This window comes from Haemaphysalis longicornis, unplaced genomic scaffold, assembly GCF_048455015.1.
Source record: "Haemaphysalis longicornis isolate Haplotype H1 unplaced genomic scaffold, Haemaphysalis longicornis Haplotype H1 scaffold_5, whole genome shotgun sequence".
NCBI classification, from domain to species: domain Eukaryota; kingdom Metazoa; phylum Arthropoda; class Arachnida; order Ixodida; family Ixodidae; genus Haemaphysalis; species Haemaphysalis longicornis.
The window spans coordinates 52,150,192-52,269,252 of NW_027526385.1; the positions used below are offsets into that span (position 1 = coordinate 52,150,192).

General features: G+C 46.7%; 1 protein-coding gene and 1 non-coding gene across 3 annotated transcripts; one reads left to right on the plus strand and one right to left on the minus strand.

The window, feature by feature from the left end:
• Positions 1–22,473: 22,473 nt before the first annotated feature.
• Trnap-agg (transfer RNA proline (anticodon AGG)) lies at positions 22,474–22,545 on the minus strand. The gene has a single exon. It is a non-coding gene; the product is annotated as a tRNA-Pro (tRNA).
• Positions 22,546–22,717: 172 nt separating this feature from the next.
• Positions 22,718–103,993, plus strand: LOC144138214 (poly(A)-specific ribonuclease PARN-like). Of its 2 annotated transcripts, none has more exons than XM_077670400.1 (19): positions 22,718–22,870; positions 22,994–23,071; positions 23,145–23,212; positions 28,171–28,238; positions 29,615–29,696; positions 39,152–39,212; positions 41,752–41,914; positions 59,350–59,653; positions 64,110–64,244; positions 66,315–66,401; positions 71,633–71,708; positions 77,245–77,352; positions 79,062–79,128; positions 80,560–80,612; positions 82,696–82,782; positions 84,130–84,204; positions 95,004–95,145; positions 99,789–99,853; positions 103,815–103,993. In XM_077670400.1, exons 1-19 carry the CDS (start codon positions 22,852–22,854, stop codon positions 103,898–103,900), a joined length of 1,824 nt encoding a protein of 607 aa, XP_077526526.1. In that variant the 5' UTR covers positions 22,718–22,851; the 3' UTR covers positions 103,901–103,993. The 2 variants fall into 2 exon arrangements, with proteins under 2 accessions (XP_077526526.1, XP_077526527.1); XM_077670401.1 differs by having other exon boundaries at positions 103,818–103,993.
• The last annotated feature ends 15,068 nt before the right edge of the window (positions 103,994–119,061 follow it).

Genomic DNA, 119,061 nt, shown 5'->3' on the forward strand with positions numbered 1-119,061 from the left:
TGCAGGGCAAACCACCGCCACAATGCGACAGGTGCGGACATCGCCTATCCGTCAGCCATGTCTTAGTTTAGTGTGGGTACTTCCACAAGGCAAGGAAAAAGCACTTCCGTGAACTCTACACTCACATGATTCCTCTTCATCCCTCGATGTTTTTAGCTGATCAACCCTTAATTCCAAGTAAACGCCTTTTTGCTTACCTGGGAGACATTGGCTTTTTAAACCGCATATCCTACCACGTGTAACCTCGGGGCCCCTCTGAGTGGGAGGACGCTATGAGTGTCTATTTATTTATTTTTTACATTCTTACCCTGCCATTTCCATTTCCCCGATTTTATTGTTGTTTTAAATGAGGGGCTGTATACACCCCCACACTAACCTCTTTTAAAATCGTCACATTTACAGCACCATTTTATTAAAACATCATTCAAAATGATCAACCATTGCATTGGCGCTCTTTGGCCATCGTTGCCCTTGCGCCATAAAACAAACAGATACAGATACAAAAAGCCGGTCACGTGCACCTTCTAACATTTACCGCACTGAAGCGATCATTGCATTAAAGGGACGCTGGAGTTATTTGTAAACCCCGCACAATTACTTGCGCAAATTGAAGTCTGGAGTCTCCTGGCCATATTGTAGCGTGAGCTACACTGGCCGAGGTTGAGCAGTTTCGCGCGTGGCTCGTGGAGAGCCGTGCTGCGCATGCGCGAGGAGCAGTTACGTCACACAGCACACAGCTGGCGTGCCGGAGCCGCGACCGGCGCCACGCGCGCCTGGCCGGTCTGCGCATTCTAGACGACTGACGTCATAGCCGCGGCAGACACAATGGCACCGGCGCGTACCCAGCTGCACGCCTCCGTTGCGCAGTAGCCAAGTCTGACGCTGCGCCGGAGCCGTTTGGTAGCGCCTCTCATTTTGTGCGCATGCTCACAGGTATCAGTCCTCTGCGCATGCGCAGAGGACTGATGATGATGGAAGCAGCAGTAAGCATGACAATGAAGCTAATTCTAGACAACCTGGAAAGCAAAGAATACCCAGCTGAACCTTAGCTCACGCTAAGTGTATCCTGGCATAGCCGAGCTAAGGCACTGCTAAGTTTTTTTTTACCATTCTGGGTGCATTTACGCGATTTTATTTAGCATAAAACTCAATTCGATATTTCTGTCTCCTCTCTGCATCCCCCTTGCCGATTTCCTATGACGTTTCGTGTGCCCTATGTGGGAAAACCGCGCTTCGGCTTTTAGTGGCGCCGAAGAAAAGAGACGCAAAACCCGGCATCCATCGCAGCAAGCGTCGTCGTGTTCTTTTCTCGAAGACAAAGCAAAAGTACAGCTCGCGCTGCGTGCTTGACGTACAGCTCCTCTTCGTCGTCTTCCTTGCGTGGCTCATTCCAACGACGTGACGGTTCAGCGCGATATTCAAATACAATTTACAACACCCTATACGCTAGCAGGCTTGGGTTGGCTTCGTGGCTCGCCGACCCTCCGACGGAGTCAGTCGCCCGGCCGCCGGCGGTTTGTCGCAATTCGTTCGCTCAGTTAAAACGAAGGCACGACAAGGTTTGTGACTGGAAAAATGGGGCTTGAATTTGTTACTTTGTAGACTCTATCATGCTTAGTAAAGTTTATGAAGTCAACGTTGCTCCAGACAAGCTCACGCGCGATGCTTCATCGACTTCGCTTCGTCGGAGCTCCAAAGGCCCGTTCACACTTGCGGCGGGAGCGACAAAAGCGGACCACCACACTAGATCTTCCCATTTGCACGCGACACGAGTGATGCTGGCGACTTATTTGGCTTTATTGTTACTGTATCTCGATTGGAACATGATTTCACGTGTCTTCTTTGTCCATGTTATTTTTCCGCTCCTAATACGAACGTTAGGGGATATATGAACTTGCCTCAACGCAAGCCCTTCATGGGAGTTTTAGTTTCAACATAGCAGAGTATCCGGGTACTGTGGCAGGGTGTTATAGCACCCGCTTCTCTTCATGTCATTTTGTTCTGTAATGCAAAACAAAATAAGATCAACAGAAGCGTAGAATAGTAAAGTTCGAAATCCCTTGATATGTATTGCTGAGTACAAAATATCTTATATATTGCCGCATAAGAAGTGAGAGGAAAATACTTATTGTTATTGTAAGATAACAAACCATAGCGCTTAGCTGAATTCCAAAGAGAGCGTAGTCTGTTTGGCCAACTCTGCTAGGTTGCGTAACACGCGCCCGTATACTGAAAGCTTTCGCGGCGCGCCGGTGGAATCTGAAATCCGATGTGCGAACTGGCTGCTTTGTAAGAACTTGAAAAGGAGAAAGTATGTTTAATAACACCCCATGGGTTCTGTCCGGAACATCACTGAGCAGGAAACACAAGCTTCGGAATCTTATCATCACCATGTCAGTCGTGTCATAGAATGTCTAAAAGTACTACTGGAAATTAATTAGAAGTTTGCGCCTCCACATTACACGATTTGGCTCTGAATATGAAGTAGCAGCAAGAACTGTACCAGCGATCAGCGAATGGCATTTTTCACCTAAAAATCTCGCAGCACGAAGAAAGGCTTCTTTTTTTTAACAAAGCCTCTCACCTTTTAAGCGACACAAAAACTAATGTGAACTTATCTTCATCATTGATTTTTCCTTGGCTAAAACTGTTTTGATTGCTGCTTCTACGATACCATATCGGTTGTTAACTAATATTAGATTTTTTTATTTTTCATCACATTTTGAGTGGTGTATTTTGCAATTTCTGGACGATTTTTTGTTATTACTTGCATTGCTGAGTCCTCTTTGTTGTCCTAATTTTTTTTCTGTTTCTGTGCATGCGTGCAAACCACCGCAACGAACATTAATCTGCTCTGAGGATTTTATACGGTTGTAAATCGCCCGACGTACCTTCATTCTGTCACTATGTTGGCTGACCAAGGATACCTGGAAGGCGCCAGCGCAGGCATTGTTGGTGTCTTTTTAGGAACACCTTTTCCCTATTTTTAGATGCTTTTGTTTATTCTTCACTACGTCCTGTTCTTGTTTTTAACACTAAAGAGTTTTATTCCGGGTTGCACAAACATTTGAGTGACGTCATACCCGCCACGGAACTAACGCCGGTACAACGAAGCAAACCGCCGGTAAAGGGTGCACTCCTGCAAACAGGGTCTTTTTGCGGAGAAGCAACATTTATAACTAAAGAGTACGTTATACTTAGGGTTGTTCCTTTCTGGGTTTTATATTTTAACACGAACGTGTTTTATTCCGGGACACACCAAGATTTCGCTGATGTCATATCCGGCACGGAAATGACGCCAGAACACCTTTTCCGAAGTGACCCGCCAGCAGGACGTCACTCGCCAAGCACACCCACAAGACAGATGCCGTCCAAAAAATCATGCTCAGCTGCAGACTTCGCTGCACATTTCACTTTCGTGTTTTATCGATTCCTATTACAGAGGAATCAACCACAATTTTTGATGCGACTGCGTACTGGGAATAATACAATGTACAGGATAAAGCATGACGGTTTCCATAAGAACACTGCTCTAATATTTGTCCTTTTGCAGGTATACTGTCTTTGTCGCCCCTTAGGCTTGTTTGCAGGGTAATATTTCAATAAATCATAACATCAAGGGGATGAACACCTTCCCTTTGTTTCATGTTTTTGTTTCTTGGAGACATCACTTTTAGTTTCGGCACATACACAGCTTTGAAACTGAATAATGATGGTGTCATCCGAGAGTGCGTTTTGCACACATAGCTTTATTCTTTCTAAAAATTATACAAAATAAAGAAAATAAACTCTGTGTTAAAAGAGAACGCGTCTGTTACTGTTGATAACCTGCTAGCCCTCGTCTGCAGACAGTCATGTAGATAGACACACATGGACTTTCCCCAGTACACAAATAAAACCTATCACCATTTCGAAATACTCCACATTACTCCATGTCACAGGGGAGGGCACGAAAACTTGGGGGAGATATTTTTGTTGTTCATAATGCATCCGTAGCTATGTCAAACGAAGGAGCAAACGATTAAGTTCGTCTGACCACCGTGTTCGCGCTCATTATCACAAAAGATGCTACATTCCAAACATTCAATGCAAAGAAAGCTGCCTTTTCTGCCCCGGCAGTAACCCCAGGAACGATACATCGTCCGTAGGAGATAACAAAATTCTTTTTCAAGCAACTTCAACCGAGGCGACCTAATGCGCGCTTTCTCCCGTGGTGTGTTCGCTCTGCAGTTCAGAGCGCGCGATGAGACGTCACAGCGAAAAGAAAATTTACCGGCCTGATTTAACAGCATTCTTTCATGGTAAAGGCGCGTTAGAAATAAATGTAAAAAATAAAGAGAGACGAAGTCGTAGTATTCTTTCTGTTTTGGGGCCCAGTTATCGGACCCTATGGGTGAGCGGTAACCCGTGGCAGGGACCGCATATTTGGCAATTGGCACTGTCTGATGCCCTCGCTGAGCAATCAGTCTTGGAAGAGAGTCAGACAAAAGGATTGGAGCAAAATTGCTTCCCTCATTCCCACCCTTTTTCCCCTAACCCATCCCGATGTCCAAGTTCCCGTTCCCAGCAACCCACCCTATCCGGCTTTTTCCTAGGGGGGACAAGAGGGGTCCCCCCGGGCTCGTCCCCCTGGCGGTGGGTCGCAAGAAAGTCTTTCCCGTTAATTTCTCTCCACCTTCGTGTGGACAAAATTCTCTTTGCCGGTTGGCCCTATTTTTGTACTGTTGCAATTGGGTATAACCGGTTGTACTTCGTGTGGTACCGGGGAGCTATTGAAAGCTCCATTTACTCGATGTTTTCTTCTTAGAATGGGAGTAGGTAAGCGTTGATAGGTAGTGAGGTTTCTGGCAAGCTAATAGCCAATTGGCCGGCCAGCCCCGGGGAGGAGGGTTAACGGGGCAGGAGGGTGTACTGAATTGGATTTGAAGTGCCACCCCTGCGGCTGGGAAGATTGCGTGCGGGCCGTTTCAGAAGGAGGTCATGAATCTTGGTGGTCAGGGAGGTAGCTTTGCACATAGATTCGCTAAGACAGTGAAGAAAAATATAATCTTTAATGTTCAGAGTTTTCGTTACGGGTGGGTGCAAAAAAACTAACAAAACAAAAATCTTCACAATGCGTTTTCGGCTGCTCGACGGGTATCGAGTGAAAAGCGTTGATTTTCAACTCCTCTTTCAGTCGGTACGTTTTTTCTCTTCGCTTGAACAGAGTGGCATCAAAAAATTCCTGCCTTGGCAGAAGGAAAAAGATTTCCTAATCTGCGCTTCATCTGATGTCTGAGGTAACAAAATTAACGAGCGTAAATAGGTCATTAAAAAGCGAATTATTTCTTATTAAAGGTTAGTTTTTCTGTTGAATTCGGAGTACGGATATTTTTCATCTGTGTGCCTTTGTGAGAAGAATATTACTGGAGCTGCTGTTTGCTGAACTTGGTCCTAAAATAACGTTTTAGGTTGAGCAACATATAAGCAATGACAGTGGGTTTTGGACACCTTTTGACAAATGACGCTGACAATTACGGTCCGATAAATGCCGTATAAAATGACGCCGTGTGCACGTAAAAACTGCAATGCCCTACCAATATACATAGAGATATGTTTAATGTTACCTAGAGACCGCCCATGGCGAGGAGCGTATAAAATTTCCACCCGTTCAGGGAAATTATTCATGGTAGAAACATGCACCCTGCGTAATCACCCTCATGTTGCAGAAATATGACACTGTGGGGCGCGTGTCGATGGCTTTATGGAGAACTGCTAAAGTGGATCTCAACAGGCTGTCCTTGATTAGCTAGCTTTTTTTTTTAAGGAAATGTCGGACGGCCGGTCACCACGGGCCAACACAACTTATTATGGGGTGGAAAAGCAACTGAAGACAAATGCTTTATTCTACTGTTCTTTGTAGCATATTCATGAAAAACATGAACGTTCGGTGCATGATTCGGGGTTTTATAATCTCTGCTTAAGCAATAATTAACGCACGCCGCAAAGAGGCCAGCTAGTGAAGCTACAATTTTGCAGTTTCTGGAGCCGAATATAGTTCAAAAAATGAACATTTCATCTTTTGAAAACATTCACACGTTTCACTCAAGGCGGGACCTCTTTAACGTTAGAACTGGGGTACGGCAGGTAATTTAAGGCAGTCACGGAATGAATGGCTCCAGGGCCACTACAAGTCATCGCTTGATAACTGGGCCTATTCGCGGGCTTCGTATTCAAGTTCAGCGGCCTGTGTTAACTCGTAGGACACAGAAAAAGATTTTTATGGCTCGCGGGTTTCGTCACAGCTAGAAATAGCAACATCCAAAATACATGTCGTTTGTGCGGCAGTTCCGTTCAACGTGATGCATGACAGATATATCAGAACGGATTGACTGAGGACGGCAGCACCGATGTTTTAATACCGTATCTGAAAAGTGTACATGCGGGATGAGTAGTTGCATGAGGGCATCTGGAATACCTAGCAAATCCCCAGGCTAGGTATTTCCCTTTCTAGTTTTGAAGGAACAACTTTAAGGCCAGCTAATTAAAACATTGTCTGTGAAGAATTAGCCCAATCACGTGTGCGTAGGTTAGTAGATCCTGTCGCTGTATCAGCTTCGGGAGGTCACCAGTGAATGGATGTTGAAATACTTGCCACTACTGCCGTGTTCAGTCAATGGCTGGAGCACGTATCCATCGTCATTTTTCCTCATATCTCGGCGTCCTCCATTGGCACCCCCCATCCCTCTACTTGCCCCAAACACACTGCTCATCCCGCGTAGATTGGGATAATCTCACCAAAACCTCTAAACGCGATAGTGCCTCCTTGACAACCTAAACGTGACAATTATCGCCTCCGTCTGTCTGTCTGTCTGTCTGTCTGTCTGTCTGTCTGCTCGCCTGTCTGTCTGTATGTCACCCGAATTAACCGATTATGTGACTGGGGAGCCTCTCCATTGGTCGGGCCCTGAACAACTGGGCGCTGACGGGTCATCGGGTTCTCCTTAAAGAACGATTAGTTACCGACCTCGATGTCATCTGCGTATCACCGGTTGACCGCTGAGCAGTAACCCGTGACCCAGACATACCAAGTAAACGTCATCATCATCACCACCATAATCATCATCGTCCCCAGCCTATGTACCCCCACTGCAGGGCAAAGGCCTCTCCCATTATTCTCCAATCATTCCGGTCCCGTGCTAGCTGCGACAGTGCTAGTAAAACATTTGGGCATAAAATCTGGAATTGCTAGCGTCACGGCACGCTATCCGGCTGTGGTGTTGTTCTCATCCGCCACTATGTAAAACGAGAACTAACAATAATTACGATGTCTCGGGACGAACAATACACAAATCTCGCTTTAATCAAAATGTTTCACGATTCACGCTGCAATGCATACTGGGGAAACTATGCCTGTTTTTAACGCAGCGTCGCTTACAATCGCGACAGTTTTTTTTCCTCCGAAAACTTCTTTATTGCGAGAGTTTACTGTACGTGCGTGTGAACAAATTTTCGCTTTGACCAAGGCGCATATCATATGCTAGGGTGCAACAATTCCGGAAGTCAAACAACTCTCAGTAGTGACGAGTAACTTTGAAGGGGAAGCTGTCGCGGGCGGCGAGTGCTCAGATTGCCCTTTCACTATTTTCTTGCTCTAGCAGCAGCTGCGAGAGAAATTTCACCGAGTCGTGGAGATGACAGCGTCAAGCTTCGCGTGAACGGGATCAAGTGGAGATTTGACTCGAGCGAAGAGGGGGACTCTGAGAGGGAGAGTCGAAGAGGGAGACTCGTGCGAAGAGGGAGGCGTGCTCCCCCGCAGAAGGCGTATGGGGATGAAAGGCCGATAAAAGATGGGGGCGGATCATAGGAGACAAAGTGGGAAGCGGAGAGAAAATATTAAACGTCCTTAGCTGCAACCCTGTATCAATGTATAAGCTTATCATTTTTTTCTTTCTTTTCGCTTCCCGGCTTGCATTTTCATTTATATATAGCTTGATTTTGTTGGCGGATTCCATCCCCGTTCAAAACATTTTCTTCCTGCCTTCCTGACCACAGACAGCTACAAAAAGGGGAGGGGGGAGTCCTCGTATCCTCCGGTTTCACGTCAATGCCTAGATAATTTTTATTCCCGAGATTGTAAACTGCCATGCGGTCCACACCAATACTAAGGCATTTCTGAAAGCAGGACGTCTGGAATTGAGAGGACAACAATGGCTGCATACGCCTTTCCTAAATCACGCTTTTTTTCGCGTCAATGTGCATGGGAGACTTCTTTTTGTGATATTTCATTTACTGTGAGCTTCACCAAAAGATCCATATCGAGAGATTGCAGCTAAAGAGGGATATAGCATTCAGATAGCATCCCACCATTTATACTATAATGGCCTTAGGAATTCGAAAGTAATTTGCGCTAGAAGTTAGCCGAATCAAGATTGCGAATGTATCCCTTTTCACCACAACATACGGGCAAGTATCTTCTACACAGGCGTCGACTGACTTCTCGGTACACAATGAGGTCATATTGATGACATGATTCACCGTTATATTTTCATTAAACAGAGTTTAGAGGAGTAAAAAAATAAAAAGGTCAAACAGATGCGTAACTTAAAGACACCAATAAGAACCACAGTAGTACCTACTCGGCGAGCGTAATGGATTACTCGTCGGTTGGTAATGTTTTAATGATGTTGAATGCAAAATTTATATTCACATGAATTTGAATGAATGACCTATATTAAAACAAGTAAATCCCTAAAACTCAACTAACACAATAGAAACAGCCAGAGCATCGGTCAGGGCAAACACGAGCGCCCTTCTGAAAACGGTAACAGTGTAATAGTTAATAGTGTTACAAAGGTATAAAACGATAAAAAAAAAGATAAATTGAAAATTCAGGACACAAATTTGCCAGTTAACGACTATTCATGAAAGCATGGAAAAGCTAACATTCTATGACGACGTATATGTTGGTGGTACGCTAGTAGTAAGAAAGGTTTAGTCTTGAAGCGTGCATTGAAATGACAGTGGAGCGAAGCGAAGTACCCGAAACGCACGCACGTTTTTTTTTTTTTTTTTTTTTGGAAAAAAGAAAGTTTTTTTGTAATCACGCATCTACTCCAAATATTCAATCACCACGAGACATGCATCACCAGGTCTGACACCGATAAAAATCTCGCGACATTGAGTGGGTCACGCTCTCCTTCATGCTGAGCGATTGCGGTACGATCAAGGTAGCGGCGCGAGAGAAAAAATGGCAGTATCTCCACTCCGCGGATGATGGCGAGGGTGCGAAGTACGGGGTCTCCAAATTATATCCAAGTTGCGCCTCCAGTGACATCCCATTTGCGCCCCGAGCGTCATTCGATTGGAGCCGTGAGTTGCACCTCGATTATTCCCTAATTGAAACTGCAAGTCATGGCTCAAATCTAATTTCGCTTGATTTTAGATGCGACTGCATCTCATTCACTCGCCTTGTCCCTCCATACGGCGTTGTCCGTCCACACCCCTCCCCCTACACTATAAAAAAAATAATAGTTAGCGGCGCCCGGTTTCGATCCCACGACCCTGTGGCCGGAACGCGAGGTACATGGTGCTCTTCCCACTGCGCCACAAAACCGAGACAGAATCAAATGCTACGAACGCGCCTTATATCCTTGACTCATTCAAACTACGTCAAGATGCTACTGATACAACGCATGATGGGGCAATGATTAACACTTGCAATAAAAGAAAAGAAGCTCCCACTTACAGCAACAATGATGGAGTAAAGGTCGTTGCGACAGCGAAGCCCCAAGCATACCACTTAGAGAGATTGACCAAGGTTGGCCAATAAAACATAATAATAATCATAAAACAATAATCATACGCGTTCCCGACACGTTTCACGCGATTTCAGAATCAATCCAACGGAAACACCCAGTGAACCCCACGATGCGTCGCATCTACACAGGGTTCCCGTCGCGGGGAGCTGGGCGCAATTTTTTTTCTTGATGGTGGTGTGCGCACGAATGGACGCGGACGGACAATGGGAGGTCCTAAGGTATACTCCGCACCATTACAGGCGAGGGAGTAGGCGTTTGACTCTCGGGTACTAACTCACGGTCGTATCCGAATGGGTAAGACGACTGAGACTATCTCTGTCTGGTCTACCAGACACAGGCTCGAATCCTCCCGTGCCTGTGTGACGTTTTGCGATTGTAATTGCAATGCGCACGGACGCGGACGGACATTGTGCGGTCCTAAGGTACTCCGCACCTAAAAGGTATAGGTCCTTGGGGAAATTGAATACGCAGCAAAATCCATGCGAAATTTAGCAAGGGCACGCGTGGTAACAACGCACTGCTGTCATGGGGATGCGAGGGGGGCTGTTTTAGAGCGAAATATATATATATGTACTGTCACGAGAGGTAGACGAAGAATTAAATATCACGTTACGCGGTGGTCTACTCCACCGACAAAGATAAACATGTCCGTATCACGTGGCTAGCTCGGGCTTGCTCTCGGCCGAATTATACACAATCCTATATACAGTGGAATCTCGATAAACGGAAATGGTTAAATAGAACTACCGTTTGAATGGAACAAACGCTTCACAATTAGTTGGTTTTGTATTAGGGCAATGATGATGATGATGATGATGATGATGATTATGATGATGATGATGATGATGATGACTAAACTTTATTGGAGACCAGGTGCTGATGTTAGGGCACCCGCCCGTTGGGAGGCTTCCTTAGTCCGGGATGCCTTGGGCTATGCTGGCCACCCGTGCCCTCTCCACCAATCGTCGCTGGTGTGGAAGGTCGGAGCTGGTCAGCAGCTCCACCCACTGCTCGTAGGTAGGGTTGGGGCAATGTAAAAAAGAATTTCGTTAATCGGAACTCAAATATTCCGACCACCGCGTAAACGGAACCGAAAACAGACTCGAGACCGCAACTATTTGGACAAGCGCAGCGGAATCGTGGGACACATCACTGTTGCCCCCCTCTCGTCCCGGATATTTTCCGGTTTTCCTCCCCAGCGATTTCTGATTTTCTCAGACTTTGTGCGGTTTTGTATGCGACATTTCGTCGCGTATTTAGCATATGATGTCAGCGCAGAAACGTTCGCCAAATGCGCTTGCGTTGTCCAGGAAGAGGGGAGGTAATCAACGACTTCGAGAGTGGTCGCATCCCAAAAACGACTCTTTTGGCGAAACGCCATCCGCAACAGTAGCCTGAAAAAGAAGGCTCACTGGTTACTTCTGTGCAATAAAGTTTGTGCCCAAAATGTACTGTTCTCCTCACTGCCTAGATTTCGCATATCGGGATCCGCTCCCGCGGAGGCCAATTGCGCGCACCCCCGCCTAGTCGGGACGAAACGGCGTGAAGAGGATTTTTAAGATGCTTAATCTATTCTCTCTCTCAACAAAAATCCTGATAAACGGAACATATTTTTCTGGTCCCTAGAGGTTCCGTTTAACGAGAGTCCACTTTACACGCCTTGAATCTCCAATGGTTGGCCAAGTATGCTCGGCCGCAACATAACATATTTTGTGGGCTGTGCTGGGTACGTTGCCCATCCAGGTCCCTTCTTCACCCCGTGTCGACTTCTGAAGCGATGGCTCCAAGCCTCTTGGGTTGCCTCTGCCCGTGTCATCCCCGGCGAACGATAAACGTGCCCTTTTCCCGGCCCTGTGTCCCCAGCCTATGATCAGCCCAGAGCAACCTAGACCATGTGACGTGATTAGCCGTGACTTGCCCACAGGATGACCACATTCCCCTTCGCAGTGGTACGGCGCGTCTTAGAGGGCCTTGGCGTTGCTTCGTGGCATCGCGGGCATGCTGTTCCGAGCACTGTTCAACAAGCACCGCAAATATCGGCACAGTGTGTCAGCCCAATCTGAAGAATAACAATACCTAGAAGATAGCCGGCATGCAGCGTTTGGACATGTGCTAGGTAGTAGCCAAAAGAAGACGACGCTAGGAAAGCTCAAGCTCTGAGACTCAGCTAGAGGTATAAATTGAATAGGATCTCGCGCTCATGCTCTAGATTTTCCTCATCGTAGCAACATATATCAATGTGTTGCCGCCCTTAGAATGCAACTAAATCAGAAAAAACCAAAGGACAACCTGAATGCTCAAAATGACAATTCCAGGGTTCCCAAGCGGAAGTGTCTTGTGCCAAGCATGCCACCAGACATGCCAAGCAAGATCTGCCACAGGATGACAGGCAGACAGAGAATGAACTTTATTGAGGCCACAGGAAGAGCTGGAAAAAAATACAGAAAAGTGGGAAAAGGGATGAACGGTTGGAACGCACACGTTAAAAGGCATGGTTCGTTCTGAATGATCCGAGTGGTTGACCACGAGGAACATAACATTGCCTTAAGAGGCAAGATTTAAAAGAGAAAAGTTCTTCATTAATGTTCAATACTGGAAAGACCCGCGCAGACGAGAAGAAAATGGCGTTATAAACGCGTGAGCATTGCTGCGGAGTCGAAATCTTAGCGTCTGGAGAACTCACAAAAAATACAATGCATCGAACGTGTCCTGACAGTTAACTAGAAGAAAATAAAATGTTATTTAAACATTTGAAATGTATCAAGTATGCAGCTGCACGGGCACACGCGAATGCCTTTTCAGTAACGACGGTTGGTAATTCCTTCGGATTCCCGGCCAGCCTTGCAACTACTAAATAAGCAGCCTGATTGTCGCAACCAACTTGTCTGTAATATGAATGAAATATTTTTAAGTGCGGTGCGCGAAAGACATGAATTTTTTTTTTTTTTCAGTGATTACCAGGTCATTCTGGTATAACGGGCAGCAAAGTCTCCGATGTGGCCGCCAGAGAAGCCCACGACCTCCACTTCACCGTTGGAATTCCGTTTTCCGACGAGGATAGCAAAGCAGCTGAAAATCGACCTAAGATGACAGCTCCAGCAGCCGGCTTGGCAGGATCCTCTAAGAAGTTATGCGCCTCTTCATGTGATAGACTTTTAAGTGCGATTTCCGGCATCCGCGGGGTCTGCCAAAGCGCACTGAAGGCTCGCTACACCGGCTGCGTCTTAACGTTGCATACAACCGAAGCCTCTTGTTTAGGCTGGGCTGGGTCGTGTACAGTGTGCTCTACTATTGACAACATTAGGCCCATTTTAAGTCAGTGCCCGTGATATGCTAGTCAGTGGGCAACAGCATCGAAGGCACTTGTGCGGCTCCAACGGGAAGGTGCTCTACAACTCTCACACTTCCTTGGACACTGGCGAAGTCATGACGAGGCAGTGCTGGGAACAAATACTCTGCTTACTTTTCTTGCGGAAACAGCACTAGAAGGGGTCCCGTGAACGCTCTCAACATATACATTTTATTTATGTGTGCATATCCCCGCCCCCTTCCCTTTCTTTTTTTCCTTTTCTTTTTCTCTCTCTATTTTCCTCTCTCATCTCACCTAGGGTGCCTGGATGTTCCTCTTCGCCGCCCCTCCGTGACGGGTGGAGACAACTGCGTCGTCTGCTACGGAAGCCGCCATGTTGTTCCCTGCCGCTGGGGCAGCGCGCTGCAAGCACGGGGATGTCCTATCGGATTCTTATATGCACACGCATTCCGTGGCCACAAACCGTTTCCAGAGGGAAGTAGAACTTATTTGTGGGCTTGTTTGTACGTCTTAACAGTGAAAACACTGCGCTAGCTGAGTCGACAAGATGAAATAGCGGGAGAAACATGGCACACAGAGGCGCATCCGCGCCTACCGCCTATACGTGCGTCTCCTACTTTTTTGTTTTGTAAACTTAAGTCAGCGCAATGTCTTTACACTTTTAAATGTAACACGCATAATAATGCATCACTGAGGCTCGCTTCTTGATCGTTAGTTTTGGTGTTAAATCTCATCTGCGAAAAAGTTGCGTCTTATATAAGTGCGTTCGACCGGCAATGTATTGTGAAAAGACTTCGCGGGAGAGGTATATGTTACATGAATTGCCCTGTTCTTCCACTAAGTCTGTCTGATTTCGCAGTTAACTGATATTAATCATGAGCCTTCTTTGCCGAAAATCATAGCCGCAAAAAGCATACCTTGTATATGCAAGATAATGCGCAAATGGCGAAGCGAGGGCACTCAGTTGTTGTAGTAGTGTATGTAGTTGTTTCTCCAAGGGGAAAACAAAAGCTAAAAGTGAATGAACGAAATAGCAGAGGCTTATCTAAAGCACCGCAGTTAACACATAAAGAAAAAATCTGCCAAGAAGCCCCAAATGTATAGCGCTTTGTAACTGAAGAAAAATGCCTAATCGGCGAAGCCATGTAATAGGTACAGGAAATAGTGGCGCAGCATGCAGATGTTAATTTTGGGTGAGGCGGTGAACCTTAGAGCTGTGAACAGGCCGAAATTTCTAGGCCCGGCCCGACGCGCCCCGATAGAGACACGGCCCGGGCCCGGCCCGGGCCCGAGAAATTCATAAAAATTGAGCCCGGCCTGAGCCCGACGAATATTTAAAATCTGAGCGCGAGCCCGGCCCGAGCCCGCCAGAGTGTTGTTAAATATCATCCCTAGTCCGACAGGATATTTACATGAACTTGAAGATGTTTGTTGTTAACCTAAAAAGCGTAAGCACAAAGCGAATACGACTGTCTAAGATTTAAATTTCCTTTAAACTTGGACCGAACTTTGTACAACTTATCCTCACTTAGAAGCTTTTTTTTTTTTCGGTAGCCGTGTAACTTCATTTGCCAGCCTTCGAAATCAAGGCACACCCGAGGATACCTTAAATGGTTCCGAGTAAGGTGATTTTTTTTATTATTGTAATTCTTCAACAGATATTGCACCTTGCGTTCTTCCATTCCTTGCTGAAATTTTTGTCTTCCCCTCTAGTTACGTTGGCAGCATGATTTTATCTGCGCTTCAGTTCTTTCTTGCCTTTAGTCATGGCTCTAAAGAAATTCTTGCGCGAAATAATTATGGGCTCTGCTTAGAAAATTGGTTCTTCAAACTCTGCACACACTGCAAAATCCAGGCCACGTTTGTTCTGTTTGTTTTAGTTTGAAAAGGGTTTGTTTTAGTTTGAAAAGGAGAGCAAATACAATCATGTTGTAGTCGGTGGCTGGAGTGTCCTCGTTTCCTGGCCCGCTCTCTCCCACTAATCTGATGGTTTGATTGATTGTAGGGTTTAACGCGCCGACGCAACGCAGGCGATGAGGTGCGCCGTAGTGGAGGGCTCCGGATTAATTTTGACCACCTGGGGATCTAACGCGCGCCGAAATCTCGTACACACGGGCGTTTCTGCTTTTCGCTTCCATCAGAAAAGCGGCCGCCGCGGCCGGGAATGGAACCCGCGACCTCGTGCTCAGCAGCAGGAACTAAGCTGGTGGGACCCAGACGTTTCTTTTATTGATGTGAAGGCTTTCTAAGTGCAATCGTTTTTTATCATATCTTTTAACGGCGCGGTAGTGAATCAGCACTTCCTTTTTTTTTGTTTTCACTTTACCGGAAATATCAAAAAACTTTCTCTTGCCAACAATTTAGAATTTGCTGCGCAGGATAGGCGTGCCTCAGGAACTGCCCGGGCCGGATCGGACCGGCCCGGCGCGACAAAATTTTTGGTTCAAGCCCGAGTCCGGCCCGGGCCCGAAATATTGCATGCTACCCGGCCCGAGCCCGGCCCGCGGGTCGGGCCGAGCTCGGGCTTTCGCCGGCCCGGGCCCGTGCACAGCTCTAGTGGACCTGGGAACTTGCAAGAAAACTATCAGAAAAAAGAAAAATCGATTCACAATAAAAGTAAAAGGATTGGGGATCATTTGGTAAAAAGTTAAAACAAACAAACACAACCAAACAAAGCGAGAAGTCATGAAATATAATTCAAGGGGAACTGATTACAACAGAAAGTCTCCCAGTTTGCTACACACAGCCACATCTCGTTATAATACTCAAAATGATGCAATGAAATCCCAAAAGTACGTGTCTGGTTCAGCACCTTCACTTGATCAATTAAAAATATTGCACAAGATACCACCACAGAAACATTCGCCAACCATTCCTGCAGTGGTTTGTGCACAGAGGCACGCAGCAACCAGGCATTTTGAGCCGCTAATCGCGGCCAGACAGTTACAGCACGTCGGCCGCTGCACAATTCGGCGGTTCCGCCGCAAAAGCGGGGATCGTCATGGCGGTCGGCGGCTCCGAAAACCGGTCGAGGCGGCGAGGGACCCTGCAAAGAATGTCTCCACCCTTCACGGAGGGGCGGGCGAGGAGGAACATCCAGGCACACTAATCTCACCGTATTCACCCCATCTGGAGGAGCAAGCTCTACCGTAAGTGGGGTTGACCTCTTCGGCTTACATTAAACGTTTTTTTCTCTCTCTCTTTGGAGTTGAAGAAGTTCCTTGTAGACCAGGACGAATTTTTCAACTGCGAAGTTATTCTGCAACTCCGAAGTCGTAACCCATTTATGCGGACATGAAATGTTGCTTTACTTCCACCCGGTTAATTAGCGACGATGCGATAACTGCTAGGACAACAGTGATGAACTCCATTAAAACGGAGCAGCTGCTTCAAGCTTAATACCCTAAAACGAAATGTGTTGTATTGAACATGTAGCGCCTATTGTTCCCTGTGTGGTACGTTAGGTGGTCTTTGAGCAGGTGGCCAGTAGTGTCATTCGTTACGTGTTTAAGTATGTATGTATGTATGTATGTATGTATGTATGCGTGTATGTGTGTATGTATGTGTGTGTATGTATGTATGTATGTATGTATGTCAGTTTCCATGAAAAACCAGCCATATAACGTCACCAAATGCGCCTTGTTCAATGTACCAATAGCGGTCGGGCCTGATATTGGCTACGGTTGCCAAATTATTGCGTTACTTACATGTTTCCGTGAATTTAGAGAGAAACAACTTTTGAATTATAGGTGAGATTCATTGTGTGAATACTTTGCGGTCATGCAGTAGCGCTTCCTCGGTTTCAATGCTGATGCATCAACTGGGCTACGCCACAGAAACATCACACTTTATTTAGCCTGGTTTTTCCATTACATCACAAAAAAGGTATCTCTTGAACAATTGAAGCCCGAGCTTTGTAATGTAAGCCTGAGCACAGAAGTAACGCGTTTTGTGATATCGTGCCAAGTGACGTCGTGCGGTGACGTGCAGAACAAGCGACAAGCTGGCAATGTGATATCGTGCCAAGTGACGTCGTGCGGTGACGTGCAGGACGGGCAGGCGAGCATGCGCCTTTCCTTCTCTTTTTGTGAGCGCCGATAAGCATCGGCGCTGAACTATTTAAGCCGCGCTATCGCTTCAATAAACGTTCTTGTTGTTGGAGCAGCAGTCTCTGCTTGGACACTACACGTTTCTTTAGAGTGAATCAAAGTACCTCGCGGCTCCGTCACATTATCTTATTAGAAACATGCAGTTATGTAACGTTTGAAACGGCAAATGTTGATCTGCCTTGTTAGGCTTCAAACGATTGTGTTACTGTTCCACGTGTGCATAACGGCACCTGGATAACAAGTAGCCCTGATTGATGCTGAGAGTGAGCAGGAACAACCCCCAACACAAGCCGACTCATAATCGGCGACATTCATGGGCTTCGTCTGAATATTCCCCTTCTCCAGCGTGTCGAAGAGGTGAGCCAGACCAGCGCACAGCACAGTACGTGAAATAATAGAATGACAAATCGTAGTAACCGAAACTCCGCTTTGAAGGTGAAGCAAAGCCGGTGGTAAGTTTTTAACAGCGAAGCTGTTCAGCAAATCGTAATTTTTTTGTGTTAACAGTTAAAAATACCAAGAAACAGCCGAGCGGGCGCACGTGAGCACGGGCTCGTGGCGAGCGCTTAGCCCTTAACAAAAACCAAGAAAATGCCTAGAGCTCGTGTGTGCGTGCCTCGCGTGGACCGCCCAGCGTCCCGGGCGCACGTTTGACAAGCCAAGCGTACCCTCTTACAAAGACTGGCCAAGGCTGACCAAAAATAAAGAAAAACTCCAGCGTTCGTCGTAATCCTGACAACACTTGCTCGGAACGAGAAAGACGTCATAGCGCACGCCCCTCCATTGTGATGCCCAATGATTATCACTTCCAAAAAATGAAAGTAGCTCATACCTACAGCAACAATGATGTAAATCTTGTTGAAGCCACGAAAAAAAAGAAATCGGCTGCAATGGTGCACTTCAACCTTCGTGATGGTCGTGAGGATGGCGTACAGCTTCGCTACCTTCAAGTGTTACACGGTAGTGTGACCTTCCTTCCTTTTTGTTGGAAGCCGACTGCCCAACACCAAATACAGGTCAATCAAGCTTTATTGCTCGTTTGGTGGCGTAATGCATAGCGCCGAGAAGAGGCTGATTAAGAACGGCATTGCTTTCTCTTGTTTGCGGTCGGCACTCTTTGAGTCCTGTTTGAAGCGATTTGCAATAATTTTTCTAAACAACTACAGAGGTCAAAAGTTGCCGGGTTTCAAAGGGACGTCATTAATCTTACGGTACAGAAGCGGATAAAACGGGTGGAGATGGGCACACGCGCAATGCGTGACGACATAGCACCGGCGGAGAAGAAATTTTCTGCGGTACTCCCATATGTTCCCAGATTTTCCCACGGTTTGAAGAATGTTGCGGGTCGCTTTGGTGTGAAGGTTGTCTTTTCAGCGCCAAATAAACTTCGAGAAATTTGTGGACCTGTTGACAGAAAGCTCGACGGCAGGTCGCGAGGTGCTGGAAAGGGTTGCGGGGAGAAGCATGTGTCCCCTTTTGTACCATGCAAAACGTGTGTTGTCTACACTATACCATTTTCATGTGGTCATGTGTATATTGGACAGACAAGTAGGTGTATTAATGTTAGGGTATTAGAACATAAACGTCTTTAGTAAGGTAAGGGACACATACTCGCCCATGGCTCAGCACGTTTTAGAGTTCAAATGCGAGCCTGCATTCCATGAAACAATGATACTATTTGTGCACAGGGACAAGTTGACCCGCGAGATTATCGAGGCATGTAATATGAGAAAAAATCGGGCATGGTGCTCTAGTGTTCCTTCGATTTACATTAAAAGTTAGTGTGAATTTTTAAATCGCTCTCTATTGTAAATATAAAACACGCGTCTTCAGCCACACAGTTTGTTCGTGCCTCCCCCGTTTTGGAAGTAACACGATGAATTGTGACGTATGTATGATGTGTGGTCACATGGGTTTAGGTTGTACACACTAAACTTTTTAACACCCTTTAAGGTGCTAAAAGGATGCACTCAACATTTTGCACCCTTTTTGCACCTTTTAGGGACCAAAACATTGCTCCGGCACCCAATCATGAGGGTGCCACAAGTTAAGGAGTGTAAACCTTAACATTTTTACACTCTTTAAGGTGCTAGAAGGGTGTACTGAACATTTTGCACCCTTTTTGCACCTTTCAAGTATTTAAATGTGTGTCTGTTCTAATAAAAACCAGTTGTGAGTCAGCGCTGGGGCTTGTCGTCTTTTTTGTTGTGTCCATGTGTACGTGCGCTACCATCAAGATCTTCCAAATCCAATACCAACTAGCCCAGTTGTCACTAAAGTACAAAAGTACAAAAAGTACAAAAATGACCACTTAGCGAAAACACATGCTGTCCTCATGATTAATCATTTTCCTTGCTACAAATTCTGTAACGGGCTAGCAAATTTATGAAACCATTCTATAAACGTGCAATCATAAACCTACGGACGTTGTAAAATTTTTATTGTTCGCTTTGCTTTTTTAATTTAATTCCAACTTTATGTTGCGAAAATGACAATTTAAACTTTAGTCAACTCGTGAGAAAACATCAATAACCAATAAGCCACACGACTGTCAAATTGGAATGTTGCTCTGCTGTTTTTTGCCTGGGAAGGGCCTGTAAAGGGCCTGTAAAGGGCCTGAGAAACAATTTAGAGCTCTTTCCACGGCCGTTAGGTAGCCCGAAAACAATTGTAGCTTAAATGTGGCAAAACTCTTGGATGTCGCTTTATGCTGTCGAAATATGAGCAGACAAAAGGGATAAATAAAATCTACTTGCGTAACAGTGTTTCGCTTCTGGAGAGCTCCGCCCTGTGACCCGTATCGCATCCCTGCAGGTCGCTTTCGAAGCGGCAGAACACTAATTACCAAGCGACTAATTGGAAGTGCCCGATAAAACCAGGGTTTGTCTGGGCACGTCGCCCAAGTGTGGCGAAGGAAAGCAGACAAAAGAGGGGAGAGGGGGAAAGGAGCGAAAGCTGTTGGAATGCCAGTGGGCTTGGCTTTCTCCGACACCCCGTTGAAGATAATAGGCAGGCCATGCGGAAAATTAGCGCAGTTAAAAGTACGATTCATTTGATGCAATTTTTTGCTATCGCTGGTATGCAACTTTACAGAGAACAGGAAGTTGAGTCTGGATGGATGAGTTAAAGGTAATTTAGGTCGTCCTAGAGGATGAAGGAACGTTGTGTCACCCGAACCGGCTGTTGTTCTCTGCGTTTTTTTTTATTTTTTTTGCGTTATCGAGTTTTGCTTGGGTGAAATTTTGACTTCCGGTACGTGTTCTTTTCTCTTTTGCGTATTCATCAGTTCATGCACGACGATAAATAACGTTCCGCCTCCTGCGGCGTGCCGAGTCAGCACCGTGGTAAAGCAACACGGATCATGTTCTGATAATTCTGGGTGAAATCCCCAAATAAAAAACTTTGTATTTTGTTCCATTACAGATGCTGTGAAACGTTTCCGATGGAGCCGATTTCCTGTTACTGACGCCGGTCGTCGCAGTATTCGCTGTATGGGCCATTTATTAAAGCCAGTCTTTATGTCTTACTAAGGCGCCCGTGCGCACCACAAGACGCCCCAAAGGAAGGCCGCCTTTCTCTGACGCTGATGATGATTATTGGTGAAGTGAAGCAAAAACGCTTCCCTTGGTCGAAATCGAACCCGTGCGCCTCGCATTATGAAGCCGACATCTATCGGATTGCTACATTTAGACACGGTCAAAGCTAACGCCAAGCAGCAGACCAAATCGCTCCATATACCCAAACCCCAACGTTAGGCCAACAGAGTGCACGCACGAGGGTTGCCGTGGGTATTCTAGAGAGGTGGTGCGCATGTTCACATACTCGCAGTGTGGATTTGGCCAACCAAAGAATCTATTAAGAGAAAGGCTGGCCATCAACCTTCGTCGGTGTTAGACGGAGACATGCATAACTTTTTTTCTTTTCACTACACGTTTTTTTTTTCACAAAAGACGCCAGTTTGAAATGCTCTGTCGCAATACTCATTTCTTTGTCATGAATTCTGAAAGCTTCACGCTTAAAATGAATGGTACAAAATTGAAAACACTCTTCGAGGAGAAATTGAGTTGGAAACATTGAAGTGTTCTGGCGGAAGACGTCTTCCAGTGTTACATATGCTTCCCCTCAAGCAATTATTTCGCAGCCCTGGCTGATATAAATCGCCACCGTCGTTCCCCCTACATGTACAACGCGGGGTAAAACCCTCCTAACCAGGATGCCTGCTGGAGCAGAGTATATTATTATCCTGAGTAATAAATTATAATTGAATCGTCCGAAACACACGTGTGGCGCGAGCGGATGGACAGCCAGGAGCTTTCGTGTGGCTTGCACGAACGTTTTATGCGGCCCACCGGCTCACTTCGCAATATAGGCGCGTGTTTGGGCTCAAACACTGCTTGAATTCGAAAAATGCATTTGTAACATTTGGGGCAATCTTTGTCGTACTTTGTTTTCTTTTTTAGGAGGCGATGCTAGTCCTCGGATACACGTTGTTCGTTCTTAGCTTTCACAAGAAGGAAAAAAAAGCAACTCCATTGTTGGTATATAACTATGAAAGATATTCAAACGAACGAAAAAAAGGTACTCGCAAAATATCAAAAAAACAGGCGGAAATCAAAATATGGTAGCAAAAACTCGTGCAGCACTGAGTTTCATGCAGACCATACGGTGGCGCCTAATTAAAAGGTATCGCATTTAAGTGCGCCAACATATGAAGCAGCAAGGTTGCTAGTTGGCAGGCTTACTATTTGCAGGATTTGTATTGGAGGCTTAGTATTTGCAGACTGTATTGCCGTGCGTACAGATACAGCTTTTTCTAGTCCACACAAAATGAAACCATGCAGCTGACACTTTTGAAACAGTCCTTATAGGTTTATTACGGCAGGAACCAAAGGTTTATTACTCTGAAATGAATTAAAAAAAAATTGTTTTAATTCAATGATCTGAATAGCTGTTACATACACCGAGTCAACTATCACAGGTCTACTCATGCCCGAAAGGAGGCGTTGCTCAGGCTCAAAACGTATTCCCGTCTGAGCGTTCCCCAGGATGTGGCGTTCTTTGCGCTTGTATAACGTCACGAAAGTCATATCGCCGCTGATGGCTGGCTTTGAAGCGCGGAAATTAAAAGCATTCGACACGGTTTGCTATTTTCCAGAAAAACATTCCTTCGGTGTTCATGGCCCTAACCATAGCAAAGCCCTAAGTAACGGCGCTGCTGCCATAACTGACTCGTTCCAAACATTAAAAAAAAAATGGGCTCGTCCGGGATTTGAACCCGGGACCTCTCGCACCCTAAGCGAGAATCATACCCCTAGACCAACGAGCCGACGTCCTTAGCTCGCGCTAAAATTAAATTTAATATTTTACCACGTTGTCTTGCGCCTGTGATGGATTTGTTTTTAGAAAATTTTTACTATTCTTATATCTCGTTACAGAACAATTTTTACGCCAGTATTTTAAACTTGTATTACTGGAGCGCTTTTATATTTTACATTGCACGAGAGAGTTTCTGAAAGTCAAAAAATGGCGGCCGCCTGAAACGCTTGGAAGCCACGGTAGCCTGGAGAAGCGCAGAATACAGCAACGCCGGGAATAGTTCGTTCGTTAAAACATCGCCGTCCTGCTTTCAAACATGGAGATTACGTCAGAAAGTAAGTAGGCCGTTGCATGCTGTCCGCGCTTCTAAAACCGGCCGCATCACAAATTCGCGACCAGCGTCGGATACATCACAAACACCCGTTCCCCCCCAAATGCCGGCTTTCTCGCAATCGCAGATTTCCAACAGCAGTACGGTGTGCTCGAGGCTGCCATCAACGACGCTTCGTTCCTCGCCATGGACTGCGAATTTACAGGCAAGCCCTATTGCCATACAATGCTCAAATCTTTCAGGCGGAGCTTACAACATGTTTTACTTGCGTCTCCCAGGTCTGCAGTCTGAGAAAGTGCTCCACGCTTTCGACATTCCAGAAGAGAGGTACGAGAAACTAAGAGAGGTTCGTATTTTTTTTCCCCTCATCTCTCGCGCTTCCCCAGCGGCCTGTATCATCACGCTAAAGTTGTTTTCGCTTCCTGTGATTGTGCGAGCCAGATGAGGCTCATTTTCAAAACATGACGATTGATCGCTTTCATTCTTTCTTCGTGTTTTGTTTTTGTGTTGAGGTGCGTCGAGCATTCGATGCGCCGTGCACGACCATTCTTATAGTTCACATGCGGCGCAACGTCGGGCAAAGGGAAAATAATCCTCGCAAAATTGCCGAGCAGGGTCTAGGATTTGAAGCAACCAAAGATTAATTTGTTTACATAGATTTACAATTCTGTTACGTCGTGGAAAAAAAAAAACTGTTCCTGCGTGTAGTGTTCTCGCTTCTTATTAAGGACACACTGCAGAATATTCATATTCGTTCATGTTGTTCAGATTATTTCCAACGTTCTATGTTTGTTCAGTGTCCTAGCGAAGGGCTTTGTGCGAGCCCAGCAAAGGTGAAAGGCTATAAGACGCAGCTGCAGCGTGGCCCCAGTCACCCCTGAAGAAGAAGCCGAGCTGGCTTCGAAACGTCGGGTTTTTGTCTATGTTTTGGTTGGAGCATAATTAAATCTCAGTTTAGACAGTGTAGTCGTATTGTCATAAAATACATGTCCAGAAACTTAAAGGGGCCATGCAGAAAAAATATTCGAAGGATTCCGTGTTTTATAGATCCCCAAGCGCTTGTCTGGCAGCAAACGATGCCGTATTCACTGAGAAATTAATCATTTTAGGTTAAAATTTTGCTTCTCCCGCCAAATCGTCTGTTTTGGGGACGTCTGCCATGAAGTGACAAGAGCGGGTATTCAAATGAACTTCAAGTGCATCATTGGGTTGTGCAGCCTTGTTTGCCGTCAGTCCTCTGTTGCGACCGGGCGGGGGCACTCGATCCGTTCTCCGTGGCCTCCGACATACGAGGGGTAGCGTGTATGATGCGAGCGGCCAGCCGCTGTTGCAGCCGAAGAGAAGTCCAGAGCAGTAGGATAACGTAACTGTTTACTTCATAGCGAGAGGTGAGCCGAAGCCAAAAAAACATACAATGCCCTGACGGGCGAGGTTACAATACAGGACTCGAGCAGAGCGACCGCATGGATTCGCTGCTCAGACAGGAATGAATTTCAGCGTTTGTGCTGCTTCTATTTATACCCAAAAGCAACAAAGGTCAAACGCCCCCAAGAGTAACACGCCACGAACATCACAGACACACATAACGCTCTTTCCACAGTTCGTGAGTCATTCATAGCCTCGCCGCACGTGGCGTCCGAGAGAGGGAAGAGAGTGTCCTTGAAAGGTGCCGGGGCCGCGCTATCGAATGTTGATCGCGCCGATAGCGAAGCGTCTGAGCCGGGGATGTCAAGGCGTGACTCACCGACGCGCTGGCACCTGAAGGGTGTGGCGAACGTCATGGCTTCGCACGTGGAAGCTGATGCGGGAAAACACGTGGCGTTGGCCGATTCGTAACACCTCCCAGATGGCACTACCATACTCAGCCACGGAGCGTTGTCCGCCGTTGCTTTGTTTTTGACTGTATTTGCACCTGGCTTGTTTTTGTTACAGTGGAAAGTAATTGTTTTATGAAAATTGGGGTATGATCGACAAACAGGGTCACGTAAGACAACGTCGCTTGCGCCAATCGGCCAGTGTGGCGTAAAGCCCGTTCTACATGGTGCAATTTTCCCTTGCGAATTCGCAGATTCGGTGCCACTTGTGCAGCAAAACGAACTTTTTTCGTTGCTGCGGCAAAGTGCGAAATGTTTGGAACGGTCGAGCATCCCCCACAAACACCGCTCATGCAGTGTAGAGGGGCCAGACCTGCAGCCAATAGGAATACGGCTAGGTGAACGTCATGGCATCACCATCTGCACACTTAGCAACCAGATGGCGTTGCTTGTATACGCGCAGCGTAAGCGCGGGTGCACTGAAACAGACGCCCAGGTGTTCACAACACAATGTTGCACGCCATTTTCAACGAATGCCTAATCGGTATCCGCACAAGTGGCGGATATCACAGCAGGGAACAAATAGGGGAAAACCCAAGAAGAACCGGCCGAGGTAAACCGAGGTGTGATAGGCGCGCACAACAAGCGAACCCAAGGTTTCTTGCCGTGTTTGTCTTCTCTGCTATGTGTGCGTATATTGATAAATAAATGGCGATTGTAGTATGAAACCTCAGATAAATTCATATTTATTGCAAAACAGTCTGAAACAACTTGCCCAGAAAGTAAAATAAAACCTTTTTTTTTTTTTAATCACAACAAGCTTTGCTCACAGCAGACTTTATTCGGTCTGCAAACAATGTTCCTCTGAAATGCGACGGTCGTAACGGCCGCAGGCCATGTAGACGACATTTCCAGGCATCGTGAACTTCGCAAGTGCGAATGTTCGTTCCACCGAATTCGCAGACGAAAAACGCAACATGTAGAACGGGCATAGGACAACTCGAGAGCGGCGAACAGGTGTGCAGCTAAACCAAGCGTAGTGCACTCAGTACCAACAACAGTGTGCATCGGCACTTCAATGTTTACGTGTGTTTTCGTAACTTCCATTGTTTACCCCACCATTCTTACTGCTGTAACCATTCTTACTGCTGTAAAATGAATGCGCATTACATTTGAGGTTAAATAGCTCGTTCGGCAGCTTAAGCCGTGCCTAATCTGCGTTTCCTTTTGCCGGCCTCAGCCAATTGCACATCTGGGCATATGATATCATAGGTTCTGTTACGGGAAATGAGCTAGTGGGTTGCATGGCCATTCCCTTTTTTTCCTAATTATACAGCTTATTTGAGCGAAGTGTGCGTTAATAATGGTGTCAGTAGGATTCTAACGAGGCAATCTTTCTAATGAACCAAACTTGTGTTTTGTCTGCGTGGCCCCTTCAAATCTTTTAGTATATCATATCCATCTTATTGCCGCTGTTTGGATATTAGGAAATAATCCAAAATTATGTTCCTTTGATGTGTGCCCCGGAAGGGTTGACACTATTTAAACTTTGAGCACGACGTCTTCGGCACTTCAGCCAACAACCAGCAACTTTTTCCGGGCCATTGTGGTAAATATTGGCCAGGCATACAAATTTTCATGCGTTTTAAACCACGTGGATCAATATTAGACTTCCAGCACGAAAAGAACTTGTCATTAGGACGTGTCGCTGAGCTCAGTTCAACAACCTTCACTTTACCTTTAAGGGGGCGGCTACTGGCTTCATTGCTTGGGTTTGGCGTTTCATACGGAAATTGTATTTGCGGGAATGTGCAATTTGTCCATAAAATGCGCGCAGTATAGCATGCCCAATGTCCGACCTATTGTTAAAGGGGCCACGGAGACAAAGTGAAAGTTTGTTTCATTAAAAAGACTGCTTTGTCTCGGTAACAATGACACCAATTTTCATCTTTTCTCAGTCATCGCAGAATATTGTTTGTTCAATTGGCAACCGCCGACATGACTCGGAAATCTTAGGAGGTGGGGGGCCTTTTGATTTGTTAGATTATACCACTCGAATGCTAAGGTGCAGTTAAGACACTGATAATTGTTTGTAGTGCCGCCTCCGAGTACATCACTCCTGCCAATATCGCGTCACTGTAGCGGGAAATTTGAAAATTTTGCAGTACTCCTTGCGTTTTTTGGTTTTAAAATTGTCTTTCGTGCCTGGAATGAAGCTGCGTAAGTTATGGAAGGCCAGTTCTTCCAGAACAAACGAAGTTGCATTTTTTTTTTCCGTGGCCAAGCACCGACTGGGGCTTGGCCACGGGCCAGTCCTGCCTGCGCTCACTGCCGAGCGCCCGTGCAGTCCCTGCTGCATGTACTGTTCGAGTGTCCCAAGTTTGTGGCAGAGCGGGTGGAGCTTCTGGCCATGCTCCGAGGGGTGCGGCCGCTCAAAAAACTGCTTTGGCCCCGAGGAAGTGCCAGGGAGCAGGACAAAGTGCTCGAGGCCCTGGGAGTATACCTAGGGGCCTCGGGGCTCTTGAACGCACTAAGCTACAACTTTACGTAACTGCCCGGGTCGCAGTGGAGTGTAGCTGTTAGTGTAGAATTCCTGTGTGTGTATTTGTGTGTGTGTGCATGTGTAAGCGTGCAGGTGTCCTTTTTGCTACTCCTTCGTGTCCTGTATTTTGATATTTCTTAATTTGTCTAGTGTTTCGTTTTTTTTTTGTTTTTTTTTTTTCTTTCACCTAACGTTGTGTATATGTTATTCTTGCCCATGTGTTATATATTTATGTAAGCCCTCTACCCTATCCCCCTATTCCTATGTACTCTTTCCTCCCTATCCCACCTCCCCTACACCAGCAGGCGTTCTGGTGTCCGCCCCTAGGCGACACAATTTACGCCTGTTGGTGGACCTTCCTTTCTTTCTTTTGTGCAATAAATACATACATACATACATACATACTTTAGCAACTGCGCACCAGTACATCATAGTGTCACTGGATGAGTTATCAGAGTACTGCCACTAAGGCACGCAAGTAAGCAACGGCGGCCATTTTGGTGTGTATCAGTGTTGCGAGATTGCCGCTTCTTTGGCCTCGCCACTAACTTCAGCCAGGTTGTTTGTTAACAACACCGCCGAAGATGCAGCAAAACGGCATTTTCGGACACACTTCTGCTGCTGAAATGCTGTGAAACGCGTTATCTTTGATTCGCGTTCGGAACGACGTCAGTCATGCGCAGCCGCAGAGCAGGGAGGACAAGCTAAGCCTACCAGAGTTGACCGACTAAAACGCATAAGCAACAAAATGGCGGTGCCCATGAGCCGTCGCAGTGTGAACAAGTGTCACGTGATGCGATCGGACCAATAATCGTGGCAGCGGCTTGGAACAATAGGAGACAAAAGTGGTGATACTCTGCAACCTTATCTAGTGATACTAGTACGTCCGATGTGTCTTGAGACGCAGAATTTTCTTATTGACGCGCGATCTCATTCTCACTTTTCCAGACGGCCCAGGGATTTCTGGTGGTGCAAGTGGGCCTGTGCGCGTTTAAGTTCGTCAAAGAAAAACATGGGTGAGTTGAGAATTCAGCGGGTGAGTCTGGAATGGCACAGAATAAAAAGGTCAAAAGATCACATTGCTTGCAGTGAATTATGACACAAGTGGAGCTCTAAACGTTCAAAACTTGAAGGTGTGAAACTGTAAGAAACTGTTGTTTACGTATTATTGCCATGATGTCATATGGAAGCCAATTTTAGTGCCTAACAGGGTAAAAACGGAGATGAATTTAAGACGGCTACATGCGGGAATTTCTTTTATTGTGAATGAGTGGTCTCGGTGAGTACACACATAGATATGTCGGGTGGTGGTTGAGGGGGGACACTGCTCTTAAAACAAGTTCTTTTAATTTTCAAGTAAACTTTGTGAAACTTGTCAGTCTTGCTGCTTTTTCCCCACTGATTTCGAACATGCCATTATTCTTTAAGTTCGTCTATTAGTTCCCAAGATAATTATAGATAATTAGCCATTTCGGTCAAACAATAGACAAAACAGCGTTGGTCATAAAACTGTACTCTTTATATTTTCCAATACTATGAACCCGGCTGAATGCAATAAGAGAATCAGTTTTCTGATGCACTGCTTGGAACTAATTTTACAGCTCATTAAACCTTGGTGTTTGAAATGGGCACTCAAATTGATTCCTTGCCACTGGTGCCACCAAGGTTTAAATGAGCTGTAAAATTAGTTCCAAACAGTGCATCAAAAAAACCAATTCTCTTATTGCATTCATCAGGGTTCATAGTACTGGAAACTATAGAGATTGCAGTTTCAGTTTTATGGCTAACACCGTTTTGTCTATTGTTCCTCCAAAAATAATTATCTCTAAATATCTTGGTAACTAATTGACTGACTAAAAAAATGACATATTTGAAATGAGTGGAAAGAAAGCAGCAAGACTGGCAAGTTTCACAGAGTTTACTTAAAAATTAGAAGGAGCTGTTTTAAGAGCAGTGTCTTTCCCAAGACGAAGTCGGCTAAGACAGATGCAGTGGTTAAGCCAAACAACACTTTTGCTCTCCTCTAAAATGCACAAGGCAAATAGCATTCTTCTCAAGACGGATTTCTGATAATACGAATAAATTTTCACTGGCCCTTCGAGTTCATTCTTAATGAATCCTACTAGCAGTTTACGGGGGCTCTTTTAACTTGCATTTATTCTTCGATTTTAGGGCCTCACTCAGATGTGGTAGATGTCAGCGATGCCCACACTCAGGAATTTCAGCTCACATTACAAAATCGAGGGAATTAAGGGGTTCTTTTTGTATTTGCATGGAGAACCTTACAGGGTGAAAAGGCAGTTGCCATAGTCTGTAAATGTTAACACTGCACTTTGAGTCTGATGTCTGCAGTGTTGGAACCAGCTCTGTGGTTTTGTGTTTTCATTTCTAGGTATGAGTACAAGGCATTCAACGTCTACACTTTCCCGAAACAGACCATTCGAGGAGCGCCGGACCGGGTCTTCCAATGCCAGGCATGTTTTTCATTGCTTGTTCTTTTATTGTAGGCTGTTATCATGTTTTGGTTTAGGGTAGAAGCTGGTCACTTGCGGTTTGACAGCTTGTTCGTTTTGTTGAGGAATTTGGCGGTCAATAATTTGTGTATTGACAGTTTGTTCTTCTATTGTTGAATATAAGTAGGCTATTTCGTCTCTTAAAAGGTGGTGATCCACGTTCTGACAGCTTGTCCTTTTATTGCAGAATATGATAGCTGGTATAACCATTGTTTTGACAGTGTTCCTTATTATGGAATTCAATTGGGGTGTCTGATCTTAGGGTACGATTTCAAATGCTCTACGGTTCTTCCGCTGAGTGGCGACTGCAAAAATTGGGTTAATGAAAGGCATTTCTCTGCCAAAATTTGCGAAGTTTTGCTGATCGAGCAAAATTTCCCCAAATGATTAACGCCTTGCAGTAATCCCTAATCAAGGCCACGATGTGATCAAAATTGCTTTTGCTTTGATAGCTGGCTACAAACTAGTTGCTCCAAACTACTACCGTATTTTCCGGTCTATAAGTCGCATCTTTGTATAAGTCAACCCCCCTCGAAATGAGTTTTTGCAAAAAAAAAAAATGTATATAAGTCGCACCAGTGTATAAGACGCGCCGGTATACAAAACGCATTTGTGAATTAGGTAAACTCATAGAGGGTCAATTTGTTAGAAAGTGCGGTGAAAATGCATGGTTGCGGCGGCCACCGCCTTTTAACACATCCCCCGGTAAGCAGTGCTAGGCACACGCATATACCATCCAAAGTCTAGACTGAACTAACTTCTCAAAAAGGGTTTATTGATACACACAGATGGCATGTACTTGCAGACGTCGTTTTGGCAAAACCATTGAAGCCTTCTTCCTCCGACTCGCTAACAATCAAAGCGCTGACATCATGCAGCACACAGGCACCCTTTCCACGAACCGGATTTATTTCATACAGAAGTTGCACGGGTGGATAAGACGCACCAACAAAAAATTAAAAAACACGACTTATACACCGGAAAATACAGTATGTACTTCAGCTGTTCACCTTTGATGGGAATGGCCAAAACGGAAGTAGTGCAGATACGAGAAAAAACTAGCATACTAGATGCATGCTCGCATCGGCCTGCAGCCGTAGTTCCTAATTTGCAAATTGAAGTGGCTTTAAGGGGGACACTGCTCTTAAAACAATTTCTTTTAATTTTTAAGTAAACTCTGTGGAACTTGTCAGTCCGGCTGCTTTTTCTCCACTGATTTCAAAAATGGCATTATTTTTTGAGTCAGTCAATTAGTTGCCAAGGTAATTAGAGATAATTAGCCTGTTTTGGAGGAACAATAGACAAAACTGTGTTGGTCATAAAACTGTCATCTTTATATGTTCCAATACTATGAACCTGGTGAGTGCAATAAAAGAATCGGTTTTTTGATGCACCGCTTGGAACTAATTTTACAACTCATTAAACTTTGGTGTTTGAAATGGGCATTCGAAATGGTTCCTTGCCACCGGTGCTATCCAAGTTTAATGAGCTGTAAAATTAGTCCCAAGCGGTGCATCAAAAAATTCACCCGCATTTCCCCGAAGGGGAGCATGGGGAAGTGCGAATGCACGGGTGATGCGAAGGAACTCTTCTTGGCCAATCGCCCTAAGTGGGTATGTGGTGGGGTCGCTTTCGCACTTAAAAACTCTTCTTGGCCAATCGCCCTAAGTGGGTATGTGGTGCGGACGGACGGACGGCGGTGGACGCGTGATTCAGGGTCGCTTAAGATAATACTGATTGTGGAATTAAAAGCTATTTAATTCCACACTAGCCTGGTCAAAGTTTCAATGGCTTGTGGGCTTGGCGCCTCGTGATCCCGATGTATGTTATAGGATTCAACCAGGGCTTCAATCCCATCTCGGTGAGGTATATTTGTGTACAGAGAAGTTACATCTATAGTTACAAGGAAGGCGCCATCAGGGATTTTTATGTTGTTAATTTCCCGTAGGAAGTGGTTAGTATCACGAAGATATGCCGAATGGGTAGCGAAGGAACTCTTCTTGGCCAATCGCCCTAAGTGGGTATGTGGTGGGGTCGCTTTCGCACTTAAAAACTCTTCTTGGCCAATCGCCCTAAGTGGGTATGTGGTGCGGATGGACAGACGGCGGTGGACGCGTGATTCAGGGTCGCTTAAGAAGTGCATTCGCACTTAAAAAAGCGATTCTCTTATTGCACTCACCGAGGGTTCAGAGTATCGGAAAATATGAAGATTACAGTTTTATGGCTATCTATCTCTAATTATCTTGGTAACGAATTGACTTACTCAAAGAATAATGGCATATTTGAAGTCAGTGGGAAAAAGCAGCAAGACTGACAAGTTTCACAGAGTTCGCTTAACAATCACAGTAAGCTGTTTTAAGAGCAGTGCCCCCCCCCTTAAAGGGTCCATGAAGAGAAAATACAACTTTGTTTTAACTTTAAAGTGTTAGACTTTTGTACCACACTCAGCTTCATTCCGTCCACGAAAGACGTTGTTTAACGGATGAAAACGCAAGAAATACTTAAGGACTTTCAAATTTCGCACCACAGTGACTGTTATCAGCACGAGTGACGTCGTATGGGCCAGCACTAAAAACATAATTTTCAGGGGGTTAGGTGCACGGTAGCATTCGAGTGATTCGATCAAACGGAAACAGTGGCCCCACTACAATCGTCCAGTCATGTGTCCTGGCGATTGATTAGTTCGGCCGCCGTCAATCGCCCGAACAAGATTCTGTGACGCCATTGAAAAATTGCTGGAAACGAGCTAGCGAGTCGCCACAGCTCCACACGTTTTCTATAATATCTGCATTATTTTTTGGAGGTTTGCGGTGAAATCGGTGTCATTTTTTTCAGGACAAAGCAGCCTTTCTAATGAACCAAACTTGTTTTTTGTTTTCATGGCTCCTTTAAAGGGGCCCTGACATGGATTTCAAAGTGTCTTTGTTTGTGTCAGAAAACTACTCTATAGTTCTTGTAGAAACAAGTCCAAAAATAGTAAGCATATTCGCTCACGCTAACAAAAGTTATTACCCCGACGAGACCGAACTATTTGTTGGCTCGGCGGCTTGCGATGACGACATAGTCCGACCTCGTCCGAGGCGAAGCACTCATTTCATGGTTGGCCGCCGGAATGTCCGCGATTTTTGACGGCGGCGGTCGTTGGTTTACAGTGTCGTCGTTACCATGGTTACTTCAGCGAGTGGGTTGCACATGAGACGACGACGGCCTCTTTTTTTAAGCTACATTTTCAGTCCTTACGGACTTTGAGCAGGAGGTACTGGTGATTGCGGAAGTCAACCTTGCATGCGCGAGAGTTTCCGTGAACGGTAACTTATTTTTACCGTCGCTACATAACGATACAGCGGTTAGAATTAGAACAGCGAGCTCCCTGCGCCTGCGAAATGTACGCTCACGTCTCGATTAGATTACCATAAAGTTTTCAGAGAACGCCCTCCCTCGAAACATCGTCCACCTACTTTTACGGGTGAAATATTCAATTTACTGAAGGACGCGCCCACCCCGTAAAATCGATGGCTTTAGCGCCGATGAGTGAACAAAACAAACCTGAATCATCTCTTCATGTGTAGATGCGGTCACTTATTCGTCCTTTCCACGCTTGACCCGGAAGTTTGCCCGTCTCGAATTTTTTCTTGACATCTCCGCAGTTTTGGTTGGTGGTGCGGCCACCTTTTCGTAGTTTTTCGCACCTGACCCGAAAGTTCGCCCATCTCGTATTTTTCACTTGATATCACTGTACTTAAATTTGGATGGGCGTTCTTCCGGAACTTTACGGCACAGCAAATGCGCTGTGCTCTGCGCTTCATGCAAGCAATCTTAGTTGATGTTGTTTACTACATTCTTGCTACATGATCAGGAGCACAATAAATGACAATTTTTTCAAGAAAGAGTGAGCAAAATCTCCGCCCCTACTCCAGCCTCCCACGCTGCCAATGGTTCAGGTGCCTTTATGAACTAGCATAGCTCTTTTATGCTTTTAAAAACGTGTTGCGCAAGGCAACATAGGTAACTGCGGAATCATTACAATATATCTTACTCATTTTATATCGAAATATTTCGCGGAGGCGTGAATTCTGGTTAATACAATACTTGGTCCTAATTGTTCACACTAGATGGCGGCGTCAACGTCAGGTTTTCTATTTTTTAAGCTCTACAGCAGAAGTATACGGCTCTTTTAAAAGAAAATTATTGTATTGCGAGAGTTCAATCTAAAACGTCCAAGATTCAAGCTATTTCAAGTGTAAGCGAACAGTTCTGGGCAACAAACTTTTGTGTCATTTGCTTTGAGACAAATTCGCCAGATGTCGCTACTTGGCAGAGCACGTAAGCCGGAATGCAGAAACCGCAGAGTGGTGCAATCTTTTTGTTTTCAGCGGCAAACGGGTACTCTTGCTTCATTTAACACGGTAAACGGTAAAGCGCGCGAAGGACACTAGGCAACAGGTTCATTCAGAAGGCCGGTGCAACAAACCACACTTTCCTGCGATCATGACTTGATGGGAAGCAATGAAATGAAACTCTTTGGCAGGAGTTGTCGTTAGGGGATGCGCATGCTCTTCCCCTCGTCGCAACCGGCGCAGAGAATCAGCTGCAACAGCGTTTGGGCTTGAACTGATTTATTCAGCCCGCGTGAGCGCACTTGAGCGTGCGCCTCGTGATCACGAGCAGTGCCCGGCGTCGTCCAAGCGCTGCGTGCCGAGCTCCGCCTTCGTCGTCGGCACGGCACTCCCTTGGCGCGCCGTTCGTTACCACCTCATAACTGAAACAACGTCGAAGCTACGCTCGAAACGCAGATGGTGCAAAGAGTCCTTTCGGGTACAGCGTCCAAGAAAGCAAATGCAAAGAAAACTGATGATACTCTTACACCAGACACGGAGCGCTGAGCGATCACGCTGCAAGCGTCGTTGCTCCTGCGCTCACTGTATCCTTCCGCCGAGAACGGAGGAGCGTCAAGCTCGGTTCGGCCCAGTGGGCTAGTGCTTTACACTCCGGTATAAAACAAATATGTGTGACTGTGTAAACGCACACTCACAAAAGATGTTTTTTGTAGCTTTCTGATGTTTTTACGCTCGTAAAAAATTGATTAAATCAAGAGCGCACTAACACGTCACGATTAGTTCAAGAAATAGCCGTTGCGCTCCGATACCATCGACCCCCCCAGAAACCCCATCTCAGGGGCCCTTTAAGTCCTTATGTCGTAGGTGAGGGACTTGTTCAAAATGCGCGCAAGGAAGGCATAGAATTCGACGCCTTTTTTCTGGCGCTGTTATCAGTTCATTGCTGTATGTTATCACGTGCTTTCCTTCTAAGGAAACATCATGGCATGATCACACCTCTGTTTGCAAGGAAGTTCATGCGTTGACTAATAATTGAGCACGCGCGCGGCTCCTCGTAAACCATTGATTTTGAAAAGCTTGTTGTAGAGGCCTTGGAAGTCGGGAAATTTTTTTACAAACCCGCAAGAACCCTTGAATTTTTTAAAGGCAACCTGAGGATACACAAGGCCTGCATATTTGTTTGTTGCTTGGTTGATCTTCCTTAGCAGATATAAGTTTGCAGTTTGTAGCGCACTGAAAGTGCTTGTCTGTGTAATTACAGGTGAACCTCATTGTTAGAGGCATGAATGTAAGAGAAAATTGGGTATAAAAGACACTGTTTACCCATATGGATGGCTGCCCTATCTTTCCCATTAAATTGACTTCTTTTATAACAGACACCGGATGTAGATGATAGTTGTTTATGAAGGACAAGTTATCCTTTTGGTCAACAATCTCGCTTGTAAAAGACATTTTAACTTTAGATGTGGTGCCACCAGTCACTAACTGCAGTTGCGTCCATTGTGGGATCAAAGGGGACGACAGATGCCCGCACTCGCTATTTCTTATAACTTCAGCCAACACAGAGTGGTTCAGTCAGCTACGAAACGACGACAATAAGCCCTGCCAATGGAAATGAAACGTACAGAAGTGGTTAAAGCTTACCACCATGCGTACAAGCGTGACCACGCATGCGGGCTTCTGTGCAACCCAAGCATACCTGGAGTGGGCAGTGGGCTCTCCCAATTGCGTAGCTGCCAATCAAGAAGCATTGCAGATGTTGAGTCCTGCGAGCATGATGAATAGCCAGAGCACACAGCGTAAGAAGGTGTGGGCTCTGGCATCAGGCTTGCGAACTCGTCATCTACGGTTCATCTTCTGCAAACAATGAAAGAAGAGGAAGCTTGTAGAAGCAGTTGCAAAAAAAACAGGGTAAATACAACCATTAATAAAAAACAAAGGTTCAGAACCACTTCATGAATTCTTGGGGCAAAACATGAGTTATAATAAACCTTTTGCAGCATGCTGTAGCATTCTTTCGAGCTTATTTTAGTCGTAGGGTGCTCACATCGAACTAAGTGTTTATCAGTCAGTGGAAACATGGTTCCCTGCTTATAAGAGGCATCTCATCTAAGAGACAGAAGCTGCTCCCCAGTTCGTGTCTCTTATAAAAAAGGGGTTCAGCTGTATAACAAGTGTGAGAAATCGTATTGCAAAAAACTTGATGGTAGGGTGAGTTGGTGGGTGTTCATGTTGAAGTGTAACAGCGCAAAAAGGGACAAGGGACGCAGAAGAATCAACAAGATGGGTGCTGTTTGACTTCAGTTTGACTTCAACCTTTGACGGCGCCCATCTTGTTCATAGTTCTCCTTTTTGTTTTTGCTCCTGTCTGTGGCGTCACACTTCAACGCGAGAAATCGCTGAAGAAAATGTTGCTGAAGCCGTAATTTTGACAAGAGGGCTTGTATAAAGACAGGTCTCCTTGAATAAACATTAGGATTTCTAGCAGACAATCTGTGGTCCTTGAAATCCACACATGGAACTTCAAAAGTCTGGGATAAACCTCTGAATTCTCTTCGCGTAAACTAGCCTGGACCTTGGAATATGGGCTGTAGGTATTTGTCACAGCACGACGTTACCAGAAAGCAAGCCAACAGATACTCATGTGTCCAAGGGTTGTACTGGGGATGACATTCTAGTAAACCGTTGTGCACAGTATTTACAGCTACTTTTTCACGGTTATTTTGAAATTTCTTCCGTCACGAAGCATTCTTTCATCCATGGCAGACATTTTTTTTTTTTTTTTTCAAAGCGAAAGGTTTCTTTGTGGGACCGACACGATGAGTGTGTGAAACAGGGCTGCCATTGTGTCAAAACTGTTGCTTAAAAATCATGAAGAGAAACGGTTCTAGATAAAATTACAATGCGTGCTTTGATCATGAAGGAGTACAATAGTATACCTTTATGTCATAAACCATGTGCAGTAAAACTGCCTTACAAGAGACACTCGAGGGACCCAGGAAATGCGTCTCTTGTAACCAAGGTCTCTTGTAAGCAACGTTGCTAATATGGGGAACATAGGAGGAAAACCAACCAAACTTATCCAAATGTCTCTTATAACCAAGTGTCTCTTGCAAACAGTAAAACCGCCTTACAAGAGACACTCGAGGGACCCAGGAAACGTGTCTCTTGTAAGCAATGTTGCTATTATGGGGAACATAGGAAAACCGACCAAACTTATTCAAATGTCTCTTAGAACCAAGTGTCTCTTGCAAACAGTAAAACCGCCTTACAAGAGACACTCGAGGGATCCGGGAAACGTGTCTCTTGTAACCAAGGTCTCTTGTAAAAACCAACCAAACTTACTCAAATGTCTCTTATAACCAAGTGTATCTTGCAAACAGTAAAACCGCCTTACAAGAGACACTCGAGGGATCCGAGAAACGTGTCTCTTGTAACCAAGGTCTCTTGTAAGCAATGTTGCTAATATGGGAAACATAGGAGGAAAACCAACAAACTTATTCAAATGTCTCTTATAACCAAGTGTCTCTTGCAACAGTGTCTCTTGTAACGGGGTTTCACTGTATCGGTGTACAGTTTGATTGTTTGCTGATGCGTTTACTCGGTGCGCGAAAAATCGTCGCATGGGTTTGTTTTTCGTTGACAATTTGAAGGTCTTTGAAGGTTTGACTCGCTTTTAGCGGAGGGTGGGCGCACTTTCGACGCATTATTAAGGGGGGACACTGGTCTTGAGGACGTTTTTGTTATTTTTTGACCTATGCGCTTGAGATTTACACACTGAGTGTATCTGAACATCCTGAGCGCGAATATGCAGTCAGTTTTTTATCTATGTGGTGTAAGGGCAGGGTTGTGCAACATCTTATGCCATTCTGTTTCAGGCAATTTTTTCATAATCTACCTATGAAGTACTCGAATAGCTTTTAATCCCTTTGAGCTCTAGAAGGACCAGGGAGTGCAGCTATACCATAGCAGTAATTTTAGCATCGTTTCTGCAAATGCTGTAAGCTTCGTAAATGTCAAGTAATCAATTACCAATGTTTTTGTAGAACTACTAACTGCATAAAATGTTGTACTAGAAGAAAAAAAATTATACTTTGTGGTTTTATTGCACTGTTCAATTTGTAAGCTTTCGAATGCAGCAAAAATGATACAAATTGAACCAGTACATCCCAAGATATTGTACCCATCAGCTGACCATGTGGAAAAAAAAATTGGTTCTGCAAACATAGGCAAAAATGGTCATTTAGGACCTTCAAAGGCGAAAGCTTTGTGAATACTTATGATACAGGTATGATATTTTGCAGCTACATTCTTTTGGACATGCAAACTGCAAATAAAATTGGTACAGAAAATTGATTTTTCGTCAAATTTTTGGTCCTCAAGACCAGTGTCCCCCCTTAAAGGAGCCATGAAGACAAAGTACAAGTTTGGTTTATTAGAAAGACTGCTTAGCCCCGATAACAATGATACCAATATCATCGCAATCTTCGAACAAATAACGGAGATATTAAAAAAAATGTGTGAAGCAGTCGCGACCCCCTAGCCAATTTCCCGCAACTTTTCTATGACGTCACGGAACCTTGTTTGTGCGATTGGCGGCCGCCTAACTGACCTGTCGCGACGACACATGACTGGACGTCTGTAATGGGGCCTCTAGTTCCATTTGACTGCATCACTTGAATACTAACGTGCAGTTAACGGACTGAAAATTACGCTTTATTGTTGGCCCGTATGACGTCATTCTTGCTCATAACACGTCACTGTGGCGCAAAATTTGAAATGTTTTCAATACTTCTTGCTTTTTATTCATTAAAAAAACACATTTCGTGGCTGTAATGGAGCTGAGTGAGATACTGAATCCTAGTTCTTTCAAATTAAACGAAGTTGTATTTTCTCTTCATGGCTCCTTTAATGTTAGCTAGCCTGTTCTCTCAACTCTCTTTAGGAAAGGACGGTAAACTTTTTTTGCACGCATTTTCTGCCGTCTATTCGTGTGATTGCATTTCTTTCAAAATGTATTTTGGGGAAGTTGTCACCCCCCCCATTTAATCCCCCCTCGTGCTTTTCCTTGTCCCACAGGCCAGCAGCCTCCACTTCCTGACACGCAACGGCTTTGACTTCAACAAGCTGTTCAGCCAAGGTATGGAAACCTCGGCTCGAGTAATCGGGAGCACGAGGTCGCGGGTTCAATTCCCGACCGCGGCGGCCGCTTTTCTGGTGGAGGCGAAAAGCAAAAACGCCCGTATGTACGCGATTTTGGTGCACGTTAAAGATCCCCAGGTGGTCAAAATTAATCCGGAACCTTCCACTATGGTGCACCTCATCACCTGCGTTGCGTCGGGGCGTTAAACCCTACAATCAATCAAATAGAATCAATCAAATAATCGGGCCCACAAAGGTATTGACAGCGTGGCATGGCGGTAACTGTTAGGCCTGTGTATCACCGTAAGCGTTGGCAGGCTTCGAGCAGGCTCGTAACGGGTAGATAATCATTGAGCGCACGGTTTCGGCCACACAGGCAAAATACAAACTTGATTTGTTAGAAAGATTGCTTTGTCCCAGTAACAATGGTGCCAATTTCACATAGCAAATGCCGAAGAAATTGTCGAGATATATTAAGACAAACAGGTGAAGGGGTGCCGACTCCTGAGACACTTTCTGGGGATTTCTCTACAACGTCACGTAATCTTGTTTGCGCGATTGACAGCTGCCGTTCTGAGGCAGCGTTAAGAAACGTGACTGGTCGATTCTAGTGGGACCTGTAAGTTTCATTTGACTGCAACACTTGAGTGCCATTGCACAGTTTACACACTGATAACACTAGCACAGATAACACTAGCACAGATAACACTGTTGTGTTACTAGTGACACCCATAGAGTTTCTTACAATATACACTACACAGGAATCTGGCGGTAGCGGCTATGCGGCTCATATCAAGGCCATTTGTGTCGTCCTGGACCTCCATTATTCCATGCGCTCGCTTTAGTTTCGTCATTGGCTTAGACAGAAGTGTTTTAGTGGCCGTATAATCGAAGTCCCACGAAAGTGCAAGGAATGATGTGTCATTGTATAAGTGTAAAAAAATAAAACAGGCTGTTTCGAAGATAAGAAAAAAGAATGTTGTTGTATCCACCGCCCACCAAGTCACCACACGTGGCAGAGAGACGCAGACGCTACCTCGTACCCACGGAAAAGAGCCTTTATTCTTGTTACACGATATTTATAACCGGGCTTGCGGTTGCTGATGATGATGCTGGAAATTGGCCACCTTAGCATTGTGCACCACCTGGTGGCATGAACAGAACTACATTACACAACACAACAGATGTAAAGCCTATTTTTGCGGAAAGGTTGTGCCTACCATTCTGCAGACGAAGCTGGCGGGCAACTACAATGTTAATATTTTGGGAGAAACTCATTAGAGAGTCTTATTTTATTATTTTACCATTATTTGAAGTAATACGTTGTTTTGAACGGCTTGGAAATGCTTTTGAGCGTGCCTACGAAAACGTCGCCTTCGTAGTGAACTGGCGCACCGACCATCGGCTACAGTTTAACAAAACTTGTTGCCGAGCGAGTTGCTTCATTCCTGAAGAAAAAAGAAAACGTGGCGCTAAACAGTCGTGGACGAAGATAAGATAGGGGCGGATACCGGCACCCACACCTGTCGTATCTTGTCTTCGGCAAAGTGTGTTTGGCTTCTTTCTTTTCTTTTTTTTTTTTTTTTTTTTTCGTCAGCTACAACTTATCACCCTCTCAGTCATACGTTCCTTCGACTCCGGCACGACCAACGTTAGGTACGATCACGCCCTGCCTGCTCTTTCACTGAACACGAAGTTGTTACGGCTCACAGCTGTCACAGAACAGAAAGACTTTCGGCTACCTCGTAGCTCGTAGGCGTGCTAATGCATACTGAAGAAAGCAAATCCAGAAAAACGCTTAAGAATCCAATTGTCGTGCCAAGCCCAAGCCAGAAGCAGGGGTCTTCCCATAACCCCCCATGACGACATGGATTCCCAGGTGCAGTTTCCTCTCTCGTATACTTACTAAGAAACTCTATGGTTGCACCATGTATTGCGAAATTTGGATCTCTTTGGATATTTCTTTTAATTTTCTTTGGAGTGGGGGGGGGGGGGGGTAAAAAAGTCTGACAGCTGGGATGAAGTTGAGTGAGATAGCACTCTAGTTCCTTCAAATTCAATAGAGTTGAACTTTGTCTTCGTGGCTCCTTTAAATATGACCTGACATAAGGAAGACATGAGATGCCCCGGATGCACCAAGCTTACAGTTGTGGCAAGGAGGCGTATGTTATGGTGCGCTGTTACGGGCATTATGGGGAATATAACACGACCCTTTGTCCAACCCGCTGACGCTACACCTGGGCCTTGAGGCACGCCGTTTTGGAAGGCTCCGGATTTATTTCGACCATTTATTTCGGCCTTCGACGTGCGCCGAAATCTCGATGCACAGACGTTTTTACTTTTCGCGTGTGGGGAGACCTGTCTTGCGTTTTTGGCTCGTTCAAGTCGGAGACTTAGAGATGCCGGGTTGTCGTTGCATCGCCTCCAGGCCATGTGGCGAGGCATCTGGAATGAGCTTTTCTCTGATGTGTTATTAGCCCTGCGCTTCTCAATACAGGTAATACTGATTGATTGATTGATTTCAAAACGCACTGCAGGCACCACTTACCTCAAGCCCTCCGAATTCGAGCAGCTTCGAGGAGCCCTGGATGAGAAGCACGCCTCGGAGATCAGTGAGCTTGGCTCGGGCAACCACAATGCATCCAAGATAGCCAGAGTCGACGTCCCCAACGACGCAAAGGCTTTCATCAAGGGCGTGCTGTGAGTTCCACCATTTTCATTCCCCTTACCCCCCTCCCCCCTTTTACTGGAAAGGGACAAACAAGATAAGGGACAAGATGGTACAAGATACATCAGTCATGTTGCCGTCTGGAGAGGCAGAGGCAGCGTGCAAGAAAATTATGTATTTATGCGTGTGTGTGTGTATGTGTGTGTGTTTGCGTGCATGGGTACGAGAAAGAATGCCAAGGAAGGTGTCGGGGAAGGCGTTGCCTGTTCATTTTTTATGCGATAATGCACGTTAGAAAATGTTTGGTAAAAGTAGCATAGCAGAGAAAATTACCCACCCTGAGGGGGGGGGGGGGGGGGGGGAGGATCTGAGCCCATCACACTGCACTATAATTAACAGTGTAGGTCATTTATAACGTAACTGCTCATTGTGCTGGACCGGATATAACGCGGGTTTTTTTTATATTGTGACCACCGGTGTGCCTCCCATAGAGCTCAATGCCTACACATAATGCTTAAAACGCAGTTGCCCGAAGCACAATACCTTTTGTAGGGCGGTTTTTTTGACAGGTGTGCTGACCGACCAGAAAAGCTTGGCAGGGTTCGCACAGGTCCTTGAAAACCCTTGAATTAAGAAGTGCCAATTTCAACGCCTGGAAAGTCCTGGAATTTTTAAATGGTCTTTGAAAACCCTTGATTTTTCTAAAGAGAATCAATGGCCCTGTCTTTTCACAAGAATTTAAAGTGTTTGTCGTGGATTTTAGGTGGTAACAAATGTAAAGAAACATTATAACAATCAAGATTAAGTGTGTTGTGTGAAATGACAAGTTTGGTGGATTTTTTCTATTACAAGGCAACATTGAGAGCAGGCAATTGTCAATCCAATCCATGTCACTATACAATCCAGTGAAAGCCAGCGTCTGTTCTCTATCTTGCATCTTCCATGTAGTCTGTGGACGCTCGCTCCTTGCATGTTTGCTGTGCCTCATACGCTCCATCAGCGTTTGCTTTTGCGTGCAAATGGTGGACGTGCACATTGTTCATCCTGCCTTGCAGCACTTGCGGATTTAATTTCAGCTGGTACTCTTGCTGACAAAGCAGGAGATGCAGGCAACATTAACGAACTTTTTAAATCAAACAGCCTGATCAAAACACCAAGAAAAAAGAAAAACCTTTAACTACCAACTGGGTGTGTTCAGATAAGGACAGCCAAAGTGGTGCCATGACCATTTTTCGTTTGAGATGAAACTTTAATATTGTGTAGAGCATTGTACCTTCACCATGGAACTGGAATTAGTTTAGTGAGAAACACCATCGTTGATGTAATAAAAAAATATTTAGAACGCGATTGGTCCGGGCTACTTTCCACATTGCTTGGTGTGGCAAATTTGGGGTCCTGTAAAACGATATGAAATTTTTTCGGAATTTTCCTAATTTTTTAAACAAATATTCGCAAACTTTCCTGCCCGATTTCCGAAAATTGAATTTGCAATATTTATATTTTTTTAGAAAATATTTCCCGAACTTTGTAGCCAGAGCAATGACGTTCAAAAGTGGCACACCTAAAAAAAATTTTTTTTACACATCGTCCTAAAGGCTCACCCGTATAGTTTTTGAGACGTGTTTACGAGGGGCTGCTGAACACCTCATACTCTGCTCAATGCACTACTAAGGAAATTTACCAAAATACCGCTTCGTGAAATGCGACAAAAAATGAAAATTTTGAAAAAAGGCCCACCTTTCGACGTCAGTTTAAAAAAATAATGTTTCTCAATTTTCGCGATATTTACACAAAATGGCATTCAATTCCTGAGTATTCTAGAAAGCTAAACATTTGTTGCATTATTTTTGTTCTAACTCGGAAAAATGAGGTCCCATTCAACACATTTTTTCAATGTCCGATCAACGGTTGAGTAGCAGTTCGCAGTGAAAAAGGACAAATAACTAGGGCTGTTTCTTACATTTTAGAAACATAAAGCGACTGATATAAAGAAAACTGATCATAGTATTCATATTTACCATAGTTCAACTTGTTAGTTGCAGTAGGGATTAAAATAATTGTGACGTTTCTGAGCTTGTTTCTCCCACCAGAGTAAGGCTACCAGTTTATTTCTTTATCGCCTTGTCCTAGCTGTGTCATAAACCCATATGTTTGATTTCTGACGCTGCTTAACCGCACATTATTGCTAATTTACCCCATTTATAAGCAAGCAACCTCGCTGCTGGCACTGAGAATATTTGACATGCGATCGTCATAGTCAAATGTGTATTTCCGTTCTACCTGCTGGTACATGCGAAGTGCTAACTGCAAAACAACTTCGTCTTCCCAAATGTCCGTCTTTCAGGCTCCCGGGGATAATAAATAGATGTGCTTCTTGAAGATTTTTTTTTTAGCTGTTGGAAAGATAAACTTTTATCCCACTACAAAATCTGACAACCTTTACTTTGGACACTTCGAGGATAAGGGGAAGCTGCAGTTGTTTATTTCCAAGGATCTTAAAAGATCTTACAAACAGTGGTCAGAAGCTTTGCTTATGCTGTAGGAATTACTTCCCGACGAAGGTAGATGATACCATTCACCGCAGAGGCAAAGAAGTGTGTTCACTTGCGTTGCGATGTCGAGAAAGACTACAACGACTTTTTGCGGGAGCACAGTCTGTGATTAGGCTCATGCATGCTTGGGGTTGGTCAAAATCAAGCGACATCTTGAAGAGCTGTGGGCTTACTGGGTCTGGCTACGGGATAACAAACGACCCCGGCTAGCCTCGTTAGAGACGTTGAGCGACGATGTCAGCTCGACGCCCGGAAATGACCCATCCAAAATGCCCCAGAGAGGTACGCGGCGTCCACAAGGGAGACGCCGCGACGGGTTCGACTCACCGACACAGGCGACGACAGGCTCCAAAGGGCCAGGACGAACCATGGGGTTTATTGGCCGAGTCGTACAGTGTATAATAACGCCAATACCGGGTTAAGAACTACACTGTACCGACACGCGTCCGATCGGGGCCAAACAGCGCCCGACCGGCCGGCGCGGCGGGGAGGAGACGAGCCGGCCGGGGGCATGGAGCGCCCCGGTATCCGACTCCCTTCTCCTGGACGTGGGGCGGCGAGGGTGCGATACGATCCGCGACCCCTCGCGTTCCCTATACTCCATCCTCCATCTCCTTCCCGAGTCCCTGGAGTCAGGGAGACATCCAGAGAGCTCGCGAGAGAGCCGACCGAGCCCAGAGAGCAGAGAGAGAGAGACCCGCGAAACGGGCGCGTCGCGGTTTTAAGGCGCGGAGGAGAGGAGGCAGGTTCCCGGGCGAGGAGGAGCGACAGCGGCGGCGGGACAGTCGGTGCCCGCCGGCGCGTCGGCCCGCGAGGTGACGTCACGAGCGCGGGAAAGCGCGCTCGTTCGAACATCGCGCTCGCGGGAGGAGGAAAGGGGATCAAGCGGATCCCCACATCCCCCCCTCCTCAAGACCGAGCCCGGTCTGAAGGACCGGCTCGACCACTGCAGGCACAGCACATACCCTACGAGCTTACAACGGGTCCCCAGCCCAAGAAGTCCGCGAATGTCCGCACGTTCGAGTCCACGCCGACACACACGCCCACACTTCGAAGACACGCCGTTCCAAAGTTCGACACGACGCCCGAGTGGTCGGCACGAGCAGGGGCCGTCTAGATGATTCGCCAGGACACCAGGGAGCCAGGCCCAAGACCGCCAGACCGCGGGGCAGGTTCACGCCGGACGCTCGAGCAACATGCTCGAGGGTTGAAGCTGCCAGGCGTAGCTCGACCAGCTGCAGCAGGAGAGGGCCACCGGAGGTGGAAGGTAGCCGCAGCTGCAGGGTGCCGTACCGGCTGAAGGTCCCGAAGGAGCACCCAGGGCGCGCTCGCCGAAGGCACCAGGGAGAGGAGCCGCGGCGAGCGGCGCCGCACGAGGCATCGTGAGGGAGTGCCCCGAGAAAGCGCCGGAGCGCCCGAGCTGCAGAGGTGTGCCATGGCCACAGCGAGTGGCGACGTTGAAGCCGCCGGCCGATGCAGGATGGCGTGTGGCAAGGGTCGTGTGTGGTGCGGCAACTGAAGCTGAAGAAAACCGGGCTGGGGACCGAGCCAAGGAACAGTGCTGCGAAAAGGGAGACGAAAGGCGAAACCCAAAACTACCTGCCGGGAACAGCGATAGGGGCGTGCAAAGGCTCGGGCCGAAAAAAGCGGCCGTAACGCCGGTGCCGCGAGAAACTGGGGAGAGCTAACGGCTGCGTAGTGCGTAACAGCGGTCGCACGGAAGGTAGCCGGCATTCCCCGTTTCGCTTCGTCGGCGGCCATCCTCCCCCCCTTCCAAAGCGTCGCTATCGGCGACGAAGGCATGGAGGGAAGAATACTGGAACGAAGGGCGTGAGGCCCGCGTCGTTCCCTAGGCCGCCGATTGAGTGGCGCGCCCTTCTCCCGCGGTGTCTTTCCGACATCCGCCATGAGAGAGGGTCTACCTGCCGTGTCACGCCAGTTGGTGGGCCGTCGCCTGACGTGACGCGCTTCCGCCCGCCACTGAGGAGAGGGGGCAAACTCGCTGCCCAGCCGGGCGTCGCGAAGAAACCTCTCCGTGGCTGCGGCGTTGGCGCTCGCTGGCGCTCGGTAGGGTTGGTCATGGGGCGGAAACGTCGCCCCGCGCCAACGCTCCGCTCGGACGTGAGGACGCATGATCAGGCCCGCGGAAAAAGCCAAACGGGTGAATATCGCGGTCCTTTGTCCTCATCGCGCATGCCTAGCGCTTCCGCAGGGCGAAAATGTCGCCGATCCGCGAAGCAAACAGCGGCAGCCCGAAAGGAACCGACGACTACGGCTACCGGGGTGGAGTCCCCAAGTGTACGCCGCATTTTGCCGTGGTTGCGCCTCTCGATTGGGTGCATGAAGTGGGATAACTTGCGTGATCCGGACTTCGCGCTGTGGCATGCGCGGCACGAGCGAGAAGAGAAAAGCCTCATCGCTGTGTGCGCGGCCGGACTATTTCGCAGAGTGACACAACTTCGTAAAAGTCTTACGGTCGCTCGCTTATCCGGCCTGTCGCGAGTCGGGGAAGCCCAACGCGGCCTCCCTAGACTGCGGCAAATCGTCACCCTAGATGCGCCTCACGGGGCATTATCGGGTGAGATTTTATCGGCAGAACTCCCATCCGCTCCTTGCAAGCACGGGTCCGAGGCAAAAAATAAAAAAACGCGCTTGCAGCAGCCTGGCTGCATAGCGCACGGGACCTACCGCAACACCAGCGGTGATCAGCCTCCGGCGACAGCGTCGCCCGCTCCATCTCGGAGCGCGACTCACACAGAGCCAAACGACGTACTATTTACATATTTACAAAGCGGACCTTCCTGCTGCGTTCGGAGGAGGTTTGTTCTGCCAAAGGCGATGCCGGCGGACAACATGTGGTCCCCGGGTGCGCTTTTCGTCTAGGGATTGCCAAATCGTGGCAGTGCTCCTTTCGACGATCGCACCGACGAACACATTCGAGCACGTGGTCGCATGTTCCGTCAGGTGCGGCGCGCGTCAGGAACTCCGGGTTAGCGACGGGGGCTAATATCCGCCGCCTCGTTCGCGTTTCCCTTCCTTTAGCGCAACGGCAAGAGCGAGGATAGTGGAGATCAACTCGCTACATGCTTGGCCAGGTCGTGGAGCGGCACAACTTCGTAAAGTCTTGCGGCCACTCGCCCAGCCGCCCGCGAGTCACGGAAGTATCGTACACCTTCCTCAAACTGCGGGTGCTCACCACCGTGAAACTCTCAGGGGGAATTTCCTTCGGTGGGATAAACTTCAGCGAGAGACATTGAGCATGTAGCAGATACGAATCCGAGAAATAAAAAAAAACGCGCCTGCAGCAGTACGAGCTGCAAAGCGCTCGAGGCTAACCACAATACAAGCGGTTAGTAGCCTCCGGCGACCGCGTCGCCCGCTCACACAGAGCACGACTCACACAGAGCCAGTTAAAATCATATTTACAACACGGATCGTTCTGATCACCGGGCACCTGCTCGTCTCTGCTGGATGCAATACCGGCTGACAATGGGTCTGCTCGGTATGCGATATCGCACGCTTAATGCATTCCCTTCGGGGCTCGCACCAACTGGCCGACGTTCAGCACGTGGCTACGGGGCCCGTCGGGTGCTAGGCGCGTTAGGAACATTCAAGCGGCCACGGGGGCTCACGTAATGTGTCCGCCACCACGTGGTGCTATATACCGCTCCCATTGCGCGCGGTGACGTTTTCACGGGCGCAGCTTATATGGCCAGCACGCGTGGTTCGCGTATCCGCTTAAGCCAGCTGAATGCCACGTGGTCCGTCTCCACTACGAACGAACTTTTGTCGACGAAACGGTCAAACTCGTTCAGAACGTGTGGCCCGATCTCTAAGTAGTCCGCAGCACTACGCGGCGAGCGGGCCGCCGTGCTTTGGAAACACGAGATCGTAAGGCGAGCTATGCCTGGGAAACAGAGTGCTCCCCAGTGGGCCTAGCTGTGGACTCAGCGCACTGCATCTCACGCGCGCCGGCACGATCGACAACAAAGCGTCGTACAATGCCTGCGCGGGGATGTGCTATGCGGTCCCGGCCGTGTCGTGGGAGCAAAATGCGCTCTTTTGCGACAGGGCCTTGGCGTCCGCGCGTGCGATGGTGCACTCGGTAGGACGAATGCGCGTTATCGTCGTCGGAGCAGGATGCTCCCCGACGAGGCGCAAGGGGCTCCTTGGCGAAACGCAAACTTGGCCACAAAAGCCGTTTGTCGTCTGCACGTGGAGATACATTGGCCGCAGGCTAACGTCGTCCGAGCAAAAGGTGTTCTCGTTTCCGACGTAGCGAGCGTATGGCTCTGCTCCAGGTTCAAATCGTACGTCAAGTTCGCAGGCTCAGGATCGCCACTACGTTGAGTCGTACAGAACACAGGAGATGCTGGCGCGGGTCGGGCAATAATCGCCTCGGTTCCCGGGCAGCGGTGAGCGGCGGGAGCACGTGACGACGAAAAGCGTCGTGCTCCCAAGAGCCATGCTGGCGCGGGTTGGGCGATAACCGCCTCGATCCGCGGACAGCGCTGAGCGGCGGGAGCACGTTACGCCGAAGCGTCGTGCTCGGAAGCCGAACCGCTCACCTCACAGTAAATCGCACAGGGACTAAGGCCAAGGGCCTGCTCCGTCGCGCAGTGTCGATACCGTGTTGGGCGCCAATGTGGGCTTACTGGGTCTGGCTACGGGATAACAAACGACCCCGGCTAGCCTCGTTAGAGACGTTGAGCGACGATGTCAGCTCGACGCCCGGAAATGACCCATCCAAAATGCCCCAGAGAGGTACGCGGCGTCCACAAGGGAGACGCCGCGACGGGTTCGACTCACCGACACAGGCGACGACAGGCTCCAAAGGGCCAGGACGAACCATGGGGTTTATTGGCCGAGTCGTACAGTGTATAATAACGCCAATACCGGGTTAAGAACTACACTGTACCGACACGCGTCCGATCGGGGCCAAACAGCGCCCGACCGGCCGGCGCGGCGGGGAGGAGACGAGCCGGCCGGGGGCATGGAGCGCCCCGGTATCCGACTCCCTTCTCCTGGACGTGGGGCGGCGAGGGTGCGATACGATCCGCGACCCCTCGCGTTCCCTATACTCCATCCTCCATCTCCTTCCCGAGTCCCTGGAGTCAGGGAGACATCCAGAGAGCTCGCGAGAGAGCCGACCGAGCCCAGAGAGCAGAGAGAGAGAGACCCGCGAAACGGGCGCGTCGCGGTTTTAAGGCGCGGAGGAGAGGAGGCAGGTTCCCGGGCGAGGAGGAGCGACAGCGGCGGCGGGACAGTCGGTGCCCGCCGGCGCGTCGGCCCGCGAGGTGACGTCACGAGCGCGGGAAAGCGCGCTCGTTCGAACATCGCGCTCGCGGGAGGAGGAAAGGGGATCAAGCGGATCCCCACAGAGCATGCATCAATATGCGCTTTAATAATGTGTATTATAGTGGGGTTTATTGACAGGGCGTTATAGCGAGGTCTTACTGCCGTGAAGTCCAAACGGGTCAGAGCGAGCTCTCGGCGGGTCTCAGAAGCAGTCTCGCGCACAGCACTCTCGGTGGGGCTGCCAGTCCAAGATCCAGGCACATACCCGCTTGTGGCGGATTGTCCCACATTCGAGCACATACCCGCTTTGGGGGAATTGTCCCGATACTACGCACATACCCATTTAAGGAAGTGCCCTTGCTGCTCGTAGTATCTTCATTACAATCACCCCCCGGCAAAGAGAGACGCCATCCTGGCGGCTCAAGGCGATGCGACAACGACGGGGTCATAGTACGGCTTCATGCGCTGTACGTGAACTGTTTCGCGCCCACGGCGACGAAGATCGGTCGTGGCAGTGATTGGCTCAACGACGTAATTCACGGGGGACGTTTTCTCGATAACTCGGTAGGGTCCATGGTATTTAGCTTGGAGTTTTGGTGAAAGACCGGGTGTCTTGGACGGAATCCACAGCCACACGAGGGATCCGGTTGCATAGGTAGGTGCGGTGGCTGAAAAGTCACGACGAGATTTTTGGCGCCCTTGTTCCGCAGCGGTGAAGGATCGAGCCAGTTGACGGCACTCTTCGGCATGCCTAGCTATCTCGGAAACGGGCCTGCACTCGGAGACATCGGGACGGTAGGGCAGGATGGTGTCCAGGGAGCCGGAAGGCTCACGCCCATAGAGTAGAAAGAATGGCGAGAAGCCCGTCGTAGTCTGCGTCGCCGTATTATATGCAAACGTGACAAATGGCAGAACCAAGTCCCAGTTTGAATGGTCCGAAGAGACATACATCGAAAGCATGTCGCCAAGCGTGCGGTTAAATCTTTCGGTTAACCCATTGGTTTGTGGGTGATACGCTGTAGTTTTTCTATGAACGACTTGGCACTGGGTCAGCAGGGCTTGTACAACGTCGGATAAAAAGACGCGTCCTCTGTCGCTCAAGAGCTCCTTGGGCGCGCCGTGGCGCAAAATAAACCTTTGGAGGAGAAATTCTGACACATCACGCGCCGTGACAGTGGGGAGTGCGGCTGTTTCCGCATATCGGGTAAGATGATCCACTGCAACGATGATCCAACGGTTTCCTGCGGTTGTGCTCGGGAGGGGCCCGTAGATGTCGATCCCAACGCGGTCGAAAGGGCGCGCCGGGCATGGTAGTGGCTGTAGAGGTCCGGTAGGGTGTTGCGGCGGAGACTTGCGGCGCTGGCATTCGAGGCAGGAGCGGATGTACTTTGTAACAAACGTGTACATTCCGGGCCAGTAGTAGCGTATGCGCAGCCGCTCATATGTCTTGAGGACGCCAGCGTGGGCGCATTGCGCGTCAGCGTGGTAGGATGAGCAGATAGCGGAACGCAAATGACGCGGAATAACTAGCAACCATTTGCGGCCGTCTGCGAAATAGTTGCGCCGATATAGGAGTTCATCCCGAACGGCGCAGTGTGAAGCCTGGCGACGGAGTGCACGGGACGCCGAAACTGTGGACGGACTCGACAGGTATTGCAGTATGGACGCAATCCAGGGGTCTTTCCGCTGCTCTGCAGCCATGTCGCGGATGTCAAGTGACGCCAGGGCGCAGTCGAGCGAGGATATGCAGGCATTTTCTGACTCCAGGGGACATCGAGAAAGGGCATCGGCGTCCGTATGCTTGCGGCCGGACCGATACACAACGCGAATGTCGTACTCCTGGAGGCGGAGAGCCCAACGGCCAAGTCGGCCGCACGGGTCTTTTAGTGACGACAGCCAACACAACGCGTGATGGTCCGTGACAACGTTAAACGGGCGGCCATACAGGTAAGGACGGAACTTGTGAATCGCCCAAACGATCGCCAAACATTCTTTTTCGGTGACCGAGTAATTTCGCTCCGCCTTTGTGAGAGTACGGCTGGCATAGGCAACTACATACTCCTGTACGCTGTCTTTTCGTTGAGCCAGTACAGCGCCAAGACCGACACCACTGGCATCAGTGTGTACCTCAGTTGGTAGGAGGGGATCGAAATGGCGTAGTATTGGGGGCGATGTAAGCAAGCGCCGTAAAGACACAAAAGCTTCCTCGCAGTCAGGCGACCAGGCGACAGCTTCTCTACCGGATCCATTGAGAAGCTTCGTCAAAGGTTCGATGATGGTGGCGAAGTTCCGGACAAAGCGGCGAAAATAGGAACATAATCCGACGAAACTTCGTAGGTCTTTAATTGTGGCGGGTTTCGGAAATTGGGCGACGGCGCGAAGCTTCTCCGAGTCGGGAAGGATGCCATCTTTTGAGACGACATGACCCAAAATGGTCAGTTTGCGAGCAGCAAAGCGGCATTTCTTCAAGTTCAGCTGTAATCCAGCAGACGTGAGGCACGTCAAGACCTGTTCTAAGCGCTCAAGGTGAGTGGTAAAATCGGGCGAAAACACGACAATGTCGTCTAAGTAACAAAGGCATGTTTTCCACTTGAGGCCCCGTAGAACACTGTCCATCATTCTCTCAAATGTTGCGGGCGCATTGCAAAGTCCGAAAGGCATGACGTTAAATTCGTAAAGTCCATCAGGTGTCACGAAGGCAGTTTTTGGGCGATCAGGTTCGGCCATGGGAACTTGCCAGTAGCCTGAACGTAGATCGAGAGACGAGAAGAATTCAGCGCCTTGCAAGCAATCAAGAGCGTCATCGATACGAGGTAGCGGGTAGACGTCTTTGCGGGTGATTTTGTTCAGACGCCTATAATCGACGCAGAACCGGATGGACCCATCTTTCTTCGTGACAAGCACGACGGGCGATGCCCAGGGGCTTGAAGAGGGCCGAATGACGTGGCGCGTGAGCATGTCAGCGACGTGTTCGTCAATCACACGCCGTTCCGCAGGTGAAACACGATAAGGTCGCTGCCGCAGTGGGGCGTGGGATCCGGTATCGATTTCGTGGGCAACTGTCGACGTGCGGCCCAAGGCGGTCTGATGACAGTCGAAGGATTGACGGAAGCGATCGAGAATGGCGAGGATTTTGTCCCGTTGTGCTGGGGTGAGATCGCCATCGAGGGATTGTTGAAAAACATCAGGGTCTTCCTTGGGATGAGGGCTGAGGACATTCACCGAAAACGAAGATGTTTCCTCCGGGACGGCCATGATCAGAATGGGGTCGAGAGCTTCCACGTATCCGAGACATTCCCCACGATATAATGTTGATGGGCAAAACGATGGATTGCTGACAAGCATAACACTGGACCCAGATTGGACGTCGAGGACAGCAGCGGGCAAAGGAAAGCATTTCCGAGACGAAAATAGACTCGATGGCGTGAAAACAACAGGGGAATCAGGGGTGACGTCACAAGAAACAGGCACAAGCACGGTGGAATGGGGCGGGAGAGACGTGTCGTCCATCACGATTAACCTCACGGACACGTCAGTCGATGGCGGTTCGCATGACGGAAATAGTGCGACCTCTGCACGAGCACAATCAATGATGGCGTGATGACGTGATAAGAAGTCCCACCCGAGGATGATGTCGTGCGAACACGAAGGAAGGACAATGAACTCGATGACGTATGTGATGTCTTGTATCGCTACACGAGCGGTGCACATGGCTAGCGGTTTAACATCTTGCGCACTTGCGGTTCGGAGAGTAAGGTCGGAGAGTGGCGTTGTCACTTTTCGTAATGAGCGGCAGAGTCGTTGACTTAAGACGGACACAGCGGCACCAGTATCAACAAGCCCTAATGCGGCTACACCTTCAACGGTCAGTTCAATAACATTGGCGGGTGAGAAACGAGGACTTCGGCATTTAGACGTCAGTGCAGTTCTTGCCTCGGGAACTGCAGCCGTCAGTTTCCCTCGGTGGGTGGAGTCTGGCGAGGGCGCATGGGAGAAAGGGAACGGGAACGCGGGGACGAGGAGCGGCGGCGCGGAAAGGGCTGCTGGTCCACAGGGTACGAACTCGGTGTCGGGCACGTGTCAACACGAGCGAAGTACTGCTGCGGTCCATAGGCGGGCGCTTGATACGGGGCGTCGGTAGAAAACGATGGCCGCCGGCGGCACAACCGGGCCACATGTCCCGGAGTACAACACGCGTAGCAGATCGGGCGGTTGTCGGGAGTGCGCCAGGGATTCGGCGTTTGGGCTGGCGGCCGGTTATACGCCATCGTTCGCAGATCTGGCGTACGGTAGTAAGGCTGGAAAGCGCCTGGTTGCAGCTGTCGGACGACTCCAGCGTAACTCAGCGGTAGCGTTTCAGGAGAGGCGAGAGGTGTGGCCACCGGTGGCGCAAGGGGAACTGCCAGTTGAGGTTCCAGAGGTGCCGCTACGGGTTGCGCGAAGGGCACCGTCGAAGGAGAAGCAAATGGTGCAGTTACAGCGGAAGTTACGGGAGCGGGCAGAGGCGGCGGTTGGTCGAAAGAAGGAAGCGTCTCGGCAACCTGTTGTCGAACTAGGCGGCGCACAGTCGGAGGCAGTGGACCCGCAGGCACAGGAGCACTGGGGAGCAGGGAAATCTGCCGCGTAACTTCTTCCCGCACGAACTGCTGGATGTGGGGCAAGAGGCACGAAAGGTCAGGAGGCAAGGTTAAGGATGATAGCGATCCTCGGGAGAAGTCGTCATTCGGCGACGGACGCTGGCGTGTGAAAACGCGCTGCTTTCGCAGCTCGTCGTAGCTCAGGCACAAATTTGTGACTTCGCTCACAGTCTGCGGGTTCTTTCCCAGCAGCATCTGGAATGCATAGTCTTCAATGCCCTTTAGAATGTGTTTGATTTTATCACACTCGGGCATCTCAGGATTCACTCGCCTGCATAGGTCCACGACGTCCTCTATATAGCTCGTGTATGCCTCGTCCTCTTCCTGGGCTCGCTTGCGTAGGCGTTGCTCAGCTTGAAGCTTTCGCACAGCAGGTCGAGCGAATGCTGCCAGGAAGCGGGCCTTGAAATCCGTCCAAGTGCGCGTATCAGTTGTATTGTTACGGAACCACAACCTTGCGACTTTGTCCAGATACAAATCGACGTTGTTCAGCTTCATGGTGTCATCCCATTTATTATGAATGCTCACCCTTTCGTAGGAGGTCAGCCAGTCCTCTGCGTCGGTATCATCCTCGCCGGTGAAGTGGGCGGGTTCTCGTTGGAGCAGAACACCGGAGCACATGATGGGTGCAGGCTGCGGCGACACCATTTCCTCCTGGTCGATTCCTCCGGGTACGGGTCTAAGCACTCGCTTGCTGCGTAATTCCAGGTTGGGGACCTTGTAAAGTGTAGGACCTCCACCAAAATATAGTGGGGTTTATTGACAGGGCGTTATAGCGAGGTCTTACTGCCGTGAAGTCCAAACGGGTCAGAGCGAGCTCTCGGCGGGTCTCAGAAGCAGTCTCGCGCACAGCACTCTCGGTGGGGCTGCCAGTCCAAGATCCAGGCACATACCCGCTTGTGGCGGATTGTCCCACATTCGAGCACATACCCGCTTTGGGGGAATTGTCCCGATACTACGCACATACCCATTTAAGGAAGTGCCCTTGCTGCTCGTAGTATCTTCATTACAGTATAAATAACGGTGGTGCCACCCAATTTAAGAGCAAATATCAGTTCCTCGATGTGCACAGAAGTGAATGTAGGGTGACAAAGTGGCTTTTCACTGGAACCGTACATTAGAAAAGTGCGCGCGATGGCGTGGAGAGCCTTGTCAAGCATCAAGCTGCTGTGCATATTTTGCATTGACCTTCAAGCGAAGCCGCACAAAGTTCTAAACAGTTCGTGGACAGCATCCTAGAAAAGTGAATTTCGCCGTGCTATATCTTGGCGATGGCGATATCGCCACATTTGAGAACAAAGAAGAGAAAAGCAAAAATGTTCCGCCGGTGCTCGGCATCCGCACCCACCGCGGTGGCTCAGTGGCTAAGGCGTCCTGCTGCTGAGCACGAGGTCGCGGGTTCGATTCCCGGCCACGCCGGTCGCTTTTCTGATGGAGGCGGAAAGCAAAAACGCCCGTGTGCACGAGACTTCGGCGCACGTTAAAGATCCCCAGGTGGTCAAAATTAATCCGGAGACCTCCACTACGGCACGCCTCATCGCCTGCGTTGCGTCGGCGCATTAAACCCTACAATCAATCAATCAATAAATTACTCAGCATCCCGTATCCTCCCGAAAATAGCGAACTCAAACGAAATAAATTGAAGGTACACAACATCAAACTCGGACTCAGAAAGGCAGCGACGGTTTTCACCTCTGCTTGCCGACACTTTGAAGATCCTTGGAAATAAACAACTGCAGCTTCCCCTTATCCTCGAAGTGTCCAAAGTAAAGGTTGTCAGATTTTGTAGTGGGATAAAAGTTTATCTTTCCAACAGCTCAAAATAAAATGTTCAAGAAGCACATCTATTTATTATCTCCGGGAGCCTGAAAGACGAACAGTTGGGAAGACGAAGTTGTTTTGCAGTTAGCACTTCGCATGTACCAGCAGGTAGAACGGAAATACACATTTGACTATGACGATCGCATGTCAAATATTCTCAGTGCCAGCAGCGAGGTTGCTTGCTTATAAATGGGGTAAATTAGCAATAATGTGCGGTTAAGCAGCGTCAGAAATCAAACATATGGGTTTATGACACAGCTAGGGGAAGGCGATAAAGAAATAAACTGGTAGACTTACTCTGGTGGGAGAAACAAGCTCAGAAACGTCACAATTATTTTAATCCCTACTGCAACTAACAAGTTGAACGATGGTAAATATGAATACTATGATCAGTTTTCTTTATATCAGTCGCTTTAGTTTTCTAAAATGTAAGAAACAGCCCTAATTATTTGTCCTTTTTCACTGCGAACTGCTACTCAACCGTTGATCGGACATTAAAAAAATGTGTTGAATGGGACCTCATTTTACCGAATTAGAACAAAAATAATGCAACAAATGTTTAGCTTTCTAGAATACTCAGGAATTGAATGTCATTTTGTGTAAATATCGCGAAAATGGAGAAACATGATTTTTTAAAAATGACGTCGAAAGGTGGGCCTTTTTTCAAAATTTTCATTTTTTGTCGCATTTCACGAAGCGGTATTTTGGTAAATTTCCTTAGTAGTGCATTGAGCAGAGTATGAGGTGTTCAGCAGCCCCTCGTAAACACGTCTCAAAAACTATACGGGTGAGCCTTTAGGACGATGTGTAAAAAAAATTTTTTTTAGGTGTGCCACTTTTGAACGTCATTGCTCTGGCTACAAAGTTTGGGAAATATTTTCTCAAAAAATATAAATATTGCAAATTCAATTTTCTCAAATCGGGCGGAAAAGTTTTCGAATATTTGTTTAAAAAATTAGGAAAATTCCGAAAAAATTTCACTTCGTTTTACAGGACCCCAAATTTGCCACACCAAGCAATGTGGAAAGTAGCCCGGACCAATCGCGTTCAAAATATTTTTTTATTAAATCAACGATGGTGTTTCTCACTAAACTAATTCCAGTTCCATGGTGAAGATACAATGCTATACACGATATTAAAGTTTCATCTCAAACAAAAAATGGTCGTGGCACCACTTTGGTTGTCCTTATCTGAACACACCCAACTATGAAATAAAAAATAGAGCTGGGGGAGCATTCACGAACGCGCTAACGCCTGTCTAAATGTGCACTAATGTGCTTAGGGATGGTGCAATAAAAAACGTTTGCATTGTGTAGAAAAAGTTATAAAATAATCCGTGATAAAACATTAGACGGGGACCTTGAAAATGTGTTTTCTGGTCCTTGAAAGTCCTTGAAAACCCTTGAATTTTTCCTTTTGAAGCCTGTACTAACCATGCTTGGGCATAGTTTTGGGGTCGCGAGAAAGAAAGAAAAAAAAAAAGACGGAATCAGCCATTCGATGCAGCCCGCCCGCGCCCCCTGCTCTCCTCTAACTTAAAAAAAAAAGGCGCCCTTTCGCGCCTCAAAATATAGCAAGTCACCCATTCTCCCTTGGAAGCTCGGTTCATTGGAAGTTTTTTGTGGTCCCTGTGGGCTTCGCATTAACTCAACTTTGTGTGTGTTTGTGCATGCGTGTATATATCATATACGCACACAAACATGCATACACATGCACACACATTGAGGAAACTGGTCAAAGGTTGTTGCTACAGGTTAAAAAGCTATACAGTAGCCGACCGTTTTTTTCAGACTTGCTCGATATTCTAGACTTTTTTGAGGAACTGCTAGTTGTCCCATAGGAGTAACGACTCGCGGTTTTTTTGTACTGCTCCCTTATTTGGACTAGTTTTCGTTCCCCTCCAGGTCCAGAAAATCGGTTAGCTATACTATATAGAAGAGCCACCCCTGCAAAATGTAAAACAAAGAGAAGCACGGACTATTACTATACTTCACAACGTGAAATTTGTGCATAGTGCGAACTGAAGTCTTCTCTCGGTTACGACGCATATCTGTCGTGTCTAAATGAGCGATCGTGTGATCAGCGAACGCATGGCGGTGCGCCGGCGAGCGTGTTGTTGCAAATCGGGTTTGAACCTCCCACGCAAATGTCACTTGGACAAACAGAGCAGCAGCGTCTGGCAAAAACTGGGGAGGAGGCACGTGAGTGAGATTACGCCGTGGTAGTGCGTGCCGCCCTCCCTCCCCTCACTTTTGCCAGATGCTCCAGTGAGCGTCTCGTGCGGGCTCAGCATACTGCCCTCTCCTACACACTTTCGCCACACTTTCCTCCGCCGTTTTATTTTTGTCGTCGTTCACTCAGCTGCAACGCCATGGCCAACGCCGCCGCCAGAGTACTTGCGCACTAAAACATGTTCAAGTTCTCGTGTAAATAGAACCTGGGTCTCCAGAGTAACAACCGGGTGCGTTAACAACAACAGTTCCGAGTGTTGTCCCACTCGGTGTTGTTCCACTCGGAACAACAGTTGTTCCGAGCTATGGAACAACTGAGTTACGGAACGGATTTATGGAGCAACAGTTGTTACAAGTTACAGAATGGAGCCGAGTTCCAAGTTACGAATGTATTCTTCCGAATCTGTCCTCCACTCTGTGGGTATCCTTGACCTGGCTAAGTTGAGGATACTGCAGTGCTTTTACAAGGATCTCCTCAACTTGAAGCTCGGGTGGAGCAGGAGTTCAGATTATACTGGGGTTAGCATGGTGCTTGCAACGCTGAGTTCACGTCGCGTGACCTTAAAGGTGATGCTGTGCGAGTAGAACTGTCACGCGCAAACAAGAAAGAACTCTGATTCTGGAAAAAACTGGGTCGGGAAGTGTTGGCAGTCAGCCCGTCAAGGTAATTGACGCTGAATGACAAAGAAATGAACGTGAACAACGAAATTCACACTTGGTGTAGCGGTGAGTCAGCCCGTCGAAGTAATTTGCACCGAAAGACGAAGGGGCCAAAGCAAAGAAACAGGTGCAAGCACATTGTGGTAGTAAAGGGAGTCTTTGATAGGCGTATCGCTAGGGGAGGTCTTTCACCTTCGAAGCACGTAAGCGAACTTGAGGGGTTTTTTTTTTTTTTTCTTCTTCTTTCCCGGTTGTGGGGCATTCACAGGGAGTCGGTCCAGAAGTTTGTGGACAGCAACGTCGATGGGGACAAAGCCGGAGAAGACGGGGACGGTCCCAAGGAACCGCCGAACGAAGCCGACGGCCCCGCCAACGACGTCCTGCACCTGCCCGAGTGCGACGCATTCCGCCGCAAGCTTATCTACCAGGAGGTGCAAGCCAAGTACGGCAAAGAGGTCCAGCTGGACACCGAAGTCGACAGCAAGACCGGCAGTCGACACATAGCCGTCCGTCGCGCCGGCTCCGCTGAACACCGGCGGGCTGCGCTGGATGCGAAGCATCAGGCTGAAAAGGTGAAGTGATGAGTGGTTTGTTTGTTTGTTTGTTTGTTCATCTATCAATTTATTTATTTCATAGTGCCAGGCCTTAGGCAGGAGTAGGTGTACAGAAGTACAACTTTAAGGATGCTCTGTAATTGACTGTAATATACATTAAAAAAAATAGAGAAAGAAATTGCAAAATTGGTTAAAGGAGCCATGAAGACAAAATACAAGTTGGGTTTATTAGAAAGACTGCTTAGTCCCAATAACAATGATACCAATATCAGCACAATCTTCGAACAAGTACGTAACGGAGATATGAAAGAAAACGTGTGAAGCAGTCGCCACCCCCGAGCCAATTTCCCGCAACTTTTCTATGACGTCACGGAACCTTGTTTGTGCGATTGGCGGCCGCCTAACTGACCTGTCGCGATGACACATGACTGGACGTCTGTAATGGGGCCTCTAGTTCCGTTTGACCGCATCACTTGAATGCTAACGTGCAGTTAACGCACTGAAAATTATGTTTCATTGTTGGCCCGTATGTCGTCATTCTTGCTCATAACACGTCACTGCGGTGCAAAATTTGAAAGTTTTTAAATACTTCTTGCTTCTTTTTTTTCGTTAAAAAACATCTTTTGTGGCTGTAATGGAGCTGAGTGAGATACTGAATCCTAGTTCTTTGAAATTAAACGAAGTTGTATTTTCTCTTCATGGCTCCTTTAACAATACCTTTTGTATTACAAAACCGCAAACACACACCACGGTGGCTCGGTGACTAAGGCGTTGTGCGCTGAGGCCAAGGATGCAGTTGCAATCCCAGCCGCGAAGGCTGCTCTTCTAATCTAGGCAACTAGTGAAAACGCCCGTTTGCTGAGATTTCAATGCGTGTTTATTTATTTGTTTGTTTATTTATTTACATTACTGCCAATCCCAATGATGGATTATTGCAGGAAGGGCGCATACATTGGGAAATGACAAGATTTATTCAAAGGATACTCACGTCACAAGTTAAATATTAGATTGAGTGAGACGAAACTGACAGCAATACCTTTAATGACTACATCAGTGCCTTAGCAATTATAACTACTACATCGATACCATGGAACATCAGTACCAAGTAGTACTGAAAGAAGAATAGTGAGCACTTCAAACAAGTGGACAAAGAACTTAGTTCGTCATTCCAAAGACAGTAAATAACTTTCGAGCAGGGATAAAACGGTTTCCAATGATTGACTGTTTGTTATACCGATAGGCAAATTATTCCACTCTCTAATTGCTGGTGGAAAAAAAGAGCATTTAATAAGACAGTCAGTCCGGCACTGATATTCATTCAGTGTCTGTGAATGCTTTTGTCGCGTTGGCCTTGTTTCTGTGTATGACATATACTTTGAACTGTCTATGTTAAGCTGTTCGGGAACTAATTGATAGAGCAATTTTTGACGCGCGAGTTTTGCGAGGTTGGAGCTTTCTGGACCTTTCCACTACGGCGTGTTTCGTAGCCTGGGTGCCGCTTCATCGATGCTTTTAAACCCCACATTCGATCAATCAGAAAAACCACAAACATGTGCAGGAACTTCTGCACATTACGTATTTCAATACAGTACTGTAAGGAACTGTGCAGGTAGCAGTTATTTGGATGTCTAGAGCACGGTAAAATAACGCGTGCGTAGCCCATCGTATCCCGTTTAGATTGTTATATACGTATCCCGTTTAGATTGTTATATACTCATTCGTACGTCCTACCTGTTTTGCTTGATTTCGGTGGTGGTAGCGAGTTTTGAGTTTAAAAATTAGCAATGGCTTAGCTCGGCTATGACAGGATATACGTAGCGTGAGCTAAGGTTCGGCACCCATATTCCAATTGGATTGGATTTCAATCCAACACAATCCAATTTAATCCAGTCCAATCCGATCCCATCCAAACCAATCCAGTGCTTCCCGCGCTTGCGCAAAACGGCCCTTCACGGCACACGCGAAACCGCTCGACCTCGGCCAGTGTAGCTTACGCTACAAAAGGGAAATCTCGTGTCGTGTTACGTCAGGAAATCTTCCTGCGATTGTTGTTAACCCTGCCTGAACGGGTCGTGGATTCATTCTGTGTCGGTTAAAAGTGCTCTGGCTGTTGCTATGGAGCTCAAATTTCCTCACTCCGCAGCTTATCAGTTGCTGCTTTCGTATTGACATCTTTAAGTGGAGAGAGTAGTTCTTTGTCGCTGATTGGGAATGATCCTGTGCACCTTGCAGCGTGCTATGCTTCTTGTATGCACTTGGAATAGTTAGAAACTGATAACCAGAAGTAGAGAAAGACCATTAACCCGACATCGATCAATGACAATGATGATGATTACAGCCTACTTTCTTTCAGTAGCAGGGTAACAGTTGTAAGCAGACTGATCTAGTTCAGACGTCCTGTAGTACTTGCAGTTTTTACTGTAACTCAAACATAAGTGAGAGGATGGTGCTCGAACTACGGTAAAAAGGAGACACTTGGCTTTAAGAGACGTTTGAATGTGGTGTGGTTGGTTTTCCTATGGTCGCCGCGTTAGCAACATCGCATACAAAGACATGGTTACAACAGACACTTTGATATGAAAGACGACTCTTTTAGCTCCCTAGAGTAAATTTGTCACTATTTAGGGGAGACACGATGGGAGAGGGGCCTTGTACGAAAGATCCTGCGGAAAACTGCCGTGAAGATGAAGCTTTGGCCTGCATCCAACAGACCGCAGGTGTTCCAAAACCTCTTGAAGAGTTGGCAGTGTAGGTAGTTGGGGATGACGAACATCTAAGAGCACTTTAACGGTATAGTGAGCAATAGGAAGGCTTGCAGAGCTGAGTGCTTTACCTAGAAAAGTTGGGAAGGAAGCTAATGCAATTTGAAGTCACTAGTTCAAGTGCACTAGTTCGCCGCATGCGTGAAGTAACTAGAACTACTATGAATGACTTCTTTAGAGCCGTATTAAACAATTTCTTGTCAACCTGTCTAAATGCGCTTTGTTGCTGCTGATGTATAATAAAGTGGTCTAGCCCAACTCACTCACCGTGATGGCTCAGTGGCAAAGGCGTTGTGCTGCTGAGCCCAAGTAGTCTGGTTCGATCGCCGGACGCGACGGCCGCTTTTCTGACGGAGGCAAAAAGCGAAAACTCCCGTGTGTTCGAGATGAATGCGGCACATGTAAAGATCCCCGGGTGGTCGAAATTAATCCGAAGCTCTCCACTATGGCTAGCCTCATCACCCATGTAGCGTCGGTGCATTACACCTCATAATCAATCAATCTGGTCCAACTCCACAGTTCCTTTTTCGATTTTTTGGTTGCAAGAGATCTTGAAAATGTTTACTGGGTCCCTTGAGTGTCCCTTGTTTTACAACGTTTTACTGTACTACTATTCGACTTGAAATATCTAAAGGAAAATCACTTTCTCTCTCAAGTTCTATTCAAACTTGGTCTTCTATTTGCCGGTGCCCTAAGTGATGCGCCTCTCACTCTGTCGTCCTAGCAAGGAACCAAGCGGATGCCCAAGTTCAACTTCACTCCCACCAAGACAGCTGCTAATGAGTGGAAATGCAGCAGGAGGTGGAGGAGTGTGTCTGTGTGGTTGCATGATGATGATGATAATGATTCTTGTAAACAACAGTCTGGACAGCAAGTTATTTGTTCTATCTCGAACCGGTTTCATTATTCGACATCTCCATTCTCTCTCCATTCATTTCTCTTCTGTGCATGAACAATACCGCCAGCTGTGTTCACACTCCACATTTCCATTAAGTTATTTGAGAAAAAGTATTACTACCATTCCCGCATTATTATTCCCCCCCCCACCCTCTTTTTTTTAAGAGGTCATCAGGGTCTTTTGGACCGAAAAGTTGCCCGAGAACGCATTTTTTTAGGCATCACTTTTCTCTAGATTTGCAGTTTTTCCTCTTATAAAGCTGTACTTGGACAGGGTACTTATAAAAACCGTAAAGGCCCGATATTGACGAAAAGATTACAAAATTTCCAACTTCGGCATGGGGCGTTGTATTGCAGCGACAAGACATTTGAGAGAGGTACATGTCAGCATGTAGTGCGGTTGTTTCTTTTGCAGAGCAAAGCAGAATTCTTGAACCTTGCAATAGGGGAAACAGATTTCTCAATTCGTGTTTAAATAACTGTTTAATTAGCGTTATTCTTCATTAGCAGGAGAACTTTAAATCAGAAGTTAGAATTGATGTAAACTTTATACCAATACAAAAAAAAAAAAAAAAAGCTGCTTCCAACATTGCATTCACCACAACTTCTGGTATCCATTCATGCATTGCTGGTAATTTTTTGTCGGAAGTTCAATTATTCTCAAGAAAAATCAAGAAAGATAATTTCGGAAACTGGTTGGCTTACATCGAAACTAATTGGATATGTGGAATCCTGTAACAAAACGAGCAAGCACATTTGATCAAAATTTGTGCGGAGCAAGAAAAAACTTTCTGTGCCCTCTTAAAATCTTGCAGGAGACCCTCGAAGAAGCGCGAGGCTTCACTCGTGTCTTGGAGCTCATTGCACAGAGCGGGAAGCTGGTGGTTGGCCACAACATGCTCCTCGACGTCATCCATCTCCTCTCGCAGTTCATTGACACCCTGCCCAAGGTGAGGGAGAGGGGGGGGGCTCGTTTCTTGTCACCCGTCCTCCGTCCTTCTTAAAGCGCGCCATGCAGGCAAGGTACAAGTTTGTTTTAATCAAAACATTTCGTGTTTTATGGTGCCCCCAGTGCTTGTCCGGAAGCAAACGATGCTTTATTCACTGATAAATCAATGTTTAAGTTAAAATTTTGATTCTCCTGCCAAATCGTGTGTTTTCATAACGTCTGCAATGACATCACAAGAACAGGTCTTCAAGCTAAACTTGGTGTGTGGTGGAGCCTTGTTTATTTAGTAAATTTAGAAGGCACTACCATACTGCGAAGCGCCGTTTTCTGCCTTTTGCTTTGTTTTTGTTCAGGCAGAAAATAATCGCTTCGTGAAACATGGTGTTCGCTCGACAAATATGGTCCCGTAAGACAGCGTCGCTTGCGCCAATCGGCCAGTGTCGTCTGAGATAACCCCAAAGTGCCATAGTGCTGTGCAGCTAAAACAAGCATAGTGCACTCAGTACCAACAGCAGTACGCATCAGTACTTCTATGTTTACGTGTGCTTTCGTAACTTGCCCTGTTTACCCCACCATTCTTACTGCTGTAAAATGAACATGCATTACATTTAAGCGCAAATAGCTTGTGCGGCAAGCTTATAAGCCTTGCCTAATTTGCGTTTGCTTTTTTCGGACTTTGCATTTGCCAATAGTTTTATGACCAACACTGTTTTGTCTATTGTTTGACCAGAAATGGCTAATTATCACTATGTTGGGAACTAACTGATTAGCTGAAAAAATAATTGCATATGTTAAATAAGCGAGAAAAAAGCAGCAAGACTGGCAAGTTTCACAAAGTTTACTTGAAAACTAGAAGAAGTTGTTTTAAGACCAGTGTCTTCCCTTAAAGCAGTACTGACACAAAATTTTGAAGGCAAGATAACTTCAGAGATAGATTGGTGGGAACACACATACATCATCTGCAAAATATCAGCGGTGAATACAGCCTAGGACATATTTAAAATCAATTTTAAAGTGCGCAAAACGCAACCGAGCAGCCAGAGGAGGACGTCGCGCAATCGACATTCCCTAGATATTTTGTAAATAAACAACATCCAAACACGTCACTAGTTTGTGTTGGCCGCTGCGGTCAACTTTCAAATGCCCGTTTCAGAGGGCTACTGCAGAAGTACAGTATTATTGCACTCTTATTGATTGGCTCCTGCCGTAGCTGTCTCAGCATTGTTAAAATTCTTGAAACAGTGCAGTCAGAAGTAAGCACCGTGTGCGTGAGTATTTTCCTAAGGGGGTGACAAGACTCTTAAAACAACTTCTTTTAATTTTCAAGTAAACTCTGTGAAACTTGTCAGTCTTGCTGCTTTTGTTCTGCTGATTTCAAATATGCCATTATTTCTTGAGTCAGTCAGTTCGTTACCAAGATAATTAGGGATAATTAGCCATTTTTGGAGGAACAGTAGACACGACGGTGTTAGCCATAAAACTGTAATCTTTATATTTTCTAATACAATGAACCCTGATGAGTGCAATAAGAGAATCAGTTTTTTTGATGCATCGCTTGGAACTAATTTTACAGCTCATTAAACCTTGGTGTTTGAAATTGGCATTCAAAATGGTTCCTTGCCACTGGTGCCACCTAGGTTTCATGAGCTGTAAAATTAGTTCCAAGCGGTGCATCGAAAAACTGATTCTCTAATTGCAATCACCAGGCTTCATAGTACATTGGAAAACATCAAGAATACAGTTTTATGGCTAACACCGTCTTGTCTACTGTTCCTCCAAAAATGGCTAATTATCTGTAACTATCTTGGTAACGAACTGACTGACTCAAAAAATAATGGCATATTTGAAATCAGCGGGACAAAAGCAGCAAGACTGACAAGTTTCACAGAGTTTAGTTAAAAATTGAGGGCAATTTTTTTAAGAGCCTTGTCCCCCCTTAAGCTTGAACTTTGTGTAGCTTTATGGGGACGTAGCATTTTTCCCCGAAAAAAAAAAAAAAAGAGTTTCTTTGGGGTGTGGTGTTCCCTTCATGTGCGAACTTTGCGAACTGCCTGTGTGCCTAACCCTGCAGGACTACAACGAATTCAAGAGCATGGTGCGTGCTGCCTTTCCCGCCCTGGTCGACACCAAGGTCCTCGCCAGCGACAACGTAATCAAGGTGAGACCACGGCCTACCCCTGGGTGAGGTTCTTTATGGTCTTAAACCAAAAAAGTTTTTTTACACTTATGATGATTAATATTGAGGGACCTATGTAGTTTCTCATTCTGATTGTAGATATAAAATTTGTTTTTGTGTAAAACGAGTACATTCAAAATTATTCGAATTTTTGCATTTGACTGTTTGACAGCTTTTTAAAAAAAGCTGCTGGAGTGATGCAGCTGAACAAGGTACCAGTGAACTGTGCACAAATCAAGGAGTGCAGTAAGGCTAACAGTCTCACTCTATCTGGTCTGTAGTAGAAGTTAAGACCGTTTGAAGTTTGGGCTTGGAAGACAAAACCGGTTTTTCTGGTTCCCACCTTTGATGATCAAACTTCAAAGGGTCGTAACTTCTACTACAGACCAGATAGAGTGAGACTGTTAGCCTTACTGCACTCCTTGATTTGTGCCCAGTTCACTGGTAACTTGTTCAGCTGCATCACTCCAGCAGCTTTTTTTACAAATGCTGTCAAACAGTCAAACACAAAATCCGAATAATTTTGAATGTACCCGTTTTACACAAAAACAAATTTTATATCTAAAATCACAATCAAAAACTACGCAAGTCCCTCACTTTCCATCATCATAAGTGCAAAAATAAAGTTTAAAAGAAATAATGCTTGGGGGCTAGCAAAACTCTCATTAAAAAGGGGGACATGGCAAGTAAAACTACTTTAATTATCTATGGACTTAGCCAAATGAGTAAAATCTATGTACTGTAGTTAACTAACCTAATAACAAAACTTAAATCAGTTCAAAAATATCTTCTATAGTTTTCGAGCTACCAGGGTAATTACCTTCACAAAGTCACCCCAAGATTAATTAACCAATTAGGGAAGAACTCAACAACATTTTTATTAGATTATTGCTTTATTTCCCTTAGGTATCCAGAAATAAAGACAGAAATTTCACTTTCTTTCTTTGTGACATGAAACTATTTGTGATTTTGAAGGGAAGAATTTCTTGTTTTTTCCTTATGCCTAAAGAATATAATGCGATAATCTAATAGCTTCCTTGCGCAGAATAGACATTTCTGATCACACTGGCGTAAAAATCTTGTTGACTTTTTGCCTAATTAGTTAACTATGCTGAATGCAAGTTTCAGGTCATTTGTCTTCTAACTTCAGAAGTGTAGAAAGTTAAACCGGTTTCAGTTTTGTTAGAATGGATACCTAGTTACATAAATGCTCCTAATTTGATTCGATTTGGCCCTTAAATAAAAAATTACGCCCACCTCCCCTCGCGGGAACCCTGGTGTGATGCAACGCATCTCATGGGGGGTTCCATTGGCGTTTTCCATCGTATTGATTCCGCTTATAGCAGGGATTCTCACGCGAAGGGGAGGTGGGCGTAATTTCCCATTTTCGCCATGCAATGCACATGCAGTACACGTATGCTCAGGTACGGTCTTTATTGCAGACGAGAATGAGTGCCTTGTGGTCCGTAAAGTGCACAGTTAGGGGCTCGACGATTGCATAAAGCAATCGTCGAGTGCTGCGAGAGAGTGCAAGCGTAACGCGGACGACCGTCGACTGAGACCGTCGGAGCGCGGCATGCCGCTTTATATTCACAGCGCCCGAAGGAGAGGATAGCGCGGAGAGAGAGAGAGCACTGCTCATGCGCAGCGCCGAGCGCAGCGCCGGTTACCGGCGCCTAGCAACAGAGTGAGAGCGTGCTGCGCCAACTCGCAGCTGTTTGGGAGAGAGTGTTCGCTATCGGAGAGAGGAGACGAGAGGCGCAGCTGTGCGGACAACGCCGGACAGACGCAGGAAGGACAGAGGGGCGAGCATGAGATGCGTTGCATCTAAAAGTCGTCTTACTTGGACACTGCTCTTCAAACAGCTTCCTTTAATTGTTAACTAAACTCCGTGAAGGTTGTCAGTCTTGCTGCTTTTTCCCCACTGATTTCAGATATGGCATTATTTTTTTTGAGCAAGTCACTTAGTTCCCCAGATAATTAGAGATAATTAGTCATTTTTGAAGGAACAATAGACAAAACAGTGTTACCCATAGAACTGTAATCTTTATGTTTTCCAATATTATGAACCCTCGTGAATGCAATAAGAGAATTGGTTTTTTTGATGCACTGCTTGGAACTAATTTTACAGCTCATGAAACCTTGGTGGCACCAGTGGCAAGGAGCCATTTCGAATGCCCATTTCAAACACCGAAGTTTAATGAGCTGTGAAATTAGTTGCAAACAGTGCATCAAAAAACTGATTCCCTTATTGCACTCACCAGGGTTCATAGTGTTTGAAAATATAAAGGTTACAGTTTTATGACTAACGCTGTTTTGTCTATTGTTCCTCCAATAATGACTAATTATCTCTAATTATCTTGGTAACTAATTGACAGACTTGAGCCAGTAGAAAAAAATTTGTCCCTCAGCGTGGATCAACACTGGTAGAAAGTTTTTTGCTGAAAAGGGCTGATGGGTCAGCAAAAAAACCCTCTGCTATTCAAGGTAATCAAGGTAATCAATGTATTCCGCTTGGTAATGCAGACCTGGAATGAGGCTTCAGTGAGAACCGCCGCATGCACCACGAAAGGGCTCGCTTGATGATTCATAATGTTAATGGCATGCGGTAGGTTCTTTCACATGCAAAACGGTTTGGTGGAGACCCAAGCAAGTTTTGGTCACTCCTACTATTATCTGTTAGTTTTTGTGGTGTGTGCAGCATGACCACGATGCGAAGGGCACAGATTGCGGCAGCTTCGCGAGGAGCCGAGGGAAACGACGAGCGGCCGTCAAGCGGCCATCTTCTTTATTGAAACATAATACGTGCGAGCGTGCGGCGCACGGGAGTAAGACAATACGCTCGTACAAACGAAAAAAACAAAAGCCACAAAAGCGCAGGACGGTGCGCGCAATGTGCGGTGAGTCATGGAGTCTCTTGAGCAGGCATGCGCGCTGCAGTGCACCTGGCACCATCCGGTGGCCGTTTATTACACAACTAACATTATCAAGGCTGTCCAGGGGTCTTCCAAAAGGTACAGAGAGCGTATTGCTGCACAAGAGTTCGGTAGCTAAGCGAAGCTGTACTGACTCAATTAAATCCCCTGAAAAGGATGATGCTGAACAGGCTGTACAAGCTGAAGTGGAAACAGCAAAAAAAAAAAAAAAGATCTGCAATGATGAGCTTCTGATTGGCCGGGGAGTAAAGTCCAGGGACTTTGGTGACATTGAAAGTGGGCATTCTCTTCTAGCTGAAGGCAAAAGCAGGCTTGCTTCAGCATTGGCAAAACTTGCCTGCGCCAAGAAAAGGTGTGCAACCTAGTTTCCTGAGGCAGCAAATTTTATTTTCTAGGTTTCTTTGCAGCATTTCTCTATCAGTGATTTCTACACTGGTGGTGTTTTTTTTTTTTAGAAAAAAGGTTCTTAAGTGAGCGGGCGTGTGTAGGTTATTTTTTATTCCAGGAATTTTTCGTTGCCATGCGTAATTTGCAGTTTGTGCTTCATCTCTTTGTCATTTGTCCAATATGCTGTGGTTTGCTGACGTGATGATGATGATGATGATGATTTCTATTGGTTTCCCCTTTGTATCGGGGTGATGACATGTCATCTTACCAAAAAAGACTAATATACCTATGTTTTACACTTTTGGTTCAATACTAGCGCTGCTTAGGGCAGGCACAAAAAGCTTATTAGGCACAAAAAAAATTTTTTTTGTTTCTATTACAAGTGGTAACTGTCCTAGGCAATATTCCCCTCTCTGCTTTTCGTCCACCAGCATTCTAATCTTCTTTTCGTCCCCTCGACAGCCTTGAAGTTAACTTCCTCTGTGATACCCTTAAATCCTAGGGCTTCTGAAAGCCCAATATTCCCTTCATGTAGATTTGGATGGATACCCTCACATTCTAGCACGATGTGCCGCATAGTTTCTGTTTCTTTTCCGCAGACCACGCATACCCCATCATTTTGTGAATACTTCCCCACAAAACTCTTAGTTCGCAGGCAACCTGCTCTAGCCTCAAAAAGCAAAGCACTGCCCTGGGAATTATCGTAGAAATTTTCCTTTCTGATGTTCATCTTCTCAGCCCTGTACATCTCTAACGACGTTTTGGCTTCCATTTTTTCCCTCCATTTATTCGTTTCAATCTGCCTTGCCTCTTTTTTGGTTACCTTGGCTGTTTTGGATTCCCCACTGTTCTTTCCGTATTTCATCGTTAGCCTTCTAGTCTTTCTTAATCACTGCGTGTCCACGCTTTTCAAGTATAAGTACCTAAAAACCTTAGCTGCCCACCTTCGTTGATCCATTGCCCTCAACCTCATCTCAAAGCATATTTTACTCTGAGCTTCTCTAACTTCAAACGACGCCCAGCCCATATCTCCCTGAACTGCTTCGTTAGTTGTTTTTCCATGCGCGCCTAAGGCCAGACGTCCTACCGTTCTCTGGTTTACTTCAAGGCGTGATAGAACATCTGATTTTAAGCAGAGTACAGCATTCGCAAACGTGAGACCCGGAACCATTACTCCTTTCCACATTCCTCTTACTACTTCATATTTGTTATACCCCCACAGAGCTCTATGCTTCATTATAGCTGCGTTTCGCTTTCCCTTAACCTTAAGTTGCTCCTCGTGAGTACTTAAGTAGTTATCCCCTTCATTTATCCACACTCCCAAATATTTATATTCCTTGACTCTAGGTAATTCGCCTTGCTGGATAGACACTACGTTGGTGGTAGCGTCATTGAAAACCATTATTCCTGATTTTTCTGCACGTAAAATTGAATAAACGGTTTTATTTTTTGTGCAAATGGTCATCACTTGTCGTCACACTATGCGATACCGTACACGTATGCCTGCTCCGAAAGCATGCCGACCTGCTACGAAATATAATTTTAGCTGCTCCAGAGGCCGCTGCAAAGTGGCTTGGGCCAATCACTTCACTGCTTGCCTCAAATGTGCCTAATGTCATCTTCTTGCTCAACAATGCTGGCAAGTACAAACATTGCCACCAGGTTTAGTAGGGTAGATAGTCTAGAAAAAGCGTTGCCTGTATTGAGCGTCTTGTGTGAGCATTCCTATGACTTGCTGCATGCGCACTTGGCGCTTGCTCTCCCCTCGCTAGGCTATGCCCTCTCCGTATCGGTGCAACTGCATTACCGCATTTTGTCTCATTAAAGCGTCGACCCGGGGCAGCTTTGCTCTTTAAGAAATAACACTGCGTCGTTGCCTTTTTCGCCCAGGACTCCTTTTCAACTACCACCCTGGTTGCACTGCTTGGACAACTTGGTTCTGAGAAGTCCTGCCTGCCGCCCGTGGGTGAGTTCTTTGTCATTGCAGACATTTTGATGAAAGCGTTGTTTTAAGTGCAGAGAACTTTAGGGGCTCGCCTTGTCATCGTAGTTCGCTCGCTGGACCCAAGTAGAGCCAGGAGGCGGACTCTTAGCCTTCAACCCAGCGTCCGGGCTAATTGCGACTCATGCGGCATATTCTCCCCTGGTGAGCCTGGGGAAACATTACTGCGTTGTTGTTGCCCTACCAACGCCACCGCCATGTTGGCCTTGAAGGCGTTGTAATTGCCATGGCAACAATGCGAGAGCGCACAGCTTGCGTGGGGGAGAGGTAACGCTCTCCCCTCTCATGCCGGTTGGATTCCTTCCCCCCCTCCCCGTGTCCCACCCGGCAACCGCCGCCGCCACCCCGCTGCCTCCAACGGGCAAGCCTCGCTCCGACGGCACGAAGCCACGCCGCTTGAGCAGTAACGACGCCAGCTCGAATATGACTTGAACACTTTATTCGCGTTACGTGCGCGAACGCGACGTGCGGCGAGAAACACCGATGACCAATACAACACAGACAAGGTTGTCTGTCTTCAAGCACAGCACACGCACGACACAAGTCCTATCCTTCAGCTCAGCTTCATGTACGGCATACGAACGACGTTCTCACCTTTTGCTAACAGCACTCAAAGAGTCTTCGCGTTACGATTCATCCTGGTGTTCTTGGCATCCCTTTTGCAGCACCGTAATGTCCGAGGGAGGACATACGAGAAGTCGCCCACTACATGAGACGCGCGTCCGCCTCGCTGCTCGCTGTGCGTAAGCAGCAACTGCGGTGACCGTTATTGCGCATGCGCGCCCCCAGTCGCGCCGGAGAGAAGCGGAAAGAAAAAAAAATGAGAGGAGGAGTGTTTCCCCAGCGCCACTGCCTCTAGGCGCGCAATAATAGAACTGAAACTAGAAAAAGTAGCATTGGCCTGGTAGAGCCCCATGGCGTTCCATCGTAGCGGCTGTCGTTGCGGCGTAACCCAGAGGCTTCGAAAGCCAAGCGGTTTATACAGTTTACGCTCGTTACAGCGGATCCGGCAACAACGGACTTTCGGTTACAACAGACCATTTCTGTTGGTTTGTCTGGTCCCCATACATTTTAAATGGAGTCCACTCCGCTCACAACGGACCCGGCTAGAGCAGACTATCGGCTACAACGGACTAAATTTTAGGCGAAAATTGTTTCGACTGAACGTTTATAGCGGACTTCTGCGGGGCCGGCACCCGATTTGCTTTTTCTTTGTTTATTTTGGCAAGAAAACTATTATGTCTGCCAACATTGCTGGCAGCCGGGTCGTTGGCGCAGCCAAGCCAAGCCAGTGCCAGTGGCTTTTCTTTTCTTTTTTTTTGTGCGACTAGCGGCATGAGTGGCAGGGTAGCTGATTTCACTGTCAGATAAATTAAGCGTAATTAACGCTGTTGAACATGGGGAAAAACAGGCTGACATCGCCAGAAGTACAGGCCTGTCTAAGCAGAGTGTCCGCTCTACCGTCAAGAACAAGGCCGCTGCCGATAAACGCGACTCCGGCGAGATTGAAAACAGCGCTATCGAATACGCGAAGTGGTGAACTCGGAGCCGAGTCTGCCCTCCTCAGTTTTTTTTATGTAATATAAAACTCGGGTTCAGTGGAGTTTGGTCTTCATTATTCCCACACATGCATCGTTCCCGTTCCATTCAGTGAAAAAGGTAAGAAATGCCTCAAGTAGGGGTTGTTCCCCATCCATTGTGTGCAATCGGCCGGTAACCGTGCGCAGTCCAACTGGTCTAACTTTCGATTTTACAGCTATCTGTCATCAGATTATTTCATTACAGCTGTTTCAATGACCAGAATAAAATCGCTAAAAATGTGGAAGCTGCCTTGAGGGAACGTCAGGCAGCGATCCGATTTGTTTGACGAACGATTTCGGGAAAACCTGCCTCGTCGTGAGGGGATTTAAAAGAGCCTAGCTAATGCTGATGGGCACGACTGATGTTTTCTAGCTGGTTTATAATTGTGCCTAGTTATATTCTTACTTTATTCTCAGCTTATCTTACGTCTTAACACGCTTGACCGCAAGCGCTAGGCCTTTTCGAAGTGCCGGTGCTAAGCTTTGGAAACGGTGTTTACGCGATTCTTTGCCCTAGCGCGAACACTGTGCAGAGGTGCTGCAGGCGTGTAGAAAGAACAAAGTGTATGTACTATGCATGCAATATTGGTCAAAGTACCCACTGTAAGGCTCATAACCCCCCCCCCCCCCCCCCTTGTTGGATACTGCATACTTCAGCTACAGCGGACGTTTTTTTCCGGATTCAGAGGGTCCGTTGTAACGAGCGTAGACTGTACAATCATAAGCGTTCGAAACTCGTGAACCGCTGGCGCTTGTCATACATCTTGCCGTTGTTTAGCGCAGAGAAAACTGCGGGTACATTTGAAGCAAAATATACATAATTAACCAGCAGCACCTGCGTTCGTTTAGTTAGGAACACTCATTGGGTTGGTTTTTACAATAGTAAGCGAAAAAAAAGTGGCAGTGCAACGCTGGCACATGCGGGAGGAAAAGCAAGCACAAAAAAAGAACAGAACTCCCGGTGGCGCAGTTTCAGGCAGGGGTCGCACGAGCACGGCGAAGGTGGGAAATTTGAATTGCATTGGGTGGTAGCAGTGAGTCGACAACGGCACTACAGCCCATTATGGCGAATAACTTTCTCTGCACTTCCAACAGCTTTCGCATTGAGTGGAACGGATTTAATTTTTTCTTTTTTAATGTGGACAGAGTGTTGCAGGGTTATGTGAACGTGTGAGAAAATTGATTCTGTAATAACCACTTGATTGTTTGAGAGATGTACCTTTAAAGAGACTGGGGACATAGTGACACCCTTTTCTGCAGCTAAAAGGATTAGCGGCCCTGCAACAGCCTCTCACTGATCGTTTTTTCATTATCATTACCCTTGGGAATTTTCATGATGTCGTTTGAGAGGTGAGGCTGTGTGAGCGGTGGTTCCTAGGTGTTGGAGTCGGAGGGGGATAAAGCAATGTCCCAGTGGTACAACAAAAGGTGTTCTACTGGGTGGAGCGACGGTAACTGGAACACTTCAAAATTTTTCCCTGATTGAACCGCCGTTCTGTTCGCGCTCAAACTTCACACGAAGGTCGCATTTGGGGTCTATTTTGTTTGACACCGCGAACAACGACGGTACTTACCTGTTTATTCTGGAAATAAATAAAAACAATTTTTACCCATGGAGAAATGGCGGCCGATTTGGACATGCGAGCCAGCGCAAGCTTTAGTGTTTGAAATGGGCATTCAAAATGTTTCCTTGCCACTGGTGCCACCAAAGTTTAATGAGGTTTAAAATTAGTCCCAAGCAGTGCATCAAAAAACCGATTCCCTTGTTGCACTCCCCAGGTTTCATAGTATTGGAAGATTACAGTTTTACGACCAACACTGTCTTATCTATTGTTCCTCCAAAAGTGACTAATTATCTCTTATTATCTTGAGAACTAATTGACCAACTGAAAAAATAATGGCATATTTGAAATCAGTGGGAAGAAAACACCAAGACTGACCAGTTTCAAAGAGTTCACTTAGAAATTAAAAGGAGCTGTTTTAAGAGCAGTGTCCACCCTTAAAATACTACGTTTCCAGTTGCGACCCCTGCACGTTGCGCGGTTGCCAGCAACGGTGCAACTGTTTAGCTGGCCTGTGCCCCAACCTGTGGTACTTCCTTTGCGCATTAAACAAACACTTGCACTCAAGGAAAAAACACATAACGTGTGACAAGAACAGGTAAGAACACTGTAAAACACATGCTATTATACTAACCTGACACAGGGCTGTAAGCATTGTGGGTTGCAAGAGGAGCTGAAAATAACAAGCTCAAGCAGACGTCTTTCGCTATAGCACTATAGCAGGTGTAAGTGTAGAAATACACACGTTTCCTTTCGCACCACAATGCCCACAAAGTCTGTTTATTTTCGTAGACGGAGAGGTTCTGGTGCTGTTGAACTGTGGGACATTTAGTAGTTGCATCGAATATGCGCCAATAAAAGTATTAAAAAGTATAGGTCTATCGTATCGCTATTCGTATGGTATCCTGAATATTGCTTGGTTCTTCAACACAGCCGATAAGACCCACATTACGTACTGATGAGTCCCACTGACCGAAGAACCAGGGTGCTTGGCAGGTTGCCATTTGCTGTGCTGGTTGTTGTAAGCAGTGACTGGCTGACTGGTTCACAGTTTGTGATGCCATCGCGTGGCGAGATAAATTGGTTCGATAAGGTGATTTCGCCAAGCGACGTCTGCGATTTGCAAGTGGGGATGTACTTTTAAGGTGAATAGAATAATTATTTAGTCCTGGTAAAGGGACTTGGGGGGAACTCAGTCTTCGAGGGCCCGCCTAAAAGCGTAGGTGTTGCGTCGATGGGTTAAGGTTTAGGTGTTAATTCGGGCTCTAGGTGACCTGCAAGTGTAGGAGTGTTGTGAGGAGGAGTGAGATGCGGAGATTGTAGAACAGGGGGGATGCGGAAAAAACAATGCGTGGGATGTGAAAGCTTGCTGGGCACGATTCTAGCGCATCGCACCTTATTCCTTCAAGCAGGGCTACCATAGCGATTCAGAACATGGTGATAAACCGCAAATGAAAATTCTGACTAGTAATTGATGATCAAAACATCAACAAGCATCCTACACAGAGTTTAGCTTTCAACTCCAAGCGGATTTCTTCGCATCGCTCGCTTGCCTTCGATATTGTGCTGGTCATAATCGTTGCAAAGTATTTTTACATCACGTGAGGACTAATTGGGGCCTTTAATAATGTCAAACCACCATACTTCTTCCAGAGAACCATCCAAAATAGCAAAATTATAAATAGAGGTTGGGCTTCACCATAAGGCACCGGCACCACACGTGCTAACATTTTTTTATATCTGACAAATTTTACTGCACAACTAAATTTTTTTTTCTAGGACAGGTTTCTAAAATGTTTACCTACAAAATGTATATTCTAAATTTTTTCTACTACTGGTAGTTTGTTATACACAACTTCCCTTTTTTTAATTTTCTTCAATGCCTGGACAAACATTTCGAAGTTGGTCCTTTTTTTTTTGCAATCATTATTTATGAAAACATTACTAAAACTGACGTTGTTTGAAAGCGCGTGCAATCATCTACGTTTTATGTCACTGCAATGTGGACCTAAACAATATGTATAGCACAAAAAAATTGTTTTGTTAGATCCCTCAAAATTGGTCAATTTCCCATGGTAATGAAAGAGTTAAGAAGCATGGGGGGTAAAGATGGTACGGGGTAGATTGAAATAATTTTAATGCTCTGTGGACTCGAAAGGGCATACGGTGATAACAAGGATCAGTATCATAGTGGCAAATAAATGTTTTTGATGATGTGCAAGCGCGTACTTTAGAGCAGCACTTCCAAGGGTGAAAGGAAGTCTGCCCAAGCATGCATTAGCCTTTGGCACGTGCCTGTGAGGTTGTGAATGTGGGGCAGGGACTTCTCTAATTAGCTTCTCGCCCCTTTGTCCCCAGAGTACGAGCCAGGCTACGGATACGAGTCGGGCAAGGGCCAGCTACACGAGGCGGGCTACGACGCCTACGTCACAGGCATGTGCTTCATGGGCCTGTGCCACAAGCTCGGTGAGTGACGTGCGGCGCATTTGCTCGGTCTTTCTTCTCAGAATTTTGGTTAGTTTGTAGTTTTTTGCGGTCCCCATGGACTCCGTATTACAGTTGAACCTCGTTATAAGAGACACTGATGTAAGAGACAAATGGGTATAAGAGACACAATTTACCCACATGGTTGGCTGCCCTATCTTTCCCATTAAATCGACCTCTTTTATAACAGACATCGGATGTAGAAGATTGGTTATAAGGGACAAGTCATCCTTGAAGTTTAATCAATAATCTCGCTCGTAAAAGACATTTTAACTTCAGATGCAGTGCTACTAGTCACTAATTGCAGTTGCTTCCATTGTGGAAACACAGGTGGACAACAGACGCCTGCAGTTGCTATTTATTATAACTTAGCAAACACACAATGGTTCAGTCAGCTATGAAATGACGATAAGAAGCCCTGCCAATGGAAATTCAACTGACAGAAGTAGTTGAAGCTTACTCCCATCCATTGAATGGAGCGCGATCGCACATGCGGGCTCCCCCACTAGCGTAGCTCCCAATCAAGAAGCGCTGCAGATGTTGAGTCCTGCAAGCGTAATGAATAGCCTGAACACACAGTGGAAGCTGTGCGCTCTGGCTATTCATCAGGCTTGTGAACTCAACATCTACGATTCATCTTCCACAAACAAGGAAAGGAAAAAAAGCTCGTAGAATCAGTTATAAAAAAATAGTGTAAATGCAGTCATGAAGCAAACAAAGTTTCATAAATTCTTGGGCCAAACATTAATTAGAATGAATCTTTTGAAACATGCTGTAGCGTTCTTTTGAGCTTATTTTAGTCATATGGTGCCCACATAGAACTATGGGTTGATCAGTTAGTGAAAACATAGTACCCTGCTTATAAGAGACATCTCTTATAAGAGACAGAAACTGCTCCCCGGTACGTGTCTCTTATAAAGGGGTTCAACTGTAATGGGAGCCAGCTGCAGTAAGAAACTGGGTGTACATGTTTCACCTCGGTTTTCTGCGCACTAACTGGTGTAACGAGCAACTTGATGTAGGTTTTGAAAGGCGTCCTTGTCAAGTAGCGCGGCCGGAATCAGGCTCATTGCTACCACGTATAGGAAACTCCTAAATCCATCTCCTTTATTGCAAACAGTAAAGTCAGTGAAAGTATGACCAGTTAATTAAGCTAGCGTATTCTCATACGTATAACCCGCACCAAAAATGTGAAAATTTCAGTGGTGACGTATGGGTGCAGATAATACGAGAAGTTTTTCTTTTAGTGCAACTTCACGGCACAAACAATATGGATGGAACCAAAGATGACCTTGTGTGCAACAGTGAGGACTGTGGCTGCAGTGATAGCTCTAGCGAGAGCAGGGACGCCGAGTTAATTGTGACTTTCGCCTTGCAGTCAGTGTATTCTACTCGCTAAATATACGCTTTTTCTGTCTACATAGTATATGATGTGTTGCTTGAGCAGTAGCTTTGGTGCAGCCTTTTTTGTATCAAATGTGCGGGAGAGATTTTTTTTTTTTTTTTTTCCTTTTCCTTTTATTTTCCGGCGCACGGAAAGTGAAGGTGCGGATTATATGCAGGGGCGGGTTATACACGCGAAAATACAGTACTTTGCGCAACCGAGCAGACTTGTCAGATGGTGCAACTTCCAATTAATCTGAGAGAGCCAAGTCAGTGAAGGGAACTGATCTGTGCGTCCGGTGATGCAGGCAAGAACAAGGACCACTCGGCCGAGTTGAGCGCCAACAGCGCTGTTCTCAAGCCATTCCTGAACAGGTACGTCTGCCTTGTATCTCGTGTGATCTTGGCTCACATTTGTTGCTCGAGCATTGCGACATCGCTGCTTCCTAGTGTCTCGGGTATTCGGGCGTATTGTTGACTCTGGAAGTTCAAAACGAGGACTGGAGGTTGTCATTTTGCGTCTCTTCCATGTGCTATCTTCTCGCGGTCATCTTTTTGAAGGAGGGATTACAATTTTATGTTCGTTTTTTATGTTTTGCCGCGAAATGGCTCAGTTTCAGCACAGTTCGTTTGAAATATCCGAATGGCTGTCACCACATATTCGGCATCCAGACCGATCTGGGACCCGCTGCCTCACTACGTGAGATGAAAATCTACATTTCGCTTTTTTCTTTCTTTTTATGTTCGAGTGCCTCTGTGTGGACTGAACTTGGAAGCCGATCTGTCAGTCTGTAATGCCTTGCTATTACTAAAAGGCTACAGGGCCTCCATACTCTGATATCAGGCCCCTCAGGTTGCCTCTGGAAAAATGTCTTCCCTGCAGCGCATTTGGATTCAGTGAAGCCAACTTTAAAGGGTTCAGTGTATACCAAGTGCTTTGTCAGGGTTTGTGGGTTCTTGCAGAGGTATCCGATAAAAACTCTAGGGTCAGTGCACTTTGATATCAGGCTCCTTATATATATGATGATGATGATGATTGCTATTGGTTTCCCCTTTGTAACGGGGTGATGACGTGTCGCCTTACCAAAAAGGACTAATATACCTGTGTTTTATACTCTTGGTTTAATACTAGCGTTAGGGCAGGCACAACACGCTTATTAGGCACAAAATACTTTTTCTTTTCTGTTACAGGTGGTAACTGTCCCAGGCAATATTCCCCTCTCTGCTTTTCGTCCCCCAGCATTCTAATCTTCTTTTTGTCCCCTCGACAGCCTTGAAGTTAACTTCCTCTGTGCTACCCTTAAATCCTAAGGCTTCTGGAAGCCCAATATTCCCTTCATGTAGATTTGCATTCTAACGCGATGTGCCGCATAGTTTGTTTCTTTTCCGCAGACCACTCATACCCCATCATTTTTTTGTATACTTCCTCGCAAAGCCCTTAGTTCGCAGGCAAGCTGCTCTAGCCTGAGCAACCAAAGCACTGCCCTGGGAATTATCGCAGAAATTTTTGTTTTTGGAGTTTTGTTTGCCGTGGTTTTGGAATTTGTCACGCTCACTAACTAGCCTGGATAAATCTTGTGGCACATCCGTTGTAAATTCGAATGCTGTAGATTCGCATTGCATTCGAATGTAAATTCGAATGCAGTCTGGAAGAAAAACACTTCGTGTTTTTCATCCAGATTGCAACGCCTTTTCCGCTTCGGCAGCAAGGCCAATGAAACATTACTTTTACTCTTGACTCTACCAATTTGAAAATGGAAAGCCCGATCTCATACTTGCCTGTTTCGACTTTTTGTGCTCTCTCAGGATCTTCATGATGTCGCCTGATATTCAGTCACTCAACATGGCCGGAAACGAAGGTAATTGTCAGCTCTTGACTCTTGTGATGATTTTTGGCTACATTTTTACTATCTCAGAGCAACGTGTGATCATACAGGGATTCACTGAAATATTTCATGTGGACTTAAAGGGGCCATGCAGACAAAATACAAGTTTATTTCATTCAAAAGATTTCGTGTTTTACAGTGCTCCCAGCGCTTGTCTGGCAGCAAACGATGCCGTATTCACAGAGTTATGAATCAATTTAGGTTGAAGTTTTGATTCTCCCGCCAAATTGGGTGTTTTCGTGACATCTGCCATGAAATCATAAGGGTGGGTATTCAAGCAAACTTCCAGTGCGTTATTTGACTCTGCAGCCTTGCTTGCCGTCAGACCTCCCGGATGGCGCTACCATAGTCAGCCGCAACAGTTGTCTGGCGTTGCTTTGTTTTTGACCGTATTTACACCTGGCTTGTTTTTGTTACGGTAGAAAGTAAGCGTTTCGTGAAACATGGGGTGAGCTCAACAAACAGGGTCACTTAAGACAACGTCGCTTACGCCAATCGGGCAGTGTCGTGTAAGACAACTCCAAAGCGGTGGACTGCTGTGCAGCTAAAACAAGCATAGTGCGCCCAGTACCAACAGCAGTGTGCATCGGTACTTCTATGCTTACGTGCATTTTCGTAACTTTGATTGTTTACCCCGCCATTCTTACTGCTGTAAAATGAATATGCATTACATTTAAGCACAAATAGCTCGTTCGGCAAGCTTATAATCCCTGCCTAATTTGCGTTTGGTTTTGCCGGCCTCAGCCAATCGCAGAGATGAGCACATACGACATCACAGGATCTGTTCCTGTAAATAAGCTAGTGGGTCGCATGGCCTTTCCCTTTTTTCTTAATGATATAGCTTATTTGAGCGAAGTGTGCGTTAAAAGTGGTGTCAGTGTGATTCTAATGGCGCAATCTTTCGAATGAAACGAACTCGTGTTTTGTCTGCACGGCCCCTTTAAATGAGCCAGACTTGTATTTTTTCTTCATGGCCCCCTTAAAGGCCAACTGCACTCAAATTTCACCCTGGCTAAATGCCTTCGAAATGTGTAGTAGGTACCATGAGAACTACTGCGATGCGATCGGTAGCTCTGTGCAATGCGTGGTTATTCAGTTTCAGGCACTCAAAATAACGCCCTTGCAGACGACAAAGCACCTGCTGGCGTGTCGCGCAAACAGCTATTTAGCGGAAGTGACATGCCAGCCGTCCAGGCCGATCGGCCTGCCTCGCAGTGGGAGAACCCAGGAAACTCGTATTTTGCGCCCGTACGCCTGGCTTTCATGGCTCTGAAGAGGCTTCGCTAACCGTACGGTTCTCTCCTTTTCGAGTGTCATCGCGACATCATGCCTACGTGGTGTGCTGCTGTCGGAGCGCATGAATAATGTCGTGTTTGCTGCGGGACAAGTGCTCGCTTTTCCGCGTGCCTCCCACACCCCCACACGCGCGCGCTTCACACTCTCCTCCTGGCTGACCGAGCCAGCCGCGTCGGCCGGTCCGCACAGCTTGCGCCGTCAGGCCAGGCCATCTGGCTGTTCGCGCCGACAGCTGATACGTCACTTCCGCCTGCCCATAATGGCCGCGTTTTGCCCAGTTTCGTTTTCAAAATCGTCGGTTTTTCTGGTCGCTTGCGGCCTAATTACGCACATTTTAGTTTCGTAATTACGCCCAGTTTCGTTTTCAAAATCGTCGATTTTTGCTGGTCGCTTGCGGCGTAATTACGCACATTTTAGGCGTCATACTTCGTACATCGCAGTCCTTTTAGTCATACTATGCAGGAACAGTGATTTTGCGCGGTCGAAATTTTGAGTACAGTTAGCCTTTAATGACAAAAGAGCGTATACACCCTGCCTAGCACTGAGATACTTGAAGTGTTGAATGAAACCAACTTTGCTTCGTCCGGCAATTCTAAACACTTGCACAGCTCACATTTCCAAGACCGGAGTGAAACTTGTTTCGTACAGTTTCCCTTTGAAAGTTTTGTTGGCATCGGTTTGTAAGCTGCAACGATTGCACTCTGGTTAAAAGTGAGTTCTGTGTTTCATTGTGTCCTTGGTTGTCCTTGCTCGGCTGCAGTTATCCCTTCCCGAGGACATGTCCTTCACGTCACCTTCCCCCCGCAGTGGCGCAAGCACGATCTCGTCCAGCTGTTCCAGAACTACGGTGAGTCCCACAGATCTTCCTCCTCTCTCGTCTCACTGGGTTTGGAATAAAACATAAGAAACTTGTGACAACATACATGCAATTTCATTTAAACGTGTGAGTTAACATTAGTATTCTAAAGGAAACTTTTTTCTTAGCGACAGCTACAGTGATACCTGCAGCGGAGCTTGAACATTTCTTAGATGTACTACAACAACTTAGTGTTGCCTTTCCCAATCCTCTTTTCCATTCCCTGCCCACAGCGCTTTATAGCCTCCTCTCTGCAATAAAGTCATTCATTCATTCTTTTGTTCTGATTCTAGCAGAGTGAAATTTCAGAGGATTCTTTTGTTTGGGGGCGAGGGGGGGTTCCCATGAAGTTGTTCAATTGAAGTTTTAAATGTGTTAGTCTATCCGATGGATTATGACTTCTTATAGAATGGGGAAGCAATCAACATTGGGCGGGGTTAATGTTTCACTTTTACCTACTGAGGCATTGTCTGTACTGTAATCTCTAGGATAGCGGCTTAACTAACCTAACCTAAAAAATAAGATGATCAGTTTTGTGCACTGTCCTTACAAAGTTATTATAGTTAGAATTTAGCAAAGTTTAGCAATACCATCTTGAGCATTTGCTGAATTGACATGCTCTGAGGTGATCAAAATAACTCTTTTGGCCTACATTTCTAAATTACTGCCTCGTTTTTTCAAAACTTGTATATTTTTTTGTTGCTGCGTCTTTTTTTTTTTTTTGTCACGAGCCCAATGATATGTTTTACAGTATCCCAATAAAGAAAAGGTTATAAAAGACAAATGGTTGTTGGCAGCCATGTGCACATGATTCTTGCTGCATTTGGAAACTGATCGTGTTAGTAGTGGCTAGAAACTTTGAAAAAGGTGCCAATAGTCTGGTGGGATTGTAAAATGTCCGGTTTTTGTGCTTTCCCAATAGTTGCACATATGTTCTGTTGGTACGTTCCCCTGTATCATATACCACTGTTTTGTAGTTCCCTGAGTACTAAATCAAGGAAGTTCTGCCGTTTTGTCCTCTTTGCAAAATGTACTTTATGCATTAAATTTTAGATGGCTACAGTCCCCACGAAAGTAGAGCTAAAATTTTAGTTGTAGCATAGCTGTCAAGCATAGTGTAACCTTATGTAGATGTATTCGCTAACTTGGAATGTCTAGAACATAGGCAAAACCTGATTTCATAGTTGCTGTCAAAAACATGGTCGGTGCAAAAATTTGAACTGTATCGGTTGAAAACGAATGTGGGATACTGGTGTCCGCCCTTGTTCCCGCCATGTTTATGGCAGTGTGTGATATTTGAAGTTGCTGTCATGACCTCTTGACTGTTTTTTTCATCAGGTCAAACTGATGTCCGCTGGATCAACGACACTGAAGCATTCGTGGCCCTTCCAAGTACACCTCTAGCAGCGCAGGGTGAGATGGCTCTATGTTATTTTGTTTTTGTGTTGTTGAGGTAATCTTCGTAAGGCATGGCATTGCTTTCAAAGCAGCGGAAATAACTATTTTACTCGTACGGTCTGGACAGACTTAAAAATGCATTTGACCATTCAGCGATGCAACAAATCTGAGTTTTTAAGCTAAAGGGGGTGGGTGGGGAAGAATGAATTAAGGGGGGACGCAGCTTTCAACTTCGGAAAAATGATCAAAACATCGTTTTTTTGAAACCCACATATTCGGCTTCTATGTTTCCTATTCTATGCGTCTGCAAAGTTTTTAGGCTGAAAAGCGTCGCAAAGTGCCATAAAAAAATACTTTTGTCAGGCGCGGTGACAAACTATCAGCACAAAAGGGCGAAAAAACGGCAATTTTCGGAGCGCTCTATCTCCGCAACGGTGCCACCGGGCGCGGCCATTTTGATATGGTTAGATCGGCCGAGCGATCGTCTTTCCGGTTCCACTCGTCTCTTTTATCTTCGTTCATTCACAAACGCACAAACGGCAGAAAAGAAACGACGCACAAACGAAGCTAGAAATAGATGCTGAAGCGCTATTGGTCCTCCGGTCGGGGCGCAGAACAACGACCCTCCTGATTGGATGTCACGGGCGCAACGCAAGATGGCGGCCGCCTGAGCTGCGTAGCGAGCGGTTTGAGTTCATTTTCGCCGCTGCGCTCGGCCGAGTTTCTGTTCAATCTATGGTATTCAACACGGACGTTACCGCGGTGGGAATGCCGGAGATAACGAGCCAGATTACGGGAAGTTGTGTGGCTCGAAAGGAGGAGGTCATCGAACGCTTCGTGGTGCTCGTGACTCTACCGTCGCCAGACCCCGGAGGGTGACGCGGTGTGCGCGCTTGCGATAGCGGTTCGTGAAGTGAACTTTTAGTCGGGTTTGCGATGTTTACACGCTTAGTTATTGCTGTGTTTTGACTGTGGGCTCGCTAGCCTTGAGAAAGAAACGGTCGACGCGTCAAACGCTGCGGCGCGCACGGCATAGCCGACGCGCATTGGAGCAGCACATGACTGGGCAACCGGTTACGATTGAACGCCAGTAGTTGTAATTATTGCCTGCGACGTTAGATTTAATCTTAAAAGTGACCTGACCAGCCATATAAGGTATAATCAAAGTTCGATATGTCGCGGTAAGCGTGCGCTGCGATGCGCGCGAGCCATATCGCCTTTCTTGCGCAACGTTTCCCGTGCACTTGTAATTTTCATGCAAACAGGTTTGAGTTAAGTAATATAGGAATAAAAATATGTTCTCTGCATTAAAAATGTACGTTACTGTCGCAGCATTTAACTGATTTTTTAGTGAAATTATTGATACCATTGCTTAGGGCATACTGGCTTTGCTGCGAGAAATATTGGATGCCTTGAATGTCAAAAGTAGTAAAAAAATATGCTCTTGCATTGAAGTTGGGAGTTATGCAGAATACTCTACGAAGCTTCAAAGTAGCTCATTTTCATCCTTGTGGTATGCAAACTTTTGGCAATGAACACCTGCACGTATGAGTACTAAGTTGCTGTGCCAGGCAAGATGATAAAACATAAAAAAGGCCAAAAATGTTCAAATTTAAGTTTAAAAAATGCTTAACTTGTTGCCATGGTGACAACACTGCAAAAGGAGGCTGTTCAGTGCGATACAGCCAACCAGCTAACCTACTTTGCATTGAAAGCCCATTGAAACCCATCTCCCCCTTCGTTTGGTCTGCAAAGTGGGGTATGTACTCTTTACAGAGGAGCTGAAAATGATGTTTTCTGGAAAGAGAAAGGCTGTAAAAGGCACTCCAATTTCAAGGCAAGGCATTCCAGAAGCCCCATGTTCAAAAGGACATGAAAGGCTACAACCGTGACGACTTTTGATAAGTGAAACCTATGTTGCAACTTCGGAAGCCGTTTTCTCAAAACAGTTTTTTTTGCCACCTGTGTCGCTTGTACCAGGGATTTCTTTGTGACCGCTGGGTCTATTTTGATTCCGTTTCTTGCATTACATTCCTTGATGAACAGTTCAGGTCGTGACACTCTTGGTTTTCCACATTTGTTTTTTGTGATTTTTTTATTCAAATAATCGTTCACAGTCAACGTGCCTATTGCACATTAACCTATAAAAAAATGAAAACTAAAAAACATTGTGTTGTAAAAAAAAAATTCTAAAACTGTCACGACCTCGTCCATTCATTTGGGAATGCAAAGCACTTCGAACAAGTTTTCTATCATGTTTTATAAGCCGCTCAAGCTCGGTACAAGCGGAACAGAAAGAAAATTTAATACATAAAAAAGTTATCAAAATATTAGTTTGAAATTTTTATGGTGTTATCACGGAAGCATTTCCAGTTGCTGTGCCAATTTTCATCAAAATCCACAAAGAAATAAAAAAGTTGATTTTGAAAGCCACGTCCCCCCTTAAGGGGGGACGCGGGTCTTAGAATGGTCAAAAATGTCCAAAATATCGATTTTGAGAGAATCCAATTTTTGGAATTATTGTACCTTCAAGCACCTGCCTTCAAAATATCAACGCGAAATTCCATCGGGAAATACTCTAAAATCATGTTTTGAAACGCCTCGAGGGCCACGAAATGCCCCGAATTGGACAAAAGTTGCTTCAAATTCCCGCGCGCCCCGCGGGCGAAGCAGCCGACCGATCGCCGCCATCTTGGTCTTGTTTTGAAGCTTGTTTCTTTGTGCGCAAGTTGCGATATCTCAAAATGGCGTCGCTTGAGTAGAACGACCGCCCTTGCCAGTTTTCCGAAGGCACCTTCTCGGCCGCCGATTGGCTAGAGCGGGCGCGCGCGGTTTGAGTTCGCCGTACGACCCCTCCCATTGGTCGGCGCGACTGCTGTCATGGCGGTCGCCATCATGGCGTCTGCTACGCTCGTCTGACGGAGTCCGCTCTTCTGGCGCAGCGCTCGCTTAGAGCAGTTTTTTTTTACAGTTTCCTCTAATTCTTCCATCGTGTACTGTCGTGAATGATGCCAGGAGACGTACGTTTGAAGAAGACGACCCGTCATGCACACGGGAAGCGAAAGCGTCGTCCGCCTATCCCAAGGTCGCGTGGTGCGACTTCGGGCCGCTCGACTCCGCCGGATGAGAATCGTTCGCCGCCTCGTATTGCCTCGCTTGCCCCATCGCCTGACCAACCACCTCCGGAATCCATACCTGGTCCAAGCACGTCCTGCCGGCTTGACACGAGGTATTACACGGCGGAGGAGATCGCCGCGCGTACAGAACAAGCGGACGAGGTCAAGCGCGGAATGGTAGTCAGCAACGCAGCGGAAATTCGACCTCCTTAAAGTGGATTTGGCGCACTCAGAGGAAGAATCCGGCACAGATTTTGTCTTAGTGGATTTTGCAATGCTGAAGGACCTTTTTGCGCACGTCAGGTGCGGCAAGTGCGGGCTGGCGGCGCCGGATTTGAGGAAGCCTGACCGGCAGTACGGCCTCGCCGTGAAGCTCGAGGTGACGTGCTCGGTTTGTGAACACCGTGTAGAACGTTTTTCCTCGCCAACGACCGAAGGATCTGGCAATATCACTCTTTTTGAAGTGAATATGAGGGCTTTGAAAAGTATTCAAAGCATCGGGAAGGGGGTGACTGCTCTGTCAGATTTTTGTGCTGGTATGAACTTGTCCCACAGAGGCCTGCACCACAAGACATTCATTCCAAGCGCACTTGAGGAAAGTGGTTCAGGTTTGCGAGGACACTGCAGCAGCCTCTGAAGCTGATAGTGTGCGTGCCATCAAGGACTTGTACTCGGACCTTGGTCAGCCGCCAAACAACGTAGATGTGATGTTTGATGGCACGTGGATGACAAGGGGATGGTTGTCACACATTGGAGTGGGCTGCATCATTGAAGTGTACACCGGCTTGGTGATTGATCATGTAGTCCTCTCTAACTTTTGCTTAGGTTGCGCCATCGGACCCAAAGCTTCAGATGAGGGCTACGAAGATTGGCTGGCAGACCATGAGTGTCAGCGAAACATTGACTGTGGTGCAGGACGCATGGAGGTAGAGGCAGCCCTGATAATGTTCAAGCGCTCGCTCTCCAAGAATGGGCTGCGGTACACAACCGTGATGTCCGATGGAGATAGCCGCACCATGCACGGCTTGAAGGAAAAAGGCGTCTATGGGTTTATCCCCATAGGCCAAGAAAGTTTGCCTTTCGGCTACATTTATTTTCCCCAAAAGACCCTTTTGAGGCCAACAACATGATGCATTTGCGGAAAACACACTGCGCAGTGTCCCACCACTGTATCCTCTCAAACTTCCAGCATAAAAACCACGAATGAAATAGCCTCACCAAAGAACAAAAAAAAGGGGGGCACCTAAAGCAAGTTTCACCCTCACACTTTTGCCGTACACAATATTCTGGGTACCACAGTGCACTGTAATAGATGATGGCACTTCACGAAGGACTGTTGCAGTTTTCACGACGCCAGCAAGACGCCACCAGATTTCAGAACGCTAACAAAATGCCAACCGATTCGAAGTCGATAAATTTTGCTAAATTCCTGATGGGGTCCGTTACTTGGCCTTTTGTATCTCCAGTTCTAGTTGGCATTTTTGGAATCCAAAGACAGATTTGAAAATGGGAAGAACATGTCTTTGTTACTGGGAAATTTTGAAGCTACACTACTGACGGTTCATCTCATAACACATGGCCAAACTTCAAATGCAGTTTTCTCAGTTTCATATTTTTGGTCACTTCCCTCAGCCTTACGCAGCTTTTTGGAAACTTCTTTTTGCTTCATAAGGTCAATCTTGGTACCATTTTTTTCAGTACAGCCTGAGGCAGCCGATGACATTCTTAGTTTTTCTGTTTAGGCTACGCATAAATAATGACTTGCAGTTATTTTGATGAGCCAAAATATCCAATACTGCCATTTTTTGTACTTGACATATTTTTTTAGGATGCCGTGACTTTAGAGAAAAACGAAGAATGTAGGGATGGGCGAATATTCGGTATTGTCGAATATTCGATCGAATAGCTCTCTATTCGTTATTCGGTTCAATCCGAATGCAGGTATTCGATATTTTCGAATTATTCGATGCTCCCGAATAGTCAGCTAAAAGCCAAGCTTTCCGGTCAAGCTTTCCGAGAGTAACCCCAGGCTTGGCTCAGACCCACCAACGCGGACATTTCTATTATCAGTGCCGGCACTGCCGAGTTGCTGCCTTGCCTAGAGGTTCGACGAAGCTCTCGGCCGCCAGTACACTTTAGGTTAAAAAAAAAAGGCGGCACTGAAACGACACCGCTCCGAACATAGCGGCACCAAGCCAGCAGACTTGTATAGGCCGCCATTTTGAATAGGCATGCTGCCATTTTGAATAGGCTCGCTCAGTGCGGCAGTACGCCGCACTAAGCGAGCCTATTCAAAATGGCGGCCAGCCACTTGCGCTTTGCTTGGCTACGGCCGAGGATACTAGTGGCTCCAATACTTCTTTTTTTAGCGGAGCTTCTAGGCGGCGCTTAAACTTGTGAATGAGCAGCCGGCGGAAACTTGTGAATAAAGCAAAGGAAAGCTGTGTGTAAGATTTTGCAATAAATGTTCAACTGTTAATACTTTTACACAATGCTCTGCCTACGTGAGTTCTAATTATTAGAAAAAATGGTGTACATTAGTCAGGTCACAAGTTGCTCATTTGTCTTTGTGATTTGCAATGTGCACTATTCGAACTATTCGATTCGAAATTATTCGACCAAATCACTATTCGCTTCGAATTCGCTTTGAACCTCAAAATCTATATTCGCCCATCCCTAGAAGAATGTCATCGGGTATGGGAACTCTCTGGCTATCCATTCATGTAATTAAAAGCGACAAAATGCAATGCGAAAGTTCATTAAAGCTGCGTAAGAAATTACCTAATTGTGGTTTAGACTTTGTATGATAACTTTTGAACTAACAGCACCAGCTCAAATATAATTGCATATTTGAAATCTGCAGAGAAAAGCACATCCGTGTGCAAATTTTCATAAGTTTCTACCCATAAATAAAAAAGTTAGTTTTAAGACCCTCGTCCCCCCTTAAATGAACTTAATGAACTCAATTATAACAGGCTAAAGATAAACTAAAGGCATGAGGGAATTTACCTAACTACATTTAGATTGATACTTTTGCTGCAGTAAACTATCCCAATTTTTTTTTTGTCATGATGAGAGACTCCTCTACACCACCCCATCTAATTTTTTTTTCTTTTTGTTAATTCTCTGTCTATATATATGTAGCTGACCAAATCAAGAGGGCTCTTGTTAGTATCTCAAAGCAGTAGCGGTAAGAGAAGTCAGTGTTCTAGATTCTCTTGTTTGCAGGATTGTTTTAGTGCCATTCCTTAATTAAAGGGGCCATACAAACAAAATACAATTTTGGTTAATTGAACAGACTGTTATTCTGACTCTGTAATAATGGTACTAATTTTATTGTAAACTTCGCTGGCTTCCTGGCCTCATTGTGGTGAGGTCGTCATGACATCACGGGATCTTGTTTGCGTGATTTGTGGCCGCCAACCGAATCTGTCAAATAGAGCGTCTTCTTTGGGAAAGCCAAGCTGCTCTAATTTCCAAACGGTATTACATCGTCTAATCACAAAAACTGAATGCCGCTTTCATTTCTTACTGGCATAAAAGCTTGGGTGGGTTGTCTTATGATTAACTAATACCCCTGTCACACGGGCACTTTCAATCGCGATTGAAGTGAATCGCGATTGAGTTTTCGAGCGTGCTCAGCGCACTGTCGCTGCTACACGGCCCGTTTCAATCGCGATCGAAAAGTTGCACCGGTTGCACTCGTGTACGCTAGATGACGCTAACACTGTACTTGCGGCCGGCGTCTGGTAACTTCTCGTGGTCGTAGGTATACGTAACTATGGAAATGTTACCGCACGCTTATTTGGGTCAAGTTATTTGACACAGTTCGTGGCGTTAGTTGAAGTTTTCACCTTCTGTGCCTTTACTGTGCGGGGACGAGAGTATCGCCGCTTTCGTTCGATCGCGCTTGAGAAACCAGCATTGAGTTCGAGCGGGATCGAGCTCGATCGCGATTGAAACTGCCGTGTAGCATGCGCCCGATCCGGATTGAGCTCGATCCGGATCGACTCAATCGCGATTGAACGTGCCCGTGTGACAAGGGTATAAGAAAAGCAGCCACCCTCCCAAAGATGAAAGGAGCTCACACTAACGGGTAAGACTTGAAGGTAGCAAAGCTGTACACTACCTTCATGACCGCCACGACAGATTAAGTCCACGATTGTAGCCGATTTCCTTCTGCTTCCCTCCTGCAACGACCTTTACTCCATCATTGTTGCTATAAGTGTGAGCTTCCTTCACTTTTTTGGAAGTGATAATCATTGGACATCACCTTGGAGGTGCATACACCGGGACGTGTCTCTTTCATTCCAAGCAAGTTTTGCCACGATTACAGCAAATGCTGCAGAACTTTTTTTTTTTTTTTCGATCTTCCTAGTGCCAGGCGGCTGCCGCGAGGCCCGCACTCCCGTGCACGTGCTCGGCAGTTTGTTTGTATCGTGTGTATGAGATTTCGGCGCACGTTAAAGATCCCCAGGTGGTCTAAATTAATCCGGAGCCCTCCACTACGGCGCGCCTCATCGCCTGCATTGTGTCGGCGCGTTAAACCATACAATCAATCAATCAAATCAGTTTCTTTGTATTTTTAACTGTGGGCAAGAAAAATTGATTTGCTAAACAGCTTCGCCGTTAAAACAAAGCACGAGAAGACAGGTGACACGCACAGAGTGGTGACTTGTTTTTGATTTTGTGCGCATTTTATTCACACTGTTTATTTATTTTATTTATTTTTATTTATTTATTTATTTATTTATTATTATTTTTTTTTTTAGTGCTTTCCATGCCTGAAGGCTGCGGAGAAAAGATTGGGGAGTTAAGCAGTAACGAATTTGAGCAGTATGTTACAGTTGTGCTGCCAAATGGAAGGTTTGAACGTTGCACGGTCAGTGGTGGATGCGATATCGACAGAAAGGCGGTTCCACTCTTTGCTTGTTCTTGGAATGAAGGAGTCACTCTAATGCTTTGTTAGGCAAGGTGGAACACCTGCGTTAAAACTATTATCGAAATGAGATGAAATGCAAGAAAGAGAAGAGGAAAGCTGCTCTTTTAAAGCGTCGTATTTTGGTGAATTTCGTAAAAAAAACGAAAGGCGAGAGCGTTTGCGATGGGACGATAAGTCCGTTAAGTTCATAGATTTTCTGGGAGGAGCGTGTTTACCTTAAGGCTAACATTATCATTCTATAGTAGAAGTTACGAGCGTTTGGAGTCTAAGGTTAAAAAGCAAAACCGGTTTTTTCTGGTTGCCTCCTTTCAAGCCTAAACTTCAAACGTTTGTAACTTCTACTATAGAATGATAATGTTAGTCTTATTGCACTCCTTGATTTGTACCCAGTTCACTGGTACCTTGTTCAGCTGCATCCCTCCAGCAGTTTCTTTACAAAGGCTGCCAAAAAATAAAATATAAAATGCCAAATAAATCTGAGTATAGTCTTTTACACAAAAACAAATTTTATATCTACAGTCATAATGAAAAACTACATACGCCCCCCCCCCCCCCCTCCCCCACCAGTTTTTATCATCATAACAGCAAAAATAAACTTTTTTGGTTTAAGACCAGTGGGCCCCCTTAGGGGGCACACTGGACTTAGAAACTTTATTTTTGTTTTCCAACCGATTTCCTTGAAACTCTGTGGGCTTGTTCAGTTTTTTTAGCTGATGCCAAGTATCCAAGTAGTTTTGATGTAAGTTAATCTGACTCTGAGATAATTAAAGGTCTTTTTTGATGGTTCTTGAGAACAATAGTAAAAACACTTTTCAACAAAAATGTACCAATAAGGCATGAATAGATACTAGAAGTTGTAGAGAGTGCTATGTTGGAAGCAGTTTTTTTTTTTTTTTTACTTTGTATAGCAATCACATGCAATATTCAATTAAATATAACTTCTAGGTTTAATGTACTCCTGCTATCCAGTTATAAATAATGCTAAAAAACAATTATTGAAACGTGAAATGCAGAGTTTGTTTGCCTTATTGCAAGGTTTAAACATTCAGCTTGATGCTTCAAAAAAAAAAAAAAATCCTTCTAGCAGCATTGCATGTTGGGATGTACTTCTCGAGAATTTGCTATTGCTGCGCTACTGCTCGTGGCGAGAGGGGGGGGGGGGGGATTATGAAAAAATTGTTTTTTTGTTGAAATCAGGTCTGTACGGCTTTTATAAGTACCTGGTACTGCTCTAGTACCAACTTTTTGAAGGAAAAGCTGTGCAAAACCAAGAGAAAAGTGATAGCTAAAAAAATGCCTTTGGGGCAATTTTTTGGTCCCAAAGACCCATGTGCCCCCTTGAAGGGGACATGCAGACAAAATACAGAATTGGTTTTATTTGAAAGATTTTATGTTACAGCCCCAAGTGCTTGTCTGGAAGCAAACGATGCTTTATTCACTGAGAAATTAATCAATTTAAGTTAAAATTTGGTTTTCCCCCAGAACCACTCTGCAACCGATTGTGAAGCCTTGTTTACTGTTCATCAGCCTAGATGGCGCCACCGCACCGCAAAGGGCCGTTTCCTGCCTGTGCTTTGTTTTTTATTGTATTTGTACCTGGCTTGTTTTTGTCAAGGCAGAAAATAATTGTTTCGTGAAAATGGTGTTCACTCGACAAACATGGTCCTGTAAGACTCCGTCGCTTGTGCCAATCGGCAAGTGTAGTCTGAGACAACCTCGAAGTGCCGCAGCGTCGTGCAGCTAAAACAAGCGTAGTTTGCGCAGTACCAACAGCGCTATGCATTGGTACTTCGATGTTTACGGGTACTTTCGTAACTTCCACTGTTTTCCACACCATTTTTGCTGCTGTGAAAAGAATGCAACCTTAATTTAAGCGCAAATAGCTCGTTCGGCATGCTTATAAGCCCTGCCTAATTTGCGTTTTCTCTTGCCGGCCTCAGCCAATTGCAGAGCTGGTGCATATCACAACATAGGTTCTGTTGTGGGAAATGAGCTAGTGGGTCGCATGGCCATCCCCTTTTAGATGCGACTGCATCTCATTCACTCGCCTTGTCCCTCGTCCACACCCCTCCCCCATTCTCCTCGCCGCGCGAGCTGCGCTCTCCGCCGCTCACCCCCTCTCCTCTCCGATAGCGAACACTCTCTCACGAGGGGCATTGGATTGGATTTGATTGGGTTGGGTTGGGTTGGATTGGATTGGATTAAAGTGGATTGTGTTGGATTGTGTTGCGTCATAGCCGCGCCACGTTGCGTCACATCTTCGCTGCAAATTGCACGGTGGTCCCGTTACTTCACCATCCACTACCCGTACACTTCAGTGACCACAAGGCCGTCATCATTAACGTTACGCCGCGTGTTAAATAAAGAATACATCATACGCGTTCCTCACACGTTTCATGCAATTAGAGAATCAACCCAACGGAAACACCAAGTGAACCCCCAAGATGCGTCGCATCTCCACAGGGTTCCCCTCGCGCGAAGGTGGGGTAATCTTTTTTTTCATTGTTGTGTAGCTTATTTGAGCGAAGTTTACGTTAAAAGTGGTGTCAGCACGATTCTAACGAGGCAATCTTTCGAATGAACGAAACTTGTGTTTTGTCTGCGTTGCCCCCTTGAGATGTTTCGATGCTAGGCAGCCATGATGAGTTAGGTCTTGTATTGACCACCTGGCAAATTTGTTTGTGGTTGACGTGAACTCACTTTCCCCTTTCTCTCCTCCCTTCCTTTCCTGCCCCTGCCTGGGGCAATGAGAGCAGCGCTGAAGAAGCTGGGAGGCAAGTCGTCCCAGGGGGTGTGCCGTGTGGTGAGCTACAGCTCCTACATGGCCAAGTCGCGCACGGTGGCCAGCCGGGTGGCTATGCTCGAAGACGTCGCGGCGCAAGTGCGCAAGCGGAAGAGGTACGTCTCCACTCTTTGGGACTCCAACGAGTCGTGGGAACTTTGTCGCCTGTTGTGCCGTGCAGGCACGAACTTATACCCCTGTCACACGGGCGCTTTCAATTGTGATCGAGTCGATCCGGATCGAGCTCAATCTGGATCAGGCACTGCTATACGGCAGTTTCAATCGCGATCGAAACCGATCCCGTTCGAACTCAATCCTGGTTCCCCAAGCGCGATTGAGGTTTCCAAGCGCAATCGGACGAAAGCGGTCATACTCTCGTCCCCACTGACTAATGGCACAGAAGTTGACAACCTCAGCTAACGCCAGAAATTGTATCAAATAACTCGACCTAAATAAGTGTGCGGTAACATTCATATACAGTCTACGCTCGTTACAGCGGATCCGGCAACAACAGACTTTCGGTTACAACAGACCATTTCTGTTGGTTTGTCTGGTACCCATGCATTTTAAATGGAGTCCACTCCGCTCACAACGGACCCGGCTAGAGCAGACTATCGGCTACAACAGACTAAATTTTAGGCGAAAATTGTTTCGACTGAACGTTTATAGCGGACTTCCGCGGGGCCGGCGCCCGGTGTGCTTTTTCGTTTATTTTGGCAAGAAAACTATTATGTCTGGCAACATTGCTGGCAGCCGGGACGTTGGCGCAGCCAAGCCAAGCCAGTGGCTTTTTTTTTGTGCGACCAGCGGCATGAGCGGCAGGGTAGCTGATTTCACTGTCGGATAAATTAAGCGTAATTAACGCTGTTGAACACGAGGAAAAACAGGCTGACATCGCCAGAAGTACAGGCCTGTCTAAGCACAGTGTCCGCTGTACCGTCAAGAACAGGGCCGCTGCCGATAAACGCGACTCCGGTGAGATCGAAAACAGGGCAATCGAATACTCGAAGTGGTGCACTCGGAGGCGAGTCTGCCCTCGTCAGTTTTTTTATGTAATAAAAAACTCGGGTTCAGTGAAGTTCGGCTTTTATTATTCCCACGCATGCATCGTTCCCGTTCCGTTCGGTGAAAAAGGTAAGAAATGCCTCAAGTAGGGGTTGTTCCCCATCCATTGTGTGCAATCTGCCGGTAACCGTGCGCAGTCCAACTGGTCTAACTTTCGATTTTACAGCTGACTGTCATCAGATTATTTCATTACATCTGTTTCAATGACCAGAATAAAATCGCTAAAAATGTGGAATCTGCCTTGGGAACGTCAGGCAGCGATCCGATTTGTTTGACGAACGGTTTCGGGAAAACCTGCCTCGTCGTGAGGGGATTTAAAAGAGCCTAGCTAATGCTGATGGGCACGACTGATGTTTTATAGCTGGTTTATAATTGCGCCTAGTTATATTCTTGCGTTATTTGCTCAGCTCATCTTGCGTCTTTACACGCTTGACCACATGCGCTAGGCCTTTTCGAAGTGCCGGTGCTAATTTTTGGAAAACAGTGTTTACGCGATTCTTTGCCCTCGCGCGAACACTGTGCAGAGGTGCTGCAGGCGTGTAGAAAGAACAAAGTGTATGTACTATGCATGCAATATCGGTCAAAGCACCCACTCTGGGGCTCATAGCCCCCCCCCCCCCCCCCCCCGGTCGGATACTGCATACTTCGGCTACAGCGGACGTTTTTTTCCGGATTCAGAGGGTCCGTTGTAACGGGCGTAGACTGTAGTTACGTATACCTACGACTGCACGACTGCAGAAAGAAGTACATTTTTGGCACCGTCTGGCGTACGTAAGTGAAACCGGTGCAACTTCTCGATCGGGATTGAAATTTTCCATGTAGCAGCACCGGTGCATTGAGCGTGCTCGAAAAGTTAATCACGCGTCGCTTCAATCCAGATTGAAAGTGCCCGTGTGAAAGGAGTATTAGACAAACCACCGGTGAGCTATTTGTGAGGTGGATAGGATCTTTGCACGGCTCCTGGGGAAAATTTGACCCTGTGTTTCCCTAGGTGTTCTGATTTTGTTCTGAGAATTTGTCCCTATACATTCTTGATTCATGGTTGTGGTGGGTGGCAGAATGAAGAGGGTCAGTGCGAACACTGAGACAGTTGTAGAGCTAACCACGGTTGGCCCAGTGCGTGAGCAGTGTGCAAGAAATGCTGCGTTGCGGTCTTCTGAAGCCAAAGCAAGGTCAAACGGGCCTATTACAGCAAAGTTTTAGTGTCCTCACCGGGGCCGTTGTACGCCAGTACGCCCCGCAGGAAAGCCAACTTTTTCTGGCGATGATGATGAATCATCGTGGGTGAAGGGAAAGAAAGAAAAATCCCGGACCATCTCCACTAACGGGAAACCTGGTGAGGGGCGAAGCATGCAGTGTATAAGTGTATTATTGGCGCCTTGGCGTTTTTGCCAACGAGGATGAAACCTTTCGGGGGTACAGGTATAGAGCTTTGCTGTAAAAGTCCCTCGTCTTTGAAGCACGAAGCTCTCTAGCGCAAGGCGTAAACGAAGGTCCCGGTGTTTTTTAGTGCGCGTTACATTCTAGCGCGAAGCATAAACGAGTTTCCTGGTGTTTTAGTACCATGACTACATGAGACGAACGACAATTCAACGACGATGACGACAACAGGAGACGCCAACAGCCCCAGCCTCCAAGAAGCTTTGCCCCTAAAAACGCTTCCCGTGGCTGGAATCGAACCTGGGTCCCTTGCGTTATGAAGCCAGCATCTATCCGACTGCTCCATTTCTACACGGTCGAAGCGGTTTGGAAAACTCAGACGACAACCAACAAATCTATCACAAGAAGAATGGCATTGCTCTGCGTGGCAGCCTTACGGCTAACAAGCTTACGGCACGTAAGGCTGTTAGCCAGAAGGCGTTAGGCCAAACTTCCCATTTTGAGTTTTAGGACGTTAGGCCTAACGTCACATCTTGGGGGTTTAAAACCTCAAACCGGCACCCACTCAAGACGCTGCTCACTGAGCGCCAAGTAGCAGGTACCGATTTGTGCCGTACACCCCAAACGTTAGGCCTATGGAGTGCGCACCCGAAAGTTGCTGTGGGTATTCTAGAAAAGTGGTGCGTACCTCCAGGGAAGCACATGCTCGCAGTGTGGGATTGGCCAGCCAAATAATCCGTCGCGGGAAAGCTTCACGTTCAACCATCATTGTTGTTAGGCGGAGAGGTGCCAGATTTTTTAAAGTGCACTTAAGCCAAACGCACTCGGACTTCTTGAATGACACTTCGGCTGTGCGCTGCTAAACGATGAACTAACGTGACCCACTAAACTACTCAAAAAAAAAAAAAACATAGGTCGGGAAGGAAGGAATAATGGGGTTAACACGCGGGGATAAGAATGGAGAGCCAGCTTGGGCGATGACGTGAGAAGTAGGGGAAGGAAGATAGCACAACAGGGGGGGTTGAAATTAGAAACTTTGGTGCAAAGGACGGATTCAAGCGATGCGAGAAAAAAAAGGAGAAATTGAGAATCTAGGGGAGAGGCCTTTGTCCTGCAGTGGCCATAAAAAAACTCGTTATGATGCAACAAACGGCTTTTTGTGCATTGTTGGATGCCTTGCTACACGGATCGTTCTTGTGCCTGCAAAGAAAGTTGAGTGCTAGGGCACTCGCCGTTACATGTACTGCGCGGCTTCACTGGCAAGGTGACTTGCACTCGCTGGGGTTATTTACAGCTCTGTGCGTTCTGTCGGACCAGTTAAAAGAAGATGTATTGTTGTCATTGTTTGTCACATTAAAGTCTGTCGCATACCTGCCAGCTTTCCCGAATTATCCAGGAGATTCCCGGATTTTGATGGTTTTGTACGATTGTATGGTCGAAAAAAAAAGTCTCCCAAATACACACCTGTGTTTGGCTCAACCTTTCTCCCTGTCTAGCCACATTGCGCTGGAGCTACCCGACAACCCACTCGCACCCTACACCACTGGACATGGTAATAACTTATAAAGCATAGTTGGCAATGCGTGCAAGCTGAACTGGTCAGTACCACAGAAACGCTGAATGTGAGAGGCAGCTCAGCATGGTAAAACAAAATTGCCCCCAGTTCCGAGTATCAAGTTATGGCACAATCCGAGCTCAGTTCCGTTCTTTCGGCGAAGTGTAGCAGGAACGAACATTGTTATGCTCAACAGTATTCCCAGGGCTTCTTGAAAAAGGTGGCGTGCGCCGCGTCGAAGGTTTAGCAGCTGACCAGTGGTGTAGCTAGTTAATGGTTTGGACGAAACAGTTCACCTCCTACTCTGTTCTATCTAAATTAGAAATGCATGTAAATGTAAATTATTCCATTCTGTTGCTACTAATTTTTCTATCCCTCTCGCCACCCCCACCCTAATGCCAGCTCGGCGAACCTGGCAGGTATGCTGTGGTGTATCGTTTATGCCTGATGTTTGTCCGGAATTCTGAAAACTGAACACTTAACATTTAGCACTAGAAGGTGGGAAGGTTGCTCTTGTGGATGGCGGTATAATCAGTGGCAACAAGTGAATGGTACCGTAGTATTTACCTTTGTGTGGTCCCTTTGATATTCACTTGTTGTGCTTATATATGCTAGAGACAAGGTCTCCATATAGCAGCTGCTTCCCACTGTTTTTTTTTCTGCGCTCTGCGTGTCATCTAATTGTTGTGGAGCAACTCCTTTCTTGCCCAAAAAGTGACTGTTAACTGACATTGCAATCTTTTTTTTTTTTCCCCGCAGGTCTGCGTCATTCACTTCATCTGCACCATCAAAGAATCCTCCTCCGAAAGAAAATAGTGACACTGGTGAGTTCCTGTCATATCTGTCGAGTGAATACCTTGTCCTAAAGGAAAAAAAAAAATTTCGGTATAAGCTTTTCAAATACTTAAGTTAAGGGGGGTACACTGCTCTTAAAACAGCTTCCTTTAATTGTTAAGTAAACTCTGTGAAACTTGTCAGTCTTGCTGCTTTTTCTCCACTGATTCAAATATGGAATTAGTTTTTGAGTAAGTCAATTAGTTACTAAGGTAATTAGAGATAATTAATAATTGTTGGAGGAACAATAGACAAACCAGTGCCAGTCACAGAACTGTAATCTTCATATTTTCCAATACTATGAGCCCTGGTGAGTGCAATAAGAGAATTGGTTTTTTGATGCACTAACTTTACAGCTCATTAAAATTTGGTGGCACCAGTGCCCAGGAACCATTTTGGGATTCCCATTTCAGACACCGCATAAAAAAACCGCTGGTCTTATTGCACTCACCAGGCCTCACAGTATTGGAAAATATGAAGATTACAGTTCTGTGACTAGCAGTTTTGTCTATTGTTCCTCCAAAAATGACTAATTATCTCTACCTTGGCAACTAACTGACGGACTCAAAAAATAATGACATATTTGAAATCAGTGGAAAAAAAGCAGCAAGGCTGACAAGTTTCACAGAGTTTACTTAATAATTAAAGGAAGCTGTTTTAAGAGCAGTGTACCCCCTTAAAGGGACACTGAAGTGATATGTAAACATTGCGGGATTACTTGCGCAAATTGTAGTCCGGAGTCCCCAGGCCATGTTTCGACCACCCTGGGCACGTTTACGTGATTTTATTTAGTAGAAAAATTAATTCGAAAATGCTGTCCTCCTCTCTTTACGCTCGCCCATTTTCTGCGGCGTTTTCGTGTGACGTCAGGAGGGGATCAGCTAGCAATTGGCTGCGTTACCGCACGGCTCCCCGGCCTTCAGACAGAGTCAGTCGGCCCAGCGTTTTGTCCGCCGGCCGCCGACGGGTCGTCGCAATTCGTTCGCTCAGTTGAAACGAAGCCAGGACACGTTTGTGAATGGAAGAATCTGCCTTTCTTTACTTGGTTAGTTTGTACACTGTATCTAGCTCCAGGTCAAGGTCGCTACACACAAGCGCTGCACAAGCGCACATGCGACGCTTCGGTGACTGGTACGCCAGTAGGCAAATATAAGGCCTCTTGAAGGGGTGGAAGAGTAAGCGAAGTCAATATAGGTACTAAGGAAATAAAATGAACTGATATTTTTACCGCACAGCGTAAAACTAGGGTGCGGGAAGCACTTTTTTGCGCTGGGCGAACAAGCACAGCGGTCAGCAGCACGACTACGCATCTGCGAAGGCTTTTCCGTATACGAAATGCAATTGCTAGACGTGAGCTATTGTGGAAACTCGGGGGACGCTTACTGCACGAGCGCAATACAACAAATAGTCATCTAAGCTACTTGAAATGCCAAAACTAAATAAAAGTGTAAACTGGTTGTACAATATATACTCTATATTACCAGGGGCCGCAGAGCCCGCCCCTGTGGCCTAGTTGTCTGGGGCGCTAGGTATGCAAGTATTTTGCAAGTCACGAGTTCGAATCCCCGCGGGTACGTGTTTTTTTTTTTTTTTTTGTTATTTTTTTGTAAGTTAACTTTTTCGTTTTCTGCCGATGTTTTCTACGTTGAGTTCACCTTTTTGCGCGCAGGCAGGCACTGGCGCGCTAGCGAGTTCTCGTTTGCGTGCTGTTGCCATAAGCACCGACTGCTTGCGGGCAGTGGGCACAGGCCAGAATGAACAGACCCTCGGCCTGGTGCGAACACGCTTTTTACGGTACAGGCATGAGTGAGGCAAGCTCCAAATATGGGGGAAAAGCGCATGACATTTGGGCGTCTGCGGGTACGCGGAGGGCGTCCATGCACTGCGTAGGCCTCGGCTAGTGAATGCTGCGATTCCAAGCCGTCCTGGGAGGCTTATCTTTATGCATTTTTACAGCTGACAACATGGCAGAAGGGCGGTACGATGATTACTGAGTTATTGAAAATGTCCATCCAACAACGCCACCGGTTGTGTTTTACAGAACCGAAACCGAAACCGAAACTTGTTTGGTTGCTCACCTTGGGCATCGTCCAATCACGGTGCCCCCTCCTCTCAACGTCACAGCTTAGTTGGTGCGGCCGCCGCAAACCGCGCATGGTAGTTTTCCTTCTTTCGCGCTTTGTAAAATAATTACCGATTTGTCAACCGGATAAACGATGAAAAGTGTGCTAATTTGAGCCAGTCTACGCAGTGCAAGCAAAAACGGGAGCTTGACAAATTCACTTCAGTGTCCCTTTAAACCGGTTGCGTCAGGAATAGGATGCTATTTTGACAGCCTATGCCAAGCTTTAAAACACGTTGGGGCATTTTCCTTGCTCCATAATTTGCCTGGTTAGTTTTTATTGTGCTTTGGATTTTGCACTCAAACTCGCTTCGTCAAATTTTTGTGTGCCTTGAGTTGTGGTTTAAGTGGATGCTTGGCCGATGGAGGAAATTTCGTCTTGCCTCGATTGGCTTCAAAGGGTTCCCATTCTGGCTGAGCCAACTTGCAGTGCATTTTGTCGAAACAGTTTTCTTTAGAGGAGCTTTGAAAAGCACAAGGTACTGGGACTGCAAAGTGTGGAATTGCATTCACCATAGGCTCCACCAGCTACCAAAATCTTTTAAGCCATCCTTGCATTTTGCCACCATTAACGTCATCGGATTGCCCTTGAATGCGGCCCTGATTTAACCCTAACCACTCGCTGCACTCTTAATTCGCAGGTACTTGAAGGAAGGTAAGGACACGGTCGCTAAAAGGATTTTGCTTCTCGTGTTTTTCGTTCTCAGTAATGTGCTTGTTTCATTTTGGGAGTGAAATGGCTTTAGCACGGGTGGTACCACTGCGCCGTCTTCACCACCCTCCGTCATTTTACTCCAAAACACATTGACGCTCCATAACTGCTCCAAGGCATTGCTGCTTGGAGCAGTTTACCAGAACAGCACTGCTTACTGGAATACTGCTTACTAGAACCATACTGCAAACCAAACAGCGGAGCTTGTCCTGGGTCGAGGTTTTCTTGTGGCGAAGCGTGGTAACGTGGTTACTTTTAGGCTGGTGGAGGCATTGTATCGAGAGCGAACGCACTGATCGCCACAGACACTCCGAGAACATGCGCACTATTCAGCTAAAGTAGTTCACTGTAGTTCAGCGGCAGCCGGCTAGTGTAGCCGGCTAGCGTAGCCAAAGCGGTGCCGTGAGTCACCACCCTGACCAAAATTGTGCAACCCCCTGGTGGTGTTATTGCTGTGAGGTTGCCTCCACGGCCACCTACTGCATGGTCTTTTAACAGCGAGGCGTTGTGAAACGTACATAAGGCGATTATTACCCTTCAAGATTTTATTGTGACCAAGGTTTCCGTGTGGGAGCCAGAACGTTAATTTCCTTTCAAACTCGTATAACTTGTGGTCAGTGTACTTATCTTTCTTCGTCAAAACGCATCGCGGCCAGACGGGCTTTTGCCACATCCTTAACTTCAACTAGCAGCGAAGCTGTTTAGCAAATCGTAATCCTTCGTGCCCACAGTTAAAAGTGCCAAGAAAATGCCTGGCGCTCGTACGTGCATCCCGTGTGGCGACCACCCAGCGTCCCCGGTGCACGTTTCTCAAGTCAAGTATACTCACTTTTAAGGAGATTGGCCAAAATTGGCTGAAAAGAAACTCCGGCGTTCGCCGTAATCGCGGCAACACTTGCTCGGAACGAGAAAGACACATCCCAGTGTATGCGCCTCCAAGGTGATGCGTACAGCTTCACTACCTTCAAGTCTTACACGTTAGTGTGAGCTTGAGGTTCCTTCACTTTTTTTGTAGACAAAGTTGGTGTCATTATCTGAAAAAAGTAGTCTTTTTTAGTGAACTGAACATGTATGTTGCTGTCATGGCCCAAATGTCCTTTCTTTGTCCTTCCCCCAGAAGAGCCCAAGCCTAAGGAGCCAAAGAAAGACGCGGGACTTGTGGTGTCGCCGAAGATATTCGAAGAGAACGACGACTGGAGTTAGAGAGACCTTTGCCCTCCAATGTTACACGTCTTTCATCAATCTGTTGTTCTCAGCACATCTATATTAAATGCATTCGTTTATCATCACTGCCAATGACGAATCTTCTTTTGTCGTGGCCTTCTTTTTTTGTAGATTTGAAATTGTCCAGTGTGTTTACTCAAATGCAAAGGGCCTGTGAACATAACATGCACAGATAATGAATTGGGGGAGAAAAAAAAGAATAGCAGAGCTAGTCCAGTTTTTAACACAAATTGAATGTTGGCACTGAACATGAAGGTAGGGGATGAATGTGGATTAATGTACATTTTTGTGTGTGCATGTGTGTGTGTTAGTGTGTGCGGTCAATGTCAAGAAGTTTGAAGACGGCTGCTGGTCTACAAGCCAAAATGTCTGCATTCTCATTTTTATTGGTATATATTTGTAGACCACCTAATCCATGATGAGCATAGCAAGCTTACAGGAAATGGCTTTGCAAGAAGATTCAACAAGTACATGCTCCACAGCGTAACAGCAATAACAGCTCTCTGGACAGCAGGCCCATAACACGGTGTAAGATATACCTGTAGGTCTGGACACAGCGGCTCAAAAAGCTGTCCAGTAAAGTTGGTGGCGCTGTGCGTATACCTTTGATTGAAAGTTCATCTGGTGGCAGAAACGACTGTCCAAAGCAACGTGGTTCGCAGGCACCAGTGGCATACGTGTAAAGCAACGTTTGTGTAAGCTCACCGTGGTCTCGTAGAAAGTGAACATAAAGCGTGATTTTACCGCATTGATAAAAACAGCTGTGAAATTGCGGGCGGTTTAAGTTCATTTAGACCCGCGCCAAAGCTCCTCGAAACATTAGTCACCGCCAGTGCCTTCGACACCACCACTTTGTCTCCGCTGCTTCTTGTGTGAACTTACCCAAGTTTTATGCCATTTACGACAAAGAAACAGCGTGCTTGCCGTTAGTTTGATCCATTCTAGTGATTAAGCTACCTTCCATGATGCTGTTCCATCAGCAAATATTTCCTTTTTGTAGTAAACGGTAATATCGACGGCAGTGCATTGTTTGCAGGCACGCACCCCTTCGACATCGAGTAGTACTTCGTCTCCAGGCTCCAAACGGTACCATTTCGCACAATCGCATTCTTAGACACGCCGATTTCGAGTTAGCATCATTGTCTGCAAAGTCTCTGCAGAGCATGCATTCATTCATTTAGGATCGCAGGGACTGTTAATCTGCAGTTTTCTTTCCAGCTGTGCGTACCGGCGTTTCAGTCCTTTATAAACAAGGTGCGCACAGGTCCTTGAAAACCTTGAAAACCCTCGAATTTAGAAGTGTAAATTTCAAGGCCTGGAAAGTCCTGGAATTTTTAAAGAGTCCTTAAAAACCCTTGATTTTTCTGGAGATGACCAATGACCTTATCTTTTCACAAGAAGTTAAAGTGTTTGTCGTGAATTTTAGGCTTTAAAAGTGTACAGAAACATTGTAACAATCAAGTTTCAGTGTATTGCGTGAAATTACGAGTTGTGGATTCTCATTATTACGAGGCAACATTGGGAACAGCACTCAATAGAATTCATGTCAGGATACAATCCTGTGAAAGCCAGCTTGTGTTCTCTATCTTGCATGTTTCATCTAGTCTGTGGGCGGCCTTTCAGTGCATGTTTGCTGTGCCTCATACGCTCCATCTGCATTTGCTTTTACGTGCAAATGGTGGACGTGTACACAGTTCACCTTGTCTTGCAGCAACACTTGCTGAGTTAATTTCAGCTGATACTCTTGCTGACAAAGCAGGAGATGCAGGCAACATTAACGAAGTTTTGAAATCAAACTGCCTCAGCAAAACACCAAGAAAAAGGAAAAACCTCTAAATATAAACTATGAAAAAAAAATAAAGCTGGGGGAGCATTCATGAAGCCATAGCTCCTATCTAAATGTGCAATAATGTTCTTAGGTACTAGGAAATATCAAAATTTTGCATTTTGTTGAAAAAGTTATAAATAATCCCAGATAAAACATAAGATGGGGACCTTGAAACTGTGTTTTTTGGTCCTTGAAAGTTCTTAAAAACCCTTGAATTTTTGCTTTTGAAGCCCGTACGAACCCTGATAAAGCATTTGCTCCCCATTTTTTGTGGTGCAAGCATGAAATCTCACGCGAGAATTTAACAGCTGCCACGGCACACCTTCGCCTGGGTGTAGTGTTTTTTGCTTCCTTTGATTGTTACCAACTCAAAACACCTGCTCAGAACATGTTGAAACACTGCGGCGAGGGCAAATGCATTCGCACAGCTTTCTACAAATTATCGTTCGCTTCATCGGCCAGTGGAATTGGCCAAACCGCAGCGAACAGATGACCAGTTACTGAAGCCGCCCAGAAGGCCCGACGTGTAGCCGAAAATGTCCAAACACCTCCTAGTGGCTTGCGCTTGGGCAGCTTCTTTTCTCTCGTGCTGAAGGGCTTTGCAGACAATGCCCAGTCGAAAATGACAAGAAAAGTTTCTTTAGCTTTGTCGTATTTTTGTGTGTCGTCTTGTCGTATTGTGTCGATATTCTGATCTGTCATGTGTTGTATTCCTATCCTCATTTTGGTGTTCCATTGTGCTGAATTCCCGTCTTGTGGTCCTGGTGTTCATCAGTAGTTGCGCATGGTGTGAGTGGTATTGCCCATTGTGAAGAGTAGTGTAGATGGCAGTTCTGTTATCACTACAGGAATGCTTGTCATTGGAAATTTGTCGTTACGACAGAAATGTCTGTCGTTACAATAGATTACGTTGTCGTAAGAACAGGACTTTTGTTGTCACAACAAAGTTTTTTGTCGTGTGACAGGAATTATTGTTTATGAAAATGAGTAAATGTTTGTCTTGCAAGCTGCATCCTCACCTAAATGTATACCTTACTCCGTTCTCATAACTCCGTGTAATCACCCCTTCCTTTTTGTAGGTGTTATACTATCTTCCGTTCATTACCGACAGGTCAGCACGCCACAGCAGAGTACCGGATGTAGTGTGCATGGTCTGTGTGACCTGTGCATGCCACTTTAATGCTAGTTCTATGGCACAGCGGCTGGAATGTAACGCAGCAGAGGTGGCCCAGATCTCGGCCACAGCCATCTTTAGATAGGATGGCTGCGGTTGAAAGATGTTTAGCAAAGCACTGTCCTGGTGCATTCTGGCTAAAGAGGTCCCAGCTGAAGCGTCATTTTTCTCTGCCATAGTCTTCCTGTAAAGTGTATAGCTTGTCAACTGTATTTCTCTGTCATAGGGAAGTTGCTCCTTATTTTTAACCCTTTCAGCCTTGATTTTTTTATTTCGAGCAAAACAATGTTTTCTGTGTTTTCATAAATTTTAGGCTCCCATAAGCCCGCAAACAAAAACTAGAGCTAGAAGTGCAAATATTAACTGACCTAATAATGAGGAAATTAGGACATTTGCCAATTAAAAATTTTATGTTGTGCAGAGACATCGCTTTTGCATATTTTCCTAAACCTTATGGCTGCATGAACCTGCAAAAAAAAAAATTAGCTTTGTAGTGCACGTATTTAGAGATTTACAAGCTTGAGAACAAAACTCAGACCGCCATTTTTTTCGGCCTCAACGTCGTAATTTCGTCTTCACTGGAGCTTCTTTTTTGCAGCGCCAAGCTCCACTAAAATGAAACAGCAGTGATATCGCAACAGGCATCATTGGAGAACAATTCCCAAGAAAATATAGCAGTTTTGGTTTCCTTCTCTATGTGCTAGGGGAACTTTTAGGTGATGGCGTCAATTGACACCACCAGGGCCAAAGGGTTAAGTTGAAGCTGTCTTTGCCTTACCAATGGCAACTATTTGCAGAAATGCCTTGCAGGAAAGCCAACTTTACACAATGGGAGGGCACATGAGGATGATGGCTTTCCGCAAGGGCACATCAAGCGCCTAAATAAAAAAAAATGCTTGAAAAAAGTCCCTGGGTCCCTCGTGTTCTGAAGCTGACGTCTGCATGACTGCGCCGTACCAACACAGTTGAAGCGGTTTGAATTTTGGACTTTGACTCCGGTTGCACGGGAGAAAGCGCGTTTTAACCACCTTTCTCTGAGAAAAAGGGGCTTTGATTATTTTGATGATGATGCCCTCAATGAGCAAGGCTCCCGCCGCGTGTGAGACAGTGTGTGGGCTCTGCGGAGCCGAAGGACCAGAGATGGGCCGTCCAGCAGCTCGAGGCAGCTCTGGCCACGGCCGGACTGGAGCAGCGGCGAGCGCGCACTTTCATATGAAAGTGCGCGCCCGCCGCTCCTCCAGCCCGGCCGTGCTCTGGCCCTGCAGAGGCGAAAGGGAACCCCTAGAGGGAGCCCGAGTAGTCCGAGCCACTGATCTCCACTTAGTTGCTGGATGGCGCTTCGCCGCTGTCGCGGCCGGGCGCGCGCACGGCCACCGGAAATTCAACGGCTCGTCCCGGAAGTCGGGCGTCTGCTATGCTTTTCAACCGCTGATAAGCGTCCCGATTGGCGGATTTTGGCATTTTGTTCTCACTTTATTGCATTTTGGCTATACACATTGCGTTCAGATCGCAACATATGCTATACCGAAATATGCGACGTTAATATGAAGCAGAATTTAATTGCAAAGGAGAACGAAAATGTCACTTGGGTCTTGGTTTGAGAGACGAAGCAGCTCTAACAGGATTTATGCTAGAAATGTATGCTAGGGATTTATGCTAGAAAGAAAACAACGTGGGCACGGCGACAGGCTGTAGCCGAGTTCGTGCGCCCGTTCTGTCAAAACAGTTGTCAGTAAAGTGGTCAGAGCCTGCTGCCTGGGGATGGAGAGGTACACGGGTACAGTTAACCACGGTTAAGCAAACCGCGGTTAGACAAAACCGCAGTTTGCTGCGTTACACGACAGACGAAACTGCGGTTACGTCGCTAACAATGGTTAGCGCAAACTGAGCTTGGCACCTCAGTTCGGTCACGCTAACCGCACTTTTTGCAGCCGCAGTGCTCAAAATCGCACAATTCAGTTCGGACCCAAGTGGCGGCGCATCAGCGGAGGCGAAAAAAAAAAAATCACCTGGCGTTCGGAAGAGACAAAGGTTCTCAAATAGCGGGCGCCCAAAAGCTGTCCCCAAGACGCGCTTACGTTCTTTGCATCGCTCTCGCAATCAGCGCGACTGCCCGTCAGCAGCGGCTCGTTTCCCGATCCGCCCGATCAACTACGACAAACGCCGTGCTAAATTTGTAAATTCCGCGCGTCGTCCGCCAGAAATGGATATAGCAGGCAATCTTGAAGCGTTTTCAGCACACGGAAACGATCGGCGCGCGCGTCGGCCGTGCCTGTAAACACGCCGGCGCGCCTGCCCGCACGGCACTGCTTGCGGCCCGAACCGTCCCAGACCACGGCAGCAACAGCTTATCGCATCGCCGCTCTTCGAAATCAATCTGATCGCGGAAAAGAACTTCCGCATTCGAGAAAAGGGATGTTAGTGCGGTGAAAACTTGTGCTATGGATTGTAATTCGCAGTTGTAGAGATAGCGGTGGTCAAATATCTACCGCGATGCTAAGATGAAAGTTCCCAACACCGAACAGACCTAAGCAAACCAAGCCGGTTGCGAGCTGTTGGGGAAGCCCCTCTTCTCGCCGCGCACGAGTGCGTTGCGTTTGTGTCAGAAGCGAATGCTTTAACGATATTTCTTTTTGTCTACACTGCTTCTCTTTTTTTTTATCGTGAAGTTAAAAGTGTGGTAATTTATTTTTGTTGCGCTCATAATCAAGTGACTCCGGTTACCAAACTTGCAATTTCGCGTACAACATCCAAAACCGCAGTTGGCGATAACCGCCGTTAAAGTTTAGTAACCACGGTTAAACTTAACTGCGGTTACTTTCGCCGTGTAACTAGGGTATAAGTTTGCCACCCAACGCCGGTATAAATCCGGCTTAAAGCGAGGGAATCTGCGTAACAAGAGCCCCAGCTTAAAAACGACACTGATATGACATTTGCGTTTCGCTGCGTATCACGCACGTAGTTCAGAATATTGTAATACTTCCAAGTAGAACGTCTTCCCAGACGACTTCTCTGGTCTGCTTGTGCAGTTTACTGCGCAACAAGCAGGCATTTGTGGCGGAATGCGTGCGAAACCGGCCCATGCGTAGCATGCGCTATGCTGGAACGGCCCGACTTCCGGGACGAGCGCTCGAACTTCCGGCGGCCGTGCGCCGGAGAGCTCGAAGCGCCATCCAGCAACTCTGGTGGAGATCAGTGGTCCGAGCGGGGCCGGGGCACGGTAGCATAGAGTTAATAGGGAGTTTTAGTATAGCGTTTTAGCTGTAGCGTTAACGTTTTGCGGGCCGCAATCGCGAACGGATAGCGCCTCGTTATGCTACGGTTAGCGTGCCCGCTAACGCTATGGGCGCGCTAAAGTTGTGCTTTCCGCTATACTAAAACTCTCTAATACTACTGCACGGTAGCCTCGGGATCTAGGCCCGACACACGCCTATTGGCGGTGAGCGCGAACACAGGCGGCGCTGCGAAGCGCGCCTCCGTGACGTCGGCTTAGGGATTCTCGCATTTGTCGTCTGCTTCACTCAGGCTCGCTCTCCCTGCTGTTTCTTTGCGCTCGGTCAACGTCTGATGCTTGTCCGCACCAGAATTGGCGTTCGGGTAACTTTTTATCATACTAATAGGCTTAAAATCGCATACACTAGCTCCTGGTGTCAGTTCATCATCATCATCATCACCAGCCTATCTACGCCCACTGCAGGGCAAAGGCCTCTCCCATTATTCTCCAATTGCCTCGGTCCTGTGCCAACTGTGACCAATTTATCCCCGCAAACTTCTTGATCTCATCTGCCCATCTAACTTTCTGCCGCCCCCTGCAACGCTTGCCTTCTCTAGGGATCCACTCTGTTACCCTTAATGACCAGCGGTTATCTTGCCTTCGCATTACATGTCCTGCCCACGTCCATTTCTTCTTCTTAATTTCTACTAATATGTCTTTAACACCAGTTTGCTCCCTGACCCACTCCGCTCTCTTCCTGTCCCTTAATGTTACACCTATCATTTTCCGCTCCATTGCCCGCTGAGTCGTTCTCAATTTAAGTTGAACCCTCTTAGTGAGCCTCCAAGTTTCTGCCCCGTAGGTGAGTACCGGTAAGATGCAGCTGTCATACACTTTCTTCTTCAGCGACAATGGTAGGCTGCTATTCATTATCTGAGAATGTCTGCCATATGCACCCCACCCCATTCTGATCCTTCTAATTATCTCTGCCTCATGGTTTGGATCTGGGGTCACAACTTGGCCTAAGTAGATATATTCGCTTACCACTTCCACTGCCTCGCCAGTCATACACTTTCTTCTTCAGCGACAATGGTAGGCTGCTATTCATTATCTGAGAATGTCTGCCATATGCACCCCACCCCATTCTGATCCTTCTAATTATCTCTGCCTCATGGTTTGGATCTGGGGTCACAACTTGGCCTAAGTAGATATATTCGCTTACCACTTCCACTGCCTCGCCACCTATGTCAAACCGCTGTGCTGTCCCGAGGTAATTGATCATTACTTTAGTTTTCTGCATATTAATTTTCAGTCCCACGGTTCTACTCTGTTCGCCCAGTGCGGAAAGCATGCTTTGCAATTCGTCCCCCGAGTTACTTAGCAAGGCAACGTCATCAGCAAATCTGAGGTTACTGAGGTATTCTCCATTAACCCTTACTCCCACCTGTTCCCAATCCAACGTTCTGAATACTTCTTGTAAACATGCTGTGAATAGCATTGGAGAGATTGTGTCTCCTTGTCTGACACCCTTTCTTATAGGTATTTTACTGCTCTCCCTATGGAGGATGATCGTAGCTGTAGACCCATTGTAGATATCCTCTAGTCAGTTCCTGGTGTCAGTTAAGGTATAGTTTTGGATACCGCTACGGAAGAAACATTGCCGGCGTCGCCCCATTCCTTGCGAAGCCGGTCCTGTCCGAAGAGTCGCGAAGAGTCGGAGCTAGGCGTCAGCTTCTCAATTAAGCAATCTTTCGAACAAAAGGAACAGTCAGCTGCTAATAATCGACAACAGCGAAAATGGAAGACCAAAACAAATTCTAGGCCTTCAGGGCTGTTGGCTTTAGCAGAAGGCATTACGATTCCGGGTGATCATATGTAAGGTAAAACAGTTTTTGCAACCATGCCAAATGCTCGAACGTGTTGTGTCACATCACTTTACGTTGTCAAAGCATGAAAGTTTGCCGACATGCACTATGGGCTGCAAAAACTGTAGGTTGAGTTCCAAATAACTTACTGTGTATATAACAATATGTTTGTTCAGACCTAAAGGGATATTTCGGTACATTTTCCACAACCATATCTTCCCGATATTCGGATATGCGTTATAGGAAAAATGCACTCAAGAGGAGGAGGAGAGGGAGGAAGAGAAGACTTTATTTAACAATTAAATCGAGCTGGTTAGTGGGCTGGGTCCTCAGTCCAGGACAAGAGAGTAAAAATAATTTCCTTCAATTTATAGAACGCCATCCCGAGTAGAATAGGATTTGTTCTTTGCACCTGGAAGGGTTGGAAAACAATATAGAGCTACTTGGAATTATTCCTCGGTTTCGATTCTTGTAATATATGCAGGTATACTATTTATTGCGTTAGTTAGTGAGTATATCATGCCTTCAACACCGTAATCATGTCACCATTGTTCGGGTCGAGAGTCAGTTCGTTGTGATAACGATATGATTACGATAGAAATGCGGTGCACAAAAGCCGCCTTCGAGTACTGTAAACAACGTTGTTTAGGGCGCGATCGCGGTGGCGTAGCACAAACCTTCTCATTCTATTTGCATGTGAATAAGCAAAGCACGCTGCGGATATGCACCTTCTTGCACGCAGCCGAAATGAAGGCCAATTTGTGGAGAAGGGAATGTATGCCTTACAACATGAAGGAAATATCCACACGATCTTTGTGAGCCTCCCAAACATTCCAAAACCTCCTAATAAGACGTTTGTGACGGCGCGGAAAAATTAATGCGTTGGGCAGAAAAAAAAGCAAGAAACATTAATCTGATACAAGACAACAACAACGAAAGAAATAGAAGAAAGCCGCTTTATTTCCTGCTGTGCGATGCGCGTGTAGGGGCCGCTGCTTGGTACGTAGCATTAGACTGTTGAGTCTTCATAAGAGCGTCTAAAAAATACTGCAGGGAAGCATACGCATTTTGAATACTTATCGAGGAGCTCTCATCGCTGATCCTCGCGAATAAAGGACGAGTTACACATGATCTTCTGGCCGATGCTCTGAAGAAAGTTGTTCTCTATCTCCTCGTATGTTGCAAACTTGGGGGATACAACTTGAAATTATTCAGATGCGTCTGAAGCTGGCAAAATAACTGAGTCACTAGAAATACGCTTTTCAACGCACTACAGCAACAAAGCGGGCGGTTTCTAGCACAGGCACTGCTGCCCCTCACAAGCGGAGTGTAGCAGACGACAGCGGCGCGAGTCCCTAAGCCGACGTCATAGCCAGGGGGCGCCACTCAAACATCTCACCGCCAATAGGACTGTAGACGTAGTGTAAGACGGGGGAGCACCGCGCCCTGCGTGGCCGGACTTGCTCCCTCCCATGCCGGACGCTTTGAATAAAGTCTTTTCTCTCTCTCTCTCTCGTAACCCCCAGGGGGATCAGCAGTGCTGTGTCATCAATAGTACTCGTGCTGGAGTGACATCATAAAAATTCATCCAGGGCATGGTTACAAGAGAAGTTGGTTCATACTTCATACAAAAACAGCGCTCAAGACGGGACACAAAGAAAGCGTTGTGTGTGTGCTTCCTTACTTTGTGTCCCATCTTGAGTGCTGTTTTTGTATGAATTACAAGAGACCCCTGAGGGTGGAAACTGGCCTTTTTTGTTTTGTGGGCCACATCAATTGCTTTGCGGTTGTTTTCAAGTAGCTCTATGATGCACAACGGTGGGCAGCGGTCCCCTGCGCCACTGCCATATTTGCACGTCCCAAGGCACACTTGCATGCTCTTCATGTGCACAACTGGCTGCCTTCCAACAGCGGAGCTGTTGACTGTTGACGGGTGCGCAATGTCCGTTGATGCTCGTCACGCCAGGCGAAGGTACCCGCATAGAGAAATTTCTTTCTCTATGGTACCCCGCTGGGCCGACAGGTGGCGCCACTAACTGTGATATCGGCTGATGCGCCGGGGCACGCAGAGCGCGTCCACCCCCCTACGTGTGCACCGATGAACTACCAGACCACCGTGGGTGAGCTTCGAGTAGATACCACGGCGAGTAGCGTTGTGAGCGACCCCGCGTCCGCGGGAGCGTGCCGAAGTCGTCTCCGCTGTTTCAACAGAGTTCACGGGCGTGGAACTGGCTTAAAATTTCAGTAACTCACGATGTCACCCGCGTTGACGTCCATAGTCGTAGTCCGCATCGCTCCCCCTACACTATATAAAAAAATAATACTTACCGGCGCCAGGCTTCGATCCCACGACTCTGCGGGCGGAACGCAAGGTACATGGTGCTCTACCCACTGCGCCACAAAGCCAACACAGAATGGAAGGTTACGAACGCGCCTTATATCCTTGAATCATTCAACCGTCGGCCACAGGTGCGCCCTCTCCCCCGCGTCCTTCTCGCCTTCTCTCCGCTCGCAACGCCCTCTCTCGCCGCGTTCGGTTCGGCCGCACAACAGGTGGGGGCGTGCGCAACACCCTCTCTCGCCGCGTTGGGTTCGCGCTGAGCAACAGGCGGTTCGCGCGCAAGAACAGTTGGGGGCGCTCGCATCGCGCTCTCTCGCCGCGGTCGGTTCGCGCTCGCCGCGGTCGTTCGCGCGCGCTCCGGTCGCTAACATCTGTGGCGTGATCGTGACGTCAACATCACGCGTTCGTGTGGTGGCGCGATTTCGGCGCTATAACACTCTCTCGCGAGGGGCATTGGATTGGATTCGATTAGCTTGGATTGGATTGGATTAAAGTGGATTGTGTTGCGTCATAGCCGCGCCACGTTGCGTCATAGCCGCGGCAGGGGGTTCACGGCACGTTTCATCATCGACTTCATCGACAATGTCTACGCTGGAAGACAACAATTACAACAACCAATACGTAATCCATACGACTTGCAGGCGCGCCCCCCGCGGAAATGATCTGCATTTGATCGTGCCCCTCGCGAGGGGGATGTTTACTTTTTGTGCTTGCTTTTCCTCCGACACGTGCCGGTGTTGCACTGCCACTTTTTTCGCTTGCTATCGTAAAAACCAACCCAAAGAGCGTTCCTAACTAAATGAACGCTGGCACTACCGGTTAGCCTCAAATGTACCTGCAGTTTTCTTTGCGCTACACAACGGGGAGATGTATGACAAGCGCCAGCGGTTCACGAGTTTTTAACGCTTATATATAAACCACTTGACTTTCAAAGCCTTTGGGTTGCGCCGCCACGACAGCCGCTACGACGGGACCCCGTGGGGCTCTACATGTGTCCAGCGAGCGAGCTACGACGACAACGCGAGCCCTCAAAGTGCTCTGCACTTAAAACCCCGAGGAAATGTCACACCCAAGTACACTTTCAATCCAGGTATGCCGCGATGAAAGCTTCGCTTTACGCCAGTTTCCACGGTTGCGTAGGATATGCCAATTTCTTGTTTTTTCGTCCTAGCATTGCAGCTACGTGGATGGAGTGTAACTGCAGGGATTGAAAAGGGAATTCTAGGGGCACGAAAAGTTCATGTAGTTTCGATCGCAGTTGTGTTGGACTTCTACAATGGCTAATCGAGCCCAACGAACTGCACGCATGCGCCCCAGGGTGCTGTGGGACAAGCCCCGGTCTGCACTTCCTGTACACAACCAACACCATCTATTGGTTTGCTTGGAATATTTCTTTTGAAAAACTGCTAAAAGAACTCCGCTGCTCGCGACCTCAGTAGCCTAATTCTCTGTTTTGGAGCGAACGCCCTTTGTTCGAGCGCGGCGAATGACCTGATGGACGGATCGCTTTCGTTCTGGCGAAAGAGGTCCTCTGAACTTCTCAATAACGTAACAAGGCAAGGTGCGCGTAAAGACATGGCTCACTCGATTGGTCGCAGCTGTGAAGGAGATGGGCGTTCTGCGTTCGCTGCCCTTCCCCATTGCAGTTGGCTCCTGGGCAACATTTGGGTCGTTTGTATCAATGGTGATTACGAGGCCCTTGTGACGTACAAAACCCGAGTGAAGTTACTTGCAATAGTTCTATATCTACCTCCCAAACTGCATACCCGCGGTCATATCCGCAGACTGCCTGTCGCAGCTTCTTGTTGGGTAAGGTTACTCCGGTTATTCTCCACCTCAGTCGGAGCATCGACCTAGTTTGGACTCCAGTTCACACTTGTGCCATTTTTTCCCTGGCTACGGAGAATGCTTTGGACAATCCACCCTTATCGCCAAGAAATCACCCAACATTACCGCGCCCTTGGACAATTCCTTCGCCCTTCTCATTCCAAACTACACGAACACAAATAAACTACATAGAATTCACACCGGTACCGTTTCTCCGACTATGGTGGGCGCTTCTCTGTTTGAATGCAAAATCGCATGTGTGTCGAGGTTTCGGCTCCTGAGGTGGTCAGAATTACGCCGGATGCCTCCACTACGGCGCGCCTTGTATCCCACGTGTAGCTTCCGTTCGTTAAACAGCTCCCCCCCCCCCTTCCTCCAAGAAGAAAAACTACCTTTCCTCACTTGGCACCGCCAAGCAATTAATACCCCGCAGAAGGTAAATGTTGTTCTCAACCAGGCACCCTCACCCTCACAACCCAGCCCTCCCACATCTTTCTTCCCCTTTCCGAGCTTTGGGTGAACCTGACGACTAGCGCTGACCTGGACGCCCAGGTGCACCTACTGGTCTTCAGGGAAGAGAGTCCAGAGAACGCCAAGTTGTCAGGTGGGTTCCTCGACCATGCAGGGAGCCACGACAATTTCTCTGCTGAATAAACATTTACTACTACTACTGCTACTACTACTACGAAAATGCTCGCATTGGAAATCCTTTCCCTTCTTCAGTGTTTCTCGCCCGTAGAAATCCTTCTAGAGCCGCCCCACTCGCAACAGTCTTTGTTCGGTAACTATATCCAAGGTAACTGGTTTATCAGTTTCCTTTCTCTCCACTAAGACCGGGCCCAAAACCGAAGTTTAGCTTCAGTGTGTAATTCCCTAGTTGACAATGTACAAAGGGAACGAAATGTTCACGACTATACTCGGTTACAACTCAAGAACGGCACCACCTCATGTAGTGTATCACTCCGCCAAAGCGCCGGACTCGTGACGTCAGTGCGCGCGAGTTTTGAAAGGGGTTTGCTATGAATGCGTGATATCGTCTGTCTTGTCTCACGCAGTTTGTTTGTCGTCACTGGAGTCGTTTATAAGCATATTAAGTCCACAAAATCACGGAAACGGCTCACGCCATGTTCAAAATATTCCCAGTAACGCCCTACTTGCGTAGCTCGGAGAAACATCCGGCTACGGTGATAAGGCACAGCGGCAACTCCCGGTGCCGTTCTTAAGTTGTCACCGATTATAGGCCATTCGGTTTCGATTCAGTGGCCTCTGAGCTATCGCTGCAGCATTCTATGGAGCACTTGAAAATCCCGGTCTCATTGGCGCTAAGTGGATATCTTCAACGTTCGAAGTCTTCCACCCTTCGTATACTGTCCAAGCAAATAAGACGATCGGAGGACGATTTTTTGACGGTTTTGCAACAAGCTGACGAGAAGCCATAATCCCACCCGAAAAAAAATTTTAGGCACGGCCCAGCTTCCTCCTTACTTGTGTAACGCAACCAGAGCGGCAAATTACTTATTTTAACACGAAAGTGTTCCATGCCGGGGTACACCAAGATTTCACTGACGTCATACCCGTCTCGGAAATGACGCAAGTACACCTTTGCCGAAGCGACCCGCCAGCAGGACGTCGCTCGCCAAGCACACCCACAAGACAGCCGGTGACCCGCAAATCATGCTCAGCCGCAGATTTTGCTGCACATTTCACTTTCGTGTTTTACCGATTCCTATGACAGGAATCAACCACAGTTTTTTTTTCTTTTTGTGTCTCTTACGCTGATGTTCATTTACTCTGAGCGGGGCTGGCAACGTAGCCAATCCCCTGAGTATCCATCATCAGGGTGATCGGAAGCCAAATGAACACTATGGCACACAGGGTCTTAATTGTTTAATTCCGTGGCCGTTTCCCCACTTAAATTCTACAGACTGATTTGATAATGATATGAGGCGGGCGTTTTATCCCCGAAAAGCTACCTCGTTTCTTGGCCAATCCCCCACGTGGCTATGTTCCCTCAGTGAAGGAGCGACAACAAAAATAAAAATTACACCATCTAAGAATTTCCGGCGCGGCGCTAATGGTTCTTTCCCGCCGCGAGACAAACCAAAATGCCACAACCACGTTGATATGGACGCCCGCACACGCGGCACTAGAAGGCAATGAACGGGCCAACGAGGCTGCTCGAGATCTTACCCACCGAGAGCCCCCGCAACCCGGCTCACAATCAATGGACAACGCCAAGGATCGCCTCTGTGCTTACCTAGACGTGCTCGAACACTACAAAGGGGAAAGACGAACCTACCCGGCTGCCCACCCCTCGCTCACTAAGAAGCAAGAAGTCGCGTGGAGACGCCTCCAGACGAACACGTATCCTAATCCAGGCCTTTACAGGCACTTCCATCCGGATATACACGACGGCAAATGCAAGCACTGCCCCGAAATTGCGAGCTTGACTCACATGTTATGGGAATGCCCCAGTGTCCAGAAGAAAGATTTTAGCAATACCAAAGGCACATTTATTATAACTAGTAAAGAGCAATGGGAGACCGTGCTACACAGCGAAAACCCTCACATCCAGCAGTGGGCCGTCCAAAGGGCCGAAGACGCCGCCAGGAGTCAAGATATCTTGGCCGTCGTCTAAGGCGCCGCGGGCCTGAATAGGCCTCTTCTTTGGACTAAATAAAGTTATTTCCTCCTCCTCCTCCCGTAAGGGAACCCTGAGTAGTATGCTAAGCAGCCATGGGGTCGACTGAAGTTCCCATCAGTTTTCAGTTCGTCGTTTCCGTTGACGTTCAGCTTCGCGTGCCCTCGTTGTATCAGTAGCTTCTTGACGTAGTTTGAATAAGTGAAGGACATAAGGCGCGTCCGTAGCAAATGCTACCGTCTCGGTTTGT

Coding starts and splice junctions, on each gene's coding strand:
- LOC144138214 (XM_077670400.1), top strand. Junction 28,239..29,614: donor TTCGTCAAAGAAAAACATGG/GTGAGTTGAGAA, acceptor TTTCATTTCTAG/GTATGAGTACAAGGCATTCA. Junction 82,783..84,129: donor CCAGCTGTTCCAGAACTACG/GTGAGTCCCACA, acceptor TTTTTTCATCAG/GTCAAACTGATGTCCGCTGG.